Source organism: Podarcis bocagei, assembly GCF_964188305.1.
Source record: "Podarcis bocagei genome assembly, chromosome: 5".
In the NCBI taxonomy this organism is placed as follows: Eukaryota; Metazoa; Chordata; class Lepidosauria; order Squamata; family Lacertidae; genus Podarcis; species Podarcis bocagei.
In genome coordinates, this window is record NC_138129.1 from 6,939,468 (window position 1) to 7,067,276 (window position 127,809).

General features: G+C 47.5%; 1 protein-coding gene and 1 long non-coding RNA gene across 6 annotated transcripts; one reads left to right on the plus strand and one right to left on the minus strand.

Moving 5' to 3' along the window:
* Window positions 1-17,492: 17,492 nt before the first annotated feature.
* UCKL1 (uridine-cytidine kinase 1 like 1) lies at window positions 17,493-102,209 on the minus strand. Of its 4 annotated transcripts, none has more exons than XM_081196283.1 (15): window positions 102,084-102,209; window positions 71,428-71,621; window positions 68,519-68,625; window positions 53,728-53,898; window positions 46,544-46,615; window positions 43,525-43,714; window positions 42,160-42,221; window positions 31,332-31,351; window positions 27,203-27,301; window positions 26,695-26,788; window positions 25,473-25,535; window positions 22,571-22,693; window positions 20,863-20,970; window positions 20,060-20,216; window positions 17,493-17,874 (listed from the first exon to the last, which is right to left on the minus strand). In XM_081196283.1, exons 1-15 carry the CDS (start codon window positions 102,161-102,163, stop codon window positions 17,798-17,800), a joined length of 1,617 nt encoding a protein of 538 aa, XP_081052409.1. In that variant the 5' UTR covers window positions 102,164-102,209; the 3' UTR covers window positions 17,493-17,797. The 4 variants fall into 4 exon arrangements, with proteins under 4 accessions (XP_081052409.1, XP_081052408.1, XP_081052411.1 ...); XM_081196282.1 differs by lacking the exon at window positions 102,084-102,209 and adding an exon at window positions 81,991-82,503; XM_081196285.1 differs by lacking the exons at window positions 31,332-31,351; window positions 102,084-102,209 and adding exons at window positions 36,913-36,929; window positions 81,512-81,944.
* LOC308588362 lies at window positions 74,263-92,930 on the plus strand. Of its 2 annotated transcripts, none has more exons than XR_014008638.1 (3): window positions 74,263-74,424; window positions 79,540-79,726; window positions 79,847-80,268. It is a non-coding gene; the product is annotated as an uncharacterized lncRNA (long non-coding RNA). The 2 variants fall into 2 exon arrangements; XR_014008639.1 differs by lacking the exon at window positions 79,847-80,268 and adding an exon at window positions 92,570-92,930 and having other exon boundaries at window positions 74,265-74,424.
* Window positions 102,210-127,809: the final 25,600 nt, after the last annotated feature.

Here is a 127,809-nt window from a genome sequence, read left to right on the forward strand (position 1 = left end):
GGAACTTGTAATTAGGTGTTTATTATATACAGTGGACTATTTACAGGAACAGAACAGCACACGGATCTTTATACTAGCTCTCTCATACACGACTCACAACTCCTACACTCAAACTCGTACTAACACATTCCAGTTAGCAGGCTATTAATCATTATTCCTGTGAGACAGCTTGACCAATCATGGAGCTGTCTCCATGCCTCTGTATCACCAGGCAGACTTACTCCTTCACATTGCCTTGGCTGTCTGCCAAACCCTAACTGACTCTGTGTGAGTAGTTGCACGTATTCAGATTCCCCACATTCTGCTCATGTTCCGAATGGGCCTCCGGAATGGATCCTGCTCACAACCAGAGGTACCACTGTACTTCGTTGCCTCCATTGCATCCTCATTATGTCGTTTGGCAGAGCTTTTCTGGGTTGTACAGGGCCTTTTACAGGCTGGCCCAAAGGAGGTGGTAGAACCAGCGGTAGTTCGCTGTGACTTGTTTGCAAAGCATTTTGAGGATGAAATTGCTTGCATCCACCAAGACCTTGACTCTGCTGTTATAGCAGATGAATCTCACGGGGTGTCCAGAGCACAGTCTAGTCCTGTTGTGTTGGATGAGTTTCAGCTGGAAAGGCTTGAGGATGTGAACAAGGTGCTTGGATCAATCAGGGCGGCCAGTTGCGCTCAAGGCCCTTGCCCCTCTTGACTGATAGAAACTAGCAGGGAGGGAACAGCTGGCTGGGCCAGGGAGGTGATCAGTGCCTCTTTACAAGAGAGGATGGTCTCTGCCTGTTTGAAGGAGGCAGTGGTAAAACCACTCCTTAAGAAACCTTCCCAGAATTCGGAAAACCTAACTACCTACCTACCTAAGGGACGTGGGTGGTGCTGTGTGTTAAACCACAGAGCCTAGGACTTGCTGATCAGAAGGTTGGCAGTTCGAATCCCTGTGACGGGTTGAGCTCCCGTTGCTCGGTCCCTGCTCCTGCCAACCAAGCACTTCGAAAGCACGTCAAATTGCAAGTAGATGAATAGGTACCGCTCTGGCGGGAAGGTAAACGCCGTTTCCATGCACTGCTCTGGTTCGCCAGAAGCGGCTTAGTCATGCTGGCCACATGACCCGGAAGCTGTGTGCTGGCTCCCTCGGCTAAGAAAGCAAGAAGAGCGCTGCAACCCCAGAGTCGGTCATGACTGGACCTAATGGTCAGGGGCCCCTTTACCTTTTAACTAACTACCGAACAGTTGCTAACCTCCCTTTCCTGGGCAAGGTTCTGGAGCAAGTGGCTGCAGACCAGATCCAGGCACTTTTGGAAGAAACCGATTTTCTGGAGCCATTTCAATCGAGCTTTAGGCCTGGTTTTGGCACAGAAACTGCTTTGGTCTCCCTGTATAGTGTGTTCCACGAGATCTCACAAGCTTTCGATGAGATCTCATGAAATTTTGGTGCCGCTTCTGCCGCCGGAGGCTGCTACCTCACCCTGTCTCCCGGTTGGGCCGGCCCTGCTCCTCACCCATTCATTCATTGCCCCTGGTGGCAGTTTTCCTAGAGCTTTGGCAAAGAGATTTTGCTTTTCCCTAATCTCTCCTACCTGAGATATTTTGAATATGAGATGCCAGCGGTTTAGCTTCAGCCCCCCTCCAATGCCCAAACTCTTTTTCATTCCTTTCTGAAGCCCTCTAGATGACTTCAGAGCTGCTGAAGTGCAAGCGTACGTATATTTGTAATGTTGTATCTGTCACTTTTTCAAAAATGCTCCAAGCCACGTGCACAAATATATAAATTGCAGTTTAAAATATAATGAGATTTAAAAACATACACAATAATACTAGTATCTTCGATATGTGGTCAGTGGTAGCACCGCAGTCATTCTGCAAACTTGTAAATTTAACGAAGTTTTTCCAACTGGCTCTCTCCCCTTCCCCCCTTTTTTTCTTCATGCTGCAGAATATAAATGGGATGTTTAGGTCTGCAGGTAGAAATATGTGTTTGTTTGCTCAGAGGTTTGCGAGTGTCCATTTCCCCTTTCATGTGCGATGTGCTTTTCTCACACCTTCTCCACTTATGCTACGCCCACACACGATTCTTTCACATATTGTCACCTAGAGAAGCGTCGGGGGGGGGGGCAGGGGCGCACGCAGATAATGACCCACTTGCAACAATGCTTCTAACTTCCTTCCCTTCACAAGCTGGAACCCGAACAGAGGCTATGTCAGTAGGCCTTTTGAAATCGCATTTCTGTTAGCTGTTTCTGGTGCTTGTCTGGTTTGCTTGTTTCAACCAAAATACATTTGGAGTGGAGGGGAGGGCGGGGTAATGGATGCGTCTTGTCCCATAATAAAATACAGTGGTACCTCAGGTTAAGTACTTAATTTGTTCCGGAGGTCCGTACTTAACCTGAAACTGTTCTTAACCTGAAGCACCACTTTAGCTAATGGGGCCTCCTGCTGCTGCCATGCCGCCGGAGCATGATTTCTGTTCTCACCCTGAAGCAAAGGACCATCGGCTGGGTGAGGACTGCAGGGCCTGCTCCCTTCCAGGGCCTTTTCCAACTGGCCCAGGGGGCGTGGCCCAGGCCCTTTCTCCCGGCTATAAAGGGACTCCTGCTGCAGGGAAGCCTCGGACCATCGGCTGGGTGAGGACTGCAGGGCCTGCTCCCTTCCAGGGCCTTTTCCAACTGGCCCAGGGGGCGTGGCCCAGGCCCTTTCTCCCGGCTATAAAGGGACTCCTGCTGCAGGGAAGCCTCGGACCATCGGCTGGGTGAGGACTGCAGGGCCTGCTCCCTTCCAGGGCCTTCTCCAACTGGCCCAGGGGGCGTGGCCCAGGCCCTTTCTCCCGGCTATAAAGGGACTCCTGCTGCAGGGAAGCCTCGGACCATTGGCTGGGTGAGGACTGCAGGGCCTGCTCCCTTCCAGGGCCTTTTCCAACTGGCCCAGGGGGCGTGGCCCAGGCCCTTTCTCCCGGCTATAAAGGGACTCCTGCTGCAGGGAAGCCTCGGACCATCGGCTGGGTGAGGACTGCAGGGCCTGCTCCCTTCCAGGGCCTTCTCCAACTGGCCCGGGGGGCGTGGCCCAGGCCCTTTTTCCCGGCTATAAAGGGACTCCTGCTGCAGGGAAGCCTCGGACCATCGGCTGGGTGAGGACTGCAGGGCCTGCTCCCTTCCAGGGCCTTTTCCAACTGGCCCAGGGGGCGTGGCCCAGGCCCTTTCTCCCGGCTATAAAGGGACTCCTGCTGCAGGGAAGCCTCGGACCATCGGCTGGGTGAGGACTGCAGGGCCTGCTCCCCTCCAGGGCCTTCTCCAACTGGCCCGGGGGGGCGTGGCCCAGGCCCTTTTCCCCGGCTATAAAGGGACTCCTGCTGCAGGGAAGCCTCGGACCATCGGCTGGGTGAGGACTGCAGGGCCTGCTCCCTTCCAGGGCCTTTTCCAACTGGCCCAGGGGGCGTGGCCCAGGCCCTTTCTCCCGGCTATAAAGGGACTCCTGCTGCAGGGAAGCCTTGGACCATTGGCTGGGTGAGGACTGCAGGGCCTGCTCCCTTCCAGGGCCTTCTCCAACTGGCCCAGGGGGCGTGGCCCAGGCCCTTATTTGGAACAAACTTTTGGGGAAGCTGGGAAGTGGTCTGCAATTGCTTCCCTGTTCCAATGTGTTTTAAAATGTCCTCAAGCAGTCGGTGCAATTTAAATTTGTATTTCTTTTTTTCCTTTTTTCTCTTGCTGGGGGTGGGTGGGTGTAATGGATATTTGGTTGGGGATTAATTTTAGTGTAATTGTTCTGTTTTTGTTTTCTGTTGTTTTATTGGTTCTGTATAGTTTGTGTTTTGTTTTTAAGGGGTGGGATCAGGGCTGCCTGGGAGTGAGGCCCCAGCCAACACGATGGCTGGGACAAGTTCCACAGGGGGGGAAGCACTGGGACATCCGATCTCGGTGATCATGGGCAGGAGGCGGAGTTACGCTAAGACCAGACCATGTCATTACCGAGGAGGCAGGTTTAGTCGTTGTTTGAAGACTATCCCTGCCTCCGGGTCTGGCCTTGACCAGATGGATACTGGAATCAACAGGGGAAACCCACATAACCTGAAGGTGTTGCTGTGTAATGCCAGGTCAATAGTGAATAAAACCACTGCCATCCACGACCTGATTGTGGATGGAGGATTTGACCTGGCTTGTGTGACAGAGACCTGGTTGAATGAGACAGATGGGCCCGTCCTTGCTGCCGCTTGCCCACCAGGTTTCTCTTACGCACAGCAACCCAGGTCATGTGGGCGGGGAGGGGGGGTTGCAGTGATTTTTAGGAAGTCATTAGTCTGCACCAGGCGTCCTACTGGGAAGACCCAGTTTTCTGAGTGCATGTTCTGGAAGTTGGGCAATAGGGGCAGTACAGGATTCCTTTTGGTGTACCGACCTCCCCGCTACACCAAGGATTCCCTGTCCGAGCTGCTTCAGGTCGTGGCGGATGTTCTCCTGGAGACACCTAGTTTGGTTGTCCTAGGGGATTTTAACATCCACGCCGACACGACCTTACAAGGGGCCGCTCGGGACTTCGTGGAAAGCATGGCCTCCATGGGGCTGTCCCTGAATAAGTTGGGCCCAACTCATAGTCATGGACATGCCTTAGACCTGGTATTCACCTCAAGCGACGTGGGTGATCTGACACTAAGTAAAAATGAAACCAAAGAAGTGCCATGGTCAGATCACTTCCTGGTGCAACTGGACTTCTCCGCGACCCTTCCCCTCTGCAGGGAGGTGGGACCAATTCGGATGGTCCGCCCCCGCCACTTAATGGATCCAAATGGTTTCCAGAGAGTGGTAGGGGATGCTTTATCCCGTGTTGATGGCCTTTCAGCTGATTCCCTGGTGGCCCGCTGGAATGCGGAGTTAACCAGGGCTATCGACTGTCTGGCTCCGAAGCGCCCTCTCCGATTGCATGGAGCCCGGACAGCCCCGTGGTTTTCTTCGGAGCTGAGGGCGATGAAACAATCGCTGAGACGGCTAGAGCGTCGGTGGCAGAAAACTCACTCCGAATCTGACCGGACACAGGTTAGAGCTCAACATCGAGCCTACCAAGTGGCGATAGCGACGGCAAAGAAGACTTTCTTCGCCGCCTCTATTGCATCTGCAGAAAATAGTAGCAGGAGACTCTTTCAGGTGGTCCGCAATTTAACGGAACCACCTTTACCATCGGGGCCTTGTAAAGACCCCAAGATCTCCTGCAACGATTTTGCAAAGTTTTTTGCAGATAAAATCACTCATATTCGGAAGGAGCTAGACACCACCGTGGGAGCAGGGCTGGGGCGGGAGAGTGCTAGAGCCCTGTCTGGTCAAGTTGCATGGAATCAATTTCAATCCGTTACCCCCGAGGATGTGGACAGGCTGCTTGGACGAGTGAAACCAACCACCTGTCTCCTTGATCCTTGCCCATCCTGGCTTATAAAAGCTAGCCGGGAAGGGCTGGGCGATGGGCTCTGCGGGGTGGTGAATGCTTCCCTCTGTGAGGGAACATTCCCAGATCCGCTGAAAGAGGCGGTCATTAAACCGCTTCTTAAAAAACCATCTTTAGACCCGGCCAGTATGGCCAACTATCGCCCAGTCTCAAATCTTCCATTCTTGGGCAAGGTGATTGAGCGTGTGGTTGCTGAACAACTCCAGGCACGCCTGGAGGATGCGGACCATTTGGATCCCTTCCAATCAGGGTTCAGGCCTCATCATGGGACTGAAACTGCCTTGGTCGCACTGGTTGATGATCTCCGGCGAGCTAGGGACAAAGGTGAGAGTTGTTTCCTAGTTCTGCTGGATCTCTCAGCGGCCTTTGATACAATCGACCATAACATCCTTCTGGACCGTCTAGAGGGGCTGGGAGCTGGGGGCACTGTTATACAGTGGTTTCGCTCCTTTCTCCTGGGCCGTGTTCAGAAAGTGGTGGTGGCGGATGAGTGTTCAGACCCTTGGGCCCTCACTTGTGGGGTGCCTCAGGGTTCCGTCCTCTCCCCCATGCTTTTTAACATCTATATGAAGCCGCTGGGAGAGATCATCAGAGGGTTTGGACTGGGTGTCCATCAATATGCAGATGATACCCAGCTCTACCTTTCTTTCAAATCAGAACCAGTGAAGGCGGTGAAGGTCCTGTGTGAGTGCCTGGAGGCGGTTGGAGGATGGATGGCGGCTAATGGATTGAAGTTGAATCCTGACAAGACAGAAGTACTGTTTTTTGGGGACAGGGGGCGGGCTGGTGTGGAGGACTCCCTGGTCCTGAATGGGGTAACTGTGCCCCTGAAGGACCAGGTGCGTAGCCTGGGAGTCATTTTGGACTCACAGCTGTCCATGGAGGCGCAGGTCAATTCTGTATCCAGGGCAGCTGTCTACCAACTCCACCTGGTACGCAGGCTGAGACCCTACCTGCCCGCTGACTGTCTGGCCAGAGTGGTGCATGCTCTAGTTATCTCCCGCTTGGACTACTGCAATGCGCTCTACGTGGGGCTTCCTTTGAAGGTGACTCGGAAACTACAACTAATCCAGAATGCGGCAGCTAGACTGGTGACTGGGGGCGGCCGCCGAGACCACATAACACCAGTCTTGAAAGACCTACATTGGCTCCCAGTACGTTTCCGAGCACAATTCAAAGTGTTGGTGTTGACCTTTAAAGCCCTAAACGGCTTCGGCCCAGTATACCTGAAGGAGCGTCTCCACCCCCATCGTTCTGCCCGGACACTGAGGTCCAGCGCCGAGGGCCTTCTGGCGGTTCCCTCATTGCGAGAAGCGAAGCTACAGGGAACCAGGCAGAGGGCCTTTTCGGTGGTGGCGCCCGCCCTGTGGAATGCCCTCCCATCGGATGTCAAGGTGATGGACAACTACCTGACATTCAGAAAACATCTTAAGGCGGCCCTGTTCAGGGAAGCTTTTAATGTATGATATTTTAGTGTTTTTTGGTTTCTGTGGAAGCCGCCCAGAGTGGCTGGGGAAACCCAGCCAGATGGGCGGGGTACAAATAATAAATTATTATTATTATTATTATTATTATTAACCTGAAGCACCATTTCTGGGTTAGCAGAGTCTGTAACCTGAAGCGTATGTAACCCGAGGTACCACTGTACTCTCTCATCCAGGGCCGTCTTTACCTGGGGGTACAAGGGGTGCGGGGCACCCGAGCGCCAAATTCTGGGGGGCGCCAGTCACCCACCGCTGAAGCCGCCTAAGCTGTTAACTACCGTATTTTTCGCTCTATAACACGCACCTGACCATAACACGCACGTAGTTTTTAGAGGAGGAAAATCCGTAGGCATGCCACCCGTAGGCATTTCCTCCATAACACGCACAGACATTTCCCCTTACTTTCTAGGAGGAAAAAAGTGAGTGTTATGGTGCAAAAAATACGGTATCTACCTGTTATGAAATAAAAAATAATTTTGATCAAGCTGACATTCAAAGCCGCTGCCTCCACCCTAGCCGCTTTCTTCTCCCCGGAGTCCCGCCTTGCATGGAGAGGTGTTGCTCTCTTGCCCGTCATTGGCGCAGCTGATGCGTCCCTCTTCTACTCCTGGGGAGCTTTTAAAAGCTCCTGGATGTGAAGCTGAGGAACTTGGGCGCCTGGTTCTTGAGGGGCGACGGCAGTGAGACTCGGAAGAGCAGGACGCCGCCATGGCCTCGCCTGCAACTGCGGAGAAGTATATCTTGGGTGTAGATGTGGGCAGCACTAAATTGTGGGTGCTGGGTGGATCTTTGCACCTCGGCGGTGGATATGCTAAAGACGGCCCTACTCTCGTCCCACCTCCTCTCTCTGTAACACAGCTGTGCACGAAGAGCCCTGCTATAGGTGTATAATGAAGGCTCCAGGCGAACTTCCCTGGAGAGAGCGTTCCACAGACGCGGAGCCACTGCAGAAAAGGCCCTTTTCTCGTGTTGCTCGCTGGATTGTGCCCGAAGCTGTGAACAGCGGCAGACCCTCCAAATGTCCCTATTTTCCAGGGACACCCCTGATTTAGAGAAGCTGTCCCGGCTTCTGATTTGATCTCGGAAAGACCCACTTTTCCTTAGGACATCCCTATTTTCATAGGAGAATCATAGAATTGTAGAGTTGGAAGAAGTGCGGGAATATTTTGCCCAGTGTGAGGCTTGAACCCACAACCCTGAGATTAAGTCTCATGCTCTTCCGAATGAGCTGTCAGACCAAAGACCCATCCTGTCCCCCTTTCTTTCTTTTTTTAAAATAATTTTTATTAACAGGCCAATCACATCACATTATCCAAATCACATTAGTTCCAAATTATACAGCCAAATTTTAAATTTTGTTGGGGGTACCCATACATCAAGCTCCACACGAGTCCAAAACTCCGAACGAGTCCAAACATCACTTATATTACTGCTTTAATTAGACAGTTCTATCCAGTTCAATCCAGATAGTCCTTTATTACTTTCTTTCTCTTCTTGTTGTTATCGTATATTCCTTTCTTTGTGATCTCTGATAATTTTCACAAACAGATTGAAAACAGGCATCCTCTGTGTGGGTTTTGTACTCTCCAAAGATCATATCGCTCAGGGACAGCCTCTGTTCAACGCTTCCCAAAAAAATAATAAAAAATTAATCTTCGGTCTGTCCTTTACTTTTCTCAGGCTTGCCAAATAAATCAAATGAATCAGGAGGCTCTGTCAGGTCAAGCTTGTGTTCCAACATTCCTTCTCTTTCGAATGATCCTGATTCTCCTCCCCCTGTCCTTCTTTCTCCGGCAAGCCTGTCTTAGCGAGACGCCATTTTTTAACTGCGTCATGAAAATTTTCCTCTTTCTCACCGTTCACCAATCCTCTCTCCTGTTATAATCCATCCCACACAGTTATTGAATTCCTGCTTGCGATTAGTAAAAACGCAACAATCTTATTTCTATCTGGGGTGAAGGGTTATTAATATCACATTGTGCAAAGAAAAAAAAAGTTTTTTCCTCCACCCCCCCTTCATTCCAAACATACAGTCTCCTAGTGGTGATTCATCAGAAGATTTACTTATCCATCCGTCACTCCCGGTCACAGAGATCCATTAATCAGCAGTCTTATCTCTCGAACATTACTTGATATATGTGCTTCAGCTTCATTCCAATCGTATGTTTCCAATTATAATTCCGAGCTGAAGCTAACCAGCACGTGCTAATTGGAATCGGTGTCAGGAAGATCTGACTTCACCAAAGGGCTCGTGCCAAGTGTTCGGCACCCCCATCTCTCGGATCAGGGGGTGCATTGTGAACACCGCTGGCAAGGCAGCGCCCCCCGTCTCCTGGGGGGGGGGTAGGAAGACTGCATACTTCCCATAGCAGCCCCTTAATTACCTCGTATGGGTCAGAGAGATGTTATTGTCGGCCATCTTCCAACGTGCCACCTGGTGCCCTCCCCGTCCCCCTTTCTGCTCTCACATTAACCCGGCTGAAACAGCTGGCAGGCTGCCTGGCTTTCTTTCTTCTTGGGTAGAGAAAGAGAGGGGCAATCAGAGGGGGTGGGCAACAGAGATGATCAGACCTGCCCAAATCAGTTTCTGTTAGTGTCTCATTTCCCCCAATTTATTTATTATTATTTTATTATTTTATGTATTTATTTATTGAATTTATAAACTGCCCCATGCCTGGAGGTCCCAAGGCTGTTCACAGAATAAAATCAAAGTATAAAACCATAAAATACACAGTCAAAATAAAAACAACAACCCAATACTCACCCCCACCCCCACAAAAACACATTTTAAAAGGGCATAGGATGTCAATAAGATCAACCAAAGGCCTGGTTTAAAAGGACCATTTTCGCCTGGTGCCTAAAGGTGTATAATGAAGGCTCCAGGCGAACTTCCCTGGGGAGAGTGTTCCACAGAAGTGGAGCCACTGCAGAAAAGGCCCCGTTCTCGTGTTGCTCGCTGGATTGTGCCCGAAGCCGTGAACAGTGGCAGACCCTCCAAGTGTTCCTATTTTCCAGGGACATCCCTGATTTAGAGAAGCTGTCCCGGTTTCTGATTTGATTTCGGAATGTCCCACTTTTCCTTAGGACATCCCTATTTTCATTGGAGAAATGTTGGAGGGGATGGAGTTATCTGACCCCCAAGCCGTCTGAAGGCAATCCTGTATAGGGAAGTTTTTATAAAAATGTTTACTGTTTTGTTTTTATACATGTTGGAAGTTGCCCAGAGTGGCTGAGGCAACCCAGTAAGATGTGTGGGATAGAAATACAGTGGTACCTCAGGTTAAGAACTTAATTCATTCTGGAGGTCCATTCTTAACCTGAAATTGTTCTTAACCTGAGGTACCACTTTAGCTAATGGGGCCTCCTGCTGCCACCGCACAATTTCTGTTCTCATCCTGAAGCAAAGTTCTTAACCCGAGGTACTATTTCTTGGTTAGTGGAGTCTGTAACCTGAAGCATCTGTAACCCAAGGTACCACTGTAATATAATTATCCTTATGACGTGATCCCCATGTAAATGGGTGGTTGCCTGTAATTCCAAATAAAGTAATAGATATCAACATTCTGGTCCACATGTAAGTCTGGGAGGTGCTGTGTGGGTCTGTTTCTGAATTTGCAAGGATCAAATTCTTCAAGCATCCCTAATTATTATTAAAGATGGAGATGTTTGAAGTTAGGTTGTCTCTGAATCCCAGCTACTGGAGCAAAATCCACTAGGGATGGTATATGCTTTGAATTATGTATTTAAATGTGTTTTTTCGTGCAGGATGAGAAACGCCACAGATTAACTAGGAAGCAAGGTGGAACAGACTTACAAATAAACATGAACGAATGCAAAAGTGAAATAGACTAAAGATAAACCGTCCCTAGATGTAATGGCTAATGATAATTTCTCCTTCCACTCCCTGAAAGCCAATAGTGACATGCAGTGGCCAGAATATTGGACTTACAAAGGCACAAATCCTTGGTCATCCATAAAGCTCATTTGGTGACGTCATTGGGACAATCACAATGTTAAGTTGTGGGTGAACATATCAGACGGCACTCTTGTTTATTCACAGGCCAGAACAGAACTGAAATGAACTGAAGGGTTCAGCCAGCCTGCTTATATAGAGCTCCACTAGAACGCAACAGTAACCATTTTCTGTAACTATCCAATCACTGAACGTCACTTTCAATCCCTTATTTGCATATGTGGACCTGAGTGAAAACTATCTACAGTATCCCCCTGCTGGCCCAGGGTGAGAACTTCAGTACATAACACACAAGATCTTGGCATGACCTACCTCACAGAGTCGTTGTGGAAAATAAAAGGGGAATGGGGTGGAATCAACCATACAAATGGCACCCTGAAGAAAAAGGTAGGATTAAAATGTAAACAGATGTGCTGGTGCTCAGACCAATGGTTTTTTTGGCCTCACTTCACTCTAGAAAAGCGTATTTATTGTCAATCCTTTGGGATTTGTGGGAATACAGAGCGCTGTGGGCGCTGTCACAAAATGGCTGTCATGGAAGGGGTAGCTATTCACGAAATGGCTACCAGTCACAAAAACCTGACGGAAGGCAAATGGACCCATTTCTAGGAGACCCAAACCCAGCGCAACAGAGTGATAAACATCAACCCAGCCCCAGAAACAAAGAGAGAAACCCAGAAGAGAAAGAAAAAACAAATTAGTCCTAAATTGCTCCTAGTGACTGCTGCTGTCCCTCACAAAATAAAATTTTTTCTGTCCCTCCCTCTTTGCCCTCTAACACGTTTTCTCCAGGCACTTTCCCTCTTTCCTGCCTGGCTACCCGGGTGCCAAAGCCAGGCTGGCAAAGTTCACAGGGTGGAAGTAGGAAAGAGTGACGCCCATTTCACTTCCTCTCTGTTCTTTTTACGGCTGTGGTCAGAACCTCCCCACTTCCTTTACCTTTTTCTTAAAAAAAACACACCACAACCATCAGCATTTTTTAAAATAATATATATATATAATATAACAGATATTTTATTTTCCACAACCCTGTAAATACAAAGAGAAAGTAAGATGATATTTGAAGCATAGATAGGTCGTGGTTAATATTATTATTTTCTATTTCTCCCCACTTCCAAAGGAGATTAAAAAAAATGTGGGAGGAATTGCAGAGGCCTCATAGGTGCTGGGGGAGACCATCTCAGGTGCACCAGATTCGCGATATCAAGATTAGAGAGCAGTCGATTCTAAGGGCTTTACTTCTGAAATAACAGAGCGCCACCCTTCCAATTCTTACACCTTTTGGACTGCACCTGTGTAATCTTTTCTGCTGGGCTTGGAGTGCCTGTGTAGTTGGAAGGTAAACCCCCAAGCATTATCTAGTGCAGGGGTCCGCAACCTTTAAGACAAAAAGAGCCACTTAGACCCGTTTCCGAAGAAAAAAAAACTGGGAGCCGCAAAACTTGTCATTATAAAAATAACTTTTTTGTCACTTTTTTATTATTTCTTTGTTTGACCCCTCAGAATTACTCCTCCTCATAGAAATAAACGTTAAATTAACAAGTTACCTTTTTGTGTGTGTGTGTGTGTTCTTCACTCCCCTTCAAAACAGTGACCAGCGTACATACCCCCTTTCAATGCAGTGACCAGCGTACATGCCCCTTACAATGTAGAGGGCGGGCGGGAAGGTGACGTCAGGACGGTGCGTGACTAACGCATGCACCGCCCCCATGCGACGTCACAGCCAGTACAGCGCCCGCCACAGTGGGGAGTGTCGGGGCGCACAATGCGCCTCCTCCCCTCGCTAGTATCCGCCCCGGAGCCGCGGCAAAGGTGTAAAAGAGCCACATGCGGCTCCGGAGCCACGGGTTGCAGACCCCTGATCTAGTCCAAAACCCTGCAATACAGTGGTACCTCGGGTAAAGTACTTAATTCGTTCCGGAGGTCTGTACTTAACCTGAAACTGTTCTTAACCTGAAGCACCACTTTAGCTAATGGGGCCTCCTGTTGCTGCCGTGCCGCCGGAGCACGATTTCTGTTCTCATCCTGAAGCAAAGTTCTTAACCTGAAGCACTATTTCTGGGTTAGCGGAGTCTGTAACCTGAAGTGTATGTAACCTGACGCGTATGTAACCCGAGGTACCACTGTATATAAAAGGACCTGTAAAATTTTCCCCTACCTGCACACAGTCTCTGTATAGGATATTGACCGTAATGGATGCTTCCGCTGGAAAGAATAGACTCTCTCACTCTCAGCTATATATGGAAGAGCTTGACAGCTTGGCCTATCTGAGATCTCTATCTGCCGCTGTTTTCACTATCAGCACAAATCTGGGTTTTCTGGTCACTCGACAAGGGAGGGGCAGGGTATGATCATAATCGGGGACTGGGTTCACAAGGACGCCCACACGCTTTTTCCAGTGTGGTGGGGCAGCTGCCACAACCAGCAGGATGCTCTCAAAGGTCAGCCCTTTAAGGCAGGGTTGGTCAGGAGACGAGCGATGCAGCAAATTTAAAATTGCACTGGAAAGTTTGCAAGCTGAAGAGCTTTGCTTAGTGGTAGAGCGCAGGCACTGCAGGCAGACGGTCCCCAATTTAATCCCCGGCATTGCCAGTGGAAAAAGAGGTACAGTGGTACCTCGGGTTAAGTACTTAATTCGTTCCCGAGGTCCGTTCTTAACCTGAAACTGTTCTTAACCTGAAGCACCACTTTAGCTAATGGTGCCACCATGCCACCACCACACGATTTCTGTTCTCATCCTGAAGCAAAGTTCTTAACCCGAGGTACTATTTCTGGGTTAGTGGAGTCTGTAACCTGAAGCGTATGTAACCTGAAGCATATGTAACCCGAGGTACCACTGTATTGGGTTGAGAGGCTGAAGAACGGACAACCCACCTGAGACCTCAAGGAAGTTCCAGCCAGAAAGAGCGAAAAATTCCTTGAGACAGAATTGCTGTTCGAAAGCACGTCAAAGTGCGAGTAGATAAATAGGTACCGCTCCGGCGGGAAGGTAAACGGCGTTTCTGTGCGCTGCTCTGGTTCACCAGAAGCGGCTGAGTCATGCTGGCCACATGACCCAGAAGCTGTACGCCGGCTCCCTCGGCCAATAAAGCGAGATGAGCGCCGCAGCCCCAGAGTTGGCCACGACTAGACCTAACGGTCAGGGGTCCCTTTACCTTTACCTTTAAAAGGAAAATACTGTCGAAAATGTATAAGATTATTAGAGTGGAATACAAAGGATGAAGAGGGGGAAAGTGTTATGATTAGATGGGCCCAGGATTTGGGACATAATATTGACTTTGAAAGGTGGGGAAAATTGTGGACAAGAACAATTAAATTCACAGCATGTGTGCCACGTAAAGAGAACTTAATGAAGATGATGTATCGTTGGTACATTACGCTGACTAAACTTGCTAAAATGTATAGAAACCAAGATAAAAACAGTTGGATATGCAAGGAGAAGGGGGGGAATTTCCTTCATATGTGGTGGACTTGTACTAAGGTACTTAGCCTTCTGGGATATAATATACAATGAGTTGAAAAAGGTTTTTAAATATAACTTCAACAAAAAACCAGGGTTTTTTGGGGTTAATTGGAGGGGAAATTCAGAAAAAAGATATAAATTTGTTCATGTACACGACAATGGCTGTAAGAATACTTCTGGCCCAGAAATGGAAGGAGCAGGAACTTCCTACACTGGAAGAATGGCAGATAAAAATGGTAAAATACGTAGAGCTGGCAAAGCTGACGAGGAAGATCTGGAATCGACGTGACAAACTGTTTCAGAAGGACTGGAGCAAATTTATACTTTATATGAAAGAAAATTGTAAACATTTGAAAACGTTTGTAGGTTTGAGTTGAAATGTTTCGTAATGTGAAAATAAGGAGCTGATTTACATATAATGAGGTGAAATGTTAAAAGAAGATAGAAGGTAAAAAAGTGGTTATAGAAATGCTAAGAATTTATTAAAAGATGTTTGGAAGTCAGAAAGAGGGAGGGAAGGAGGTCGATGCTCTTTTTGAGCAATGCTTAAGGTTATAGGTTTATGTAATAAAATGTAATTAAATATGGAAAACTCAATAAAAATTATTATAAAAAAAGAGTGAAAAAATCCTGGACTGGAAACTCAACGGGCATGGAAAGGACTGACAGGCTGATAGTTCATTCTTGGTAATATATACTCCACCCATCCAACTTGCTTGCCCCAGCAACTCTGGGTGGCTTCCAACAATTTATAAAACCACAGTAAAATGTCAAACATTAAAAACTTCACTCAACAGAACAGAACTGCGTTCACATGTCTTCTAAAAGTTGCATATTTGTTTATCAGATAGTTGTTTATTTCCTTGACATCCGCTGGGAGCCTATTCCAGCGGGCGGGTGCCACTACCGAGAAGGCCCTCTGCCTGGTTCCCTGTAACTTCACTTCTCGCAGTGAGGGAACTGCCAGAAGGCCCTCAGAGCTGGACCTCAGTGTCAAGGCTGAACAATGGGGGTGGAGATGCTCCTTCAGGTATACTGGACCAAGGTTGTTTGGGGCTTTCAAGGTCAGCACCAACACTTTGAATTGGGCTTAGAAACGTACTGGGAGCCAATGTAGATCTTTTAGGACCGGTGTTATATGTTCCAGGAAGCCGCTCCCAGTCACTGCATGCTGGATTAGTTGTAGTTTCCAAGTCACCTTCAAAGGTAGCTTGCTTTCACATTTTTAAATTGCTATTTTTATGTTTCTCCTGCTAGCCATCTTGAGCCCCATTTGGATGATATAAATTTGGATGACATAAATTTAACAAACACATGGAAACCCAGTAGTGCACTCAGCATACAAGGGCAAGGCAGGATTCCTACCTGAGACCCCAAAGAGCCCCTGCCAGCCCGAACAGGTAGCACTGGCTTTGATGGAACAGTTTCCTGGCTGAGAGCAAGACTTCTTCACAGGTACTTTTTGTCCCTTGGCTAATCTCATCACCGCATGGAAGCCAAGCCAAATTGTGTGGAAATACTGGTTTGGGACTTGCTATAATCAGAGAGATGGTTCTGGTTCCTGTTTTCTAGGGCTCCTTCTCCAGAAAGCCCTTCTCAAATTTGGCCGATTTGAGCCTCTTACCAAGCTAGAGTGCCAGAGAGTTCTCATGAATGCAGCCATCTTGGAGCATCACGTGACTTGTCATGTGTTGTTCGTTAGCCCATTGGCCACATCCAAGATGGCAGCACGGCATGTCACTCAGCCCCAACTGCCATCCTGAGTAGGTCTGCTCTCGCAGAGTATAGGTGCCCATTTCACATCAAAATGGAGGCAAGCAACTTAGCTAGCCTTGTTTTGTACCCAACTGGTTAGTCCCGCAGACATTGCTAGATTATGACTCCCATCATACCTCATTATTGGCCTTGATGATAGGAGCTGGTAGGAGTTGGAATCCAAAAAGATCTGGGAGAGCGGAGACAAGTTCCCTACTCCTGAATTATCTACCACTTTCATTCCCTTAGCAAGGTGCCCATGTTGTGAGAGGTGTTGGGCTTCATCTGCTTTGACATTTCTCCTAAGACAACAACTCCTGAGAACACTTCATTCTCCAGCTTGTTTATATTTCAGAGTGTGAATCACAGAGCCCATTTGCAGGAGATGCGGAAGGCACAAACAATGTGAAAACATACCCAAATCAAGTTTCACATGGCCTGGAGTCTCACTGATTAATGTTGTTGCTTTTTAAACTCGATGCACTAGCTCCCATGTACAGCTGCCACCGCTGCAAACAGTTTGGCCAGAAGCTGAACTGGTGGATGAGTGCACTTAAAAAACTTTTTTTTTTACTAACTGCATCAAAACTGCAATGCACAACAGAATAAACAGCCCAAATTACAAATCATGGTATTCTGGAAAATGGGTCATATAATATCAAAACACTCCTATAAAGGATTACGGTTAAGTGGAAGGTGTGGCTCTTAATTAGTGTTTTTACTCTGCATTCAAAAATTCCCTAAAGCTTCTCCATTCCTCCGCAGCTTTATTCCTGCTAACTCTTCTGTACATAAAAGCCATTCTCTCAACTGAGGAATGCCTTTCCAGTACACCTGTACCTCGGAAGTCGAACAGAATCCGTTCTGGAAGTCCGTTTGACTTCCAAAACGTTTGGGAACCAAGGCGCAGCTTCCAATTGGTTGCAGGAAGCTCCTTCAGCCAATCGGAAGCCGCCGAAGTCGCGCTGGATGTTCGGGTTCCAAAGGACGCTTGCAAACCGGAACACTTACTTCTGAGCTTGCGGCGTTCAGGAGCCAAAATGTACGAGTGCCAAGGCGTTTGGCTTCCAAGGTATGACTGTATTCTATATCCTGTATAAACTATTGCAGCTGCAAGGCTCATACGACACAATGCTTCTTTTTCTCTAAGGGCTACCCCATCTGGATAAGACCGTTTTAAAAACAGTTGAGCTGGTGTGGTGGCTAAAAGTGTTGGACTGGGACCTGGGAGTCCAGGGTTCAAATCTCCACTTAGCCACAAGGCTCACTAGCTGCCTTTACTGCCTCACCAGGAGACGAAAGTTGGGTCTGTGGCCGCATTAACACAAAAGATGGTTGAACTGCTTGGTTAGTTGGGCATGATTGACACCCATCGTCAACAAGACACTTGAAACTTAGCTGAAACATTCTCTCTTTTTTTTAATAAAATAAGTTATAGTAAATCTTTAAATTAAAATACATTGCCTCTAGGCTCAGAAACGCTCTCGAGCACGTAAAAAAAGGCAGCAAGCATCTCTCGTCATCCGCTCCATTTCCAAAAAAATATGCTCTCAGCCACGGCCTCTGATGGAAGATGAGTAAGAAAAAACTGTGGTGCAGTGCGATAGTCTCTTTGCAAATGTTGGGGGGGCGTTTTGGGGGGTTAAGGTGCAGTGCAGAAGCCTCTTTCCCTCCAGAGTGGTTCCTTTACAAAAGAGGAGCTTGCTACGAGTCCAGGAGGTCTTCTTCGTCACTCCAGTCGGGAGGCGCATCCGTGCCAAAGTATCGGTCTCCAAAATTTCCTAGAGGGAGGCAGGAGGGAACGGGATTTAGGAAGAGCTACGAGAAACCCTTGTGCACGTAGGAAGTACGCTGAGCTGTGTCTGTGCTATTCAGAGATGTGCCCAGAACGTTCTCGTCTGGCAAAAACCCCAAAATCCTTCTGCTAGATTCTCATTCTTGCAACTCGTTTCATGCGCGTTCAGCAAATCCTAGAAATTTGCCACCTTCACAAATCGAGGTGGTGGCAGGAGCGTGCTTGAAGCCTTGACCACTTCTCGGGTGTTAAATCTGGCAGAGGAGACTCTCTTGGGTATTTCCAGCAACCTCGGAAGTGTGGGGAAAGCTGGCCAAGGAGAGGGCTTTCTCTGAGGCAGACCCTAAATTGTGGAACTCCCCACAGAGATGAATCTCCATTGTTTGGCTTTTGTCATACGCTGAAAAGAAGTCTGCTTTGTGGGACCCACTGGTGTGTCCTGGTTGGAATTATGTTTCTTGTTTTTACAACTATTATTATTATTATTACTGTCAGGGAACTGCCATCGGAGCATCAGGTGGTGGAGGGGCTCAGGGAGGAAGAAAGAGACTCAACAGCTGAAGCAGGCACCAGCAGGGGGAGGAGTGATTCTCTGAGGGAATGTGAGCAGGAGGGAGGGCTCAGGGACGCTTCCAGCGAAAACAGTGGGGAGGTATCTGAGTCTCACATAGGGAGACCTACACCTCGCCGGAAACTGTCACGCCGTGAGTCCAGGAGACGCGTTTCCGTTAAGGAGCTCCTTTGCTGGAAACGCTTCCGCAGACAGCCACTGTCGGACTCTACTAGTGACTAGAGCAGACATGTCTGAGGAGCTCCGTCACACACTGAGGTTTGTGGGGTCGCACAAACTCTGAGGGAGCACGATTTTACGCACAAGCAGCTAATCAATCCCTAACAATTACATTTCTATGCCACAAATCTGACTGGGTTACCGCAGCCACTCTGGGTGGCTTCCAACAACTGTAAGACCGCAGTAAAACATCAAACATTTAAAAGCTTTCCTATACAGGGCTGGCTTCAGACGCCTTATTCCAGGCATAGGCAAACTCGGCCCCCCAGATGTTTTGCGACTACAACTCCCATCATCCCTAGCTAACAGGACCAGTGGTCAGGGATGATGGGAACTGTAGTCTCAAAAAACATATGGAGGGCTAAGTTTGCCTATGTCTGCCTTATTCAAACTGTCTGCAGCTAGGGAAAAAACCACAATGCTAAGAAACGACCCCTTATTTTCTGCATCAATGGTGGTGGTTAGGAATTTTATTATTGCTTGCAAGCAGCTCTGAGCCATCAGAGAATGAAAAACTCAAAAGCTTTTCCAGGGATCCGACAACCGTAAGAACATAAGGAAGAGCTGGTTGCTGGATCAGGCCAATGGCCACGCCAGTCCAGCATCCTGTTCTCACAGTGGAAACACATAATTGGGATATGAACATAAGAGAAACTCTCGCCTTTTGATGTTTCCAGTAACGGGTATTCAGAAGCTTCGCTGGCTCAAGACCAGGGGCAGGACCTCCTAACATGAGCCAACAGTGTGACGCGGCAGCTAAAAAAGCCAATGCAATTCTGGGCCGCATCAATAGGAGTATAGCATCTAGATCAAGGGAAGTAATAGTGCCACTGTATTCTGCTCTGGTCAGACCTCACCTGGAGTACTGTGTCCAGTTCTGGGCACCACAGTTCAAGAAGGACACTGACAAACTGGAACGTGTCCAGAGGAGGGCAACCAAAATGGTCAAAGGCCTGGAAACGATGCCTTATGAGGAACGGCTAAGGGAGCTGGGCATGTTTAGCCTGGAGAAGAGGAGGTTAAGGGGTGATATGATAGCCATGTTCAAATATATAAAAGGATGTCACATAGAGGAGGGAGAAAGGTTGTTTTCTGCTGCTCCAGAGAAGCGGACACGGAGCAATGGATCCAAACTACAAGAAAGAAGATTCCACCTAAACATTAGGAAGAACTTCCTGACAGTAAGAGCTGTTTGACAGTGGAATTTGCTGCCAAGGAGTGTGGTGGAGTCTCCTACTTTGGAGGTCTTTAAGCAGAGGCTTGACAACCATATGTCAGGAGTGCTCTGATGGGGTTTCCTGCTTGGCAGGGGGTTGGACTCGATGGCCCTTGTGGTCTCTTCCAACTCTATGATTCTATGATTCTAACCCTGGCCACTCACCAATACCAGGGATGATGCGGAAGAGGTCGTTCACTTTCTTGTCCACGGCGGTCGTGATGATCTTCACCTGCGGGAAGGCGTAAGCGACAGAGTGGACGCCCATCTCGGCCATCAGCAGGGAGAGGAGGAATATCTTGTCCTCTGGGACGTCGTGGTCCTAAGAGAAAGAAGAGGGTTTCAGCCATTTAGTTTCACTCCCCAGCTTGCCCTTTGGCCCTCTGGGTGTTACAGAACTACAACTCCCAGCAACCCTGGTTACTGGCTGTGCTTGCTAGGGCTGGTGGGAATTGTAGTTCAGCAACATCTGGTTTCCCCACACCCAGCTTATGCTTCCGGCGAATGGTCAGATGAAATATTCAGCATTGTTCCCTTCATTTCTAATGTTCAGAGGGGAGTGCTGTTACCTCTTCCCTTCCCTCCCAACAGCCTCTTTTCCTCCCTCCCAACAGCCTCTTTCCTTCCCTCCCAACAGCCTTTATCCTTCCCTCCCAACTGCCTCTTTCCTTCCCTTCCAACAGCCTCTTCCCTTCCCTCCCAACAGCCTCTTATTCCCTCCCAACAGCCTCTTCCCTTCCCTCCCAACTGTCTCTTTCCCTCCCAACTGTCTCTTCCCTTCCCTCCCAACTCTCTCTTTCCTTCCCTCCCAACTGCCTCTTCCCTCCCCTCCCAACTGCCTCTTTCCCTCCCAACTGTCTCTTTCCTTCCCTCCCAACAGCCTCTTTCCTTCCCTCCCTCCCAACAGCCTCTTTCCTTCTCTCCCAACAGCTAAGTCAAAGCTGTCCCACGCCACCTGCCTTCCTTACCAGCAACACCCTCACAGCCATCATGGCTGCCGCTCCTGTAGAGACCGTACAGTCCATGAGGATCACGTGATCTTCACTGATGTCCTTCGGAAGCCTCAGATAATGCAGCTGGAGGAGGGAGAAGGAGGAAGGGAGCGTTCGGAGACGGCAAGCAGGGAGGGAAGTGTCCCCAGCAGGAGTGCCCTGCTCATTCCTTGCATAGGGTCACTGTTGGCAACCCACATCCCCCAAGACAAAAGTTGGTGAGTACCATCAAGTGAGCCCAGAGGTGGATATAGAATAGGCCAGTCTTCCCCAACCTGGTGCCCTCTGGGTGTTTTGGTCAACAACTTCTGGAAAGCTTAATAATAATAATAATAATAATAATAATAATAATAATAATTTATTTATAAACTGCCCATCTGGTTGGGTCTCCCCAGCCACCCTGGGCAGCTTCCAACATATTAAAATACAGTAGTCTGTTAAACATTAAACGCTTCCCTAAACAGGGCTGCCTTCAAATGTCTTCTGAATGTCAGGTAGTTGTTTTTCTCTTTGACATCTGGTGGGAGGGCGTTCCACAGGGCGGGTGCCACTACCGAGAAGGCCTGGTTCCCTGTAACTTGGCTTCTCACAGCGAGGGAACTGCCAGAAGGCCCTCGGTGCTGGACCTCAGTGTCCGGGTAGAACGATGGAGGTGGAGACGCTCCTTCAGGTATACTGGACCAAGGCCGTTTAGGGCTTTAAAGGTCATCACCAACACTTTGAATTGTGCTTGGAAACGTACTCCTGGTCAAAGAGTGTTGCAAAGCATTGCATTGTCAGCAATATTAAGTTTTATTCATGCCCACTGTACACCATTGCCTATTGTAGCTGGGCTGGGCTGACGCGAATTGTAGTCCAAAAGATTTGAAGGACACTCAGCTGGCAAAGGATGGACTACACAAAATTAATGGACTCCTTCAATATCCACCTGATGTCTTTGATCTAGCCAAACAGGACGTTGGGCTGGCCTGTATCTATCAAGCAACACTGCTTAAATATCTTTGTTATCACTCTTCTTCTCCATCATCAGCCCTCTTAAAGTAGCATGAGCTATGCCATCAAAGAACAAGAAGCTGAATAATAGTAGTAATAATAATAATAATAATAATAATAATAATAATAATAATAATAATAATAATAGGTTGTATTAAATGCAAGTCATGCTGAGAGTAGACCCATTGAAATTAATGGGTGTGGAAAACTTAGGCACATCCGTTTCAATGGGTGCAGACCCAAAATTTAGCTGGCCACAACCCACTTGACCAAAAGGTCCCAGGACAGGTTACAAAAATATCAGAATTAAAGACTGACGATGGTATCCAAAGAATATCAGTGCAATGCTTGCACAACAGAACTTTCTCCCTATGTGCACCCAGAGCCCTTCCCAAATCTACTCTGGATGGGTTGGGGGAGCCCCTGGAACAGATTTAGGGGTGCAAGTTCTCTTGCAAAAGCACAGATCCTTGTGCTGAAAGGACACGTTAGCCGGATACCGCCCCAAACTCAGTCTCATTAAAATCATAAAATAACAAGCCACAAAACCGACCAATAACCATATTAACAGGACCATAGTGCAGAGCAACAATGCATTGAGTTTTGAGGGGTTTGGGATACCGCTAGATAGGTGGCCAAGTAGCTCAGGCCACTACTAAGCCCTTGCCCCATACCAGGCCTGGATATTTACCTCTGGCTCCCCCGTATACCGGTTGGTCTGGATGAGGATGGTGCCGATCCGGACATCCTTACAGACGGCCCGCAGCGCTGGCTCCATGGTCTCCCCAGCCCTCAAAATGGACACGCCAGTAATCTGGAAGACAGAGGACAAGGTGGAAACCCGCAAGTATAATTCCTCCAACTCTCTACTGCCAGTGTGGTGTAGTGGTTAAGAGCGGTGGACTCGTAATCTGGTGAACCGGGTTCGATTCCCCTCTCCTCCACATGCATCTGCTGGGTGACCTTGGGCTAGTCACACTTCTCTGAAGTCTCTCAGCCTCACTCACCTCACAGAGTGTTTGCTGAGGGGGAGAAAGGGAAAAGGAGATTGTTAGCCGCTTTGAGACTCCTTAAAGGTAAAGGGACCCCTGACCATTAGGTCCAGTCGTGGCCGACTCTGGGGTTGCGGCACTCATCTCGCTTTACTGGCCAAGGGAGCCAGCGTACAGCTTCTGGGTCATGTGGCCAGCATGACTAAGCCGCTTCTGGAGAACCAGAGCAGCGCACGGAAACGCCATTTACCTTCCTGCCGGAGTGGTACCTATTTATCTACTTGCACTTTGACGTGCTTTCGAACTGCTAGGTTGGTAGGAGCAGAGACCAAGCAACGGGAGCTTACCCCGTTGCAGGAATTTGAACCACTGACCTTCTGATCGGCAAGTCCTAGGCTCTGTGGCTTAACCCATAGTGCCACCCGCATCCCCTTGAGACTCCTTAGGGTAGTGATAAAGCAGGATATCAAATCCAAACTCCTCCTCCTCCTCCTCCTCTTCTTCTTCTTCTTCTATCTCACCATTCTGCATTTCTTAGAACGTGGCTGGGCTAAGTAAAATGAATCACCTCCAGGTGATCAGGCTGTGTCGTTGCCATAAAGGAATACAAAGGAGTCGCTGCCTTGTTCTTCCGTTTTCAAGCGAAGTTCTGTGGAGTTGTGTTCATGCCCGCCTTAGACAAATGAGTGAGCTGAAAAAGCTCTGCTCCGTTTCAAAGTGGGCCCAGACGGGGTTCGGTTCGAAAAGGGGTTTATCTGTAACGTTGGCCAGCTCTCCTTGCAAGTTCCAAACCCTTTCCAAGTAGAAAGCTCCTTTCCTTTGAGAAGGGAGGGGGTAGCTGGTGGGGAGGTGGGCTTGCCAGAGACAGGAGAGCTCTTTCCACCCGGTTGTTAAGCGGAAATCAGGCTGCAGGGCAAACGCAATTTCCCTAGGACAGTCATTTCCTGCCGGCAAGATTGGTACTTGGGGTTACTCTGCCTTCTACATTGAGTTGGGAGGCAGAGGAAACAGCAGTCCCATGATCCCTGGCAAGAATTGTCAGTGCACGCTTCACCCTCTGGTAGTGTGGATTTGCTAAGGGACGTGGTTGGCGCTGTGGTCTAAACCACTGAGCCTCTTGGGCTTGCCGATTGGAAGGTCGGCGGTTCGAATCCCCGCAAAGGGGTGAGCTTCTGTTGCTCTGTCCCAGCTCCTGCCAACCTAGCAGTTCAAAAGCACACCAGTGCAAGTAGATAAATAGGTACCGTTGCGGCAGGAAGGTAAACAGTGTTTCCATGCACTCTGGCACTCGTTACGGTCCTCTGTGCACCAGTAGCAGTTTAATCCCGGAAAGCTGTCTGTGGACAAATGCCGGCTCCCTCGGCCTGAAAGCGAGATGAGCGCCGCAACCCCATAGCCACCTTTGCCTGGACTTAACAGTCCAGGGGTCTTTTACCCTTTTTTAAACCTAGTGTGGATTTGTGTGTGTGTTTCTCTAAGAATACTTAATCAAACACTGAAATCTCCCCACCGCTTCACTCCAAGCATTCTTGAGAATTATTCCTTTTTAAAAAAATCAACACCAATGTTTTTCAGGAAGACTCAGTGGGAGTTTGTCATCCTGCCCAGCTGTTCTCCGATAAATTATCCCTCTTTTTCAGGATCCTGGAAAAGGAGCCTTTATTAAAGTGATACCAAATGCATTTGAATTGAATCGGTTAATTAATTTTAAACCGAGTGAAGCTAGGCAATTAATCAATTAGAAAATCTTTTAAATAGTAGAAAACCTTTCTCTTGCTACATAATCCTCTTGCTTCCTTCAGTTGCTGGTGGGTTCTTCTCAACAGAAACTGGGCCTGTTCTTTCCTTTTGTGTCAGGTTGAATTGGGAATTCCATTCCTCCCTTTGCTGCAGATACGTGGGATTGTTACATGTGACATGTCTGTTTACATTCCAGCACAGATTGCTGGAGTCCCGTGAGCGGAACTTCCGCTCTGTATTGCTTTTGTTTTCTCTCTCCCCGAGAAGAACGACAAGGAGAGAAGCCATGTTTTTCTTTGTCCTGATTTATGTATCATAAATGCGTAGTTTAGTATAGTATCCACGCCTCGAGCCTGATCTGTTGTGTGTTTACTCTGCTGAGTAATGTGTGCTCTTGCATGCACAGTAGCATGAGTCGCGGACGCACGTCGGAGGATGACTGATGGATCTCCGCAATGCTGAGAAGGGACACGCTCCGGCTGGGGCCAAGCCAGCTGGCTTTCCATCCCACGGTTCCAACACTCTCCAGGTGCACCAGACTCAAGGATGCTCAGACCCAGATGTGTGCTATTTTTAGGAGAAAGCTGTCCAAAAGCTCTGAGTGTGCAGATACAGAAACCCAGGGGTCACTATTGTGACACCGACAGGTTCAGGAGTGACTGCCAGCACAGCACCTGTCAAAGGCTTCAGCAAATATCCCCTCAAAACACCGCAATGCAAAAAGAGAGAGTTAAGATTTGTCCCAAATAGAAGATGCCACAAGCAGAAAGCTGGAACTATGAATCAAAACAGGAGCAGGTTTCACACACCAATGGTTTTCTCCGGACTCTGCTTTGAGAATCCTCTGCCAGCGACACTTACTTGCTTCCCACTGTAATTTCGGCCTTCATAGTCCTGCCCTTGCGGGGTCTGAACTGTGCAGGTCTGGAAAGGCAACAGCACACAGGAATTAATAGGGAATTTGGGCAGGGACAGAGTCCAAGTGAGAAATACGGAGCTCATCAGTGGCAGAAAAGCAGAATAAATTACGCAAAACAAACAGACGTGTGCATTTTTAAAAAACAACTTATGCAGGCTGCAAATCCAGGTTTCCTTAGGGCAGAATGCAAGCGCCCATCGCTGAAACCATTTCTATCCAGCTCTCTTCCCAGGCCACAAAAAGGGTGCAGAGAGAGAGGGTGAGGTTCTAGAGGATTTTATGAGCAAGGAAGGTCACTTTTGGGGCATAATTAAGTTTAGCCTGATATTGCTTCTTTAAACTGTTTTCAGCAAGAGAAGAAAACTCATCTCTGGACTTGAAAGCCACTGCTTTTGTGGCATCACCTGCCCTCAAATTTTCTTCTTAGATTTAGGGCTGAATAGAACATTTTCCAGGTCCACCTTCTAGCTTGAAATCCATGATTTCAGGTGGGGCAAACCTCACTCTCCGAAAGCCCCCCAACTCTGCTTTTCTCATAGCTGTTTGACGCTGTTCACAAATCACCTCCCTGCCTCACAGTCTGGTGCCAAATCAGTCATTTCCCCTCTGTATTTCCCTCAAGCAATCCCAAGCCATTGGAGATTATACACAGGAGGCAACATTGCAATAGAATGCAACTAATCAGATGGGAGATGGGCGCCATTTTGAGCGAGGGCAATGCCACTTATAGAGGTCACATGGGTGATCCCAACCAATCAAGAGGATGCAAAATGAGCATGCTGCCTGCTCCCTCCCAATGATACTGCGACAAATCACCCAAAGAGATGGGATCCTCTTTCAAAAGAGTCCTGATCCCTTTCAGCTCAGCCATGGTTTGGAACAGGGGTCAGCAGACTTTTTCAGCAGGGGGCCGGTCCACTGTCCCTCAGACCCTGTGGGGGGCAGGGCCAGACTATATTTTTTTGGGGGGGAATGAACGAATTCCTATGCCCCACAAATAACCCAGAGATGCATTTTAAATAAAAGGACACATTCTACTCATGTAAAAGCATGCTGATTCCTGGACTGTCCGCAGGCCGGATTTAGAAGGCGATTGGGCCAGATCCTGCCTCAGGGCCTTAGTTTGCCTACCCGTAGTTTGGAAGAGCGCTTTGATCAGCCTACCTGGAAAGGCAGGAAGGACAGTGCATGTTCTATCAGGAGACGCATCAGCCGTTTGGAGTAGAATATAAACTCATCCCGACTTGTCTCCTTGTCCCTGAAAGGGTAACAAAGAGGAGAGAAAGAAGGTATTAGGTTCATGGAATTATAAGAGTTGGAAGGGACCTGAGGGTCATCTAGTCCAACCCCCTGCGATGCTGTAATCTTAGCTAAAGCATCCATGACAAATGGCCACGCAACCACTGCTTAAAAGCCTCCAAGGAAGTGGAGTCTACAACCTCCCGAGGGAGACGGTTCCCCCGTCAAACTGCTCTTACTGTCAGAAAGTTCTTCCCATTGTTTTGTCAAACTCTCCTTTCTTGCCACTTGTGTGGCAGAGTACAGGAAAGGGGGGGTCTAAAGGTGGATGCTCAACAGGCAACAGTTTGCTTCCTGCTCTCAATGGAGTAAGCGGCTCGCCAGGAGCTCTCCGTGGTGCTGAAAAGAACTTAGAACAAGGCACCCAACTCACCGGATGATTGTGTGCATGCCTTTCACTTGTGGGGTGTTCTTCAGCACACTGAGAGTCTTGGGGAGAGGGTGGCATTGGTGGGCCGAGGCCAGTGCTGCCCTGAAGAAAAAGAGGAGAATTAAAGTCAAGTTAAAGGCTTCTTGGGGAAGTGCTGCTTCCTCCCCCAGCCAGAGAAGCCACCCCAAAGATCCCACGGCTTTCCTCATCCGAACCAACCACACAGACCTTTCGCCATGGCTGAAACGCCCCATGGACAGGCTCAATGGGGAGGGAATATTGTGGGATGTAAAACTGCAGTCCAGTACAACATTCCTACAGTGGACATGTTAGGGGATGTTTTGCACCACTCAGGAGAAGACTTCCTGTTTCCTCCTGAGCTGGGACAGACTTCCATTACATGTGACTTGAAGAGGGGGTGGTCTGTTGTACTTGCATGGAGGAGCACACGGCCTCCATGTTCTGATCAGTGTGTGTTCTCCATTTTGTATGTTGCTGTGTGTTTGGAGAAGTGACTGTCTAGTCGCAGTCACTTGGGACTAACTTACTTATGGAACACAGTGGTACCTCTGATTGCGAACAGGATCCATTCCAGAGGCCCATTCGCAACATGAAGAGAACGCAACCCGCAGCGGCGTGTCTGCGCACACGCGGGTTGTGATTCGCCGCTTCTGCGCGTGCGTGTGATGCCATTTTGCGCTTCTGTTTATGTGCGAGCGGCGAAACCCGGAAGTAACCCTTTCCGGTACTTCCGGGCCGCCGCAGGACATAACCTGAAAGAACGTAACATGAAGGAGACGTAACATGAGGTATGACTGTAGTTCTAGTTGTTATGTAACCTAAGCCTGCCTTCAGGGACACGTCTGTGAACCTGAATGGATCTGTGAGTAAATTACATTTATATTAACGTTAATCAGATTCTTGTGTTTATTCTTTTTAAGAGGGATTTTACCAGGAAGGAATCTTTTAATAGTAAGACTCAGATGAGTCCGCAACAAGCTGATTGCTTTGTAATTTAAAAAGGGGGATGTTTGGAACTATGCTAGAATATGGAACTTGCTGGCGCAAGTTGGGAAGGATATCATGAAATAATATATCCTCTCCTGCCTTCCTAATCATCCCCATGAATCTCACTCCCGGCCACCTCTCTTGAGTAAGCTATTGGCAGCGCTTAGCAGGGAGCCGTGGCTGAACTTGACACCGGAGGTTGGGCAGGGCGGGACCAAGAAGAGCCTGCCGGATCAGGCCCATCTGGTCCAGGATCCTGATCTCACATTGGCCAGCCAGATGCCTCTGGGAAACCTGCCCAGGGATCCGAACACAGGACCAACTCTTCCCCCCTTTGGTTTCCAGAATATTGCTGCCTCCGCCTGTGGGGTCAGGGCACTGGCAACCTTTGGGACGAGGGGCGGGATATAAATTACCGTATTTTTCGCTCTATATATCGGTGTGCACTGATCCCTTTTGCTCTTCTGGCTTCAGCGATAGCTGCGCAGCCTGCATTCACTCCATAAGACGCACACACATTTCCCCTTACTTTTTAGGAGGGGGAAAGTGCGTCTTATAGAGCAAAAAATATGGTAGATAGATGGGTGACAGAGAGATACCGGTAACAAGACTGGTGACTGGGAGCGGCCACCGAGACCACATAAGACCTACACTGGCTCCCAATACGTTTCCAAGCACAATGCAAAGTGTTGGTGCTGACCTTTAAAGCCCTAAATGGCCTCGGTCCAGTATACTTGAAGGAGCGTCTCCACCTCCATTGTTCTGCCCGGACACTGAGGTCCAGCGCCTAGGGCCTTCTGGTGGTTCCCTCGCTGCGAGAAGCCAAATTACAGGGAACCAGGCAGAGGGCCTTCTCGGTAGTGGCACCCACCCTGTGGAACGCCCTCTCACCAGATGTCAAAGAGAAGAACAACTACCAGACTTTTAGAAGATATCTGAAGGCAGCCCTGTTTAGGGAAGCTTTTAATGTTTAATAGACTACTGTGTTTTAATATTCTGTTGGGAGCCACCCAGAGTGGCTGGGGAAACCCAGGCAGATGGGCAGGGTATAAATAATAAATTTATTTATTTATTTATTTATTTATTTATTTATTTATTTATTTTTATTATTATTTATTTCAAAGCAGCCTAAGGGGTGGAGTTCTGTCTTCTGCGGGTGGTGGGGCGAAGGACAAAGCCTCGTTGCCAAAATGAAAACGAGCCCAGCTTCCTTAGTTGTTGGAGGAATAAAAGGGTCAGGATGAGTCACATCTGAATGACAAACCGGTGGTTTCGAGGAGCGGCCGGCAGCTTAGCTAGCAGCTTGGAGGAAGAAGAGGAAGGAGGTTCTAATTAGGACACCCTTTATTTGTTCAACGCCAGGCTTTTTGTGTCCCCTGTGTCTGTGTGGTTGGTTTGGGTGGACAAAGTGCCTTGTGGAGATCCTTTCCGCTCGCGGACGCACACACGCGAGCTTTAATTCAGGGCGAGCGGGGAAAAAGAGGAACATTAAAACATGCACACGCAAAAAAGAAGCTGGTTAAAGGTTTGTGCCTCGCCAGTTTTGGGTCCGGGAGAAAGAGGCGCACACGCAAACACACAGAGAACCAACCACAAGCCAGTCGAATGGAAGAGGGTTAACCAGGAGTCAGGGAGATGGTACAGAACTGTACGAATGCTTAGCAAGGAGCTAGAAAGAGTCTCAGATCTATGGACTTTTCAAGGGTTCTGGCGGAAGATCTCAAGGGAGCCCTTGTGTCCACGGGCGCCATGTTGTCAACTCCTTCATTACTTATTTGCTTGTGTGTGTGTGTGTGTGTGTGTGTGTGTGTGTAAATTTGTTTCTACTAAAGGATTTTTAAAATAACAACCGTGGGAGACCCTGATCTGCACTGGGACCGTATTGGGAGGTAGAGGAACAGTTTATCCCTCAATGCTGCACCCCTGATTAATATTTTTTTTAATCCCCAAATAGAAGCCAACAGAAGCTTCCCTTCCAGAACAAGTAACTGTTGGGGGGTATTTACTAGGACCATAGTAAAAGGGGAGGGAGGAGTTTAAAGATTCATTCCTCCATTGCGAGGGGTTAGACTGGACGATGCTCAGGAACCCTTCCAATATAACATTTCAATTATTCTGTGAAATACTCCCTCCATCCATACCATGGTCCCAATGCCAATTGCATTGGGATAAAACAGTCATAAAACAGCTTGGGGGGGCTGGGCGGGGGGCTTGATTCAGCTTAATGAGCGACAGCTGGTTGATCCCTCAAGACTGTTTTGTTATGTTGTTGTTGTTGTTTTTCTGCTGTTTTAGTGTTCTCATTTGTTCTTAATAGTCTTTGTTGTACATCACCCTGAGGTGGTTGTTTAGGAGGCAATTAGCAAATCAATAACAATAATAATAATAATAATAATACACCCTCCTGGCAAAATTGGGAGAAGTTCAAAGTGCAATCATAGATTGTTTGGGGAAGTGCAAATTGGGATGGGTTTGCATTGTGACCCAGACTGAATTTCTGCCCCACGCCTTGTATCCTGGGTACCACGGGACTCCGTTTATATGCGATATATGCTACAGTGGTGCCTCGCAAGGCGAAAAGAATCCGTTCTGTGATTCTCTTCGTCTAGCGGTTTTTTCGTCTTGCGAAGCAAGCCCATTGACGGATTAGCGGATTAGCGGCTTTTAGTGGCTTATCTGCTGATCGGATCAGCTGATAAGCAGCTTAGCGGCTTAGAAAAAGGGGGGAGGGGAAAAAACCAGCAGGAACTCGCAAGACATTGTCGTCTTGCGAAGCAAGCCCATAGGAAATTTGTTTTGCGAAGCACCTCCAAAACGGAAAACTCTTTTGTCTAGTGAGTTTTCCGTCTTGCGAGGCATTCGTCTTGCAGGGCACCACTGTATATATATATATGCTCCGTTATATGCTATAAACCTCCCAGTGGATTTTAGTGTGTGGGGGGAGGTATATAACTTTCTTAATTAAAAAGATAGCCCCGCTAAAGGGGGCATGCCGACCCACATGGTAGATTCCTCATCATGCAGGCCTAGACCTCGGCAAAAGCTCGACACTCGATTTAGTATTCAAACCAAACCAAAAGAAAAAAAGGAAATAATAAGTTGGAGTGTGCAATTTGATCCTCACATATCCCAGCGGAGTTTCCTCTGTTCATCAGATGGGAGTTGTAGTTCAGGGATGAGCCAAGCAGGTAACAGGCAACCAAACACACAGAGAGACACAGATAACCAAAGAGGGAGGGAAGAGAAAATAAAGCAGGGAAATAAGAGCCCTGAAAAAAAAGGGGGGGAGGAAATTTGCCCTGGAAAAGCATCTTGCATCTCTTTTGCCTGGATGCAGAATCCTTGACCTGTAACAAAGTCATTTGTATGGCTGGGTGGAGAGGAGTAGGAACGCCTAGCTTTGGCATGGAATTTGTTACATGCGGCCCCTGGGAGGTTGCCTGCAAGGTCGTGTGGCCCTCAGGCTGGTCCTTACCAAACTTTGCCCGCTCCCACACCAACTTAGTATTACAGGGTGTTTTCTGGCACAGCCTCTGAAGGATTGCACAGGGCAGAGGTGTCAACTTCTGCAAGAGCTGGGAGAAGCTGTAACTCAGGGAATTCTCCCATGAGAACCTCTCAAGTGTATCAAACGCCTTCTCGACGATTCAGGGCCATTACTGCCAAAATAGCATCGCATTTGGAGGTCTGCTTTATTAAAATAACCCAGTAGCAAGTGTGTTAAAACGGAAAGAATGTTCAGAACCCAAGAAGAGCCTGCAGGATCAAGCCAGTGGCCCATGTAGTTATCTCCTGCTTGGACTACTGCAATGCGCTCTACATGGGGCTACCTTTGAAGGTGACTTAGAAACTAATCCAGAATGCGGCAGCTAGACTGGTGACTGGGAGCGGCCGCCGAGGCCATGTAACACCGGTCCTGAAAGATCTTCACTGGCTCCCAGTATGTTTTCGAGCACAATTCAAAGTGTTGGTGCTGACCTTGAAAGCCCTAAATGGTCTCGGCCCAGGATACCTGAAGAAGCGTCTCCACCCCCATCGTTCAGCCTGGATGCTGGGGTCCAGCTCCAAGGGCCTTCTGGTGGTTCCCTCACTGTGAGAAGTGAGGTCACAGGGAACCAGGCAGAGGGCCTTCTCAGAAGTGGCGCCTGCCTTGTGGAACGCCCTCCCAGCAGATGTCAAGGCAATAAACAACTATTTTACTTTTAAAAGACAACTGAAGGCGCCCCCATTTAGGGAAGATTTTAATGTCTGATGCTGTATTGTTTTTCATATTCAGTTGGAAGCTGCCCAGAGTGGCTGGGGAAACCCAGCCAGATGCACGGGGTATAAATAATAAATTATTATTATTATTATTATTATTATTATTATTATTATTATTATTATTATTATTATTATTATTATTTAGTCCAGCATCCTGTTCTCAAAAGCGGCCAACCAGATGCTTGTGGGAAACCAACAAGCAGGTTTCTAGCCCTCTCTCTGTCCTGTGTTCCCCAGTAACTGTTTCTCAGAAGAATTGCTGCCTCTGACAACGGAGACAGAACACAGCCACCATGGCTTGTAGCCACCAACAACCCCCTCCTCCATGAATCTGTCCTTTCTTAATGCCATCCAAGTAAGTGGCCATCATTGCCCTCCTGTGGCAGGGAGTCCCACAGTTTAACTGTGTGAAGAAGCACTTTCTTTTACGATACGATAATCTTTATTGTCACTGCCCCATACAGAGGAACGAAATTGAAAAATCTACAAAGGACATTCAAAACCCAACAAGCCTGCTATCCAAGCTATCCCAGCCTGGTTGGCCCCCTAAAAACTCTGACACCCCATTTTAAAATAAAAAAATTCCTTCCAGTAGCACCTTAAAGACCAACTAAGTTAGTTCTTGGTATGAGCTTTCGTGTGCATGCACACTACTTCAGATACACTGTGTATCTGAAGAAGTGTGCATGCATACGAAAGCTCATACCAAGAACTAACTTAGTTGGTCTTTAAGGTGCTACTGGAAGGAATTTTTTTATTTTGACTATGACAGACCAACACGGCTACCTATCTGTAACTAACCCCATTTTAAAATACAATATACTCCCATACAGACTCCTTGCACTGCGTTTAAAACCAGAATCGTGTTTGGGTAGAAGCTGTTTCCCAGGCGGCTAGTCCTGGTCTTTATAACCCTGGACCTTCTTCCAGAAGGCAGAAGCTGGAAGAGATCACTTCCGGGGTGCGCACTGTCCTGCACTATCTCTGCAGCTTTCTTATGGCACCTGGAAGCATAGATTTGATCCAAGGTGGGAAGAGTGCACCCAGTTATTCTCTCCGCAGTCTTGACGACCCTGGACAGCGTTGTTTTATCTGCCCTGACTCTTCCAACATACAGCTTTATTGGAGGTCGAGGCCTGGCGTTATGAGAGAGAAAGTCTTTCCTCTTTCCCTTTTCCGTGCGTTATTTTAAGAACTTCTATCATGCCTAAAGCGGTCGCCTTCCTTTCGCCCCTGAATTTTACACAGGTACTCGGCGCTTCCTGTCACCTCTTTGCTGTGTCTGACCGGTAGTGGAAAAAACTGATAAGCAGCCTTAAGCGGATGGCGTATTTCTTTCTTTTTTTGGTCTTTTTCCTTTCCTCGTTCATCTATTTTTTAAAAAAATTAAGTCTCGCATTTGGAAACCAATTCTTCTGTCCCTCCTCCTCCTCAGCCTTCTTCCCCGGAGAACAAAAACCCTTCAAAAAGGCCGGGTGACCAGCTCAAAAGACACACACAAATCCCCACAAAAAAAGCAGGCGGGGCGGTAAATGTCACCGGCGCCTTTCATTGCGCTCTCGCAGAATCAAACAGGAAGCAGACAAGAGAAAAAGCGAGAAGACAGAGGAAGGGAGAGGAAGGAGCGCAGCCCAGCTGAGGTTTTTCAAACGGGGAGGAGGGCAGCCTTGAAGTGGCTTGACATTTCCAAGATGTGGGGGCTAGTGTGCCCCCAGGCACCCATAAGGAGGGCGCCTTGAGGGGATCAAGGCTGGGAGCTGAGGTAAGGCGTGGCAGATCCACACGGAGGGATCTATTTCTGGCATGCCATCTCCTAAAAACTTTTTCTTCTACCAAAAAGCATTTCCAGACATATAGAAAAGTGTGTGTGTGTGTGTGTGTGTGTGTGTGTGTGTGTGTGTGTGAAGAAAGCAGAAAGAGAAGTTGTCTCTTCTATTCGGCTCAGCTCCAATTATTTAAACGTTTTCTAACTGCTCCCTCCCAGCAATTCTATTCTTCGTCGGGAACGGAGATGTTCTGGACCTCCCCAATTAGCTGGTAACTCGAACAGCATAAACAGGGACGCAGGTGGCGCTGTGGGTTAAACCACAGAGCCTAGGGCTTGCTGATCAGAAGGTCGGCGGTTCGAATCCCCTTGACGGGGTGAGCTCCTGTTGCTCAGTCCCAGCTCCTGCCAACCTAGCAGTTCAAAAGCATGTCAAAGTGCAAGTAGATAAATAGGTACCGGAGGGAAGGTAAACGCCGTTTCCGTGCGCTGCTCTGGTTCACCAGAAGCGGCTTAGTCATGCTGGCCACATGACCTGGAAGCTCCCTCGGCCAATAAAGCAAGATGAGCGCCACAACCTCAGAGTCGGCCACGACTGGACCTAATGGTCAGGGGTCCCTTTATCTTTACCAAACAGCATCAAATGGCCCATGGGTGGCTGCAGGCTCAGGTTTGTGGAGAGACTGGGGGATATGAGGGGAAGTGGGGGCCGAAAGAGGGGAGGGTTGTCAGGCAGGGCGCAGGGGGCATGGCTCAAGGGAAGGTCCCAAATACCACCCCAGCCATGTCTCCATGGGGGGCTGAGAAAGACCCCTGACTGAAACCCTCGAGGGTTGTTGCTAGCTGGCATAGGTAAATGTAAACATTAAACATCAGCAAATAATAATTGAACACTTATCAGCCACAATAATGAATTATCAATCTATAATAAGGTAAAGGTAAAGGGACCCCTGACAGTTAGGTCCAGTCATGACCGACTCTGGGGTTGCGGTGCTCATCTCGCTTTACTGGCCGAGGGAGCCGGCGTACAGCTTCCGGGTCATGTGGCCAGCATGACTAAGCCACTTCTGGCGAGCCAGAGCAGCGCACGGAAACGCTGTTTACCTTCCCGCCGGAGCGGTACCTATTTATCTACTTGCACTTTGACGTGCTTTCGAACTGCTAGGTTGGCAGGAGCAGGGACCGAGCTCACCCCGTTGCAGGGATTCGAACTGCCAACCTTCTGATCAGCAAGTCCTAGACTCTGTGGTTTAACCCACAGCGTCACCCACGTCCCTTGCTAGCTGGCATAGGCAGTGCTAAATTAGAAGGAGAATTGGTCTGACTCAGTACAGCTTCCCATATTTGAGGTAGCAAGCTGAAGCCCCAAGCTTGGACTACTGCAATGTGCTCTACGTGGGGCTACCTTTGAAGGTGTGAAGAATGCGGCAGCCAGACTGGTGACTGGGAGCGACCGCCGAGACCATATAACACCGGTCCTGAAACACCTACACTGGCTTCCAGTATGTTTCTGAGCACAATTCAAAGTCTTGGTGCTGACCTTTAAAGCCCTAAACGGCCTCGGTCCAGTATACCTGAAGGAGCGTCTCCACCCCCATCATTCAGCCCGGACACTGAGATCCAGCTCCGAGGGCCTTCTGGCAGTTCCCTCATTGCAAGAAGTGAGGTTACAGGGAACCAGACAGAGGGCCGTCTCAGTAGTGGCACTCACCCTGTGGAACGCCCTCCCTTCAGATGTGAAGGAAATAAGTAGCTATCTTATCTTTAAAAGACATCTGAAGGCAGCCCTGTTTAGGGAAGTTTTAAATATTTAATGCTGTATTGTATTTAACACACAATTGGGAGCTGCCCAGAGTGGCTGGGGGTATAAATAATAAATTATTATGATTATGATTAAATAACCAGGCAGAGGGCCTTCTCGGTAGTGACATCCGCCCTGTGGAATGCCCTCCCACCAGATGTCAAGGAAATAAACAACCACCTGACTTTTAGAAGACAACTTCAGGGAAGTTTTTAATGTTTGATCTTTTATCGTGTTTATTCTGTTGGGAGCTGCCCAGAGTGGCTGGGAAAACACAGTCAGATGGGTGGGGTATAGAGAATAAATTATTATTATTATTATTACTACTACTACTACTATTACTATTATTATTACCTGCGCTCCACGATACTCCCCTGAAAAGGCTCCTTTCTGTTTTGGGAGGTTGGCTGGGTCAAGCCAGGCGGGAACCTTAAAATTCTTATCACAGGACCAACCACCCTCACCAAATGGACCGCAAGAGCACTTCAACACAGAACCAGAGGGCCTTGTCGTGCAGAGACAGGGGGCAGCGATTCCTGTAAGGGATGGCTGCATATCCCTGCACTGCTGGGGGGGAGGCGGGGGGCGGGGTTGGTCTAGATGAGCCTCAGGTTTTCTCCCAACTCTGTGATTCTGTGATAACGCAGATAAGTGATGGCCCTTGCCCCTTGACCATCAGATCTCTGCGCATGTATCCGGTGATGATTCTGCAGGAATTTGAATGTTTAAACACACAAATATGCACACACACACACACAAAAACACACAGCCTCAGCAAACAGTCGGCTTAGCAGCACCGGTTATTAAGATGCATTTTTGTCCTTGCAGACAGAAAAAGGAGGACACAGAGAGAGGGAGACAGTTAGGAGGAGCCCTTACCTGACGCTGAGTTCCCTCTGCCGCGGCAACACAAAGAACAGCGAGCAAACCCCGTATTAAAACAGTGGAAACACCAGCAGGGCGTTAAGAGGCAAAAGGGGAAATAAAAACACAAGGAGACATGTTTTCCCAGGATTCACAGCACTTGGAGCAGTTAGCATCTTTATTATTATCATTATTATTTTTAAAAAGCACCCGCTGCGATTTCAGCTTTGCTCAGGGGGCAGCTCTCTTGGGGGGGTCAGAGTGGCTGCTTTGCAAAGTGGCCACAACTAACCGCACAACTACGTTTCCCAAATACCGCCATGTCTGGCAGGTTCGCCCCCCCCAAAAAAAACCCCGTAGCGTACATATTTAATTGGATTTAGGATTTCGCTCAAATCTAATTTTTCTTACGGTGTCTCTTCGAGACTGAAAGGGTTAAAAAAGTTTGTGTGGTGGGGAGAAAACAGAAGGGGGGAAATACGCCTGAACCCCAAACTGGTAAGGGCAGCTTCAGAATTGCCTGGTATGATTTAGCCCTAGAATTTAAAATTAGCATTTAAAAATAACTGTGAGGAGGGAGAGATTGGGGTGTGGTGTGTGCGCACGCAGTCTGAATGGCGCATGTTACAGGGACCCGTTGAATTCTCGCTCTGAACACCCACATGGTGCGCAAGCCCATTGGCCAATGACCAAATAAAGACATCTTGAGTCAGCTAAAGCCACTGGAAATGTCAGCCTGCCGTTCAGCTTCAGAATCCGTCAGAACTGCCTAAGTTCTGTGGCAGCCCCCCAGGTTATGGGGTTTCCTCCCTGGGGGTACTGCTCTGGCCCCATCCCTGGTGACTCTCAGGCAGGCAGAAAAGAAAGATTTATTTCACTTCAGCTCTTTGAAATTCAGCACTGAAGGTTTTCAGCCTGCTCTTCCTGGTTCTTTCATGCTCTTTGTTCAAATTTCTGCCATTGTTTAAACTGGTTTCCTGGTGTTTTCCTTTAAACTGATCTGTGGTGTTTCCACAAGCCGGCAGCAGGTACAAAAATGTGCTTTACACACAAGACGTTTGCATAAATATTATCTCTGAAGAAGAAAAGCGAGTGGTTTTTGAGCAGCCTTCCTGAAGCTGTTGGCCTCTAGATATTTTGAACTATAACTCCCATCATCCCTGGCTGTTGCGTGCACTGGGAGTTGTAGTTCAAAAACATCTGGAAGGCCCCATGCCTGGGGGGGAGCTATTTTAGGGGGTGCAGTTGAGGGCCACAGGCGTTTTAGTATAGAAGCTATGCCCTCCCGGGCATGCGAGACAAATGGTTTTGTCATATCCCCCCTGCTAGTATGGTTTAGACCTTGAATTAAAAATTACGATTTTTAAAAACTGCAGTGCAACTGAGAGCACCTTTCAGAAATTTGACCACAAGGTTTTTTGTCCATTGTTTGCTCCATATACTGAGCAGCCCCAAGTTGCAGATTTCTTGCAAACCGCCCCCTTCTCTCCCCCCCCATGAGTTGAAATCTTTTCCCCACCCTGTGAGAGCTGCAAACTGAGCAAAGAAGCTGGACAAGCGAACAGCTTTTTAAGAAATAACACAGAAAACGGGGACGGGCGGTTTGAATAAACACATCCAAATACCCAAACTGACAACCCGGTGGGCAACAGAGGATTTCATGCGGTTAGTTTGCAAGTGAGTTCCGGAGACCTGCCCCCACCTTTGGCGCCTTTCGCCCCCCTCCCCCCCAGTCATTCGGGGGCAGGTCCCCAGAACCTTCTCAGACAGGACAAAAATTAACTTGCCGCCTATATATGCAACTCAAGAGTTGGGCAGAGGCTCTTCGGTTCCTCCTTGGTTGTCTTCTAGATTACCATATTTTTCGCCCTATAGGACGCACTTTTCCCCCTCCAAAAATGAAGGGGAAATCTGGGTGCGTCCTATGGGGCGAATGCAGGATTTCGCTGAAGCTTGGAGAGCGAGAGGGGTCGGTGCGCACCGACCCCTCTTGCTCTCCAGGCTTCGGGAACGCATCCGCAGCCTAGGCAACCCTGCGGGAGGTCCCGCAGGGCTGTCTAGGCTGCGGATAGCAGCCTGCTTCCCGGAGCGCCGGGCACGTTGAAAGCAGAGCTCCCCACGGATAGCAGCCTGTGCCCGGCGCGAGGGGCGCCGTGAAGCAGAGTGCCCCTCACGCCGGGCAGACATCCGCAGCATGGAGAGCCCTGCAGGAGTTCCCCGCAGGGCTCCCCATGCTGCGGATAGCAGCCTGCCACCCAGTGCGCGAGGCACAGAGCGCCCCGCATGCCGGGCAGACATCGGCCAGCCCCACAAGCTTGGGGGACAGCAGGGAGGCGCAGCGCCGCCATCCCGCTGTTCCTGAACCTGGTTCGGTTTCCCCGACCTGGTTTTGGAGGGGAAATAAAGGAATTCCCCCCCCCTTTATTCTCCCCCCAAAAAACTAGGTGCGTCCTATGGGACGGAGCGTCCTATGGGACGAAAAATACGGTACTGATCCTTTTTGATGGTCCCTAAATGGAGGGGGTGGAGCAGCTCCCCCCCCACTACAAAAAACTCCCCACCCCACTTATCTGAAGGGTCGGAGTGGAGTGGGAGCAAATTCCCCCTTTCCTGGGATTTCCCAATTAGACCAGTACTTCTCAAATTCAGCTGCAGTGGCTTCCCGTATTATTTACTGCAAGGACAGAGAACTGGTGGCTCTCCAGATTTCCCCCCCCCCCCAAGGCTACAAATCCCATAAGCCCTGAACACTGGCCAGGTTGACAAGGAATGATGGGAGTTGGAGTCCTCTAGTATCTGGAGGGCCGCTCTCTGCAGTTGGGTCTGTTCCGCACAGTTAGTTGATGTGGGGCTGATCCTCACCACAGGAGCGTAGAATCTGATCCAGTGCCAAGAAGCAGTTTGATGTGAGCTCAGAACTGCGGCCCAATCAAATACTATGCGGCCACACTCTGCCTCAGTTGTGTTGGGCAGTGCCGCATAGTGGTTAGAGTAGTAACAATAATAATGCCACCCTTCTGCTTTGGTCAGGGCCGTCTTAACCATTGGCGGCAGGGGTGTGGGGCACCTGGGCGCCGTGGCGGGCTCTTCTACTGCGGGCGGCTCTGTGCTGTGAGTTTGGGGGTGAGCGAGCTAGCGAGTCGCTGAGGCGGCCGGCCGGCTCCACCTTCCTGCGTACCTGGGATTGGTGTAGTGCATGCTCTAGGTCAGTGTTTCCCAACCTTTTTTGGGCAAAGGCACACTTGTTTGATGAAAAAAATCTCGAGGCACACCACCATTACAGCCCCGTGACGTCAGCGCGCAGCGTCACGCCGGGAGGGACGCATGAAAGTGTAAGTTTCAATTTTTTTCCCTCCCCCTTGCCGGGGAGCCTCCAAGCTTTGGGGGTGGGGGGGGAGGAGGCAGCAAAGCGAGGCAGGAAGGAGAGCGCGGCTTGGCTGGGTGAGCTTTGGCAGGGGCAGGGAATGAGAGCCGCGAGGTGGGCGCTGCGGACGGAGGCGCTGCCCGCCGAGCTCGCAGGCAGCCAGGCAGGCAGACGGCGAGAGCCCCGCACTGGGCGGCCTCTCCTCGCCGCCGCCGCCCCACCTCTTGCCGCCCAACTCGCCCGCCTCCCTCCAGGCAACATCTCGCGGCACACCAGGCAACATCTCGCGGCACACTAGTGTGCCGCGGAACAGTGGTTGGGAAACACTGCTCTAGGTATCTCTCACTTGGACTACTGCAATGCGCTCTACATGGGGCTACCTTTGAAGGTGACTCGGAAACTGCAACTAATCCAGAATGCGGCAGCTAGACTGGTGACTGGGAGTGGCCACTGAGACCATATAACACCAATCTTGAAAGACCTACGCTGGCTCCCAGTATGTTTCCGAGCACAATTCAAAGTGTTGGTGCTGAACTTTAAAGCCCTAAATGGCCTCGGTCCAGTATACTTGAAGGAGCGTCTCCACCACCATCGTTCTGAGGTCCAGTGCCGAGGGCCTTCTGGCGGTTCCCTCACTGCAATAAGCCAATTTACAGGGAACCAGGCAGAGGGCCTTCTCGGTAGTGGCACCCGCCCTGTGGAACGCCCTCCCACCAGATGTCAAAGAGAAAAATAACTACCAAACTTTTAGAAGACATCTGAAGGCAGCCCTGTTTAGGGAAGCTTTTAATGTTTAATAGGTTATTGTATTTTAGGGTTTTGTTGGAAGCCGCCCAGAGTGGCTGGGGAAACCCAGCCAGATGGGCAGGGAATAAATAATAAAGTATTATTATATTATTATTATTACACCACAAGGTGCCCGGCTTTGCTCAGCCACCGACGCTGACACCTTGGGCTGGTTTGTTGCACTGGGCTCTTTATGTTTCCTCTTTTCTTTATAAGTGTGGTGTCTGCTCTCTAAAAAAAGTCTGGGGAACCTTTCCTAAAAAAAGTCAACAACTTTGGGGTTCCCCCCTAAAAAAAGGTCAATAACTCTGGGCAACCGGGGGGGCACACCGGGCAGATTTTTGCACCCCGGCGCCACATATGCTTAAGACGGCCCTGGCTTTAGTTGCCCCAGCCTTGCCCCAGTCTAACGATGCCGACAGATGTTGTTGGATTCCAACGCCCACCTGCCTCAGCCAGTGTGGCCAATGGCTGGGGGGTTTATGGGTTGTTGTAGCGCATCAACATCTGGAAGGGGCAAGGCTGGAGGAAGCCAGAGAGAGTACGTTGGATTAGGACTTGAGCCGGTTAGCATTTGGCTGCCCGCAAAGCCGCAGAGCTCTCTGGGCGATCTGGCGCCCGTGGCCCACCTCACAGGTGGAGAGGATCAAATGCTCAAGGAGTTTAGGAAAACGGTGAAGAGAACCTGATAGGTTGCCTTAGTTTGCCGGAGGAAGGGCGGGATAAAGACATGGAAAATGACATTTGCAGACCTGCCCGGAGAATTTGCATGAGGGCAGACTTCCCCAAGATGGCCTGAAGATGTCTGGAATTTGACCAGCTGGAGAAGATGGCCTTGAGAGTTCCCTTGTCCTCTTTGCTAGACGACTGGGAAGCCTGGGCCAAGTAGGGAGTCTGATCTGGAATCCTTTTCAGCAGAATCTGAGGGTCTTTGGGACACGTTCTGGAAAGAAGCCGGGCCTCCTTGCAGACCCCACCGGAAAACCCACCCTGGCAGCTCTGTTTGCCCGAAGATGTGGAAGCAAAGGAGGGGATTGCAAGAGTCCCCCTAACCCAACCAGCACACCCAGTGTTCAGCCCTTCCTCCTGCCCCGTCCCACGGCGGTTCTTACCTCTTCCAGCTGGCTGTGGACATGCTGCACGATCAGATCGATGGCTACGGTGTTCCCACTGCCTGGAGCGGAGCAGAGAGAGAGAGAGAATTGTGGATACCGGTTTCCTAACAGCTATGACCCGGAAAAGCCACTAGAGGGCAGCAGAACACAGTCAGCCGGTATGCAATCGAAATTAACATTGCAATGTCCCTTGCTTACAGCACTGTTTGCCAACGTGGTGCCCTCCGGCTGTTTTGGATGACAACTCCCATCAGCTCCAACCAACTGGGACCGAAGGGATTTATAGAATCACAGAATTGTAGAGTTTGAAGGGACCCTGAGGGTCATCTAGTCCAACCCCCTGCAGTGCAGGAACATTTCACCCAATGTGGGGCTCAAACCCACAACCCTGAGATTAAGATGCTCTACCAGCTGGGCTCTCCCTGCTATTCCGGTCCATGACATGTAGTCTGAAGCAGCTGGAAGGAACGCTGCCTTGGATAGTTGCCGTCTTTTTCTCAGCTGGTAGAGCAGGAGACACTTAATCTCAGGGTTGTGGGTTCGAGTTCCATATTGGTCAGGGGGTTGGACTAGATGACCCCCAGGGTCCCTTTCAACTCTACAATTCTATTATGTCTCTGTATATGCTGGAAGCTACCCAGAGTGACTGGGGCAATCCAGTCAGATGGGCAGAGTACCAATAATAATAATTATTATTATATCTCCCCCTTGTTTCTGATGTAGATCATCACTCACCCCTTCTTCCCTGGTGGGGGGGGGAGCCATGCTTCGAGGAATCGGATCCCTCCCCCGGTGGCAGTAAATAAGTAGATCAAACGAAAGGAGCCTTCTTAATAGTCAGTTTCCTTAATAATCACAGCGAGAGACAAAGGAATGAATCTCTCTCTAGAAATGGTGTTGCTCCCAGTTAAGGTTCACCCCTCCGCCCCCATTAATCTACATCACTCCTACGTTGGGTAATCTGAGTTTGTTGCCGCTGCGCTTTCTGTTCTATCACTTTCCAAGCCCGTCTAGTCTTAGGCGAAGGGGGGTCAGGAATGCTTTCCAAGGACACTGAACCTTCCAGCTGTCTCTCTCCTGGTGTTTTCTCTTCTAGCTATTCCTCACCCAGTACTTCCCAGCTTTTCCCCTCTGGACTATGCCCTTCTTCTAAATCAATACTGTCCTCCTGCCCTTGGGAAGGTTCAGAAAAGGGCCATTCCTCCTCAGTCCAGCCCCTGGCACTTGTGTGGGCCCTGAGGCTCACTATACCCATCATGTCTCACAACCATGGAGAGCCATATTCTGCACAGAAAACACGCAGAATTTAAGCACTGGACAAGCTGTTGTCCCGCCAGGCGAGACCAGAGAAGGGACACCTACCCCGAGGGACGACAATGTCCGCCAGCCGCATGGTAGGCTGGATGTACTGGTCGAAGGCCGGCTTGACAAACTTGTTGTACTGCTTGATGACGCCCTCGATGTCCCTGCCGCGCTCGCCAATGTCCCTGCGGAGGCGCCGGACCAGGCGGATGTCAGAGTCTGTGTCGACGAATATCTTCATATCTAGAAGCTGGAAGAAGGGAGAGGGGATGATGCACTTGCAGATATTCCACTTACTGAATACAATGTGTTCCCAGGGAATCACTCATTAGGTCCTAAACGGCATACCTGAAGGAGCGTCTCCACCTCCATCGTTCTGCCTGGACACTGAGGTCCACCTCCGAGGGCCTTCTGGCGGTTCCCTCCCTTCGAGAAGCGAGGTTACAGGGAACCAGGCAGAGGGCCTTCTCGGTAGTGGCACCCGCCCTGTGGAACGCCCTCCCACCAGATGTCAAAGAGATAAACAACTACCAGACTTTTAGAAGACATCTGAAGGCAACCCTGTTTAGGGAAGCTTTTAATGTTTGATGCATTACTGTATCCCTGCTCCTGCCAACCTAGCAGTTCAAAAGCACACAGTGCAAGTAGATAAATAGGTACCACTCCAGCGGGAAGGTAAACGGTGTTTCCGTGCTCTGGTTCACCAGAAGCGGCTTAGTCATGCTGGCCACACGACCTAGAAAAACTGTCTTCAGAAGCGGACAAACGCCGGCTCCCTCGGCCTGTAAAGCGAGATGAGCGCCGCAACCCCAGAGTCATCAGAGTCATTCGCGACTGGACTTAATTGTCAGGAGTCCCTTTACCTTTACACAAGGGTTACGCAAATTCAACATTAGGTCACTTTATCAGACCCCTTTCCCAGCACCTCTTAAGTACTCATCTCTGCTGGCAGAATCCGAGACCAGGGAGAAGAGTCGGTGGAAGAAGATTGGAAGAAATTTAAAGACTATCTACAGAAATACTGTAAAATTAATGAATGTTAGAATGATGTTGGAATGAAGTTAAGGGTTTTTTAGCAGCAATGTTATAAGGAGCATGTAAAAATGGACTGTTAACAGATGACAATATACAGTTATTACATATTAAGACAAAGGTTTAAGATAAAAACAAAGAGGGAAAGGATTTGCTGAATTAACTTACTGAACTGGAATACAAAAAAGGGGAGGTGTGAGGAGGTCAGGGAAACAAGTGAATGAAAGACAAGATATGGAAAGATTGATTTGTTTTTAATTGTTTTTACTTTTTTCGTATTTTGTACTCTCTTTTTTCTTTTTTTATTCTTCTTTCTTTTTTTCTTTTTCTTTTTCTTATCATTACTATTGTAACTTCTTTTTTATTTCTGAAACTTTAATAAATATCTTATATAAAAAAAATTAAGTACTCATCTCTGAAATAACAATAAAACTCTTTACATATCCTTGCCTTCAGGACTTGTCTGGAGATGGGCTTTCAGAACACCTGACTTGCTAAACTGCCTCTGTGGATGTCTCTTGTTGCTTGGGGAATTATGACAGGATTCCCTGATCCTGCTGAGGAGAGTCGGTTAAAGTATGGATTTTCTACGAATTTATAAAGCTAGGTATCTTCTCTGAGCTGTTAAGTCGAAAGGATACTTTCAGGCACAATATTTGTAGCATTGTAACAACTTTAAAGATATGCGCCCCCCCCCCATTTCCATAACAGCTGTTAGTGGATAATGCTCAGAATCCATCAAAGCCGGCCCTTAACAACATTGCAAACTCCACGTTTTAAAGGAGAGCAATGTTAGGGGAGAGTTTGAAGTGCTCAACAGCAGGGAAAAGCTGCATTCAGAAAGAAGGAAACAGGGGAGCTGAGAAGACTTGCTTGCAAAAGTGGAGCCCACCCTGGAGTGCTTGGGCTGCGGGCAGGAAGTGCCAAGGCTTTCTCCATTCACAGATTTGTCTTTTAAGCAAGAGAAGCAGCCCCAAACCACCCACTCCCCTCTCTCTAGTGCAGATCCTTCTCTGCTGACAATTCCCCAGCTGGCCACTGGAGGTCACTGTTGCCCCAAGATTGCCCGACTGTGAAACAGACCATTAAAGGAACGTCCGGGATACATTATGATTTTTTTCTGTGATCAGTTTATTGTTTGTTATTATTATTAGTAGTAGTAAATTGTGTTTTTAATGTTGGACACCACCCTGTGATCTTTGAATAAAGAGGCAGTATATAAACTGAAATAATAATAATAATAGTAATTAATAATAATAATAATAATAATAATAATAATAATAATAGCAGCAGCAGCAACAACAATCCTTAGAGAGCTGTGGTCACTCTTTGTGGGGAGACACACTTTGTGCCCCAGGTCAAAACATTTGTCCACCTAGCCCTACTCTGTCAACTCGGACCGGCAGTAGCAGATTTTCGAGTACTCGGGCAGAGAGAAATCTTCCCCACCCCCTGCTATGTGAGCATTTAAATCTGGAAACGATTGGAATCAGGGACCTTCTAAGAAGGGACGCAGGTGACACTGTGGGTTAAACCACAGAGCCTAGGACTTGCCGATCAGAAGGTCAGTGGTTCGAATCCCCGCGACGGGGTGAGCTCCCGTTGCTCGGTCCCTGCTCCTGCCAACCTAGCAGTTCGAAAGCATGCCAGTGCAAGTAGATAAATAGGTACCACTCCAGCGGGAAGGTAAACAGCGTTTCCGTGCGCTGCTCTGGTTCGCCAGAAGCAGCTTAGTCATGCTGGCCACATGACCCAGAAGCTGTACACCAGCTCCCTTGGCCAATAAAGTGAGATGAGCACCGCAACCCCAGAGTCGGCCACAACTGGACCTAATGGTCAGGGGTCCCTTTACCTTTACCTTAAGAAGAAACAGACCCTTCCCTAAAAGGAGTCCTCTGTCTCCTTTTTTACACGACTTCTATATATAAATAAAAAAGAGGTCCACCTGAGCACTGGCAAGGGCCTTCACTTTCTTTGCAGATAAAAATATCAATTAAAAAAACAGGGTTAATGGGCCATTTCTGAAACACCAGGGATCTTGCCATACCTTCAGGAGTTCCTTGTCTGCAAACGCCATGATGCCTTCAAATATGATCACATTGGCACCGTAAAGTGTTTTCTGGAAAGAGAAAGGCACGCCATGAAGACTGGATAAACAAGCAAAACGAAACAAAACGTGGCTTTTGAAAGGGAGAAAAAAACATCCTCCTCAGGTGGGTCGCCAGTGCTTGCTGGAAAGGAGAGGAGTAGTGTGACTCATGCAACACATTGGCGATTAATATACACAGAATAATAAATTGTACATTCTTTATCAACCTTCCGAGAAAAATACAAAACATTAAACAAAGCCACAGAGACTTGCAAACTACCCAACCTAAGATGAACTTATAATGTCTGGTTTCAATAGATTTTTCAAATGCTTAACTCAGTCTTTTAAATAAGTTCATGAAGGTACCAGCAAAAGGTAAGTTTGGTGTTGTTCACAATACCGAGAGATGCTAGTGGAGTTGTAGATAGATGTTAATGGAGTTGCAGACGACAGGGTGCAGGTGTTTTGCACCTGTTTTGCCCTTTCAGTCCAAGTAATCAAGAGGCCCTTTTACTGGGGCTTGCAGGTAGCCCACTCCCAAGATAGTTTTCCGGGCTTCTTCAATGGTCTAATCTCAAAGTCTTGACATGTACCGTATTTTTCTCTATAACACGCAGATTTTTTCTCCGAAAAAGGAAGGGGAAATGTCTGTGCGTGTTATTGAGCGAATGTGTGGTCCCTGGAGCCGACTGGTGCGAGTAGAGGCAAAAATCAAATCGTGTCTCGGAGAAGGGAAACCTGAAAAGAGGAAGCGGCTGCTTTCCTGCATTCTGCCTCAGGGTCTTACTGCCCACCCTCCTCTGTTTCATTGCTGTGTTTCCTCAAACGGAACAAAGAGCAGGGAAAGCCCCTCCCCTCCAGGCAAGAAGAGGGGAAAGCAGAGCGTCCTTCCTTCTAATTCCTCTCCGTGCTCCAGCCGGAAAACATGCAGGTGGGAGAGAGAGAGAGCTGGCTGGCTTGGGTGGGTGGGTGGGGGGAAACTTTTGCCTTCCTTTCCTCCCTCCCGTTATACCCCACTCCTGCATTCTTAGCCAGCTGCTTCTCTGCACACCCCTCTCGTGCTCCTTGTCCCTTCTGTGTTTTTCCTTCCCTCCCCACTTAAAATGTGGTTACAAAGCATGGATCCACATGGATCCTCAGGATCTTTGCATTGGGTCACCCCAAATTCACCATCAGATCACATAGCATGTCCATGGCTACCACCTGCCCCCCCCAAAATCACACACCCACTGTTGCCTGGGGCTGCAATGGTGCAAAAACGTGGTTACAAAGCATGGATCCACATGGATCCTCAGGATCTTTGCATTGGGTCAGCCCAAATTCACCATCAGATCACATGTCTGTGGCCACAGCATGAAGCACAAAAATGATACATCCACTGTTTCATTCAGAATGTTTTTTCCCTTGTTTTCCTCTAAAAACAATTTGCGTGTTATGGTCAGGTGCGTGTTATAGAGCGAAAAATACGGTATATTGATATTCAGTTTTATAGAGAATTCTCTTTCTTGGCTTAAGTTTAAGAGACTGATTTGCTAAGAGAGGAGGGCAAGCCTGGTTCAAATGTGCCAGCTGAGCACATCTGGCACGCTGCCCACGGTGTTTGCCCAATGGAGGCTTCCCTACCACCTCGGCCCTCTTCTCCCTCACAAGAAGCAACAGCCACCTGGGAGCCACTTCTAATCCGAATACAAAGAGAAGGGGAAAGGGAAGGAGGGGACAAGGAGCTTCCAAGGGGGAGAGCGGAGGTTCTCTCGTAAGAAATATTGGATTTGAAACAGGCGTGAAAATGCTTGCAAGCAAGGAGGAGAGAGAAAGGAAGAAAGAAAGGAAGGCAGGAGCGTTCCCATCGGATGCCAAACAGAAAAACTGCTGCATTTTTCGCTCCATAAGACGCACCTAGTTTTTAGAGGAGGAAAACAAGAAAAAAACTGAACGAAACAGTGGATGTATGATTTTTGTGGTTCATGCTGTGGCCACAGACATGTGATTTGACGGTGAGTTTGGGGTAGCCCAATGCAAAAATCCTGAGGATCCATGTGGATCCATGCTTTGTAACCACGTTTTTGCACCATTGCAGCCCCAGGAAACAGTGGGTGCGTGATTTTTTTGGTGCAAGCTGTAGCCATGGACATGCTTTGTGATCTGATGGTGAATTTGGGGTGACCCAATGCAAAAATCCTCCTCCTTCTCAGGCAGCCTCCGCTAGCGTCCCTTATCTCTCTTCCGATCACACCGATCAGCTGTTTATTTTCAACACTCCCTTCCCTCTCGTTTGCCTTACTGTCTTTTCCTTAGCTGGAGCAGTTTTTTGCTCTTCCTTTTCTTCTAATTTCTCCCCTTATTGCTTTAGTCTTCCTGTTTCCCCCCTTTGCAAGTTTGCTGTCTTTACCTCCCCCCTCCCAGGCAGCCTCCTTTATCTCTAGCGTCCCTTATCTCTCTCCCCGATCGGCAAACGATCAGCGGCTTTGTTTCAACACCCACTTCCCTCTTTCAAAAAAAGAGAGCATGATCTGCTTTTTGCCCCTGGGCAATTCGGCTCCAGGGACCACGCATTTGCTCCGTAGGACGCACAGACATTTCCCCTTACTTTTTAGGAAGAAAAAAGTGTGTCTTATGGAGCGAAAAATATGGTATATATGCATTTTAGAAAACCTATGAAGGCAGCCCTGTATAGGGAAGTTTTTAATGATTGATGCTTTGTTATGTTTTTATATTCTGTCGGAAGCCACCCAGTGTGGCCGGGGCAACCCAGTAAATAAATAATGAAATCATCATCATCACCATCATCATTACAGTGGTGCCTCGCAAGACGAAATTAATTCGTTCCGCAAGTTTTTTCATCTAGCGAATTTTTCGTCTTGCGAAGCACGGTGCCGGAAAAGTTTTGGAAAAGCTTCAAAAATCGCCAAAACACTCAAAAAAGGCTACCACACCGCGTTCTATGAGTTGCTCCTCGAAGTCAAGTCGCAACTGTATTAAGGGTGTTAAGAAAAAGGAAACAAACTTGCAAAAAACGCAAGACGTTTTCGTCTTGCGAAGCAAGCCCATAGGGAAATTCGTCTTGCGAAGCAGCTCAAAAACTGCAAAACCCTTTCGTCTAGCGAGTTTTTCGTCTTGCGAGGCGTTCATCTTGCGGGGCACCACTGTATTAGGAGAGCTGTCAAAGGGAAGTGGCCTTTGGTGAGATCAGGTCTTGGGGGTGAGGCTGTGGCTTCCCTAGATGTTGGTGGGCTCTCAACCTTTGCCAGCCCCAAAACCAAACCTGGAACCTGCGATTCCCCCCAGCCAGACGCTAAGTACAGAGAAAAGTGTGGAGGAGTCAAGGCACATATGAACATAGGAATATATATTTTTGCAGCGGATGTATGCAAGGACGTAAACCTTCATCAGAAATGACTCCAGGCAGACCGCCAAAAGAATATGCAATCAAAACGGAATGACCTTCTGTGGCTTTTACAACTTTTCCTTGCAAAGAGCAGCGTGTTATCTCACACGAACAAAGGTGTTCTTGTCCAAACACGCCGAGATCACAAGAGCTGCGCTCCAAATGTAAAGAACATCTAACTTTACCGTATTGGCCCGAATATAAGCAGCACTTTTCTTTCCAAATTCCGACCATGAAAAGTTAAAAGTGTAGCTTAAATTCGCGACCTTACAAAAATGGGCTTTCTCTTCTTTTTTCAAAATAATTTTTATTGAATTTTACTTTATATTCCACACAATCATCATGACTTCCCTCAACTCCCCCTTCTGGTTCTTTAAATATTTTTTTCTCCTGCCTGTTTTACTCTACTTTAATTTTGCAATCTGCAATCTGTTGTATTTAAAGAAATATTGCAAAGAAGTGGACTCACCAGCAGGATGTGAGTAAACACTTACAATTAAGAAAACAAAGATAAAAGTTAAGATGCAACAATTGGGGAAATAATAAAATGTAAGGTGTGATTTGGGAAGTATGGCACAAAAATGGCAAGAATGTGATAATATTTAGGTAAAAGATTACAAAAATTGGCTTCCTCGATATTGCGGCTGAAACAGACATACGGTAAAATGGAATGGGTGTGAGTGCCTGAAGAATTTTAAGGGCTTATATTCGGACATTGTCTTTTTCTCTTCCCACCCCCCTTGAATTTTAAAGGTGCAGCTTATTTGTGGGCGCGGCTTATATTCGGGCCGCATGGTATGCATCAAACCATAAAAGATTATGCAGCTACGATTGCATGCTCAGTTGGCTATCAGTCATAGATTGCACCTGGATATCGACCGGTTTAAGTTCTTGCATGCCTGTGTTGAGGAAATATATTTAATAATAATAATAATAATAATAATAATAATAATAATTTATTTGTACCCCGCCACTCTGGGCGGCTTCCAACAAAGATGAAAAATACACTAAGATGTCACATATTAAACTTCCCTGAACAGGGCTGCCTTCAGATGTCTTCTGAATGTCAGATAGTTGTTTATTTCCTTGACATCTGATGGGAGGGTGTTCCACAGGGCGGGCGCCACTACCGAGAAGGCCCTCTGCCTGGTTCCCTGTAACTTGGCCTCTCGCAGTGAGGGAACCGCCAGAAGGCCCTCGGAGCTGGACCTCAGTGTCCGGGCAGAACGATGGGGGTGGAGACGCTCCTTCAGATATACTGGACCGAGGCTGTTTATGTTCAACTCTAGACTTTGATTTCATTTGTTATTGGGAGTCCAAAAGCACCTGGGTGGCCCCATAAGCTCACTGTCCCTGCCAACCACCAGAACTTCCCCTTTGCCAAGTGCCCAAGTATGTTTGTGTGTGTATTAATAAATTTATTTTTATTATTTTAATAATAAAAAAGGGCACAGCTTCTCGCAAATGTTTGCAACCACTCTCGTCTCATCATCATCATCATCATCATCATCATTATAGCCATCTGGCTGGGTTTCCCCAGCCACTCTGGGCGGCTTCCAACAAAATATTAAAATACAATAGTCCGTCAAACATTAAAAGCTTCCCTAAACAGGGCTGCCTTCAGATGTCTTCTAAAAGTCTGGTAGTTGTTGTTCTCTTTGACATCTAGTGGGAGGGCGCTCCACAGGGCGGGTGCCACCACCGAGAAGCCCCTCTGCCTGGTTCCCTGTAACTTGGCTTCTTGCAGTGAGGGAACCGCCTGAAGGCCCTTGGCGCTGGACCTCAGTGTCCGGGCAGAACGATGCGGGTGGACATACAGATATACAGATGCATGTGAGTGCACATGCAATTTATTCATTTAAAGTATTTCTAGACTGCTTACTATTTTAACAATATTTAAGTGGTCTGCAGCAATGCAAAATTGTTTTATTATTGTGCGATTCTATTCCTGCAATCCAACCCGGGACCTTACCAGGTAAGAAATCCTATCAAATAAACAAAAATGTGTAACGCCAAAGGAACATATTTAAACAACTAAAACGCCCTGTATAAAAATACCACTGTGGTGCAGGATCCAGTCTTATGGATCAGGGGGAGTTTTGTGTTCTGCAAGTAACATCTCTGTTCCACCCCCGAGATTCACTGAATAATGATAGGAGAAGATCCAAACTCATCCATTCTGTTACAGGTCTGGGTCATTCTGTGTGATGTAGTGGTTTAGAGTACAATGGTACCTTGGTTCTCGAACTGAATCTGTTCCGGGAGCTGTCTGATTCCCAAAAGCGTTCGAAAACCAAGGTGTGGCTTCCGATTGGCTGCAGGAGCCTCCTTCTCTCATGTGGAAGTCGCGATGGAAGTTCGGCTTCCAAAAAACGTTTGCAAACCGGAACACTTATTTCTGGGTTTGCGGCATCCGGGAGCCGATTTGTTCGGGAGCCAAGCCGTTCAAGTACCAAGGTACCACTGTATTGGGGGGAAAGACCTGGGAGATGAGGGGTCAAATCCCTGTTGGAGGGCAGGTGGGATAGCAAAATGTTAATAAATAAATGAAATTCTACAGCTGAGCTGACATGCTCCCCCCCTCCCCAATTTTCACTGCACGCATTGGGAGGGATAAAATGATAAAAATGGGAAGTGTATTTTGGCGATTCTTTCAGGGGTGAGGAACGTACCAATAGTGGGGCGGGGAGGCAAGAGTGCCCCCCAGCTGGGTGGCACCCCCATGTTGATTTCCCAGAATTCCCTCTGAGCAACCACTGGCATCGCCTGCAAGCCAGTTTCGTTCCGCCGCCCCAAGGAAGGGGGTAAGACCCCCCCAAGACCTTAAGCCACCTCTCCCCCAGGAATTTCGATTCCAAGCGGATGGACGCAAAATACCCCACAATGTATACTGTATTTTTCGCTCTATAAGACGCACTTTTCCTCTCCTAAAAAGTAAGGGGAAATGTGTGCGCGTCTTATGGGGCGAGTGCAGGCTGCACAGCTGTCCCAGAAGCCAGAACAGCAAGAGGGATCACTGCTTTTGCTGCACAGCGACCCCTCTTGCTGTTCTGACTTCGCTTCGCTGGAGAGGCGCTGCGCAGAGAGGGACAATAATTTTTCTTTCTTGTTCTCCTCCTCTAAAACTAGGTGCGTCTTATGGTCGGGTGCGTCTTATAGAGCGAAAAATACAGTATGTAAAGGTAAAGGTAAAGGTGCCCCTGACCATTAGGTCCAGTCGTGTCCGACTCTGGGGTTGTGGCGCTCATCTCGGTTTACTGGCCGAGGGAGCCAGCGTTTGTCCGCAGACAGCTTCCGGGTCATGTGGCCAGCATGACTAAGCCGCTTCTGGCAAACCAGAGCAGCGCACGGAAACGCCGTTTACCTTCCCGCCAGAGCGGTACCTATTTATCTACTTGCACTTTGACATGCTTTCGAACTGCTAGGTTGGCAGGAGCAGGGACCGAGCAACGGGAGCTCACCCCATCGCGGGGATTCGAACCGCCGACCTTCTGATCAGTAAGTCCTAGGCTCTGTGGTTTAACCCACAGCGCCACCTGTGTGCCTTCGCTGTGTTCAGCGAAGCGGGAGGAGAAACGGAGCCCCTTCCATTTCTCCTCCCGGTTTGCTGGAGAGGCGCTGTGCAGAGAGGGAGAATTTTCTTTCTTTCTTGTTCTCCTCCTCTAAAACTAGGTGCGTCTTATGGTCCGGTGTGTCTTATAGAGCGAAAAATACGGTATATAATAACCCTTAAATGACAACCTGAGGAGTGGCTCACCCATTCTTTCTTGCGGCTGTGGGTAGTGAAGTCGTAGATGGGAATCTTGACGCTTTTGCCTTGCTTGAGTTTCTTGAGGGTGGAGATGATCAGGTCGAAGTCGAAGGCGTCGGGGTGGTCAAAGTTGAAATCGTTGCTGGATGCCTGTTGCTGCTGCTCCTTAGTTAGGACCTGACGGAGAAAGAAAGAGTGGGTCATGATCCGAAGGGCAGCCGTGGGGAGGACAGGCAAGGCAGGGTGGGAAATCAGGGAGGAGGAAAGCCCTTGTAAAAGGACCTCTTCTTTTGGTGTGGTTCCGTTACAAGATGGCCTAGAAGTGCTTCCTGTTCCCTGAATCTCCACGCTCTCTTTATTAAGAAACCAGAAGCATTTTTACTTGGCATTGGAGGAGGTGATATTAACAGACAGGACTGTAAGTTGTTTTTATTGGCACAAAAACGGAAGCAAGAAGAATTACCAACGAAAGAAGTATGGCAGATGAAATTGATGGACTATGCAAAACTGGATAAATTAACAGGAAGGGTTCGAAACCTGCGGGACCAGAGATTCTTAGAAGGCTGGAGTCAATATATGAACTATTTGAAAAGCAATTGTAATGAACAGATTACGCTGGTAGGACTGCAAGAAGTTTTGTAAGGAGGACTATTTGAAATATTGCAAGGAAGACTATGAGGAGAATTATTAGTTACTGATAATTAAGAGTAATAGAGAAATTAAGAAATGCAGAATAAGTGATAAAGAACAGAAAATCATCTGAGGTGTTGATGGAAGTCTAAAATATTGTATAAGATAAGAAGTTATGTTATATGACTGTTGGAAACGATTTTTTAAACATATCGTTTCCAACAGTCATATAACATAACTTCTTATCTTATACAATGTTTTAGACATATATATACATTTTTATTGATTTTTTAATCAATAAAAATGTATATATATATATAAAGAATCTCTACGCTCTCTTTGTAATACTGTTATGAGTTTGGGGTGGGGACAAGTAGGCTGTACGCAGACCCCCTTCTAACCCCTGGATCCAGTAAGTGTTAAAATAAAAACCAGGCTAACTTCCTGGGTTGAGGTGACAGCCTGGGTGATGAGCCATTAAAGGGAACAAAGAAAAACAGATCTGTGAGAGATGGCAATTTTTGGGGGGGGGCTCCCTCAACTGGCTGCTAGTTAGAAAAAGACAAAAGCAAGAGTTGGGAGTTGGCAATGATGCCACCTAGAAGTAAATCAATGCACCAGAGAGAGAGTCGGAGCAGCTTTCGAGAGCAACGTTTTATTTCCGTTTAAATCCAAGGCTGTAGCTATGGGAGAAACAGGACCCTCTTGAGGGGGTTCATGCTATCTTGACTCAGGCACCTCTTGCTCACAGGTTTCCCTCCTCTGGAAAACATGTGTCCCACTTCTAACACCAGTGTTGCACGCAACCCCAGTTGAGTGATGTGAGATTCCAAGGGTTCCAGGCACTTACCCAGGGTTTGTGTTTCCTTTTGAGAATGAGTACGTTTCCGAAGCACAATTCAAAGTATTGGTGCTGACCTTTAAAGCCCTAAACGGCCTCGGTCCAGTATATCTGAAGGAGCGTCTCCACCTCCATCGTTCTGCCCAGACACTGAGGTCCAGCGCCGAGGGCATTGTGGCGGTTCCCTTGCTGCGAGAAGCCAAGTTACAGGAAACCAGGCAGAGGGCCTTCTCGGTAGTGGCACCCGCCCTGTGGAACGCCCTCCCACCAGATGTCAAAGAGAACAACAACTACTAGACTTTTAGAAGACATCTGAAGGCAGCCCTGTTTGGGGAAGCTTAGAATAGAATAGAATAGAATAGAATAGAATAGAATAGAATAGAATAGAATAGAATAGAATAGAATAGAATAGAATGGAATCATAGAGTTGGAAGAGACCACAAGGGCCATCGAGTCCAACCCCCTGCCAAGCAGGAAACACCACCAGAGCACTCCTGACATATGGTTGTCAAGCCTCTGCTTAAAGACCTCCAAAGTAGGAGACTCCACCACACTCCTTGGCAGCAAATTCCACTGTCGAACAGCTCTTACTGTCAGGAAGTTCATCCTAATGTTTAGGTGGAATCTTCTTTCTTGTAGTTTGGATCCATTGCTCCGTGTCCGCTTCTCTGGAGCAGCAGAAAACAACCTTTCTCCCTCCTCTATGTGACATCCTTTTATATATTTGAACATGGCTATCATATCACCCCTTAACCTCCTCTTCTCCAGGCTAAACATGCCCAGCTCCCTTAGCCGTTCCTCATAAGGCATCGTTTCCAGGCCTTTGACCATTTTGGTTGCCCTCCTCTGGACACGTTCCAGTTTGTCAGTGTCCTTCTTGAACTGTGGTGCCCAGAACTGGACACAGTACTCCAGGTGAGGTCTGACCAGAGCAGAATACAGTGGCACTATTACTTCCCTTGATCTAGATGCTATACTCCTATTGATGCAGCCCAGAATTGCATTGGCTTTTTTAGCTGCCGCGTCACACTGTTGACTCATGTCAAGTTTGTAGTCAACCAAGACTCCTAGATCCTTTTCACATGTACTGCTCTCAAGCCAGGTGTCACCCATCTTGTATTTGTGCCTCTCATTTTTTCCCCCAAGTGCAATACTTTACATTTCTCCCTGTTAAAATTCATCTTGTTTGTTTTTGCCCAGTTCTCTAATCTGTCAAGGTCGTTTTGAAGTGTGATCCTGTCCTCTGGGGTGTTAGCCACCCCTCCCAGTTTGGTGTCATCTGCAAATTTGATCAGGATGCCCTTGAGTCCATCATCCAAGTCGTTGATAAAGATGTTGAATAAGACCGGGCCCAAGACAGAACCCTGTGGCACCCCACTAGTCACTCTTCTCCAGGATAAAGAGGGACCATTGATGAGCACCCTTTGGGTTCGGTCAGTCAGCCAGTTACAAATCCACTGAGTGGTAGCATAGTCAAAACCGCATTTTACCAGCTTCTTTACAAGAATATCATGGGGCACCTTGTCAAATGCCTTGCTGAAATCAAGGTAGGATACATCCACTGCTTTCCCTTCATCTACCAGGCTTGTAATTCTGTCAAAAAACGAGATCAGGTTAGTCTGACATGACTTATTTTTCAGAAATCCATGCTGACTATTGATGATCACAGCATTCCTTTCTAGGTGCTCACAGACTGTTTGCTTAATGATCTGCTCCAGAATCTTCCCTGATATTAATGTCAGACTGACTGGGCAGTAATTATTTGGGTCCTCTCTTTCCCCCCTTTTAAAATAGGGACAACATTTGCCCTCCTCCAGTCTGCCGGGACTTCGCCTGTTCTCCAGAAATTCTCAAAGATGACTGCCAGTGGTTCTGAGATCACATCTGCCAGTTCTTTTAATACTCTTGGATGCAGTTCAACTGACCCTGGAGACTTGAATACATCTAAACTAGCCAAGTATTCTTGTACTATCTCCTTAGTTATTCTGGGCTGTGTTTCCTCTGCTGAATCATTTGCTCCAAATTCTTCAGGTCGGGCATTGTTTTCTTTATCGGAGAAGACTGAGGCAAAGAAGGCATTGAGGAGTTCAGCCCTTTCTGTGTCCCCTGTTTGCGTTTCACCATCTTCTCCTCTGAGTGACCCCACTGTTTCTTTGTTCTTCCTTTTGCTACGGACATACCCATAAAAGCCTTTTTTGTTGCTTTTAACCTCTCTAGCAAGCCTGAGTTCATTCTGTGCTTTAGCTTTTCTGACTTTGTGTCTACACGTGCTGGCTATTTGTTTGAATTCCTCTTTGGTGGTTTCCCCCCTTTTCCATTTTTTGTACACATCCTTTTTTAATCTTAACTCAGTTAAAAGTTCTGTAGATAGCCACCCTGGCTTCTTTAGGCACCTTCCATGTTTCCGTCTCATTGGTATTGCCTGAAATTGTGCTTTTACTATCTCCCTCTTAACAAACTGCCAGCCATCATGAACTCCCTTTCCTTTTAGTATTACTGTCCATGGGATCTTACCCAGCACTTCCCTAGGTTTTATGAAGTCGGCTTTCTTAAAGTCAAGAAATTGAGTCCTAGTATGCTTGGCTGCTCCTTTCCGCTGTATAGTAAACTTCAGAAGAGCATGATCACTCGCGCCTAATGATCCTTCCACTTCTACCCCACTAACCAGGTCATCAACATTGGTTAGGACCAGATCTAAAATGGCTGTTCCTCTTGTTGCTTCTCCCACTTTCTGGACAATGAAGTTGTCTGCAAGGCCAGTGAGGAATCTGTTTGACCTTATGCTCTTGGCTGAGGTTGACATCCAACAAATATCTGGGTAATTGAAGTCCCCCATTACTACTATCTCCCTTCCTTTTGCATGCTTGGCCATCTGTTCCAGGAAGGCATCATCTATGTCCTCCGTTTGGCTTGGGGATCTATAGTAAACTCCCACAATGAGATCTCTGTTATTCTTCTCTCCCTTAATTTTGACCCAAATGCTCTCACTTTGGCTTTGAGGTTCTAAATCTTGGATCTCTTCACAGGTATACACATCCCTGACCTATAACGCCACTCCTCCTCCTTTCTTGTCTGGTCTGTTTCTCTGAAATAGATTGTATCCCTCCATTATTACATTCCAATCGTGGGACTTATCCCACCAGGTTTCAGTGATGCCTATTATGTCATATTTAGTTTGCTGTACCAAGAGCTCAAGCTCATCTTGTTTATTTCCCATGCTTTGCGCATTAGTGTACAGACATTGAAGTCCATTAATCATTCCCCCGTGTCTCTTATTTAAGGATTTTTTCCTCCCACGACTAGTTCTGCGTGCTGTTTGCTTCATTTGGTCTATGACATTTGGATGATCATCTTCATCAATTGATAGACTCCTACCTTCAGGAGCACTGTCTCCCCCCCCCCACACACATTAGTCAGTTTAAAGCCCTCCTGATGAGGTTTCTGAGATTTTTGGCAAAAACATTCCTCCCAACCATTGTGAGGTGCAGCCCATCGCTTGCCAGAAGTCCATCTTCAAGAAACTGTAGTCCGTGATCTAAGAATCCAAACCGTTCCTGTTTACACCATTTGCGAAGCCAGCTGTTCACTTCCACTATTTTTCCCTCTCTCCCTGGGCCACGTCGTTCAACTGGGAGGACAGATGAGATGATAATTTGTGCATTTAATTGCTTCAATTTCTTGCCCAGAGCCTCGTAGTCTCTTTTGATCTTCTGGAGGCTATTGCTTGCAGTGTCAATGGTTCCCACATGAACCAAGAGGAAGGGGTATTTGTCAGTGGGTTTTATGATTCCTTGCAGTCGTTCAGTTACATCTTGGATCTTAGCCCTGGGGAGACAGCACACTTCCCGAGACATCTTGTCAGGCCCACAGATCACTGCTTCTGTTCCCCTCAGTAGGGAATCCCCTATCACCACTACACACCTCCTCTTAGGTTTGGTCGGGGTTCTTCCGCGAGCTGTCCGTTCCAAGGTCGCCTGCACATTCCCTGAGGACTGACTTTGCTGCTCGTCTTCATATACCTGATCGACTGTAATGAGGGAGAGATCCTCAAATGGAGTCTGTTCTTCGTCTTCCATGCTAGGGGAGAGGACTTCAAAGCGATTGTGTATTTCTAAACAATCAGAGAGAACCCTGGGCCTCCTACTTCTTTGAGTCACATTTCTCTATATATCTGGCTCCTGTGCTGGTGAACTAGCCTCCTTCTCAGGGGTGTCCCCTGTCTCCTCCTTGGTGGAGAAGGTGTTCTCTGTTGCTTCCAAGAAAAGCTCCAGCTCTCTAATTCTTTGGAGCGTAGCTACACGTCCCTCCAGTTGCTGGACTTGGTCTTCTAAGAGGGCAATCAACATACAATTGCTGCAGGTAAAGCTGCCTGCAACCTTTGGCAAGATGGAAAACATTGCGCAGGAACCGCAGGCGACTGTAGCTGTTCCCTCACCCTCCATCTTGAAAACGTGTCGTTGGGGGTGGCTACAGTGGTCCTCCATCTTAAAAAGCATGAAGACAGGACAAATAACCCCCCCCCAAAAAAAAACTTAGGTCTCCCCCAACAAACGTTTGAAACTAGCTCCCCTAAATCTAAAAGATGGATCAAACTGTGTGCGCCGCTAGACGCGCCGCTGCCCTGCAAGCTCTGATAAGCTCCTCCCACAGCTAATCACCTGACTCAACAGAAACCCTGCCCCCTCTGACCTTTGCACAGGGAGAGCAGCTAATCAGCCACAAACACACACACAAGAAAACCCTTTTTAAAACCTATTAATGTTTAATAGGTTATTGTATTTTAGTGTTCTGTTGGAAGCCGCCCAGAGTGGATGGGGAAACCCAGCCAGATGGGTGGGGTATAAATAATAAATTATTATTATTATTATTATTAGGAACACAGGAGACTGTGGCGTCCTTGTGATATATGGCTTATTTACACACACATATATAACCTGAGCCTACGGTGGAGGCGCTCACAGTATTAACCCCTCGAAAGGATCTTGTTTCTCGCTTGGATTCAAAGAGAAATCAAGTGTTGTTCTCAAATGGTGCCGTGATTCTCCTGCTCGCTGCTTTACTTCTAGGTCACATGATTGCCAAGTCTCAACACTCGCCTTGGTCTTTTTCTAACTACCAGTCCGTTGACAGAGTGGGGCTTCCCACCCATTGCCCATCTCACACAGAGCCCCTTCCCTTTAATGGCCCATCGCCCAGGCAGTCTCCTCAACCCAGGAAGCTAGACAGGCTTCTATTGCTGGATTCCAGGGTGAGAATGAATGAATGAATGAATAGTTTATTACGGTCATAGACCAGAAGAAAAGAAAAACATAAAAGGCAGCAATAGTTTACAAGGGAGTGATGGTGTCAATTAAAAGTTGTAAAATTATACATAAAAACAATACACATATACACACACACACATATACATACTCATATATGCACTACAGTATATGTATGGGCTTAAAAAAAGGGGGGGGCTTATCCAGGGGTCAGATCTTTTACTTTTTTACAGCTAATGCCCTCCGCTTGATCGCGGCCGCAGAAAACTTGGCCACTTTCAGTGTTACTTCTGGGTTTTTATCTCCTAGTAGGATTTTCAGCCGCTGAGATTCAGATCGACCTGGAAATTTCTGAACGATAGGGGAGATAAACAGTAACCTGATATCCCCGTAAAGGTCGCAGTGTAACAGCACATGTGAAGCCGTTTCCACCTCCTTCAGACCACATGGGCAAACTCGTTCAGCATAGGGTGTGCCCTCGTATCTGCCCTTTAGTAAGGCAGATGGCAATACATCAAATCTGGTAAGGGTAAACGCCCGCCTATATTTTGCGATTTGTAGGTCCAGCAAATATGGGGTTAGATTAAATCCTTTTCCATAATCTTGGATAGCTGGATATTTATCTATCTTGCTCATATGGTCCTGAAGCTCTACATCTCCTATTCGCTGGCTCACCATCATTTTAGCCTTTTCAAAGCCTGAGGCTATGAGTTCTTGTGAGGAAAGCCCCAGGCCCCTCAATTTTTCATAAAGCGACAATCTCCATTTAGACTGGAACGGGTCTAGTAGAGTCAATGGAGCCACTCCCACTGGGAAAAATATGAGTTTTAGCCAGAAGTGAATCTTCAAGATCCATATCCTGGCATTAATAGGGAGTTGGCCAACCTCCAGCCTAATGGCAGTGTTAGAGACACAGGTAGGTAACCCTAGTAGGGAACGATAAAATTTAGTTTGTACAGATTCTAGGGACTTGAGTTTTTGACAATTAAATATCTGGGTGCCATACATCAATTGTGGAAGTATTTTTGCAACAAAGACCTGGGAGGCAGCAGGGACATATTGACCTCCTTTTCTGTAAAAGAATCTTATAATAGCTCTGGAAGATCTTTGCGCATTTACAATGGAATTCTTAATCTGATGGCACCAGGATCCCTTCTCATCAAAAATTATTCCAAGATATCTAAAAGATGTTACTTGCTCAATAGGTTGGTTATTAATTTTCCATTTATGTCGGAGTTTTCTCTTGGAGAACACCATAATTTTTGATTTAGTGTAATTTACTATTAGGTGTTCAGCTTCGCAATACTCTGTAAGAGCTCGTAAAAGCTTTCTTAGACCCACACAAGAGAAGGAAATAAGTGCCACATCATCCGTGTACAAAAGGACCGGGATTGGTGTATTATTTAGATTTGGGGAATGAGTGCTTGCTTCCTCCATCTTTCCGACTAAGGAGTTTATATAGAAGTTAAAAAGAATAGGAGCAAGAACACAGCCTTGCTTGACACCATGGGAACTTTGGATTTCCTTTGATAGGTTCCCATAACGGTCGCATCTAACACGGATCCGAGTGTTTTCATGTAGTCTACGGATAAGAAGCAAAAGACGTCTATCGATGTTTGTGACATTTAGTTTTTCCCAAAGTCTGTGCCGGGGTATCGAGTCGAAGGCTGATTTAAAATCTATAAAGGCTACATAGAGAGAGCCTCCTTTCTTTGAGGTATATTTCTCCACTAGATGTTGCAATACCAATCCTTGGTCTAGAGTTGATCTATGTGCCCTGAACCCAGCCTGGGCTTCCTTTAGGATGTGCTCCTGTTCCAGCCAGTCCGCAAACTTTTCACGTAAGTGAGTTGCATAAAGTTTGCTGATGATGCTTAAGAGACTGATTGGTCTGTAATTGGCTGGATCAAGTTTGCAGCCTTTCTTGAATATGGGAACGATGATTGCCAATCCCCAGTCCTCTGGTATTATTGCTGTTTGATCTATGCTGGTGAAAAGGGTGGCAAGGACTGGGGCCCACCAGTCAATATTGGCTTTGAGAAGTTCAGGAGAGATGTTATCTGCTCCCGGGGCTTTTCTGTGTTTGAGTGAAGAAGAAGAAGAAGAGTTTGGATTTGATATCCCGCCTTTCACTCCCTTTAAGGAGTCTCAAAGCGGCTAACATTCTCCTTTCCCTTCCTCCCCCACAACAAACACTCTGTGAGGTGAGTGGGGCTGAGAGACTTCAAAGAAGTGTGACTGGCCCAAGGTCACCCAGCAGCTGCATGCGGAGGAGCGGAGACGCGAACCCGGTTCCCCAGATTACATGACTACCGCTCTTAACCACTACACCACACTGCCTGAATAAGCCTCCTAATCTCCGCGACCGACACCGGAGGCCACTCATCACCTGCCGCACACTGTATTAGTGGCTGAGTCAAAGGCAGAGCTGAATATGAAGATTGGAAAAATGCCTCCCAAGTCCCTGCAGGTATAGTATACTCCACTTCTGAGGAAGTAGGTCGCACTCCATTTGCTACCAGTCTCCAGAAGGTGGCCGAATCTCTCTCTCTGGATGCATCTATTAGGCATTTCCATTCTCTTTTCTGTGCCAGGAGTTTTTTGTTTTTGATCAAAATTTTATAATTCCGTTTATCTTCAAACCAGCCCGTGGGGAGTTGGGGTAAATTGGCAGATCTATAATTCTTGTATTTTTTCAGTAAATTTAGCTTCATATCCTGACATTCTTGATCAAACCAGGGCTTGGAGTTTTTATATACTGAGGATTGCCTACTTGGCCTGTTCCTTTTTTCCTTCAGGGGATCTTGAAGGAGTAGAATTAACTCCTGAAATAAATTTATCTTTAATTCATGGCTTGAGGAAGTTATAAGGTTTTCTCTCTTAATGAGGAATTCCTTTGAGCATAGCCTACTTGAAATTTCCTTATGCAGTTCATCTGTCCATCTAATGCGCGAATATCTGAGCTCCAAAGCTGTAGGGCTCGAATGCTCGATTTTTTCAGCGCAGGATAAATCCTTTCCCGCATCTACGAGTGCACTTAATGGCAGATGATCACTGTCTAAGCGCTCCTCCACTTTACATTCCAGAACTTTGTTTTGAAGATCATACGACACGATTATATAATCAATTGTGGAGGCGCCATTGTTAGATATAAATGTGAATTCTCCGACCTTCTCCCCCTCTGTACGGCCATTTAATATAACCAGGTCCAACTTATTGACCAAGTGTAGTAGGCATAAGCCGGCATAATTGCAGCCTTTATCCTTTGATATTCTAGCTGGTATTGGATGGGTTTCCTCTATAATGGGGACTGTTTCGTGGAAATGGGCAAACAAAGCCTCATCAGATTGTCCAGTTCTGGCATTTAGGTCGCCTGCCACCACTACAGAGGCATCAGGAAATTGATTTAGTAGTTTGTCAAGATACTGTTCTAACTGAACCCAAGTATTTCTTATCAATCTTTTCTCTCTTTGTGGGGGTAGGTATACATTAATCAGCAGCCAGCTGTGGGTTCTCCACTGTACTTGCACAGCTGTGGCCAGATGGTCTAGTGGGTCTAGTTTTTTAAATGTGGCCCTTAGCCTTGTTGAGATTAAAGTAACTAACCCACCTTTAACTCGCCCCCCTCTAGTACTTAAAAGACCTGGGAGGGAGAACGCAGAAAAACCATTTAACTCCACTTCACTTGTGCTCCAGGTCTCCTGGAGAAACACAATATCATGTCTCTGAATATATTTAACAAAGGATTGGTCAGAGACCCTCTTTTGCCAACCTGCAATATTCCAAGTTAGCAAGGCAAGGTTGCACGTTGTCTTGCCAAAAATTGATCTTAGTCAATTTGCCTTTGAAAGATTTTTTGGGCCTATCTTTTTATCTGTTGGTTGGATTTCATTCATTTTGGCAATGTCCATAGATGTATTATCGCCCAGGTACTCAATGGAATCAGTTGAAGGGTGCAGCGTGCTAACGTTAGTGATCAGTACTCCTTTTTTTGGCGAATCTACCTTGAGGTGTTCTATTTGACTGATACCAAGTTCATCCTCATCCAGGTATCTCATGCTGGTCCAAGAGCGCGTTGTGGTTGTCATAGGGATGGTTTCCTTCTTAGATGGTAGGTTGTTGCTATCCCTTACGCACTGTGTTAGATCTGTTGTTTTCAGGTTTATCTCTGCAGCTGCAGAGGTAATATGAGGGTAGTCTTTCGTGGTTGCCATAGGGATGGTTTCCTTCTTAGATGGTAGATTGTTGCTGTCCCTTACGCACTGTGTTAGATCTGTTGTTAACAGGTTTATCTCCGCAGTTGTAGAGGTATTATAAAAGTAATCTTTCATGAGGTCTGTCTTGGCTTTTACAGAGAGGTTCTCTTTCTTCAATTGGTCCGTTGCCGGTTCTTTCTCTCTTACTTTTTCCTGAGCATTCATCTCTGTTAACTTATTTCTAAGGGTCTCCAATCTTCTCAAGATCTCAGATTGGGCAAAGAAAGGCAACAATCCAAACTGGTTTATTAATGCCTTTTCTTCTGGGTAGAAGTTATCCATCCCCTCATTAGGCAATCTCATCTCCTGTCTTGGTTTCAAAGGCCCTTGCTCAGTATGTTCCAGTTTGTCTTTTGAGTGTCCTCTCTCCTCCTTTGGTTTACAAGTAAATCTTATCTCAGCTGTCGTAAACTCATCAGGGAACAATTTCAAACATGTGCTGTTTTCGAAGAATCTTGTTACCGTTATCCTTTTCTTTGACAGCAGATGTCTTGATCTATATATATATTTAGCCAAGTTTTGATCTTTGAAGGAGGCAATCACTCGCAGAGAATATCCATTGTAGAATATGAAATCAACTGAGGTAATGTCATTTAATTTTATCTTCCCTGGTAGCGTATCATCTAAAATATTCACAAAATGCACCGAGCGTTCTTCCTGTGTAAGGAAGCCCTTTGGCTTCGGGTAGTTAAGAAAAGCTAACTTCCTATCTGCCAACATCAGTTTCCATCCTTTATCCTGGGGCAAGTCTTGCCCTGCTACTGGCTCATCTTGAAATCTGCCATAATCAATAGTATGGGGTGAGTCTTCTTTAATATTTATGGATCCTTGGGGTTTCAGCATAGGGCACCCGGGTAGTGATTCCGTTTCCTCACTTGTTTTATTAGGCAGCAATGATGTTTCTTTCAAAGACTTCAGCTGGATCTTTTTTCCTGGATCCACACTGTTGTTCTCTCTGCTGCCATGTGTAGCAGGTTTATTAGAGTTTGTTTTTGATTTTGTTGGAATCAGCTTATATAGCCTTTTCCAGCATACTTTGCATGCACGTCGGTTTGTAACAGATTTCCTTGCAGTTTTTATGTTCTTACTTTTCTTTTTAGTTTCAGCTTTCTTCTTATGGGATCTCTTACTAATGCCTCGCTTCTTTTGATTTACTTCGATAGGAAATTCAGTTTTAGGGACAGATACATACAGCCCTATGTCCTTTCCTTGGTGTAAATGATTTTCCGCTGCTGATCCTTGTGTGCACTTGCTGGTTGCTGGTTGCTTTGTATATTCTGGCTCTTGAGGAGTGGTTTGTAGATCAACACCATGAGGTTCTGAGCCTTTAGTTTGGAGGGGATAATTTTCCACTAATGTCAGGAGCAGCCCATTTGTTATTGTTAAGTATTTTTTCATAGCTGCCAGATCCAGATTTATAGAGAGCAGCCAGTCTTGAGGATAGCAGTCATTATTTTCCGTCTGGGAGCCCATAGATGAAGTCTGAGGTTTCTGGGAGTTTCGGGTTTCTTCCTGTAACTCTGTAGATAATATCTCAGCCAAGACTATTTCATGGGCCAGGCTCATCGTATTTCTATTTTGGTTGTTATTCTCTGTGTCCTGTATTCCTCTAGAGAAGGTTGAGTGATCTTGAGCAGCAGAGGGAAAAAGAAGAGCCTCATCCTGCTTCAACTCAGCCATCCCAGCCATCTTTTGCTCATTTCCATTTCCATTTCCATTCTCGTTGTCCCTTGTGTGTAAAAAGTATTGCGTGATTTTACTCTGTTTCTCATAGCACTCCTGGAACAATGGACTTGTCACTATCCCCAGGTCCCTACGTTTCTTTCTAGTAAGTACCATTTGTAAATCTTTGTCCACCCAGCTATGGGCTAAAGTCCAAAATGAGGCAAGATTTGGGATAGCTGTTTATGATTTGTAATTTGATAGCTTATAGTTCAGAGCGTAGCACGGAGTTGGCAATAAATCAGCTGTCACCCGTTTTCCTTATTGTCGGCATCGCGGGGAGCAAACCCTCCGGACATCAAGATAACAAGGTAACAAGGTAGCAAAGGAGCTCTTTTTTAAAAAGCAACAGGCTAAAAAGACTATTAACCTACTTAAAAACTCTGGAGGAGTTAAAATATATTATAAAGGGAGTTTCAAAGGTTGGCTCAATGTCGAGCCTGTTTAAAAAGCAGATTTAGAACTTGCCTCAGATAACCTCCAGAACTCTGCAGCTAGTTCGGCGGCCATCTTCTTTTTCCCAGGGTGAGAAGGCTCTCTGCATAAAAGCCTGCTTCCCCCTCACCCCAAACTCATAACAATACCACTGAGAAAGAGGGAGGAAAGATCGAGGGTAGGAATTGTAGAGTTGGAAGGGGCCCCAACAATCATCTAGTCCAACCCACTACAACGCAGGAATGTCAACTCAAGCATCCATGGCATATGACCATCCAACCTCTGCTTTAAAAGGTAAAGATAAAGGGACCCCTGACCATTAGGTCCAGTCGTGGCTGACTCTGGGGTTGCGACGCTCATCCCGCTTTATTGGCCGAGGGAGCCAGCGTACAGCTTCTGGGTCATGTGGCCAGCATGACTAAGCCTCTTCTGGCAAACCAGAGCAGCGCACGGAAACGCCGTTTACCTTCCTGCCGGAGTGGTACCTATTTATCTACTTGCACTTGGACGTGCTTTCGAACTGCTAGGTTGGCAGGAGCAGGGACCGAGCAACGGGAGCTCACCCCGTCGCAGGGATTCAAACCGCCGACCTTCTGATCGGCAAATCCTAGGCTCTGTGGTTTCACCCACAGCGCCACCCGTGTCCCTAACCTCTGCTTAAAAACCAAAAAAGGAGAGTCTACTGGCTTCACGAGCTGGATCTGATCTGCAGGTCACAGGTTCACCACCTCGGAGGCCTAACAGAAATGTTTCTATCAGAAAACAGAGGTTTAGAGCACCGTATTGATGGAAGAGAAAACTAAACGCATAGAGGGTTGTCTTACACCGATTCAGCCCACTGGTCCATCTAGCCTAGTATTGCTCACTCTGGCCAACAGCAGCTCTCCAGAGTCTCAAGCTCAGGACGCTCATTCCCATCGCCTGCTACCCAATTCTTGCTGAACGGGATTCGAACCCGCGACCTTCTGCATGCCAAGCACCCGTCCTCCCACTGAGCTGCTGAAGACGGAACAATAAAGGCGGCAAATGAGCTGCGTGTTCTGTTGAACAAACGGATTAGCTGCGCTGACGAGATATGGGAGGATCTGATTGAAGGCATGGAAAGATAACTTCAGAAGCAACGATCAGCTAATTAAACTGTGCGGGCTTTGGAAGATAAAGCCTGACAGCTTTGCAGAAAATTGGGTGGCCTCTTAATTAGCCACGCAGGCAGGAAGAAACTGAGGTGGGTCCATTGTTGAGGCTGAAATCCCGGGACGGATCATCGTCCTGGAAACCTTCTTACCAAAATAGGTGGTGATGGTTTTCTCCCTCCTCAGGGAAAAGCCCCCAAGAGCCGCACACACGCTCCACGCGGCTCTTTAAAGGGAGCGCTGAGCAGAGCCTCCCGCCTGCATTCGCTCCATAAGACGCACACTCATTTCCCCTTCCTTTTTAGGAGGGGAAAAGTGCGTCTTATAGAGCAAAAAAATATGGTATATGCTCTAAGCAGCCAGGGAGTTTCTTCCAGCTGAAGAGAAAAGGCATGAAACAAATGTCTCTGAATAGACAAATAGGATGCCTTTCTCAAGCACTTTTACCTCGTTCCCTTTCCTAAAAGAAGAAAATTAAACAGAAATGAAGGTTATGATGTTGAGCTCTGCCTCTCTCACCTTGTAGAAGGAGTCCATGGAAAGGAGAACCACCCAGGGCACGTCCAAGGCCTCGATTATCATCCTGGCCACGGTGGTCTTCCCTGAGGCACTGCCTCCACCGAGACCTGGGTCAGGGGTGCAGGGGACGTAAAGGAATCAGCTTAGTTTCAGTTCCGTCTGTTTATTAAAAACGTATTTTTGTCAACCTTCCTTTATCCTGGCAGATCCCAGGGCAGAATAGGAAGCCTATTTTTATTGATTATTTTATTGATTACATTTGCATACTGCCCTTCATCTTTTTGCAGAAAGCAAGCGCAGGTGGATGCTTTTGCAGTTGGAGCTGCAAAGAGACCGAGGGTGCAACCTTCGCTTCTTATCTCTCTCTTTTTGTATATAATTTTATTAAGTTTTCTGTTTTATAATTTAACATTTTACATCCTTAAGATATCAATGACTTCCCTTCTGTTCTTTCCATGGTTCGTTTTACACATCATAAAGGTAAAGGGGACCCCTGACTATTAGGTCCAGTCGTGGCCGACTCTGGGGTTGCGGCGCTCATCTCGCTTTATTGGCCAAGGGAGCCGGTGTACAGCTTCCGGGTCATGTGGCCAGCATGACTAAGCCACTTCTGGCAAACCAGAGCAGCGCACAGAAACGCTGTTTACCTTTCCGCCGGAGCAGTACCTATTTATCTACTTGCACTTTGACATGCTTTCGAACTGCTAGGTTGGCAGGAGCAGGGACCAAACAACGGGAGCTCACCCCATCGCGGGGATTTGAACCGCCAACCTTCCGATCGGCAAGTCCTAGGCTCTGCGGTTTAACCCACAGCGCCTCCCGCGTCCCTTTACACATCATAAACCCCTGCATATTTTTACAAAAAACTATACCATTCAGTATTCCATTACATCCATCAAAACTTATTTACACTCTTGAATTTATCTTAATGCTGCCAATGTTTTCAGCTGTACACAATTATTTCCCATATATTCAGTAAACATTTTCCCATCCTCTTTAAACGCATGTTCTTCTTGTTCTCTTATTCTATATGTTAAGTCTGCGAATTGTGCACATTCTCTCAACTTAAGTTGCCACTCTTCTTTGGTTGGGACTTCGCTCGTTTTGCATTTTTGGGCTAACGAAACACGTGCCGCAGTAGTAGCATACATAAAAAACCTTATTTGACACCTGGGAATTTCAGTCTGAATTATACCCAACAGAAAGGACTCTGTTTTGGGGGGGACATACTTTTAAACGTCCCCCCCAATTCATTATGTATCATTTCCAAATACTCTTTTACCCTTTTACCAGTCCACCACATGTGGAAGAACGTTCTCTCCACCTCTGGGTGCAGACTTCGTTTCAATCTTGTGTTTACTGATGGCTCAGTCCTGGGAGTCTATGCCCCCCCCCACTCCCCGAATATTGCCAGCATATTGAGGAAGCAACTTGCTTATCTGAATCAATTTGATTCCCTCCCCCTTTTATTGTTTCCTTTCTCCTCCTGTGATGGAACTCCTATTTGGGGACTTCCCTGGCTTTTTTCTGGCCCATGTAGGACCAGTCTGGATAGTTAGCCTGGTGAAGACTTGACGTTTTCATCCCCAAAAAAGTTTTTGATTTGAGTTTCCATTGAAATGAGGCTGCATTTTAATGTTTTTACTGTTTTAATGTTGTATTTTAATATTGTTTTTAAGTTGTATTTCAATCAATTTGTTTTTATATCGGGTGTTAGCCACCCTGAGTCCAGTCTTGGCTGGGGAGGGTGGGGTATAAATAAAATTTATTATTGTTGTTGTTGTTATTCTCTCTCTAGTCCCAGTTCTTGGACTATATCAACAGGCAATAAGTCAAAGAAAACCGGAATGCATTGCTGGTTGTTTAAGAGCAGTGTGTTGAGTTGTACTTGCAACTTTTTTTTTGCAACGAGTTTAAGACAGTTTGCAGTAAACTGGGGAACACTTTCTTGTGGTGGAGAGCTCATTGACCCATACTGTGGACGGAGCCAAGATGGAGGAATTCTGCTCACGTAACTCTAGCAGATGTGATCTCTGAAGGCAGCACTGAACTGCCTCTATTTTCCATGCTGGTTAAACATCTGCCTTACATCTGATAAAGATCCTCTCCTCAGCGAAGTTTCGTTAGACCCCTTTCTTTCCCCAGGGCTACAACAGTTTAATAAGAAGGGGCAGCAACTCAGGCTGTCAGTGGAACTTTTGGGATCGATGTCCCTGCCATCTGCCAAGGCTATAACAAAAACTAGGTTGTGGGATATTGAACGCCAAGAACGAACAGCAGCAGCAGAGAAAACATGTCCCCCTCTTTATTTTAAACTTTCTTGGGCACATGAAACTAACCACAATGACCTTGAATTTCTGCTTAACCCTCAAGAAAGAAGGGCATTTTCGCTGGCCAGGTTTAATTCAAATCCATCCAACCTCCTTTGGGGAAGGTTCTCAGGAAGGGTGGAAGGAGAAAGAACTTGCCCATGTGAAGACCACCTGGTGGAAACCCTTACACATATGGTTCTTAATTGTAAACTATATGCTGATCTCCACCAGCAATTTCTAGATCAACTCTGCATCCCCAAGTGGAAACCAGAGTTGGAGGTCATACGTTTACTATTACTGGGGAATGATCAGGAGCTCATCAAGTTAGTGGCTAAATATCTCTATTTGGTTTTTTCTCGTCGAAATACACTGCAGACGTCTGATCTCCCTGGAGACCAAGAGATGTGACGATAGACTGCTCTGCCTCCTTTCTTTTAGCAAATGTTTTGTGCCACTGGGGAAGTGGTAATTCTGTATTGATTTGTTTTGGATGTATGTATGTGATGCAAATAAACGGTTTGATGATGATGATGAACTGCCTCTCCGTCTTATTCCCAGAACGCGGCCAGCCCTCGGTCTCAGAGTGAGGTGTCTTACCGATGACGAAGGCCTCCTTCGACTGCGCACCATGCTCGTTGTACCAGGGGGGCCGGCCGGCTGTGTAGATCGTCCTCTTGCTTGTCCGCAGCAGGGGCGGCTCAGATTTGCACTGGCTGGTGGTCCGTTTCCGCGGCGACCTCGTGGAACCCACTGCGGGGAGCAGCCTGTCCAGGGATTCGGCGCTGCTGTTGCTAAGGAGACAAGGAGAGGGAGAGGTCTGGGCCTCCATCAGCGGATGAGGTGGGAAACCTATCTCACAGGGTTGCTGTGAGGGATTAAAGGAGGAGGGAAGGAGATAACCACGCATGCCGCCTCAAGCTCCTTAGCAGAAAAAGGCAGAGGTGTAAAAGGTGTAAGGTGTAAAAGGCAGAGGGCCTTCTCGGTAGTGGCACCCGCCCTGTGGAGCGCCCTCCCACCAGATGTCAAAGAGAAGAACAACTACCAGACTTTTAGAAGACATCTGAAGGCAGCCCTCTTTAGGGAAGCTTTTAATGTTTAACAGACCACTGTATTTTAGTACTCTGTTGGAAGCTGCCCAGAGTGGCTGGGGAAACCCAGCCAGATGAGCGGGGTATAAATAATAAATTCTATTCTAAATGTAATGAAACAAACAAATCTGAGCCTGTGCAGGTAACAGGGTAGCTGTAACAGTAGGGTATGTCATTTTAAGGGGTAGAATAATTTTTTTGCTAATTTCTTCAGTGAGTTGTTTTTTTTAAAAAAAGAAAAGAACGTTTTTGGGTGTGAGGAACTAAAACCTGCTATTCTTTTTGTGTCTGGACAACATTTAGATTGGTAAGTCTACGTCTGATGAAGCACAAAAGTTGTTTCAGCAAGCCAAAGAATTTCAGTTTTTCCTTCTGAGAACGTCAGGTGATGCTGAATCGTAACAATAAATAATAATAATAATAATAATAATGATGATGATAATAATAATAATAATAATAATAATAATAATAATAATAATAATAATAATAATAGATAATATAATACTCTGATTTCAAGTACCTGGCAATCAGTTTTAAAGATTTCCGTGCAATTTTACGCACGTTTTACTTTTACCAAGCAAACCGAAATTATATTAATTTAATCAAAATATCTTTTGAATTCCTGAGCCATGTTACAACTTTGTTTGTTTGCTTTTGGAATTTGAAAGTTGAAAAAAGTGAACATGCCCCATTGTAACAGGTACATGTAAATTGCCCTGGGACGCTCAAATGAAGGGCAGTAGAAATAACAACCTGATCTCCTGCTTCAGGTGAGGGGCTCAAATCATCCAACATGTCAGCCCCAGTGCTACAATTCCCAGTGGTTTCACCATTCATCCCTCTTCATGGGGAACTCTGGGAATTGTAGCTCTGGGGAGGGGACTGGGGAATCTCCTGACAACTCCCAGCACACTGAACAAACTACAGCTCCCGGGATAATTGGGTGGCCGTGGGGAAGCCATGACGGTTTAAAGCAGTATCATAGCGCTTTAAACATACGAGTACGACAAGACCTGACAAGGAAAAGAAAGAAATTATTTATGTATGCAACAACAGCAGCAAGAGTCTTGATTGCACAAGGATGGAAGAATGAGGAAACCCAGACCAAAGAACAGTGGCAAGAGAAATGAATGATGTTACCGGTATGTACTGAGTTGAATAGGATTCAAAATGCAGCAGACTGATTGGCCCTAGAACAATAGGATTCAGAATGCAGCAGTCTGATTGGTCCTAGAACAATATGGTCCAGAATGCAGCAGTCTGATTGGTCCTAGAACAATGCAGCAGTCTGATTGGTCCGCAGGAGCCACCCAATCCAGCTCCAGGTGGAAGTGAATCCACAACCTGATTGGCCTACAGGAGAATCCCGGAATTAGCCAATCACGTGGGACCCATTGTGTGAATAATGTATATAAAGCAGACATTCTGGGGGAACTTCCATTCCTCCTCACCACTATGAGCTGAATAAAGAGCATGAAATCCACTCTCGACTCCGAGTATATTTCAAATGAACTATGCAGAACTGGCGAAATTGACATGCAAACTACAAGACAAGGACAACTGCGACTTTAAAGAAGAATGGGAACCTTTCACAAACTATTTAAAAAGACAACAAAATGAACTGGACTCCTTGGCAGGTTGTGAATAAACATACACAAATTTATGGAGGGTCAACATAGTAGATAGATAATATAAGGATGTATAAAATTTTATAATAGGCAGAAGTTAAAACTGGTTGAGAAATCAGAGAAAGAAGGTGAGGGAAGTCGTAGGGATTTGTTGGGGAGGTGGTAGGGGAAAATGGGGGGGGGAATAATGATGATTTGTTTGAATAGTTTGTTATGTGAAAACTGGTAATAATTTAAAAATAAAATAAAATACGGTGCGGATGCTATCTTGGGGGCCAGAGAAAGCCCCCGTTCTTCTGCCACAGAGGCTCTTGCAGCTTGTATTTCGAACCCTGCCCTCTGGCCGGCAGCTGAGGGGGCAGAGAGGGACACAAACGGCGTGTTTGGCACCGACGACGTGGCCATTGCAGCCGGACCGCAGCGCTGTGATGCAGCTCTGCAGGCTACCGTCTCTCTGATATTTATACGATACGAAGCACTTGGCAAAGGTCAGCGAAGCAGGTTGTCTCAGCCATCAATCCCTGCGCGGTTTTGGGAGCAGGGCAGATAAACTTCCTGAACGAGCTCTTTCGTGGTTGGCAAACACAGGGCGGGCACGCAGCCGCCCCTCTCCACCCCCAATGGACCCAGGCCAGCGGGATAAGCCGCTTGGAGCAAAACAGCAGCTCACTGAGCCGGGGACAGGACAGGACAGGTTATTTATAGTTGATCTTTTCCCCTCGGCCGGCCTCTCTCTGCTCCGCCTCCCATTTTCCACCCTGGGCTCACATCTTCTTGCCAATGCACTGATGGCGACAGCAACACTGCAAAAGTGGGACTTTATAAGAGTGCCCTGCAAATGAAAGCAGAGAGGGGGGACCCCTCCCCTTTGCGTACAGGTAAGGAGATCCAAACCCCCCTACCCAGTAACTGCGGGGAAAGTTTCTCCCCTTTCCAGGATTATCTGGGAGTCAAAAATGTGGTCTCCAAGCCCAAGGTTAGGCTGAAATATTGAAGAAAAGAGGTGGTTGGGATTGTGTTCCTAAACCTGGGGTTGTTTTAGGGTGACCACCTTTTCGAAACTTGAACCGGCCCCACACCTGTGCTTTTAACAGCAGCCTGCCGGGTGTCTTCTTGACAAGAGAAGCTTCGCCTGTTTGGTTTCCACATGCCAGGCTGCTGTGAAAAGGCAGAGGAGCAGTAGGAGAAAAGATAAAGAGAGGAACTCTTCTCTCTAGAATGGAAGTTTTCCCAGCCGTGGGGCACGATCCTATCCCGGTCATGGGACTGTAGGATTTGACATCATCATCATAATAATAATAATAATAATAATAATAATAATAATAATAATTTTTTAATTATATCTTGCCCTCTCTAGGCAAAGCCAGGCTCAGAGCAGCTAACAACAATAATAGTAACACAGCATTCTAAAACCAATTCATTCCAAAATCAATTCAAAATCAAATTAATGGCAACCATTGGGCTAGAGTTCTATGAGGATTGCCAAAGGAGGGGGTCAGACTGTGCCTTGGCCAAAGGCCTGGTGGAACAGCTCTATCTTGCCGGCCCTGCGGAAAGATGTCAAGTCCCGCAGGGCCCTGGTCTCTTGTGGCAGAGCGTTCCACCAAGTCGGGGCCACAGCTGAAAAAGCCATGGCTTTGGTCAAGGCCAGCCTAACCTCTCTGTGGCCCGGGACCTTGAAGATGTTTTTATTTGAAGGCCGTAAGTTTCTCTCTGTGGGGCATACCAGGAGAGGTGGCCCCGTAGGTACGAGGGTCCTAGGCCGTATAGGGCTTTAAAGGTTAAAACCAGCACCTTAAACCTGATCCTGTACTCCACCGGGAGCCAGTATAGCACCAGGTGAATGTGATCCCGCGGTGAAGACCCCGTAAGGAGTCTCGCTGTGGCATTCTGCACCCACTGGAGTTTCTGGGTCAGTCTCAAGGGCAGCCCCACGTAGAGTGAGTGGAACTTTCATTACACTGGTACAAGAAAATCACTCATGGTTTCCAGTGATGACAGGGGCGTGCAGGCCACTTTTGCTGCCATTTTCTGGTTGTGGGTTTCCAGCAGCTCGTCCAGAACCCTGTTCTCACAGTGGCTGACCACGGAGAGAAACCTGCAAGCGCGATCCGAATACAAGAGCCACCCTCTCCCCTCCGGCGGTTTCCAGAAAGTGTTCTTCACAAGCATCGCTGCCTCCGACTGTAGGGGCAGGGCAGGGCCAACATGTTGAGCAGCTATGGATGGCTCTCTTCCCCATAAATTTGCAGTCCAACCACATGGGCATGGAAGCGGTGTCTGTTTCCTCCTCGGACTTAGAGTGGTACCTCGGGTTAAATACTTAATTCATTCTGGAGGTCCGTTCTTAACCTGAAACTGTTCTTAACCTGAAGCACCACTTTAGCTAATGGGGCCTCCTGCTGCCGCTGTGCCGCCGGAGCACGATTTCCGTTCTCATCCTGAAGCAAAGTTCTTAACCCGAGGTAATATTTCTGGGTTAGTGGGGTTTGTAACCTGAAGCGTCTGTAACCCGAGGTACCACTGTAATTGGTGTATAGGACAGCTCTGCCTATTACATTAAGGACAGGTCATGTGTTTGGGTTTCAAAGTTGCACAAGGAGTACCAAGGGAAACAAAAGCAGTCACAAACTTCCCTCCCCTCTTCTTATCTGGTCGCTCAGGTTTTGCAAAGCTGGAAAACTGTCTTGCAAAGTGCTCCCCCTTGCCTTTGATCTAGGAAACTCAACATCTGGAAAGCTCCTTGTAAGAGTTCCCTGGGTTCCCATAACAAAGTTACTACAGTGGTACCTCTGGTTGCGAATGGGATCCATTCCAGAGCCCCATTCGCAACATGAGCAGAACACAACCTGTGTCTGCGCGTGTGCGGGTCACGATTCGCCACTTCTGCGCATGACGTCATTTTGAGCGCATGCGCATGCGGCGAAACCCGGAAGTAACCCTTTCCAGTACTTCCGGGTCGCCGCGGGACACAACCTGAAAATGCGCAACCTGAAGCAAACGTAACATGAGGTATGACTGTATCATTATGCATACAGTACTCGGCATTTGCCTTATTCCAGGGCCACTGAGAAAAGATTTTCATGCTCCATTCAGGGAAGAGTATATGCCTGGAGCGGAGGCCTCATACAGAATAGTAGAGTGGGAAGGGACCCACAAGGGCCATCTAGTCCAACCCCCTCCAATGCCGGAATCTCAGCTAAAGCATCCATGACAGATGTCCACCCAAACTCTGTTTAAAAACCTCCAAAGAAGAAGAGTGCAGAACCTCTTGAGGGAGACCGTTCGACTGTCAAACAGCTCTTACTGTCAAAAAGTTATTCCTGATGTTTAGTACGTTTCCGAGCACAATTCAAAGTGTTGGTGCTGACCTTTAAAGCCCTAAACGGCCTCGGTCCAGTATATCTGAAGGAGCGTATCCACCCCCATCATTCAGCCTAAGGTCCAGCTCCAAGGACCTTCGGTTCCCTCACTGCAAGAATCCAAGTTACAGGGAACCAGGCAGAGGGCCTTCTCGGTAGTGGCACCTGCCCTGTGGGACACCCTCCCACCAGATATCAAAGAGAAGAACAACTACCAGACTTTTAGAAGACATCTGAAGGCAGCCCTGTTTAGGGAAGCTTTTAATGTTTGAGGCATTACTGTATTTTAATATTTTGTTGGAAGTCGCCCAGAGTGGCTGGGGGAGCCCAGCCAGATGGGCGGGGTATGTATGTATGTATGTATAAATAAATATCCAGCTTCTCCGATGAGCAGAAGGGTGAGGTTATGACAGTGGTATTCCCAGACCAAGGACCAAGTACACCTGCTGAACATTAACATGCGAGCATCCCTTTTCGAGTGCACACTCATTTGCTGCAACATGCGAACACTCTTCACAGCCGCATGTCACTTCAAGGTCTGCTCCAGCAGCTGCAGGAGCAGGGAAGTTGCTGTCCGTCAGAAATTGCAGGACTCTCAACTTCCATCAGCCCCAACCAGCAGGAAAAATAAGACAGGGGGGTAAGAGGGGGTTGGAATCCAAAGGCTAGCCATCCCTTGTTCACTGTGTGTTGATACTGCCCGTGCGCACAGACAAAGGGCTCATCCACTCTGTTGTTTCATGAGAATAGTCCTCTTCCTGCACCTCCTCCATTAATTCTCCGATGTCTGTATGACGTTCTTCTCCACATCACTGCCTTCCCACACTTTCCCCTCCTTCGATCCAGATTTTCACACAAGCCTCCTTTTCGGAGCGTCTATCCAGACACCGAATCAGTAGCCTGGCCTCCACTGAGAGCTACCCCAGGGACCTTCAAGCTTTGTCTTCTCGCAACCACTGGAGAGGACTGGGAAGTGACTAGGGCCCAGGAGCCAGAAAGCAGTGTTGTTGCTATGTTCCCTTGGTTTGTGTATACTACGGAGCAGTAATAATAAATCAATGTACCCATAACAGCTACGGGTGGCTACTAGCCATGAGGGATATGCTCTGCCGCCACAGACAGACTTTGATCATCTTTGGTAAAACGGTGCCCAGAGCAAGGCTAAAATTTGGTGCCCCCAAATGAATCTTCTCAATTATGGGTACAGTGGTACCTCTGGTTGCGAATGGGATCCATTCTGGAGGCCCGCTCGCAACCTGAGAAGAACGCAACCCATGTCTGCGCATCTGCACGTGCGCGGGTCGCAATTCGCTGTGTCTGCGCATGCGTGCGACGTCATTTTGCATGCCTGCGCATGCGCGAGCGGTGAAACCCGGAAGTAACCCTTTTCGGTACATCTGGGTCGCGGCGGGACGCAACCTGAAAACACGCAACCTGAAGCAAACGTAACTTGAGGTATGACTGTATTCTCAATTTTGAATAATAATAATAATAATAATAATAATAATAATAATAATAATGCGTTCATACCCTGCCAATCTGGCTGGGTTGCCCCAGCCACTGTGAGCGGCTTCCAACACATATAAAAACATAACAAAAGGTCAAATGTTAAAAACCTCCCTACACAGGGCTGCCTTCAGACCGCACCACCCTAAATCTGAAGCTGAGCCACGGTTCTGGATACTAGTTGATGGAAATCACAGGAGGGGGAAGTGGTTTTGTGTTCAAATCCTGCTTCTGGTTGGCCACTGTGAGAACAGGATGCTGCGCTAGGCGGGCCATTGGCCTAATTCAGCGGACTCTTATCATAATAAATAGCCCACAGTTTGCTACCGTTTGGTGTCCTCCATCAACAGCAGCCTAAGCTGGTTGCCTCACTCTGCCTAATGGTCCCCCACTCCTGGCACCCCTGTTTTTAAAGGGTGGTGTCAGGGGACTGCCATCGGAACAGGGAAGGGAAGCTGAGGGGCAGCTGGGTTACAGGGAACCTCCAAAAATCTTGAGAAGCAGTTCCTCTTCCTGTGGTGGAGAAAGCCACACCTCCAATGGGGAAGAGGGGAAAGGACCAGAGGATGCTGCCGGGAGCCTCAGCACCGCTCCTGGTCAAGCTGGCCAGGAGCGGAAGCACGCCTCTTCCATCGCCCACCCTGCAGAGAGGTGTAAAATGCAAAGAAGGAAGGAAAAGGCTGGGGGTGACTAAAGTATTATGTTGTGGGAGGACCCAGAAACGACCACTAGATTCTGCTAGTGATTGAGGCAGCCATGAACTTGTGGTTCTGCACTGTCAATAGTTTGCACCAAAATAAAAACCTGTAAAAGACAGGTCGGAGCCCTGACTGGTTACTCACGAGCAACCACCACTGCCATCTGACAGGTGGTTTTTAAGCACAATGCTGGGGTCCCCTCACAATTTGCCAGGGCAGCTGCAGGGCATCTCTGTGAGCGCAACGCAGAGGTGCCTTGCAGCTCGCACTTTGCTCCTAGCAACATCGATCCGCTGGAATATGGAATCAGGCACTGGGGGCCGGGGAAGCACACATGCATTTCAGCTGCAAAATAACCACCAACCGGCTCCCTCAGAGAGGCAGAATAACGCTGCGGCGGCAATTAACAAGTGTGCTTTGTTCCCAGAGCGACGCTGACATGAGCAAGCGACGACAACAACAGGAGGGAGGGAGGAATAAGGCAGGAATCCATGACGCTCGCTGGTAGCTGTTATTCATGCGCAAGGGGTTTGCTTCTGCTGCATCTGAACACTGAAATCTCCAGAGGGACACAGAGGGGACTTTGGGCACCTCAGCAGCACCAATATTTACAGGTAATTTGTGTGAGATGCCTTTGTCCCTGTTGCTGCCCCTACTTCCCACTGGTAGTGGGGTGGGAGAGCTGAGGGGCAGGGAATTCACATGTGACAAGCAATACGCCCCATTGGTTTCAGATAGTACATGGGCAGACGAGTCTAAAAAGCCCAGGACACAGATTTTCACGGTCTTCTAGCAACCATGGTGGCTCATTTCTCATAAGTAATGTATTTGGCATTAACTCTGAAAGGGTATACAGTGGTACCTCAGGTTAAGTACTTAATTCGTTCCGGAGGTTCGTTGTTAACCTGAAACTGTTCTTAACCTGAAGTACCACTTTAGCTAATGGGGCCTCCTGCTGCCGCCGCCGGAGCACGATTTCTGTTCTCATCCTGAAGCAAAGTTCTTAACCTGAAGCACTATTTCTGGGTTAGCGGAGTCTGTAACCTGAAGCATATGTAACCTGAAGCGTATGTAACTCGAGGTACCACTGTATTTGATTCTGTCCAAACTAAGCCTCCTACAGCAAAATATACATCAGAACCGAGTATACGCCGAACGACCTGTTCTCCAAAATACTATTAATGGTGAAAAGGTCAAAATTCAGGAGACACCAGCAAGGTTGCCGAAAATTATTGTCTCCGCTGTCAAAGGAGAAAGAAAGGGAATGAACTCTTGTATCAGATACACCCGCAAGCCAAATATGCAGTGAAAAAAATAGCTATTCATCAGAGAGTTGGAAGGTATGCCGTTCGCTAGGGCGAAGTGAAGTGATATCTTTAAAAGTACTGTTATTTTTCCATCTTGAAAACAGGGGTGGGAAGAAACAACAGAAACACAAGCAAACACACACTCACAAATCCATAAATAGACAAGTAGGATCTGCAACAAAATGTTGCAGTATGGAGTGTTTCTGTTCCTCCAGGATACCCCATTCCATTCCCCCTCCTGCTCAGTTTTCCGTTCCGTCTCAACCACAATCTGTCAGCATTCTGCAATAAGTAAGCATGCCCTGTTCCTCATTTGGTTGTATTGCCCTCCACCCACCAACTCCTGACCATTTTTTTAAAAAAGCAAACTTTTTTTTTCTATTGCAAACTTTGGGATCCTCCAAGTTTGCAGATACTTCTCTCTTACGTGTGTGGGTGGGTCTATTCTGACTACACAAGCAATGGCACTCACAGCCTGAACATCAGAATTAGAGGGAACGATCATTCTCCCCACCCTCTGAGATTTACTCCGGAATAACATCCAAACCCCTTTACCATGCACCTGTTATCATCAGTACAGCACAGAGTAGTATTTAGGATCAAATGATGCATCAAAACCCACCTTTCATCTCCCCAAATAGCTCATAGGTCCAGTAAGGGGCAAGTTAAGAACCTTTTCCACCTGCTTCCGACTGACCAAAGGATGCATGTTTTATGAAGAGCATGTTCTCCCGCGGAAACACGTTTTGCTCCCTAGTTACCATTAAGGGGGTGGGGCAGTGAATCAGTTCACAAAAGATAGAACCAGCCCAGGTGAATGAAAGGCAGCACCCCCCCAAAAAAGCACAGTTGCACGCACAACACCCCACATTGCACCCTCCCGATATCTGCGAAACAGCCAGTTCTCTAATGCGCTGCTCCTGAAATTTCCAAAAGCAAGTGTTTTGTTTTGCAATCCAGAAAGCGGATCTCCCCTCTCCTCTCTTCGCCACCCCCTCCTCTGTTTTCCAAGCCTTCTAAAAACTCGTCCATCCTGCATCCGAGAGTTAATTTACATCCGGAAAGGGGGGGGTACGGGACAAAAGCACTCACCTGCCTTCAGGTCCGAGGGCCCAGCAGCCAGAGATCCTGACCCCCGAATATACAGGGGATCTGTTCATCTCCCCCTAGCCGGAGAAGGGTCTGGGGTGACTGTGGAAGTGGCAGAAAGGCTTCAGGTGTTTTTGACTCTGGGAGAGCTGGCTTGCGGAGTGTGTGTGTGTGTGTGTGTGTGTCTCATCGCAGCCTCAAAGAATTCAGAGTCCCTAGGAAGTTGACTACATGCATTCCGGCCTTTACAGTGAAACGAAATGTGGGTCTCGCCACTCTGATCACAAGGGGAGGAAAGGGGTGGAAAACACCACCCAGGGGCTTGGGAGAACCTACAAACTGGTAGTGTTCAAGGAGACCCGAAAAAGTCCGGTGTGGTGTCAACAGCGGGAGAAGGAGGGAAAAGAGAGCCCTGCCCGGGGAACGAGAGAGTAGCCAACACGCATAAGAGGATAGCTTAACCTAGAGATTATGTTCATTACCTGATATTAATAGCACTGACTTTGTAAAGAGAGGAGGAGTCGCACGGCACAGCCTCCCAAGCAGCCCCTCTGCTCCGGAGACACCAAAACATGGCTGGCGGAGGGCCACAGGCAGCCGCTCCTGACATTTGGATTGTGTCCGGGGCCTGGCAGAGAAGGGCAATGCACAAGAGAGGTGGGCAGACACCTGGCATGGGAAGAGGGGGCAGAGGAAGGCTTTTCTTCCCTCCTCAGCATGAGAACGCCGGTGGAGCTGAATGTTGGAAGATCCGGGACGTATAAAAGAAAGAGCATGAACTGTGGAACTCACTGCCACAGGACGCAGGGGTGGTCAACAAATCAGATCGCTTTAAAATAAGATTAGGCAGCAATGCTTATGAGTACCAGCTGCTGGAAGCCGCTGGAGGGGAGAATGCTCTTGGGTTTGAATCCTGATTGTGGGTTTCCCACAGGCATCTGGTTGGGTCACCATGAGGACATGATGCTGGACTAGATGGGCCAAGCTGGCCGGGGCAGATGGGAGTTGTAGTCCAAGTCACCTGGAAGGCGCCAGGTCTGGGAAAGCCGCCTTAGTCCTACACTCCCAGATCCTAGGCGCTAATGTGAGCAGAGGCTCCTCAGCTTGTAATTATCTTGCTGCAAAGCAAATCATTAGCGCAGGGGCAGCTAATCTGCCCTCCTCCAGATTTTGCGGGACTAGAACTCCTGTCATCCATGAACATTGGCTGGCTGGGCTGATGACAGTCCAACAATGACTGGAAAGCTGCAGGGAGGAGGTGGGTGGAGATGGGAGTTTTGGTTCTCTCTGTTTCTCAAAGATCTCCATGCAATAATAATTAAAAAAAACCCTCATGAAAATTAATCTGCATTTTAGTGTGAATTTCTTCTAACAAACATGCTTTTACAGTGGTACCCTGGAAGGTTTGAATCCATTCTGGAAGTTCGTTCGATTTCCAAAATGTTTGGAAACCAAGGCGCAGCTTCCGATTGGCTGCAGGAAGCTCCTGCAGCCAATCAGAAGCTGCAGAAGCCCCGTCGGACATTCAGGTTCCAAAGAATGTTTGCAAACTGGAACAATCACTTTCGTGTTTGCTGCATTCGGGACCCAAAACGTTCATCTTGCAAGTCGTCCGAGATCCAAGGTACAATTGTATATTCAGTTTAGCATGCACATTTTCAGAAGCAATTTTTCCTTCTACAACGCATTGCAATATGTTATTTTCCCTGATATTGTCTCTGTCTCACACACACTTCCTCCTAACAGATGTGCTTTTGCAAACATTGCTTGGTTGGAATTTTGCATTGCAAAATTCGGGTAATTTCAAAGTTGGAAGGATATCTGTTTTGGAGAGTAGAGTGCAAATCTGATAAGTCCACCTTCAAATGTGCCCTGAATCGAATTTCTCCTCCATGCTTAGCCTCAGGTTAAGCTACCCCAGCCTTGGATGTTCCTCCTTGAGGTGGTTGCATAAGCCCCAACGCAGGCCGTCCATCTGGGCCATCAAGACATCTAAGAATAAACTCCCCTCATCGCCACCCAGTGCAGCTTCCTCACTCTGCACTCTCAGCAAATTGACTGGCTGCTTGCCCTCTCGGATAAATTACAGCCATCACATGCCCCAGGGTCTGTTGTGGGAAACGAAACCCATTAGAAACAAAGGGTGGATCTGCCTGAAAGAGGATGAGAACACATTGCGGTAAAGAGATAGAAAGTCAAAGGGGGATTCCTGCAAGCTTTCCCCTAATGAAACTGTTATTGCAAAGAGAAGCACTGCAAACATGGAACGCTCAGTGGGCAACGTAACTGCTGGTACCACCCCACCACTGGCACATTCAACTGGAGATACATTTTGAGAGCCCTGACAAATTGGGGTTCCAGTTGTACAGAAAGTCTTTTGCACACAGAGTGGGTATGCCCACAGATTCTGTTCCAAATAAACAAAGGCAGATTAGCAACAAACAGCATCTTAAAAAGCAGAGACATCACCTTGCCAACAACAGGTCCATATAGTTAAAGCCATGGTTTTCCCAGTAGTGATGTATGGAAGCGAGAGCTGGACCATAACGAAGGCTGATTGCCGAAGAATTGATGCTTTTAAATTATGGTGCTGGAGGAGACTCTTGAGAGTCCCATGGACTGCAAGAAGATCCAACCTCTCCATTCTGAAGGAAATCAGCCCTGAGTGCTCACTGGAAGGACAGATCCTGAAGCTGAGGCTCCAAGACTTTGGCCACCTCATAAGAAGAGAAGACTCCCTGGAAAAGACCCTGATGTTGGGAAAGATGGAGGGCACAAGGAGAAGAGGACGACGGAGGACGAGATGGTGGGACAGTGTTCTCGAAGCTACCAGCAGGAGTTTGACCAAACTGCGGGAGGCAGTGGAAGACAGGAGTGCCTGGCGTGCTCTGGTCCAGGGGGTCACGAAGAGTCAGACACGACTAAACGACTAAACAACAACAACAAGCAGCAAAGTAGTGATCCTGTTCCAGTTTTAACAAAAAATGCTGCATTTTTAATGTTTGCTTATTTGCATCCCTCAGAAGGTAATAAATATTTCCTGCCATCTACAAAATAAAAAGAAAGTTGTAACTATCTCCACCATGGAGTCATGGTCTGATATTGTTGATAACCTGTTGTGCAGCTTAAAAAGCTAGTTGTTTGGAAAACTGAAGCCATGCTTTACCTATTATATCAGTAGACTTCTCCATGGTGCCAATGGGTGCCAAGATGGAGCAGGCCCCTTTCAGGGTTCCTGTTGGAGCCCTGGCTGTCCAAGCAAACCGAGCTGCCAAAAATGGAGACTAAGGAAAAGCTGATCAGGTTGTTGCATGGCAAATCTGATTGTCTCGCTAGTACCATTAACTACTCATGAGTTGGGTTGAAGAAAGAGCCCAAAATTTATTTACTGCAGTAAATAGGTTCAGCGCAGTCACTTCCACAAAGCCTAAATGGGCATGTGTTACACACACACACACACACACACACACACACCGGACCTTTTATAGGGTTTCTTCTTTGGCGACCCCTCGTAGCCGAGTAAGATTGTCTTCCATAAACACGGTTTTAACAATGAGTCCGTAAGTGACTGTGGAGGCCAATTCTGGATCCACACGTCCTTCCATAGTGGGGACATAGGTTTCCAGGTGGGAGCTGATCACGGTGTGGATTTGCCAAGCGTGCCTTCTTCTTAGCACGTTTCTCCCTTGCGTCCTGAGTTTGAGTGTCTTCAAAGCCCATGACACTTTTGGTAACGGCTGTTCTCCAACTGGAGCGCTCGCAGGCCAGTGTTTCCCAATTGTCAGTGTTTATACCACATTTTTTTAGCTGTGCCTTGAGAGAGTCTTTAAACCTTTTTTGTGGATCACCAGCATTACGTTTTCCATTTTTAAGTTCGGAATAGAGTAGTTGCTTTGGAAGACAATCATCAGGCTTCCGCACAACATGACCAGTCCAATCATTGCTTCAACACCAGTGATCTTTGCTTCTTCCGGTACACTGGCATTATTTTGCCTGTCTTCCCAAGTGATGGGTTTGCAGACAAAGAATTCATATAAGATCCAATCAAAACGCTGCAAACATTAGCAGAGAGTAGTTGGCAAAAACTCATTGGGTACAACTTTCTGGATGCCCAGCCCTCAACTTGATGTGTGTCCAGCCCTTCCAGGGCCCCTCACTTCTAAACCTTTGAAGCCTACATAGATACAAACCTACATACTAACGAAAGGAGAATTGTAGTCTGAGATTTATGTTCACCTAGATAACAAGCCTACATAAGGGGAGTCATACTTGGTAAGCTGGCACAGCCAGACTCCCATAATTTTACTCTTCAGAAGTTCCCTCCCCAAATGCCTTATCTTTGGTATTTCCAGCAACCAAGCAGCAACTAGGCTATGTGTCTTTTATGAACAAAAGGAAACTATTATGAACCAAGGATTTTAACAGAACGCCAATATCTCATTCGGTTGGGGCTTTTTATAGGTTTCTCATACAAAACATATTTGGGGGGTCCTTGCGGTCCGTCCCCCAAGGTCACATGCCAGGAAGCAGCAGCAAGTGTGCTAGCGGTGATGTCTCATACTATTGTCTCATCCTTTCCTGTACTCTTCCTCTTCCTAAGCAATTCATCAACGACATCAGGCTTTGCCAACCTGGTGACCTCCAGACATTTTTGAGGACAACTACCATCAGCTGCGCTGGCTGGGGATGATGGGAGTTGTAGTCCAAACATCTGGTTGGCGAGACCTGAACTAAGCGGCCTGTAATTACTGGTGCTGAAGCAGCATTCCCTTTTGGGACAGCTGTCAATCTCCTTTCCTGGTTTCGTCCACCTCCATCCATGGCCTGGAACTGGAGAAAGCCTACTTTGAAACCCAGTTTTTAGATTTTTGAACAAACGTGCAACTGTTTTGAACTTTACTGTGTCATGTTCCCTGCTGGCTCATGAAAACTGCTATTCTGAATAACACCTTTGATCGGCAGGGCAGGGCAGGGGGCCCTTGGGGTGATTTTATGGAACCAAGGCAACAGTGCCTTAAAAAGTTTGGAAATTCAATTGCTCAAATACATGAAGTCGTCTGGTCCGTCTACTGATTGACCAACCTCACATGACCAGGCCAACTAATGTGGAGAAGTACACAATTGTGCAATTCACACCCGTGATGAGCTACAAAGATGATGAGCTATGCAAAGAAACACCATGTATGGGGGGAGGGATATTAACACATATTAACACATCTTTTGCTAAATCAACCCAGAACTCTAGGGAAGAGCTGTAAAGTAAAGGTAAAGGTAAAGGGACCCCTGACCGTTAGGTCCAGTCGTGACCGACTCTGGGGTTGCGGCGCTCATCTTGCTTTATTGGCCGAGGGAGCCGGTGTACAGCTTCCAGGTCATGTGGCCAGCATGACTAAGCCGCTTCTGGCGAACCAGAGCAGCGCACTAAAACGCTGTTTACCTTCCCGCCAGAGTGGTACCTATTTATCTACTTGCACTTTGACGTGCTTTCGAACTGCTAGGTTGGCAGGAGCAGGGACTGAGCAACGGGAGCTCACTCTGTTGTGGGGATTCGAGCCGCCAACCTTCTGATCGGCAAGTCCTAGGCTCTGTGGTTTAACCCACAGCACCACCCGCGTCTGTGGCTATAAAGTGACAATGTTATTTAATGTAATTCAGATTTTTTTTCCTGCTGTTTTTGTAGCACCGAAGTGACTCCCCTAGGGTGCAAGCCTGGGCAGTGTGTGTGGAGGTCCTGGTCTGTCCAGACAAAAAGACCCCTCCTCTCAGCCTTGCTGATGTGATCCCAAAGAAAGGAAAGCAACATGTTTGGCACCAGCTTGGCTGCAGGAGCTGCCAGAAGGAAGATGCCATCCATCTTTGTGTAGGGCTTACTCCTTAGCCCTTTCTTCGCCCAAAGGTGTCCCACTGTAGCATATGCCACTAACTTAACTGGGTGGCGTGAGCTAAGAAGGTCCCTGCCTCAGGAGGATTACAATCTGAATGACAAGGCAAGGTGGCCACAGTGACTTCTGCTGGGATCCGTCACGCAAAGATGAGATCAGAATTAAATCTCACCTTCCATTCCACAGGCCTTTATAGGAGGTGAGGAGACAGGGCCTTTTCACTGGTGGCACCTGGGTTGTGTACGATACACTCACAAGAGACACTTACTATGCTACCTCTTGAGCGTAATAATAATAATAATAATAATAATAATAATAATAATAATAATAATTTTTAATTATATTCCGCCCATCTGGCTGGGTTTCCCCAGCCACTCTGGGCAGCTCCCAACAGAATATTAAAAACACAACAAAACATTAAACATAAAAAACTTCCCTAAACAGGGCTGCCTTCATATTTCTTCTAAAAAGTCAGATAGTTGTTTATTTTCTTGACATCTGATGAGACAGCGTTCCACAGGGCGGGTGCCACTACCGAGAAGGCCCTCTGCCTGGTGCAGACAATGTTATTCTCCTACACTGCTAATTTTGATTGCTACCATTATTAATATTTATAAACAGGCAGCTCATAAAAATATTAAGTCTATGTACAATGAAATCGCTCAAACATCATAAAACTATTAAACACAGAACAAGCAACCAGCACTACATAGAGTCATAGACTCCAACACGGGGCTTGGACTCACAGGCCTGAGATGAAGAGCCTTGTGCTCTGCAAACCGAGCAAATCGTATCAATTCTTGGCAAAAGAAACACATTTTCATCTGAAAATGAAATATCAGGGCTGTGGGAGTCTGGCTGACTTCCTTAGGAGCAGTGTTGCAAATTTCTGGTGCGGCTGTGCTGAATGCAAGGTCACACTCTCGATGTCCCTTTGCTGATAAAGGTTCTCTGTCAGGGACGGCAAGGCCAATTCCACCCTGAAACTACAAGCCTGTCTCTTTCATTGTGCTGCGACTACTTTCTTGATCGCCTTGTACTCAAAAGGAATGTTGGCAACTGGGCAATAAACATTCGCCCCAGTTTCATCCCAAGTTGTGTTCTTTAGGAGCGGTCACGCAACAGCCTCTTTTAAAGCCAGAGGCAATCGCTCCTCCTCACCACGAGACATTTACCTGAAACAGCACAGTCGAAATTCCCAGGTGAGGTTTGCTCTGCCAAGAAGTGCCATTGATTGCATCAGTATTTTGCAGGGAGAGGTTGCATGCCAAATCCTCAAAACATAAAAGGTTGCTGCCATCCAATTAATGAAACAAGAGGAGCAGATGAAACGCCGAGCCAAAGATGCCACTCTGAATTCAAGCTGATGGGGATTGCAAGTGGAGAGAATGAATGCTCTTGTTTTTCTCAGGTCCGTCTTGCAGGCTTTTCAGAGGCAGCTGGTTGGTCACTGTAAGAACAGTGGACAATATGGACCACTGGCTGGATCTAGCAGGATAGCTCTTCCGATGTCCAGAACTGCCTTTCTAATAATATAGGTGTTGACCTTTAAAGCCCTAAATGGCCTCGGTCCAGTATACCTGAAGGAGCGTCTCCATCCCCATCGTTCTGCCCAGACACTGAGGTCCAGAGCCGAGGGCCTTCTGGCGGTTCCCTCATTGTGAGAAGTGAGGTTACAGAGAACCAGGCAGAGGGCCTTCTCAGTGGTGGCACCCACCCTGTGGAAACCCTCCCATCAGATGTCAAAGAGATAAACAACTACCTGACATTCAGAAGACATCAGGGAAGTTTTTATTGTGACATTTTAATGTATTTTTAATCTTTGTTGGAAGCTGCCCAGAGTGGCTGGGGAAGCCCAGCCAGATGGGCAGGGTACAAATAAATTATTATTATTATTATTATTATTATTATTATTATTATTATTATTATTATTATTATTATTATTAAACTCCCCCCAAAGCCTGCGCAGAGAGGGTATGTTTTCAGCCGGCAAACAGAGGCATCTCACAAAGAGCATTCCATGAAATCAAGGGCATTCGGTTTTATTATGGATTCACGCATGCCTGCTTTCACTGCTGCCGTTTTGTGAGTCGAGAGTTTAACGTTCACATCCTTGGATTGTGACTTTTAGCGGCCTTGAAATTTTTTGCCAAACAACAAGATACAAAACAACAACAACCAAACCCACACTCAATTCCTCTGCCTCCAGATCCATTTGAAAAGCACTCAATACTCAACCACCTTGTTTGTAATGCACTTGCAAGAAATCAATATTGGCATCCCCTGTTTTCTGGAACTCCCAGCCTATTAATATTAACCTCCTTTGTACTGTTTTCAGCGCCAGCTAAAAAGTGCTTTTTGAGCCTACTGAGACTTGTGCATTTTTTATGGTGCACATTTGTCTTTAAAACTATAGGATTTTCCCCTATACTGTGATACATTTTATTACGGCCAGGTGTTTTCAAAATGTGTTTTGATCTCAGCAGTTATTTGCTTGTGACTATCTTACATCTTTTACGTGAATCGTTGAGAGAATGATAGTATTTTGACAAAGTGATATATAGGTAAAAGTAAAGGGACCCCTGACCATTAGGTCCAGTCACAGACGACTCTGGGGTTGCAGCACTCATCTCGCTTTATTGGCCAAGGGAGCCGGCATACAGCTTCCGGGTCATGTGGCCAGCATGACTAAGCTGTTTCTGGCAAACTAGAGCAGCGCACGGAAACGCCGTTTACCTTCCCACCGGAGTGGTACCTATTTATCTACTTGCACTTTGACATGCTTTTGAACTGCTAGGTTGGCAGGAGCAGGGACCGAGCAACGGGAGCTCACCCCGTCGCGGGGATTCGAACCGCCAACCTTCTGATCAGCAAGCCCTAGACTAACCGCTCAGTTCCTTCTTTCCCAGTTAACAAAACCAATGGATGAGTTGGAAGATTCCACCATGTCGCCAAAATCGGAGAAGGCCTCTCTGCCTTGTGCAACCCTTGCCTATGAAGGGCAGAAATTTGTTTGCCCTCAATGGGTGCCCATGGTGGGGAGAGAGAAAAGGGGGGAAATCCCCAGCTTTCATTTGAACGCCCACCCTCTTCATGGTAGCATCCAGTGTTCTTCTTCTGTTAAAACATATCTTCTTCTCTGGTGATCACTCATAGCCGAGTAAGATTGTCTTCCATAAACATGGTTTTAACCTTGAGTCCGTAAGTGACTGTGGAGGCCAACTCTAGATCCACGTCCTTCCACGGTGAGGACATAGGTTTCCAGGCGGGAATTGATCACGGTGTGGATTTGCCAAGCGTGCCTTCCTCTTAGCACGTTTCTCCCTTTCGTCCTGAGTTCAAGCGTCTTCAAAACCCATGACACCTTTAGCAGAGGCTGTTCTCCAACTGGAGCGCTCGCAGGTCAGTGTTTCCCAATTGTCGGTGTTTATACTGCTTTTTTTTTTTTTTTTGATTTTCCTTGAGAGAGTCTTCAAACCTCTTTTGCTGACCACCAGCATTAGGCTTTCCATTTTTAAGTTCGGAATAGAGTACTGGTAGTTGCTTTGGAAGACGATCATCAGGCGTCTGCACAACATGACCAGTCCAACGAAGCTGAAGAATCATTGCTTCGACACTGGTGATCTTTGCTTCCTCCAGTACACCGACATTAGTTTGCCTGTCTTCCCAAGTGATATGTAAAATCTTTCGGAGACACTGTTGATGGAATCTTTCGAGGAGTTGGAGATGGCATTTAGAAGTGGTCCATGTTTCACAAGCATACAGTAAGGTTGGCTATGCAATAGCTCTGTTCTCCAATTGGAGCGCACGCAGGCCAGTGTTTCCCAGTTATCTGTGATTGTACTGAAGTTCTGCCTTGAGAGCATCTTTAAAGTGTTAGAACATTTATGCTTGCACCACAGAACTTCCCCCCTTTCTCCTTCCTCCAATCTGCTTGAGTATTAGTGGGCATCCCTAGAGCTGATTGGGGCGTGCGGTGTGGGGCAAGATTTCATTGAACAAGAGACTTTGCCAAAGGTTTTAGCATTTGTAGAACCTGAGATACGAGAGCAAATGCTCCTTATATTGGGATTGGGTGGGAAAACTAGCCCACACTCCCCCTTTCCCCCCTCCCCAGTAAAAAAAATCTGTGGGTGGCAATGCTACTGTCCCAAATATGCCTAACTCCGAGCTTGCCCCATTTTGTTTAGATGTTTCCACAAAGCTTATGTTGGCTGACCTGCCCTTTATCCAAGAGGCACGACGTGTTCTAGTTTATGCAGGAAGAAGAGAGGTGTGCTTGGGTGTGACCTACAGGTGCAATGAATGAGTGCAACATCTTGGCCTCAGTTTTCCATATATAAAAAATGGGAACACTGATTCAAAATTGCGCAACGCATGTGGAAAGTAACTGAGTGGGGCAGCTTGACAGGTGGTACATGACCCCAGTCAAGCTTGCAAAAATTTATCATTTGCCTGATAATAAATGTTGGAAATGTAAAGAGACTGAAGGTACATTCTTTCACCTTTGGTGGACGTGCCCAAAGATTAAGGCTTTCTGGGAAATGAGACCAGGAATGAGAAATCCGAGACCAGGGAGAAGAGTCGGTGAAAGAAGATTGGAAGAAATTCAAGGACTATCTTGGGAAATACTACAAAATTAGTGAATGTTAGAATGATGTTGGTTAGAATTTAAGTGGTTATCAGCTGTAATGATTAAGATAATTGGGGGGGGAGAAAGAAAGGTGGAAAATTAAGTGAAAATTAATGGTGAGGATTTGCTGAATGAATAATTTGAATTGGAATACAAAAAGGGGAGGTATGAGGAGGTCTGAGAAGTAAGTTAAAAGAAAATAAGTGAATGGAATTATATGTGTTTTTATTTTTGTTTTTTTGTTTTTTGGTTTTTTTGTATAACCTTTGAAAAGTTAATAAATATATTATAAAAAAAAGACAGGTGGATCAAATGATGTTCACCATAACGTATAGGACAACTACAAATACTTGTTCGAAATGTAAAGAAAAAGAAGGCAACTTTTATCATATGTGGTGGACTTGTAAGGTAAAAAAAGCTTTCTGGGAGATGATATATAATGAAAGGAAGAAAATGTTTAAAATAACTTTTGTTAAGAAACCAAATTTCTTTGTTAAGAAACCAAATTAACAAAAAAATAACTTTTGTTAATTCCTTTTCTGTTAGGAATTATAGGTACTGATATCTCAAAGGAACAGAAGAGACTTTTTATGTATGGAACAACAGCTGCCCAGATGTTACTAGCCCAGAGATGGAAAGAAGACAAAGTCCCTAGCAGAGAGGAGAGGCAAACCAAGCTGATAGACTATGCCGAGATAGTAAAACTGACTGGAAAACTTGGGAACCAACAGGACAAAAACTTTATAAAAGAATGGGAAAAATTTATAAGTTACTTAGGAGACCACTGTAAGCAGATGGAAACATTAGCAGGATTTTGATCTCACTTGTAGTTTAGCAATTACCATGGAAAATGTGGTTTGATATAAAAATTGGAGTATGAAAGAATATGCAGTAATAAGTGTTCAAAATGGGAAACCACAGGGTGGATGGGGCAGGGAAGAGTCCGGATATTTGGAGGAATCTCTTTACAGTGGTGCCCCGCAAGAAGAATGCCTCGCAAGACGAAAAACTCGCTAGACGAAAGAGTTTTCCGTTTTTTGAGTCATTCCGCAAGACGAATTTCCCTATGGGCTTGCTTCGCAAGACGAAACGTCTTGCGAGTTCTTGCGAGTTTGTTTCCTTCTTCTTAAAGCCGCTAAGCCGTTAATGGCCGCTAAGCCGCTAATAGCCGTGCTTCGCAAGACGAAAAAACCGCAAGACGAAGAGACTCGCGGAACGGATTAATTTCGTCTTGCGAGGCACCACTGTATTTGAATATACTTTTTTATTCTTTGTTTACAACTTTGTATTGGGAAAACCAATAAAAATGATTTTAAAAAATAATGACGATGTTCACCATGAGATTTAAGATTTAAGATGTGTGACGCTGAAACAGAGAGCCTCTGTGGTGTAACGGTTAGTGTCGGACTGGGACCAGGGTTCGAATCCCCCCTCCACCATGAAGCACACTGGGTGACCTTGGGGCAGTCACCATCTCTCAGCCTGGCCTACCTGACAGGGTTGTTGTTTTGAGGATAAAATGGGAGGGAGAACCACGTACCTCACCTTGAGCACCTTGGAGGAAAAGGTGGTATAATAATAATAATAATAATAATAATAATAATAATAATAATAATAATAATATTTATACCCTACCCATCTGGCTGGATTCTATTAGCAGCGTTTACAGGGGATTTCTTTTTTTTTAAGCGTGTGAGTCTGGATTTAAATCCTGCTCCCCACATAGTCCGTTTCCTTCATCTTTGCAGCCCCAGGCACCTGTTTCCTTTCTTCTTTTCCTGAGCAGAGATAAGCATAGTGTTGTTGTTGTTTAGTCGTGTCCGACTCTTCATGACCCCCTGGACCAGAGCACGCCGGGCACTTCTGTCTTCCACCGCCTCCCGCAGTTTGGTCAGACTCATGTTTGTAGCTTCGAGAAAACTGTCCCACCATCTCGTCCTCTTTCGTCCCCTTCTCCTTGTGCCCTCCATCTTTCCCAACATCAGGGTCTTTTCCAGGGAGTCTTCTCTTCTCATGAGGTGGCCAAAGTCTTGGAGCCTCAGCTTCAGGATCTGTCCTTCCAGTGAGCACTCAGGGCTGATTTCCTTCAGAATGGAGAGGTTTGATCTTCTTGCAGTCCATGGGACTCTCAAGAGTCTCCTCCAGCACCAGAATTCAAAAGCATCCATTCTTCGGCAATCAGCCTTTTTTATGGTCCAGCTCTCACTTCCATACATCACTACTGGGAAAAGCATGGTGTTAGTCCCCTTAAAAAAGGTTGACAACTCTGGGGAACCTGGGGAGATGGCACCGGGCAGATCTTTGCACCCCAGCACCGCATATGCTTAAGACGGCCCTGGTACCACTCACTGTACATTGAGTGAGAGTTGCTGAATCGTGGCCCTCTCTCCAGTCGAGCTGCAGGATTTACATCTCCCCCTAGTGGCACAAGAGCAACCAGGCACCTTCCTCAAAGAAACGAAACAAGGGACGCCAGCCTCCCTGTCTCCAGTAAACACATGGTGAAGCAACTGGGATCCTCACTTGCCACACGCAAAAATGCAGACTCATGGCAGCTTGGCACCAACCGCAAAAGATAAGCAAGGCGTGTTTGCCTAGGCTAATGGTTTATATTGAAAGCAGCGGTGTCCAAATAAGAGTGGGCGGAAAGGACGCTGTCTTGTTCAACGGCACATTAATCTCAGCAAATGCTCTGGTTCTCATGAAGGGATTCAAGCTGTGGCTCAAAGCTTGAGTCACAAAGGGTCCGCGAGGGTCATCTAGCCCAACCCTCTGGCCCAGGCAATGTAGGAATCTTTCACCCAATATTGGGCTTCTACCCGTGCCCCTGAGACTAAGAGAATCTCGTGCTTTTAGACTGAGCTATCTGGGCTGCAATAGGGACACGGGTGGCGCCGTGGGTTAAACCACAGAGCCTAGGACTTGCCGATCAGAAGGTTGGCAGTTCGAATCCCTGCAACAGGGTGAGCTCCCGTTGCTCAGTCCCTGCTCCTGCCAACCTAGCAGTTTGAAAGCACATCAAAGTGCAAGTAGATAAATAGGTACCGTTCTGGCGGGAAGGTAAACGGCGCTTCCGTGTGCTGCTCTGGTTCACCAGAAGCGGCTTAGTTATGCTGGCCACATGACCTGGAAGCTGTCTGCGGACAAATGCCGGCTCCCTCGGCCTATAGAGCGAGATGAGCGCGCAACCCCAGAGTTAGTCACGACTGGACCTAATGGTCAGGGGTCCCTTTGCCTTTACCTTTTATCTGGGCTGCAACCCACATCAGAATGCATGTAGAGGCTCGCATGTCTCCTTGCTAGAAAATTTTTTAAATAAAAATACAATTCCCTGCAAAAAGAAACTTAGCTGTCCAGGAGAAGGGCTGAGATGCTAGCTTTCTATGAGGTGGGGAAATGGTGTATGGCCAGTAATGCAAACCCTACTGGCAATATGAAGTGGTACTGCCAGGACACCAGTTTACTATTTCAGTGAGAACTAGGTCTCTGTTTCAGGGATCAACTTATATTTTCTTGGGCATCGCTGCCTTCTCCAGACAGTGCTCTAGAGGCCGGGAGAAAGCCTTTTCACCCCACAAACTGACCACTTCACAGCTTCTGCAATCCATATGAAGCTGGTGCCATCCAGTGGTAGCTTTACATGCGAGATCTCCATGCATGTAGCTATAGATGGGCCATCACATCCATACACCGAGAGAACAATATTGCATGGCGTCTGCCTCTCATTTACGACTTGGAAATATCCCTCCCCCTTTCCGAGCAAACGCAGTTGAAAAATTGCGAAGGGCCAAACAAAACCGATCTGTTTACAGGATCTGTCCAGAGGCCTGCCAGCGTCTCTGCTCTGCTCCCGCTGCCAAAAAGCAAGTATTGAAAATAAGCCAGCAGCAGGGGAATGCGATTGCATGCTTTGGTAAGAGAAACAATATCCAGGAACACTTGTTTCCAAAGTCGTTCTCGCAGTCACAGAGACTCGGCATGCTTTCTCAGAAGGCCCATAGCATGCAATGGGTCTTACTTCCAGGGTAGGGTACATGGCTGAATCCAAGCCTAAGATTGCAGTAAGGTAACCATGCCAATAATAATAATAATAGTAATTTATTATTTATACCCCGCCTATCTGGCTGGGTCTCCCCAGCCACTCTGGGCAGCTTCCAACAAAACATTAAAATACAATAACCTATTAAACATTAAAAGCTTCCCTAAACAGGGCTGCCTTTGGATGTCTTCTAAAAGTTTGGTAGTTATTTTTCTCTTTGACATCTGCTGGGAGGGTGTTCCACAGGGCGGGTGCCACTACCGAGAAGGCCCTCTGCCTGGTTCCCTGTAACTTGGCTTCTCGCAGGGAGGGAACCGCCAGAAGGCCCTCGGAGCTGGGCCTCAGTGTCCGGGCAGAACGATGGGGGGTGGAGACGCTCCTTCAGGTTTACTGGACCGAGGCTGTTTAGGGCTTTAAAGGTCAGCACCAACACTTTGAATTGTGCTCGGAAACGTACTGGGAGCCAGTGTAGGTCTTTCAAGACCGGTGTTATGTGGTCTCAATGGCCGCTCCCAGTCATTACCTACAATGGGCCTACCTTGAGTAGGGCAAGCATTGGACACAGGCCTTCGTTGCCTTTAGAGTAGGCAGCATGGCCATTCAGTGCATAGAACCATCAGTGCATATGTCACACTCTTGTCAATAAGACCAAAACACAGCCCTCCTAGTCTCAAGTGCCAACAATCTGAATTTCAACAGTGAATGGAAGAGGGGAGAAGCAAGGAAGCTTTCCTTGGAGCAGAACTGCAAGAACTGAAACATCTTAAAGGAACTTTTCAGGGCGATCCACCGGGAGGAAGATCTCCTGCACAACGCCTGCTAAACCAGAGGGGATTCATGGGCGGCTGGGCTCCAGCAGACCCCCGGTTTGTTCCAGCATGGCTTGTTTCAGAGAGATGTTCCATATGGACTGGGAACTTGGAGGCTCATTGGAGCTCCACCCAATCTATCAACGGGCTATTTTTAACTGAACTGCGTGGAATTCAGAAATTACCCCTCAAGGAAACGCTTCCGTTTTCAAGGATGTTGCTCCCCCCCCCCAGCATTCAAATTGCAGGCTATTGTTGCTTAGAAAAATGTGTTTTTTTCCCCAGATAGCGGACCTGCCAGGATTTGGAGCGACGCCTTGAAAATGTATTTACACGAAAACCATGGGAGATAAGCTTTGGGTTCTTTTTCCTTTTAAAAGCCGAACGTTCTTGAGAAACTGGATTCCTTTCCCGTACAACACATCCTTCTCTTCTTCCGTAGTGCAACATATACCCTGCCTACCTCGCAGGCTTGTTGTCAGGCTAAGAGAGTGCTCTCTGGAGAGGAAGGGCTGGAGGAATAATAGGTCCATACTGTAACTCAGCAGGAAGTTAGTCAATGGTTTAGCATTAGTTTCTGGAAAGCACTGACATTTTAGCCCAGTTGCTGGTCTTCCCCTGCCCTCCACACACCTGTGCAGCTGTTCAAAATATTGCACGAACCCAGATATGGAGGCTGGGAGTGCCTCCATCGAGATCCTGGGGCCTGAGGCCATTTTCTCAAACAAATATCTGAAAGTTTTCCTCCCTACAGTCCCTCTGGGGTGCTAAGATTGGCAGAGGGGGCCATCTTACTAGTTCCGCTGCCCTCAGAGGCTGGGGGGTGGCTTGGGAGAGGGCCTTCTCTGTGGCGGCCCCTAAGCTGTGCAAGAAAGTTATGTGCTTTATACAGTGGACACTCGGGTTGCGAACGTGATCCGTGCGGGATGCACGTTCACAACCCATGTCTGCACGCACACGGGTTGTGATTTGGTGCTTCTGCGCATATGCAAAGCCTAATTCGGCGCTTTTGAGTATGCGCGACTGCCAAAACCCGGAAGTAACCCGTTCTGGTACTTTCAGGTTTCGGCAGTCTGCAACCCGAAAAAACACAACCTGAAGAGTACGCAACATGAGGTATGACTGTAAATATTCTCTAAAAACAGTTATGTTCATTGCTTTTTCAGAAAAAAATGGCATGTTATTTTTCTGCAGCTGGGGTGATGTTGAGCCTTCTCATTTCACCTCTGTTTGTGGGGATTTTATTTATTAAATATAGCACAGCACCGTCACATGCGTGACAAATCCCTTAGAAATATGATTTTATTTGGTGGCATCTGTAAATACAAAAAAAAGGGGGTGGGAGGGAATTGCCTATCTCATTCATTGCACCATGCAAGCTGTATTTGATTCCCCGGTTGTAGATTCATAATTGCATCATTTTCATTCACTCTTGATATTACTTTTTCTTTTGACTTCATTATCTAAAGCTCTTCTCGTTGAACTTAGTTGTTTTGCCTTTCTCTTTGTGTGTGTTGTCTGTTTTTTGCCATTCAGATATATTCTTTGTATGTATGTATACAGAGACGGACAAACTCCCAGAGAACTGGCATCATGCTGGAAGCTTCCTCTTTTTAAACTTTGGGTATGCCTTTGGCTTGTTGGCCAAAATGTGCAACTCCAGAGCCCTGTGCGTGATATTCAGGACAACATCACAGGTGTTTTCGAAAACAGCCAGGCGTGCAAGTCAGCAACAGGTTAAAACTGCCCATGCTTCTCAGAGGGCTAATCCCCACAGTGGATTAAATTCCAGACCTACAGCGGCAAAACAAAGAAAAAGCCCAGCCCAGCTAACAGTGTTAGGAATTCAGATATATAAGCTAATCGCCAAATGGCACCTTAAACCTAGGTTACAGACACAAAAAAGGAATGTCTAGGCAGCTTTTCGTGGTGAAATTTACCATTATTATTTTTTATTAATAATTTCATTTTTATACCACTTTATATTTTAAAGGGGAAAAATCTCAAAGCGGTTTACAACGCATGAAAACATCAAATGAAACAATCCAGAAGTAAACAAATTCAAGCTTCAATGAAAATACTGTATTTTTCCGTGTATAAGACTAGGTTTTTCCCCTAAAAAATAATGTCAAAAATTAGGGGGCGTCTTATACACAGATACATCTCCCCCCATTTTCTTAAATCTGAGTCCCCCCAAAATAGGGGGCCTCTTATACATGGGGGCGTCTTATAGACTGAAACATACAGCATTTCAGATCCTTCTCTAAGTGACATTTGGCTTTTCCCCATATTGATTCACTTGCTTGATTTATAGAGCTGGCCCACAGCAGAATAACTCCAGGAAGGCAGTGTGGTGTAGAGGTTAGAGTGTCGGACTAGGACATGGAAGATCAGGGTTCAAATCCCCACCCAGCCATGAAGTTTCACTGGGTGATCTTGGAGTCGGTAGCAACCTCTTAACCTAACTCACAGGGTCATTGTGCGGATTAACTGAGGATGGGAGGTGAACCATGTTTCACACTGAGCTATGAATGCAACATAGGATGCGGGTGGTGCTCTGGGTTAAACCACAGAGCCTAGTACTTGCTGATCAGAAGGTCGTGGTTTGTATCCCCACGACGGGGTGAGCTCCCGTTGCTCGGGCCCTGCTCCTGCCAACCTAGCATTTCGAAAGCATGTCAAAGTGCAAGTAGATAAATAGGTATCGCTCCGGCAGGAAGGTAAACAGCGTTTCCGTGCGCTGCTCTGGTTTGCCAGAAGCAGCTTAGTCATGCTGGCCACATGACCCGGAAGCTGTACGCCGGCTCCCTTGGCCAATAAAGCCAGAGTCGGTCACGACTGGACCTAATGGTCAGGGGTCCCTTTACCTTTACCTAGGGGCCCAATCTGGACAGTTCTGCCAGGGGCACAAGATCACTCAGCTACGGCTCTGGTGTGAAGAGAGTTTGCGGCAACAGAAAGAGCAATGTTTGACCTCGTCGGTGGTCAGTATTATTTGCTTGTTTAAACGCCTATCCTATCCCAAAGGTCATCACCGGATGAGGACAATGATAAATACAAGCACTCAAAACTTGCAAACACAATTCAAAGGGTGTTAAGTCTGCTGTAGTGAAAACAATCTTGGGGCACTGTAAAGACGAACAGATTTTAATAAGTGTGCTGATGAATTGGGCCCTGGTCTGCAAAAAGTTTAATCCGTAATAAAATTGACTAGTCTTTAAGGCAGTGTTTCCCAACCGGTGTTCCGCGGCACACTACTGTGCCGTGAGACATCGGCTGGTGTGCCGTGGGAGGGAGGCGGGCGAGTCGGGCGGCGAGAGGCGGCGGCGGCGAGGATCCGCGTCGAGCCGGGGGCGGCTCTGCGGTGGTGGTGCCGAGCGGCGGGGCAGCGCGTGCAAAAGGGAGGAGCGCGAGACAGCGGAGGAGGAGGAGGCCGGCATGTCCGGGCAGCAGCAGCAACAGCAGCAGCAGCAACTCCCGCCGCCGCCCCCTCCTCCGCCCGCTATCGCCGCCACCACCACAACAGCCGCCGCCGCCTCAGCTGCCGCCGTCCCTCAGTCCCTCGCTCTGCTGCCTCCTCCCACCCCGGCAAGGGGGAGGGAAAAAACTTTCACTTTTGTGCGTCCCTCCCGGCGTGACGCTGCGCGCTGACGTCACGGGGCGGGGCTTTAATGGTGGTGTGCCGCGAGATTTTTTTCCGGTAAACAGGTGTGCCGTTGCCCAAAAACGTTTGGGAAACACTGCTTTAAGGTGTCAAAAGTGCCTCGTTGTTTTTGACATGTTATGCGAAATTCAGGTCTCCTAACCTGTCTAAATCTCTCCTTCTGCCTAAATTCCTCTTCTTCCTAGGCCCTTCAAGAAGCTATCTGCACACACCATTCACCCCCCCCCAATAAAGTATTTCAGGGGGCCAGCCCCCCAAGAAAGTTGACTGGCATTGCCATTCAAATGGTGTATGTGGATTGTGATCCGTTATATGGGGCAGGGCTTACCCGCCTCCCCCCCCTTCAAATATTTTATCCAAGTTGTCATCCTGACTGCTGCCCCCACCTTGTACTTCTCTGCCAAGGCACCCAAAGGTGCCTGCATGCCTCACTCAGACACCCCAGGGAGCGTGTGAGCCACAGGTGAGAGACGTGTTTTTGGGTGCCCCTCTGGGCCTCCTTCCTTGGCAAGCACCAGGGGGACCAACTTGAATAAAAGATTGAGGAGGGCAGGTAAACCCCACCCCATGTAATCAATCACATGACGCAGTGCATGCACATCATTTGAATGGCAATGCCCATCAACTCGGGGGGCATTTTATTTTTTGGGGGGGCCAAAGGGACCTTGGCCCCTAGGAGTTGGTTCCTATGGTAGAGACCAGGCATCCCCAAACTCAGCCCTCCAGCTGTTTTGGGACTACAATTCTCACTGGCCCTGTTAGCTAGGGATGATGGGAGTTGTAGTCCTAAAACAGCTGGAGGGCCGAGTTTGGGGATGTCTGGTAAGAGGCCAAACTCGCCAACTCCGTTGTATGCCCCCAGTGGGCTCCTAGTCTTCCCACATAGTTCAGTCACTAGATCATGAAACTCTAAACCTCAAGGCTGTGGGTTCGAGCCCCAGGTCGGCCCAAATGATTCCTGGCTGGGGGGTTGGACAAGATGACCCTCATGGTACCTTCCAACTCCATGACCACTGAGCCCTTCCACATGCCAACTCCTGAAACCCAAAGAGAGGCGGTGCTCAGGTGCGCAAAGGAAGGTGCCAGGGCGCAAACGAAATATTTGAGCCCCCTCCCTCCAAGCTGATAGGCAAGGCCATTCAAATGGTGTACCTGCGCCACAATTATGTGAGTGGGACAGGGCTTACCTCTCCCCCCTCCCCGATGTTTTATTCCAGTGGGCACCCTTGCGTCACTTTAATTCGGCATTCTCTGCGCCAATGGGCAGTCGCTCTCCTGATGGGATCCGCTCCCCGCAAATCCCGGGAGGTGCCGGGGATTGAACCCGGGACCATCCGCGCAGAAGGCGAGCGAGCTCAGCCCGGCCGGGGCTCCGTTTTCCGCGCATCCAGCCGCCCCGGGCGCCCTTCGCAACCAGGCGCAACGGAGCGCGCCTCTCCCCGGGGAACCCCCGTGCGGGAAGAAGCACCGGGGCTCGCTCCCTCCCTCCCTCCTTCCCCCCCCACCCAAAGGTGCGCGTCTGCCAAAGGGGGGGGTCTCTCCCCTTACCTGTCGCCCCCGAGATCCCTGCCTCCCGCTTCGCTCTCCGCCGTCCCGCGCCCCGCATCCGCGGCGGTTGCTGCAGCCATTGCGCCTCGCGATCAGCTGTTCGGAGCGCGGAGCGGGGAGAGGCAGAGGGAGACAGAGGGGGGGGCGAAGCGGAGGCGCGCCGCGCGGCACCATGGGAGTTGTAGTTCTCCAGGCGTGCCCGGCTCCCCCGATACGATGGCAAGAGGGAGCGCGAGGACTACAAGCACCCGGAAGCTTTGCTGTCCGGTGCACGACGGGAACTGTAGTTTTGTTGCGCCTTGGGAGAGTCTCCAAAGCAGAGCTTTAGGCAAAGGGAGAGAATAGAAACTGAAAGAGTTCGGCCTTTGCAGAGGAATTAGTTGGGCAGAAGAGAATAATAGAAGTCTAGATTTGGAAGGCAGCACGAGGGTCATCGCTAATCCAAGCGCCTTTCTTTTTTACCAACGCGGGATTCGAACCCAGGACCCTAAGACGAAGCGTCTCCTGCTCTGCCGACTGAGCTACGTGGGTGCTTCTTGGTTCCAAAGGACAGATCGGCCCATCATCGCCCGACATTACTTCTGCTTAGATAAATGCCAATGTCAAGCAGTTTATCGTTCTGCATTTTTAGAAAGGGCTGAGCTTAAAAAGATAGTTAGAGCTTTAGCCACCTATGTACATTTTCTCAGAAATAAGATCCACTTAAGTCAGTGGGGCTTACTCCTAGGAAAGCGTGACCTCACCCATGGGCATAGTCAAGGCGGGCAGAGGGCATGGGCGGAGCTGCCTCCCCCCAGATCAAGTAAAACAATAGAAATACTTAACTAACTGACCAATCACGTCGGTTCTCCCCCCCCCCCCAATCCTGGCTATGCCCATGTGTGGGGGGGGAGCGTGCCCCCCATAACAAAAAAATCAATACAAATCTGAGGCTCTACCCATTTGCATAGCCAAGGGGGGTGGGGGCAGGGAGGCAGCTCCCCCCCCCTTAGATCCACAAATACTATCGAAAAGCATAGAAAGTGCTCAGTTATCTGATGTTCTGCCCCTCCAGCAGAAGCCTGCCCCCCTCAATGTCCTATTTACGGGGTATTTTTACCTGTGATTTCCCAAGAAAGCTCAACAGCTTTGATTTCCTAAAAAAAAAAAAGCTCCCCCCCCCAATGCTAGCTACGCCCATGGTTCTACTCCTAACAAAAGCCCAGCCCCCCTAACAAAAAGCCTGGCTGTGCCCAGGGCCTTACCCATCAGTGGCATGGCCCCCGGCTGCCTCCACAAACGTTACCCAATTTCAGACGGAAAACTGTTCTTTACTCCTGACTTTAAATAATGTGCTTTTTATATGAGAGCAAGGCGTTTTCTCTCTCACTGCCACCTTAATTTTTTCACCACCGATGCAGCCTTGGAGCAGTCCTTATCTCGGAGCAAACTGAAACTATTACCGTATTTTTTGCTCTATAAGACTCACTTTTTCCCTCCTAAAAAGTAAGGGGAAATGTGTGTGCGTCTTATGGAGCGAATGCAGGCTGCGCAGTTATCCCAGAAGCCAGAACAGCAAGAGGGATTGCTGCTTTCACTGCGCAGCGCTCCCTCTTGCTGTTCTGGCTTCTGAGATTCAGAATATTTTTTTTCTTGTTTTCCTCCTCCAAAAACTAGGTGCGTCCTATAGTGCGAAAAATACGGGTAGTTTGATTAGCCTTTGTCCAGCTTCCAGCTACCACCTCTCTTTCTGGCATTCCTTGAAATTGCCTCCCATTGTTTGCCTTTCTCATCCAGGCGCAAACATTCCCAAGGCCAGCGGAGGATGACCCCCTGTTTCCTATTGAAATACCTGCTTACCTGGATCTGAAAATCTCCACATGATTCCCAAAAGGTAGCCAGGTTATCGATTATATACAATGAATGGAAAAGGATGTTTGAAATCACTTTTGTAAAAACCAAACCAAACCAGAAGCTTTTCCTTTGGGAATTATAGGGACAGAACTACCTGCTACTTGCCCAAAAAATGGAAAAGAAGCAGAAGTCCCAGCAAAGGAAGAATGGATACAAAAACGTATGGAATATGCAGAAATGGAGAAACTTACAGGAAGAATAAGAAAACAAGAAAACAAACTTTTTAATAAAGGAATGGAAATGGTTGATTGAATATTTGCAGATAAATTGCCAACAGATAAAAACATTGGCGGGATTATTGTAATAACCTGCAGTTTCATAAGAGTATATATTTAAGGTAGATGATTAAATGAGTAAATTAAATGAATTTGGATATGCAGGAGATATTTAAAAATAAATGTTAAGGAACCGCAGAAGGAGGGGAAAGGAGGTCAGACTTTGAAATGTTAGATTGATTGTAAACTAACAAAATGTATAAACTTGAAAAGTATAAATAAAAACTTGGAAAACAAAACAAAAGGTAGCCAGGTTACTTATTGCAAGGAGCCTTGGGCCGTATAACAAATCTGTGAATCAATAATAATAATAATAATAATAATAATAATAATAATAATAATAATAATAATAATAATAATAATAATTTATTTATACCCCGCCCTTCCCGGTTCAAAAACTGGGCTCAGGGCGGTTAACAACAAATTTAAAACACTTAATTATAAAAGCAGCATAAAATACAGTATAAAAACATGAATAACAATAAAATTCAAAAATCAATTAGATAATCCCCAGGGCTAGCTGGCTGAATTGGTCCTAATTGGGCCAGCGAGGAGGCCAGGGGAGAATTAGCTGTGGAGTCTTTATAAAAGGGGAGGGGGAGGGAAGAGAAGGGAAGGGAAATAAAAGATCAGGCTGAATTCAAATGAAAGGCCAGGCAGAATAGCTCTGTCTTACAGGCCCGGAGGAAGAAGGTTAAATCCTGAAGGGACAGAGTATTCCACCAGGTCGGAGCCATCACTGAAAAGGCCCTGGCCCTGCAAGACTCTTTCGTCCTTGGGAATGGTTTATGCTTTGCTTGGCATTACAGATCTCAAACCTGGGTCAAGAAGATGAGTAGATTTCTTATCAGCAGGGAGATGGCAGAGCCCCTCTCCCCCCCCCCGCCCCCTTGCTGAATCTGAGCGTGCTGGCTTTGGTGGAGTACTGTTAGGTCCCCTGCGCCAGTGTCTTTAATTCTCACCTGCAGCACCAACTTGCTTTGAATCACAGAACTGTAGTTGGAGGGCACTCCAGGGGTCATCTAGTCCAACCCCCTGCAGTGCAGGAATATCAACTAGGCTAGTACAATGGCAGAGCAGCTGCTTTGCAGGCAGAAAGTCTCAGGTTCCATCATAAGGCAGCTTCTTATTTTCCTAGGCCGCTAAATCTCAGCAAGGATGTTCCTAAGGAAGAGAGCCACCAAAACCGAAAAAGGATATTAACTAGGATTTATATATTGTAATGTTTGAAGTATGAATTTGGAATTATTGATTATGAAAAGTATTTTTCTCTTCATTATTTTTTCTTTTAATTTTCATCTTTCTTCTTTTCTAGTCTACATTCTGGAAAACTGTGTAGATAAATGTTTTTATATATGCTTATGTTTTGTTTCTATTTCTTTTTTTCCTTTTCATTTTTTGGTAACATCTAATAAAATTTAATGTTAAAAAAAACAAAAAAAGGATATAGAAAGATCTATCCAACCTCGTCATCTGGAAATTATGTATGAAAGCTGTCAAAAACCAGGCTCACATAACGCCTGAGACCAGATAGCTCAGTTGGTTAGAGCATGGTGCTGATAATGCCATGGTTGCAGGTTTGATTCCCTGCATGGGACAGCTGCATATTCCTGCGTCATGGGGTTGGATTACATCAGGGGTCAGCAAACCTTTTCAACAGGGGGCTGGCCCACTGTCCCTCAGACCATGTGGGGGGGGGGGCGGACTATATTTTGAAAGGAAAAAAATGAACGAATTCCTATGCCCCACAGATAACCCAGAGATGCATTTTAAATAAAAGGACACATTCTACTCATGTTAAAACACACTGATTCCCAGACCATCCGTGGGCCGGATTTAGAAGGCGATTGGGCTGGATCCGGCCCCTTGGCCTTAGTTTGCCTACCCGTGGATTACATGAACCTCCAGGTGCCTTCCACTTCTAGGATTCTATGAATAATAATAATAATAATAATAATAATAATAATAATAATAATTTATTATATATACCCTGCCCATCTGGCTGGGTCCCCCCAGCCACTCTGGGCGGCTTCCAACAGAATATTAAAATACAATAGTCTGTTAAACATTAAAAGCTTCCCTAAGCAGGGCTGCCTTCATATCTCTTCTAAAAGTCTGGTAGTTGTTTTTCTCTTTGACATCTGATGGGAGGGCATTCCACAGGGTGGGCGCCACCACCGAGAAGGCCCTCCACCTGATTCCCTGTAACCCCATTTCTCGCAATGAGGGAACCGCCAGAAGGCCCTCGGCGCTGGACCTCAGTGTCCGGGCAGAACGATGGAGGTGGAGATGCTCCTTCAGGTATACTGGACTGAGGCCGTATGAACCGTACACCAAGCCACTCACTCTGGAAGCTGGGGGGTGGGGTGATTAGCCCCGAGTTTGGTGGCATCATCTGGTCCCACAGTCATTTTTTTCTGACCAGTTTGGCCAAGATTTTGCCAATTTGGGTTGCAACGGGGGGGGGGGGGGAGAAGCAAACAAGCGCTGCATCTGCTGTTGCTCCATCTTTTCCATTGCCACCAAAATCGCTGAGACCTTCTCGGCTGGGGGCAGGAATAGAATTGTGTTCTTTGGAGGGCTGGCTGCTCTAAGCCTCCACAGCTTGTTGGACCATGGAAAAAGCGCTTGCGCAATGAACTTCTTTCCATTCTGGATGATTCAAGCTAAGTCACCATCACGGGTTAGTTTGTCGTGGAACTTGATTCCGTAAAACTTTCCATCTGAGACCTTCGGTGTGTTTATTATGGGGAAGTAAACATGACTGAATCATAGCATTGGAAGAGACCCAAGGGTCATCTAGTCAAACCCCAATGTTTAGAGGGAAACTATTTCGCCTGGATGGTTAAACCATTGCCCAAGCACAGCTTCCCACATGTCCGTTCATTTTAAGTCAGATCCATTCATTCCAATGGGGCTTGAGCACGAAGACTTCTCCCATGGTTTATGGGGTTCCCATGAGGTTGGTATAACCTATTTAGAGTAGACTGAGGTGATTTGAATAACAGCTTAATGGATTTGTAAAATTTATATGCCATATATTCTTCCCTCTCAAGCTGTGTTAATATATATAGAAAATACATATTTTGTCTGTTTTTATATATGCTAGTAGGGACACGGGTGGCGCTGTGGGTTAGACCAGTGTTTCCCAACCTTTTTTGGGCAAAGGCACACTTGTTTGATGAAAAAAATCTCGCGGCACACCACCATTACAGCCCCGTGACGTCAGCGCGCAGTGTCACGCCGGGAGGGACGCACGAAAGTGAAAGTTTTCAATTTTTTTTTCCTCCCCCTTGCCGGGGAACCACCAAGCTTTGGGGGTGGGGGGGGAGGAGGCAGCAAAGCGAGGGACTGAGGGACGGCGGCAGCTGAGGCGGCGGCGGCTGTTGTGGTGGTGGCGGCGATAGCGGGCAGAGGAGGGGGCGGTGGCGGGGCCGAGGTGGCCGGCGGCGGCGGGGGAGGCGGCGGCGGGTGGAGCAGGAGGGCGGCCGAGGCCGGTGAGGGAGTAGGGTTGCCCGGGGCTTGAGGAGCCGTCGCCGGGAGTTGCTGCTGCTGTTGTTGCTGCTGCTGCCCGGACATGCCGGCCTCCTCCTCGTCCGCTGTCTCGCGCTCCTCCCTTTTGCACGCGCTGCCCCGCCGCCGCCCCATTGGCTGGGTCCTGTCAGCTGATCCTGTGTTATTTCCTGTGTGTGTGTGTGAGGGGAGAATGGAGAGAGAAACCTCGGCACCACCACCGCGGAGCCGCCCCCGGCTCGACGCGGATCCTCGCCGCCGCCGCCTCTCACCGCCCCACTCGCCCACCTCCCTCCCACGGCACACCAGCCAACGTCTCACGGCACACTAGTGTGCCGCGGAACACCGGTTGGGAAACACTGGGTTAGACCACAGAGCCTAGGACTTGCTGATCAGAAGGTCAGCGGTTTGAATCCCCGTGACGGAGTGCTCCTGCCAAGGAGCTGTCTGCGGACAAACGGCGGCTCCCTCGGCCAATAAAGCGATGTGCAGCTTCCGGGTCATGTGGCTAGCATGACTAAGCCGCTTCTGGCAAACAAGAGCAGCACATGGAAACTCCGTTTACCTTCCCGCCGGAGCGATACCCATTTATCTACTTGCACTTTGACGTGCTTTCGAACTGCTAGGTTGGCAGAAGCAAGGACCGAGCAATGGGCGCTCACCCCGTCACGGGGATTCGAACCGCCGACCTTCTGATCGGCAAGCCCTAGGCTCTGTGGTTTAACCCACAGCGCCACCCGCGTCCCCTATGTATAGTATAGGTAGGTATTATATATAGTAATGTAGGTATGTTTTATGTTATGAAATTTAGATAGTGTGTTGTGTACGTGTATTGTGTAAATGTATATGTTTTATATGTTAATAAAAAGGGGGGGGGAGGAAACGGGAGCGCTGGGCTGCATTGTTATTCTTGTCTCCCTGGCTGACCAATGACCCACAAGATACAGAGTATGGAGACTTTGTCCCCCCTGCCCTCAATCCCCCCCCCAAGATCTGCTGAAGATATTTATGTAGCACAGCTGTGTCCCCACATAGGGGCCTAGCAGTGGGGCGAGGCCTTGAAGGGGGAGCACCAATGTCGAGCTCCTGATCTCTGCGGCTTCTAGCGTTCCGTAAATTATTCCGCTAAGCACAGGTGTCAACTTACAGATTTGAAAATAAGGGACCAGCAGCCTCGAAAATAAGGGATCAGCAGTCAAAATAAGGGATTTTCAGGGCACAGGTATGTTCAGTTTCTGAGCCCCTCCGAGCCAAAGGCAGAAAGCCCAGCCAGCAGCCAAACGAAGCTTCATCAATAAGGGACAGCAGCGGGACATGGCGCTGGGATAAGGGACTGTCCCGCCAAATAAGGGACGCTTGACAGCTATGCCGCCAAGTTGTGAATGGGATTGAGGTGTCTAACCAGCCACTTGGGTTTCTGGAGCCGAAAGGGTTCAATCTCTCCCAAACGGACTCTTATTACACACACGCCAGACATTTGTTGAGCAGAAGAGGCATTCCTGCAAAAGGAAGGGTGCTCTCTGCTTGATTCCGGAACAAGAGACTCCTCTGTTTTTTACATACACACCCTCCCTGCTGATAGAATATTATCTGCTGTTGCAGGAAAGACACATGCCGCCAGCTGAAGTCAAGAAGGCCGGAGGCAACACAGCCTGCTCTCTGGTATCTCTCTGACTGTCAGCGCAGCTGTCCTGGGGAGCCATTAATAGCCTCTCGTGAGGGCACAGGAAGACCAGCATGCAAATTAAGGAGGCACAAGGATTCGAATAATGGAAATTTCACTTTGGCAACGCAAGGCAACCTTTTTTTAAACTCAGGCCATCTCCACCGGTCGTCCGGGTCTCAGAATTTCTCTGATACTTTGGAGGGGAGCACAGCGAAAGGGCAAGGCAATGGTTCCCTTAAATGTACAGCTGGACTACCACCATGCAATGCACACAGGGCTGGAAGATAGCCTGGAAGCTGCAGCTTGTATAAAATGCAGCTGTTATGAAGTGCTAGGGGGGAACATATCTCGCCTGAGTTGAAAGAACGCCAACAGCAACTGCTCTGCTTCCAAGCACAATCCGAAGTTGCATTGTTCTTCCTTTGCTATATTTGCAATAATAATAATAATAATAATAAATAGCGTGGGGGAACATAATCCAAAGTGCATGTGCTTGTTTTTGAAGCCCAGCATGGCTTCGCTTCCGGGTAACCAAATGAATTCTTATTTACTCATTAAATTTGTATAGTGCCCTTCATCCAAAGATCACAGGACAGTTCACAGCAGGAAGCTGCAAAATAAGAACACGGAATACGTAAGAACAAAACAAGAACAAATCAATACCCCCCTTCCTACAATAATATATATATTATATTCTCTGTGAGTGCCTGGAGGCGGTTGGAGGATGGATGGCGGCTAATGGATTGAGGTTGAATCCTGACAAGACAGAAGTACTGTTTTGGGGGGACAGGGGGCAGGCGGGTGTGGGGGACTCCCTGGTCCTGAATGGGGTAACTGTGCCCCTGAAGGACCAGGTGCGCAGCCTGGGAGTCATTTTGGACTCACAGCTGTCCATGGAGGCGCAGGTCAATTCTGTGTCCAGGGCAGCTAGGGAAATTTTTAATGACTGATGTTTTAATGTATTTTTAATTTCTTGTTGAAAGCCACCCAACAAGGGAGGGGTATAAATAATAAATTATGATTACATTCATACCTCATGTTATGTTTGCTTGAGGTTGAGCGTTTTCAGGTTGTGTCCTGTGGCGACCCAGAAGTACTAGAAAGGGTTACTTCCGGGTTTCACCGCTCACGCATGTGCAGACGCGCAAAATGATATCACGTGCATGCGCAGAAGCGGCAAATCACGACCCACGCACGTGCACAGACGCGGGTTGCGTTATTTTCAAGTTGCGAACAGGCCTCTGGAATGGATCCCGTTCGCAACCAGAGGTACCACTGTATTATTATTATATTATATTATATTATATTATATTATATTATATTATATTATATTATATTATATTATATTATATTATATTATATTATATTATATTATATAATATAATATAATATAATATAAAAGGTTGTTTTCTGCTGCTCCAGAGAAGCGAACACGGAGCAATGGATCCAAACTACAAGAAAGAAGATTCCACCTAAACATTAGGAAGAACTTCCTGACAGTAAGAGCTGTTCGACAGTGGAATTTGCTGCCAAGGAGTGTGGTGGAGTCTCCTACTTTGGAGGTCTTTAAGCAGAGGCTTGACAACCATATGTCAGGAGTGCTCTGATGGTGTTTCCTGCTTGGCAGGGGGTTGGACTCGATGGCCCTTGTGGTCTCTTCCAACTCTATGATTCTATGATTCTATGATTCTATGATTCTATATTATATTATATTATATTATATATTGAGCGGGTGGTTGCTGAACAACTCCAAGCACGCCTGGAGGAAACGGACCATTTGGATCCCTTCCAGTCGGGATTCAGGCCTCACCATGGGACTGAAACTGCCTTGGTCGCGCTGGTTGATGATCTCCGTCGGGCTAGGGACAAAGGTGAGAGCTGTTTCCTAGTTCTGCTGGATCTCTCAGCGGCGTTTGATACCATCGACCATAACATCCTTCTGGACCGTCTTGAGGGGCTGGGAGCTGGGGGCACTGTCATACAGTGCTTCCGCTCCTTCCTCTGGGCCGTGTTCAGAAAGTGGTGGTGGGGGATGAGTGTTCAGACCCCTGGGCTCTCACTTGTGGGGTGCCTCAGGGTTCTGTGCTCTCCCCCATGCTTTTTAACATCTATATGAAGCCGCTGGGAGAGATCATCAGAGGATTTGGGCTGGGTGTTCATCAGTATGCAGATGATACCCAGCTCTACCTCTCTTTCAAATCAGAACCAGTGAAGGCAGTGAAGGTCCTGTGTGAGTGTCTGGACGCGGTTGGAGGATGGATGGCGGCTAACAGATTGAGGTTGAATCCTGACAAGACAGAAGTACTGTTTTGGGGGGACAGGAGGCGGGCAGGTATGGAGGATTCCCTGGTCCTGAATGGGGTAACTGTGCCCCTGAAGGACCAGGTGCGCAGCCTGGGAGTCATTTTGGACTCACAGCTGTCCATGGAGGCGCAGGTTAACTCTGTGTCCAGGGCAGCTGTCTACCAGCTCCACCTGGTACGCATGCTAAGACCCTACCTGCCCACGAACTGTCTCACCAGAGTGGTGCATGCTCTAGTTATCTCACGCTTGGACTACTGCAATGCGCTCTACGTGGGGCTACCTTTGAGGGTGACCCGGAAACTGCAATTAATCCAGAATGCGGCAGCTAGACTGGTGACTGGGAGTGGCCGCCGGGACCACATAACACCGGTTCTGAGAGATCTGCATTGGCTCCCAGTACGTTTCCGAGCACGATTCAAAGTGTTGGTGCTGACCTTTAAAGCCCTAAACGGCCTCGGTCCTGTATACCTGAAGGAGCGTCTCCACCCCCATCGTTCAGCCCGGACACTGAGATCCAGCGCCGAGGGCCTTCTGGCGGTTCCCTCATTGCGAGAAGTGAGGCTACAGGGAACCAGACAGAGGGCCTTCTCGGTAGTGGCGCCCGCCCTGTGGAACGCCCTCCCATCAGATGTCAAAGAGATAAATAATTACCTGACATTCAGAAGACATCTTAAGGCAGCTCTGTTCAGGGAAGTTTTTAATATGTAACGCTGTACTGTTTTTAACACTGATTGGGAGCCGCCCAGAGTGGCTGGGGAAACTCAGCCAGATGGGCGGGGTATAAATAATAAATTATTATTATTATTATTATTATTATTATTATTATTATTATTATTATTATATATTATATTAACGGTATATAGGCATCCATCTGTCTTGGGAGACAATGGAAGAGGGCGCCTTTGGGAGTGAAGTCAAACTGTCTGAGACTTACAGCGCCTGCTGTGGCTGTAGAGACTGATGCAGGAGAGACATGTTTTGTTGCAGCCGGGGCAGACACACCATGACGTTTCTTCTTTCTGTGCTCCTCTCAGCCGGCCATTCCTCCTCTAAGGGCGCAAAGGACCCCTAGGTGCATCTCTGCTTCTGTGAAGCATTGCCATTCCCAGACTAGAGAAAGGCTAGTGCCTTTCATAGAAATATAGAATTGTAGAGTTGGAAGGGACCACAATGATCATCTAGCCCAACCCCTGGCCAAGCAGTAATCTTTTGCTGAAGGTGGGACTCAAACCCGCAACCCTCTGAGCTATGGCAGGTGCAAAGCTGGCCTTTTCGGCCCAAAAAGACCACACAGCTAGAGCCAGCTTTGCAGAAGCGGAGAATTCAGTTTTCTTGTGACTAGTCACTGTAGCCTTTTTGCAATGCCTTAGAATCTGTGTCAAGACCGCCACCCAGTGGCCTGATGGGAATTGTGAGAGAGACGTCTTGAATGTGCCGACAAATGCCTCTCATGAAACAGGCCATTTTCCACGAAAGCTCGTGCCACACTTAGAGCACAAAGGTGAGAACATACAGAGGAGAAAACTCTTGTTTCCTTAAAACTGCATTTTCTTAAAGACACCCATTTTCGTGGTAGTTTTTAGCTTGGCACAAAAGCGCAGACATCTCCGGCAAAGGAATGCAGGGAATCCTCTACGCGGAACGATTTCACTGAATCGTTTGTTCTTGGATAAGAATGGAATCCAGCTAATGAATAAGATAATGAATCAAGAGGTATTGGAAAAGGATGTTGAAGTTTATAGATTGAAAAAGAACACTGCCCCCGGTATGGCCAGCACATGGACTTGACAGAATAATGCAGGAATCAGTGATGGATAACCACAATGCGCCATCGCAAGTTAATGAATAAGAGCACTATGTTGAGGAGTTGAAAGGTTCTTGGCACACACGTAGTTTGAAATCTTTGTGTAAAATCTGAACATCTGACTGGCTTAGATTTAATGGAGTGGGTTGTAATTACTATGTAGAATGGTCTATTGTAACCCCATGATTGGCTGGTGGTACTTCATAGAATCACAGAATTAGAGTTGGAAGGGACCCTGGAGATCACCCCCCTCTTTATTTTGCATACCCATCACACACCCAGCCAACTTTGTGCCTATTGATCGAATCACCTATTGCCATGATCCCTCAACCTTGGAGGAATGCCGTCAGCATGAGAAGAAATCATATCATGCCTGTTCTGTGTAGCAGCGTCCCAGTTGAGGTGCTTTCTATGTGTAAAAGGTAAAGGGAACCCTGACCGTTAGGTCCAGTCACGGACGACTCTGGGGTTGCGGCGCTCATCTCGCTTTACTGGCCGAGGGAGCCGGGGTACAGCTTCCAGGTCATGTGGCCAGCATGACTAAGCCACTTCTGGCAAACTAGAGCAGCGCACGGAAACGCCGTTTACCTTCTCGCCGGAGTGGTACCTATTTATCTACTAGCACTTTGACGTGCTTTCAAACTGCTAGGTTGGCAGGTGCAGGGACCAAGCAACAGGAGCTCACCCTGTCGCAGGGATTCGAACCCCCAACCTTCTGATTGGCACACAAATGACAAGCAAGTCAAATAAATATAACTCTCTTTATTTAAACCAGTATTACAATGTAAGTTTCAATTTCTCCATGGAAAATACTGCAAAGTAAAAAATAAGAACTTGCAGCCCATTAGAGTGTAATCTAAGGTAGTACCTGTGGTTTGTTTTTTACTTTCCTTTTGGTATGTCAAGTCTTCTATATTCTTTCATGTAGAAGATCATAGAACTGAAGATGTGGAATGGACACCAACAATCATCTAGTCCAGGCACTCCCAACCTGCTGCCCTCCAGATGTTTTGGCCTACAACTCCCATGATCCCTAGCTAACAGGACCAGTGGTCAGGGATGATGGGAATTGTAGTCCAAAACATGGAGGGCCGAAGGTTGGGGATGCCTGATCTAGTCCATGGGTAGGCAAACTAAGGCCCGGGAGCCAGATCTGGCCCAATTGCCTTCTAAATCCGGCCCACAGACGGCCCAGGAAGCAGCGTGTTTTTACATGAGTAGAATGTGTCCTTTTATTTAAAATGCATCTCTGGGTTATTTGTGGGGCTTGCCTGGTGTTTTTCATGAGTAGAATGTGTGCTTTTCTTTAAAATGCATCTCTGAGTTATTTGTGGGGCATAGAAATTTGTTCATCCCCCCCCCAAAAAAAAATATAGTCCGGCCCCCAAGGTCTGAGGGCCAATGGACCGGCCCCCTGCTGAAAAAGTTTGCTGGCCCCTGATTCTAGTCCAACCCCCCCCCCCGCGCCATTCAGGAATATGCCCCATACGGGGATCAAACCTGCAACCTTGCTATTACCAGCATCACACTCTAACCAACTGAGCTATGCAAGAAGCCTGGTGTGAATGGAAAGGCCTTGTGTAAAAGCTGACAGCGGTAACAGAACAGATTCCAATTTTCTTTTCAGTGCTCTCTGCAATAATTCCTGTCCCCTCCCCTGAAAACCCCACGGTGGTATATTTAATTTTTGCGGTGCCATGGTCAGCATCAGAAAGAATCGCCAGTCTCTGCCAGATTGGCAAGCTTCCCAGCGGCACAGCAAACAAACAAGAGCTTGGCGTTAGGCAGATACATGTCTGTGCCCTCCCATCCATGCCCCCTTGTTGCGAACGACAGGAACAACATCTCCCGAGAGACCCCTCTCATGTTCCCAGTTCATCCCCAGGAGAGCTGCAAGCTCCAGTCAGCTTCCACCTGATGCTCAATGCCAACACATCAGGCGCCGCTGTTTGGCTCCAGCCACCCATTCCCTGATGCGCCATGTTTATTCCACGAAAACAGCTTTGGTTTTTACAACTACAAGCTTTCAGGACAGCTGTCAGGCTTCGGCTGCAGGAAGCAGATGGAAAAGCCGCGTCAATTTTGTCTCTCGAGTGCTTCTCGTTCTTCAACCAACAGCGTAAACACAGAGGGGTTATTAAAAAATAAAAGAACTTACACATGGAATTTGCCGCTAGAAAACTCTACCAGCAGCTTTGCCTGCATTTTGCACCATTATTATTATTTTTTTAATATTTGGGTGGAAATAGGCCTGGTTTGCAGAAATCAGTAAACCATGGCTTATTAAACAATAGTTTATTGAACTCTGGCTTAACATTATGTGTGAACTCTGCCCAGTTTGTTTACAGCCAACAAGCCACTGTCTGAAACCAGGGTTGGTTGTTGGCTTACAAGCCTTTAACTAAGGTTTGGTGAACCTAGCACTCTTCATTAACTATGGCTTGTTTGATCACCCCACTCTGGAAGCTCACCAAACTACATTAAACATAAGGCAGGAGCAGATGGAAAATAAAGTAAACTTTTGTCTGTTTGTGGTTAATCTGTGATTTATTAAAATGCCATGCCTTAGCATTATTTGTGATCCAGACCCTAATGTTGCAAGGATTTCAGTGGGATTTCGGCTCTCTCTAGCAGCAAGGAGCCTGTTCACTTTACCAGCTCAACTCAAGATACAAAATGCGCCTAATTTAAATGCCAAGATGCGTGTAACTTTGAATGGCACGTGGTGAAACACTTGGATTTGCACAGAGAAAGAGCAAGCCAGAGATCCATTCCTGACGTGTGGCAATTTCGTCCCTCCTCCTTTAAGGCAAACCATGGTTTGCCTTTTCATCTTAATGTAAAGGTAAAGAGACCCCTGACCATTAGGTCCAGTTGTGACCGACTCTGGGGTTGCGGCGCTCATCTCGCTTTATTGGCCGAGGGAGCCGGCGTACAGCTTCCGGGTCATGGCCAGCATGACTAAGCCACTTCTGGCGAACCAGAGCAGCGCACGGAAACGCCGTTCACCTTCCCGCCGGAGTGGTACCTATTTATCTACTTGCACTTTGACATGCTTTCGAACTGCTAGGTTGGCAGGAGCAGGGACCGAGCAACAGGAACTCACCCCGTCGTGGGGATTTGAACTGCTGACCTTCTGATTGGCAAGTCCTAGGCTCTGTGGTTTAACCCACAGTGCCACCCACGTGATTTCATCTTAATCAGCTTGAAAAATCAGACTCGTTCCCAATCCTTTGGAAACAAGCAGACCCCCAGCAGTTCAGAAAATGCAGCAAACGATGGTTGGCTTCAGTTCACGAATGACAGGTGTCCATCAAGTGGGGAACAGAAAGAACATGGATGTGATGACCTTTGAAGGCTCCTCCGTTGTTTAGTGCAGGCATCCCCAACCTAGGTCCATCAAGAGATTTTGGACTACAACTCCCATCATCTCCGACCATCGGCCATGATTGGTGGGATTTGCAGTCCTACACAACGTAAGGGCACAAGGTTGGAGAATAATTGCTTAGTATTATGTGTGAATCAGCCCTATAACTGGTAGTTGTATGTGAGGTGAATGCATTAGCAGATGCTACCTTAAAATACTTCCTGAAAGTTGTGAATCGGAGCACAATACATAATTGTGCATAAGGCTCTTTGGGTCAAGCTCTGCCACGCTTTCTTTTCACCAGCAAGGAAACTCACGCCAAGTATGAAAAAAGGCAATAAACATTTATTTCATACAGCTGTGGGTTGTTGTTGTTTTTTAAATACATACAGTACATAGATTTCTCCCTTCAAGGGTTTTCAGTGGCGCCGATATTAATATTTATTTTATTACAGTACTCAAGCTGAGGAATTATTTTGTCAATGATTACCAAAAGGACAGGTCGTCACAAATCAGAAGTCTATAAGAGTTTACAGTTAAAACATTTTTTAATTTTTTGTGTTGGATTTTTTCTCCTTTTTTTTTGCAAATAAACACTTTTTAATATATATTTATATATATTTATTTATATATGGTTACAAGTGATAGACTGAAAATCTTTTTTTTTCCCCCTCCCCATTTTAACTTTTCAAAATACACTTATGCATTAATGCCTGGCATCAGAAGAAAGAAAAAGACAAAAAAAAAAAGAGAAACAATTCAAAACAACATTTGGAGATGCCCGGGAATGGGTACCACGAAGAAAGGAATGCAGTGGGAGGGGAAAAGGAAAGATGGTTTCGGATATACGGGCGAGAATGTATCGCGGGGGCAGGCCTCCTTGGACGCATGGAAGCACATGTGTCACACCAAAGCACAGCTTCCATTGCCCCCCCTCTCCTCCCGCCATCTCTCTTACAGAACTGCCCCTGGTCCACTTTGATGGGGGTGGCACATATGTGTGCCCACATCCCAGTGATGGGCACCATGTTCAGGGTGATTGTCTTTAATTCCGAATGCATCGTTCTAGGAAGTGACGTTTGATCTCCGTAGTGTTGGAGAACTACAGTAGCAAGATGATAAATTCCTCCACAAACACCCCACCCCGCTCTGCTGGTATGCCAGCTTTGCATGTGGCAGTCTTGTCCTCAACTTAAAATGCTCCTGGTAAGGAGGAAAGGCCCTTGGGTCTTTCCTGGGCTGGTCTCTCCAAGAGCGCATGGCAAGATCAGGGCCCAAGCACATTTTGATGGATGCATAGGACTGTTTCTCCATCTGTAGCCCTTTTTGTGGCATCGAGCACAAAAGCACATTGTGCCGTCCGATTTTAATGCGACTAACAGTCCAGTCTAAGGCAGAATTAGAAGCTTCAGCGCTCCTTGATTTCACTGGGCTTAGGCCCAGTCTAACTCTGCATAGGGCCAGGGTGCCCCATTAAGCGTGTTGAATTTTAGTGGCGTGCAAAGACCTTTTGGGCACATTTGCCACTTACCCCATTAACATGAAGGACCTGATTGTCAAGATAGCTGAAAAGCTTCGGTGTGGATTCAAATAGCTGTTTTCTCACCTTTCTTCAGCAGAAGTGGACATCCAAGTGCCGTAGGGAGAAATTCAGTGCAACTACTTCATTTTACAAAAGCAATTTTTTTGAGATTACTTTATGTGGCAGAGCTAAATGCAACTTAAGCTGTGGGAAGCCGCCAACTCAATTGATCCCTCCTCCCCAACCCCATGGTTTTCAGATGCTTTGAGAGCTCTGTACGCAACAGGGTCATTTGAAAAGTTCGGTAGAAATCCAACAGTTCACTTTTTGAAGACTTCACCTTGGTCAAATGACCGGTGATGCAAACCGCTATCCCAAAGCGACTGAGAAACTTGACCACTTGGTGAGAAAGCAATGGTGTGAATGGACTCACTTTAGCAAGCCACCAAGGAATAAATTAGGGTTTACCCCTCCCCTTTGCAACTCCTGCAATAAACAACTTCGGCACTTTTGACGATTCGGTTTTTCTGTTGGGTTCAGACAACAGTTGCAGTTCTTGCTTTGCCTCCATGTTAATAAATTTAGCGGCTAACTAACCCATATTCCTGTCCACTGAGTGAAAGATCATGGGGGAATGGTGCATTTTCTAATGGACACTGTACCAAACATTTTATGCCCAGGAAGACAGATGGATGATGCAGGGCAGAACTGACTGTGCTGTCTTTTACAAGCCCCCGCCCCAGGGGAAACACTAGTAAACTATCGCTGAAGTCGTTCATTGCGGTAGTGGCAACAAAACCACCACTAATTTAACACAAACCACGACTGGTCCAGTGAGAATCCTATAGCAGTTAAGATTATCTCCAGCTGTGCCATACGAAACAGCATCAACCTGGGAAAACAGTCTTATGCAGAGCTGATAATAAACCATTACGATATCCAACCTGTCCTTTGAGGAGCTTAAAGGTTCTTCCCTCGCCAGTACATCCTCACAACAAGCCTGCGAAGTAGGTTAGGTTGAGCATGACAATACCGGGACTAAGATGGTCATGGCTGCGTGGAATTGCGAGCCCATAGCATCCATACAAGCAATGCTGCTAAGATCTGAAATCCGTCCGGCCTCTCCCTGGCTTGCCTCCATGCAAGTATTTCATGCTGAGAAAACATCATCTCATATAAAGTTAATATAATTGCTGGAGTTGCACTAGCTACTCTGCTAACGGGACGCTCCTCTATCAGAAACTTTCAGCTTTGCACCTCAGGTTGCTGGGGAATTGGGACTTGTAAAGGATTTCAATTGACCGTCCAAGTCTTACTAACTTAGGAAGACTGATGTTGTACTTGCAAGCTCACTCTCAAAAACTTCCACACGGTCCAGGGGTGTTGTTCGGGAGTGACAGCGCTGTAGATCGTCTTCCCCTGTCCTCCCTTAATTTATTTCTTTTTTAATGACTGAGCGTACAGGATACTGCAATTCTATGATTCTATGAATTGATTAGTCCATGTATCTCAGTACTGTCTACAACGTCTGGAAGCGGCTCTGCAAGGTTTTAGGCAGAAGCCTCTCCCAATCCCAGGTTTCACCCTGGGACCTTCTGCATGCAAAGGTGATGCGCCTAACCTTCCCCAAGGGCACAGGGTAGGTGCAAGGTCTCAGCCACGCGAGACTCATCTGCTATGGTCCCCTCGCATGCAGGTTTCTCCAGAAATGCTAGCTTCAGCTCCTGGTGGCAACAAACTGAGCTTTCAGTGTCAACAGCTGACGTTCAAAGCCAACCACACTTCATAAGGGGTACTGCAACCCCGGGACAGCTCCAGCGCATAACCAGTACTCAAAAGTGCTCAAGTACAGCCACAGCTAACACACAAAAACACATCTTATGACATCCGAGGCCTGAGAGCAGCCAGTGGTATGAAGTGGGAGAGTCCTGACACGAGGGAGATGACTATACCACTTCAGGCTGCAGGTGCAGGAATCGACTTTTGAACACTCCCCTGTGCTTTTGAAATGACGAAGTCACACCCTAAAAAAGGAGCAGAGCAGGGAGGGGAAGCTAAGCTAGAACCCCAAGCTCCATGTGTTTTTATATGAATTTGTATGCTGCAAGACCACTCTGGCTGCATGTACAGTCATACCTTGGGTTACAGACACTTCAGGTTGCGTTTTTTCGGGTTGGGGACTGCCAAAAACTGGAGGTACCCAAATGGGTTACTTCCAGGTTTCGGCGGTCGCGCATGCGCAGAAGTGCTAAATTGCACTTTGTGCATGCGCAGAAGCGCCCAATTGCAACACGTGCGTGCACAGACACGGGGTGTGAACGTGCATCCCACACGGATCATGTTCGCAACCCGAGCGTCCACTGTATTTATTTTGTAAGGAAAAGCGTAATAATCTTTCTAAATAAATAACAAATAAATGAGCTGTGAAGTGCTGCTTCTTTGCCTGCAAGGAGGTTTTGATTTCTTTGCTTTGACGGAGAAGTGGATTCAGAACTGGCCTCTCTGGAGGCAGAAATCTGAGATCATCCTCGCTCTAGGTCTGCCTACTTTTGACTGCCAGCAGTTCTTCCAGGTTCGGGGGCAAAGGCTCCCCCATGACTGACTACCAATGGCCTACTAACTTGAGATGCCAGAGGCCGAACCTGGAACGACCTTCTGGAAGGGTGGCAGCCCATTCATTCAACAGGACGCCTTTCATGGGGGAAGGAAGGCCAAAAGCTGGCGATTTCCACCTGAAATCGCAGGTGTGGGCATGCACAATGAATGACCATCTCAAAAAAAAAGTTGTGAGCATTTCTGCCAAGATCAGCTGATGCTTCAAAGAGCGTCTCTGGGTGCACACAGGTGATTGCACATGTTTGTTTGAGCTCCTTCAACCTCCCTCTCAGCAGCAAAATCTGAATCTGCCCAAGTCTTGGGGAGCAGTGGGAAAGGGTGGGTTGCTTCTAGAAACTCAGGGGCAGAGGGCTTAAAATACATATAGGATGCTTTATTGCCTGACCCTATAGGACTTGCCGATCAGAAGGTTGGCGGCTCGAATCCCCGCGACGGGGTGAGCTCCCGTTGCTTGGTCCCTGCTCCTGCCAACCTAGCAGTTCAAAGCACGTCAAAGTGCAAGTAGATAAATAGGTACCACTCCAGTGGGAAGGTAAACGGCGTTTCCGTGCACTGCTCTGGTTCGCCAGAAGCGGCTTAGTCATGCTGGCCACATGACCCGGAAGCTGTACGCCGGCTCCCTCGGCCAATAAAGTGAGATGAGCGCCGCAACCCCAGATTCGGCTACGACTGGACGTAATGGTCAGGAGTCCCTTTACCTTATATTCCCTGAAACTGAAATTTTAACACCTCACTTGCTAGCTGGTCCAGAAATTATTTATGGCGGTGGCTGCAACACAATTTGCGGAGAAATAATGGCGACCCAGTATGAATGGCCCATTCGGATGGAACGACCCGCCACACATACAATCCAGTCGTGTTGTGAGTGCAGCAGTCGCAGGGAGAAAAGCTCCGGCGGAACTTTTCTGAGGTCAAATGTGAGCACAGGATCAAATAGGACGAGAGGTTGCTGCTCACGGTGAACCCTGAGCAACATTGGTTTTCATTGTGTAAAAAATAAGCTCCTGGCCCTCATCGAGGCAGGAAAATGAAACAAAACCCTGAAGTCATTTAGAGGCTTATGAGCCAGAGGAAGTTTGGGTTGCACTGGCTGGTAAATGAGGTAGGAGTTCTTCTTCCAGTTCCCTCCCCCGCCCCAAAACAGCCCATCATATTTTGCACCCACCCACATTAGCCCCTTCCCAGTGATGCATTGTTCCCAACCCTTCTTAAATCTAGTTTTACAAAATAAAAAAAAATTCCACAAATGTTCAGACTGGGGAAAATAATCTGTGCACAGGAAAGCATGCGTAAAGTCTCCACACTTTATTATTTCAGTTATTGAAGATATATTTTCTCTTCCTGTTATTTGGGGATTTTGGTGGGTTTTTTAAAATCTAAGTGCAAGCTTCTACGTCCTTCACTTAGAAGGGGGTTAACAGCAGAAGAGCCACACGGTTCAGGAACAAAATGTCTTGTGAACCGGCCCCTTTATCCCCAAGACGCACGCCACTCAAACTTCAGATCTCTCACCTAGCTGTATCTGTTTAAGGCAGCCTCCCCCATTCTGGTGCCCTCGATGCTTGGACTCCAAATCCCATCAGCTCCAGCCAGCTGGGGAAAGGCTGCAATACATCTAGTTTCTTCAGGACAAGAGTCCAAAGATGTTGATGGCTTTCCCCGAGAGGACGACGCTCCATGGCTTTAGATTCCCCCCCCCCCAAAGAGAGTTATTGCACAGTCTAGGCCATCCTGAGGGCCATTTCCTCTTCTGGGGGCCACATCCCAGTGGTAGGTGGGGCCAGAAGCAAAAGTAGGCTAGTTCCTACACACACACACACACCCTTTGTCCTACACCCAAGATGCAAACACGCCTGAGGCAGGCGCAAAGCCGGGCCCAAGAGGTGTGGCCTGTCAAGAGGGGCGTGGCCTGGTGAGAGTTTCTGAGGACCAGATGGAGAGGCCTGGACACTGGGCCCCTGGACCCGAGGCTCCCCACCCTTGGCCTAGCTGGAGACCCCCAAGAAGGAAAAGTGTTGGAAGATTGAAGCATCATGTCAGGGTCTGGTTGGGCACAGAGGAATGGTGGGAGGAACCAGCTGGGGAACCCTCAAGGGAAGAAGAAGAGGAAGAAGAAGAAGAGGAGGAGGAAGAGGAGGTGGTGTTTGGACTTGATACCCCACCTTTCACTCCCCTTAAGGCAGCGGTTCTCAACCTGTTGGTCCCCAGATGTTGTTGGACTACAACTCCCATCATCCCTAGCTAGCAAGGCCAGAGCTCAGGGATGATGGGAGTTGTAGTCCAACATCTGGGGACCTACAGATTGAGAACCGCTGCCTTAAGGAGTCTCAAAGCGGCTAACCATCTCCTTTCCCTTCCTCCCCCACAACAAACACTCTGTGAGGTGAGTGGGGCTGAGAGACTTCAGAGAAGTGTGACTGGCCCAAGGTCACCCAGCAGCTGCATGTGGAGGAGCGGAGATGCGAACCTGGTTCACCAGATTACGAGTCCACCGCTCTTAACCACTACACCACGCTTCAGGGAAGAAGAAGGCTCAGAGCCCAGGGAGTGGTGGTAGGACTGGGAAGAGGAGGTTTCAGAAGCCCAAGAAACAGAATTCAGTATCCAGGCTCACCTCCTCAACCGGGTGCTCTTCAGAGATTGTTGGACTCCGGCTCCCATCATCCGCCAACAACATGGTCAGGGATGATGGGAGTTGTAGTCCAGCAACATCTGGAAGGCACCAGGTTTGGGGAGCATGGCCCAGATCATTCCTTTGGATCACGCGTGAGCTAGTGTCGAGGGCCCTTCTCAACTTATCTCAAGCTCACTTGACATCCCCCAATCAAACATGCAACTCGGATAAACAAACATGAATGAGATGTTGGACTGGGTGACTCACAGGGGTCCTGAACTGGTTCATTCGCCATACACCACTCAAAATCAACGACAGGTTGAGGTGAATAGCTTTTCATTAAGAAAACTGAGGTAGCAGGAGTGGCTTGGAGGGGGTTCTTGGGAGCCGAAATTTGGAGGGACGCTCCCAGGGCAGGCATGAAGCGCCAGCACGCATTCCGCAGCAGCGGTGATGGCATCGTCTCCTGGGCTGTTTCTTGCCATTCCTTGGCATGCCAAATAAAAGAGGGAGGGAACAACCCACCAAATAAGCCAGGAACAGGGAGCATTTGCACTCCAGCTCCCTCCAACCCCAGCCAGCATGGCCAAAGGTCAAAGGTGATGGGCACCACAATGCAACAGCCCCTGGAGGGTCCCAGGCTCCCTACACCTGAAATAAGCTAAGCAGAAGAAGAGGTGCATTACATTAGCATGAATGGCTAAAGGGCTGAACTGCTGAACTGTTAACTTTTATTCCGAAAAACCACAACATTCCTTTTATTACAGTATTCCAGCTATCAAAATGTCACATGACAGTAAGCTTTTGAGTTCAACAGAATTCTTCATCAGCCTGCATGTTAAGCAAGGCAGGAGTTGGGGGTAAGAAACAAACTGGCTTGGTACTGAAGCCCTAATGTCTGTAGTAGGCAAAATTCATTACTGCGGTATATTCTTAGGAGGGGCAGGGCTCCCCCGTTTCAGAATTTGCCGCTTGCAACCCTGGGTGCTCCCTTCCAGGTTACAACCCCATTCATCCGAAGTACTCATGAAATCGAAACCCTGCTTATGGCTGCAGTTCACTCTCACTTCCTTTTCACCTTGAGACATTTCGGCTGCTCTCACTAACAATCCGTTTGCACCAGTCTATAAGCAGAAATGCACAAGAGCAAAGGCCCAATTTTGCCTAGGCGATTTTGCATTATTATTTTCCTGAATCCCCAGGAAATGAATGCCTATCGCAAACAACCAGCGAGGAAACGTGCAGTCCGACCCAACCGACAAAGTCTATTTTGCAGCCAGCCTCTGGAGGACACCAGAAATATGTCACTCGTGCCTCTGGAGACGAGCTGTTGCCATGATATCTCCATGCATCAGTAGATGAGATGTACTCTAGGGAGGCTACATTTCCGTCCCAAAGCCGTAAATGGAAGGGATCTTGCACTAAGCAAATAAGCTACGAGTCCCCCGCTCAAATCTCAGCACAGCTATGAACTCACTGGCTTGGCTCATTAGACTAGCTTCTTCGTCTTAACCTCCCTCTGCAATAAGGAGATAATAACATTGGCGACTTGTTATTTGGCTTACTTACAAGTGCTTGAGAGAAAGCGCCATGGTTAAAAGCAAAGCATTGCACAGCCCTGGAGTTTGTCTAGCAGAAAGCGTAACCTTTGCAAACACGTCGTTGGAAGCATACAAAACCATTTCCATTCGCTGCCTTGCCCAGACCTGACTTTATCATCAGCAGGACAGAATGTGAATGAACCAGCTCTCTCCCATTCTACGGAAGGATCCTTGCCTAGTCGCCTGCAGCCCGACTGTTGCTCGCCATAGGTGAATGGGGTAATCATGGACGCTAGAACTAGGGGTGGACAGAGTAGGGGGTTATATTCGGGACTGGGAATCATCTGACATCAGGGTGCTGCACCCCCAGACACATCAGCTTGTTCTCGGCTTGTCCTTCCAATTATTCCGGAGCTACACAGCAAAGGGGAGGAATGAGACTTTTTAAAGTCAGGAAAAGCGAAGAAGGAAACAAGCAGGAAGGAAGGAAGGAAGGGATTCTGGTGGGGTGGAAGAGCGAGGCAGCCTGAGCGGACCATGGATAAGGAAGGATGCAGCAGAGCGAACTTGCGACTTCCTGAATGCACAGATGATGCTACACCACCAAACTATTCATTCAGACAGTCCGCACTAAAGTCAAGGAATGGTTCTCCCGGAGTGGCACACCCACAGCAACCGCCTCCTGGCACAGGAATTGCTGCCGTTTACCAGGAGGGGCGAGGCAGCTGGGTTGCCCAGGCGCCGGAAGAGGCAATCTGGTGCTCTCATTGGGGCAATTGCACAGTGTGAACCTCACCATCACGGCCAGCCAACCAGTAAGCAACAGTGGCACTGCTGCCAGGAGGCTATTGCTGTGGACCAGTCCTGCCCTGCCAGGTGAGCCAGTCCTATTAGGTCAGGTAGGATGGGCTTACCCAGCTGCCAGGTTTCCAGGGTTAAAAGGCAAGATATTATCAGCTGCTATTTATCTCTGGCTGCCTTTGGCCTACCCACTTAAGGCGCTCAACAAACGAGAACAACCTTTCCCCCCCCATCCGCTTTGTTCTTTACCAACCGTCTGCTAAAACCACAGGTAGCAAATCTATAAAGTGAGGCTGTGGAGCACAGAGGACGGCTTTGGCTTGCAAAGCGAGAGCTAATTATATCTGCGGCATTTGCATCTGAGCACATCTTTGTAGTTCTGTGCTTTCGCCTTTCCCCACCGCTGCTAAACCCGCTGCTAAACCCGTTTCCACGTGGTAAATAATGGAGGGGGGCACCTTTCATCAATCTGGGGAGGGGAAGCAAAGGGTTTAAGTCCTTTAAGGAGGGATCGCTGATCCACCTTTACAGTGGTTTCTCTAGTTGTGGCAAAACTAAGACATTTCCCCCCTAGATTGATTTTTGATTTTATTGTTATTTATGCTTTATGCCGTATTTTATGCTGGGTGTTTTTTTGTAGCAACAATTAAGTGTTTTAAATTTGTTGTGGCCCTGAGCCCAGTTTCCTGAACCGGGAAGGGTGGGGTATAAATAAAAATTCATTATTATTATTATTATTCATTATTTTGCCGCCTGAGGCAAAGGACAAGATGGTGGTCTCTTCCCAATTCCATGTATGGAAGGCGACTGGACTGGCTGAACGCCAACACTGGTGATGGGGCAGTATCCTTTTCTATAACCGAGGGCAGCAGGTTAGCTTAGAGAGCTCAGGCTACGTGGCACCCGCAAACACACTGCTTTTCCCACCTGCCTAATGGTAGAGCTGGTCCTGACCAAAGGTAACTACCTCATCAGATATTTTGATACAGCCTCCACTGCCTCTTCTCTTCTCTTTCCTTTTTGTGCAAAAGCCTTTTGAAACGAATATATCCAGCAACCTACCCACAAGATCCCTCCCCCACCCATCATATGGGTGGGATAGCAATTAATTGCCCCTTTCCCCACCCTGTGTTGCTCCTACCGTGAGCTTGAGAGCGCTCCCCTCATCCCCACTGCATTTCCCTAAAAAAAAAAAAAGTGCTCAAAATATGGTGCCACAACTCTATAGACTACCCTGCAGGATTGTCGTACACTTCACTCACCCCCACCCACCCACCCCACCCCCACCCATGGGCATAAGTGCAGTGCGCTACTCTGCAGAGCTGGCGTAACCCATACTCTCTCATCCACCATGTCCCACTCCCTATGGTCCCAATACGGGTATGCGAATACGGATATAGAGAAACAGCACCCCTTGATCCCACAGAAGGAAATGTAGTACAGTATGGTATTTGAGAAAGCTGTGGATTAAAAAGTTGAAGCCATGCACCGTATTTTTCGCTCTATAAGACGCACCAGACCACAAGACGCACCTAGTTTTTTGGAGGAGGAAAACAAGAAAAAAATTATTCTGAATCTCAGAAGCCAGAACAGCAAGAGGGATCGCTGCGCAGTGAAAGCAGCGATCCCTCTTGCTGTTCTGGCTTCTGGGATAGCTGCGCAGCCTGCATTCGCTCCATAAGACACACACACATTTCCCCTTACTTTTTAGGAGGGAAAAAGTGAGTCTTACAGAGCAAAAAATACGGTAGTTGTTTGAGGGCCATTTTGAACTGTACAATTTTTTAAAGTGTGGACCTTAAGACGATTT

What these genes read in the sequence shown, in the direction of transcription:
- UCKL1 (XM_081196282.1), bottom strand. Translation starts at nt 82,184, where the DNA reads ATGCCAGGTGTCTGCCCACCTCTCTTGTGCATTGCCCTTCTCTGCCAG. An exon ending in GTCAGTGCTATTAATATCAG is followed by an intron (nt 71,622 to 81,990) that starts GTAATGAACATA and finishes TTGTCTCCTTAG; the next exon opens with CAACAGCAGCGCCGAATCCC. An exon ending in AGGAAACTCCGCTGGGATAT is followed by an intron (nt 27,302 to 31,331) that starts GTGAGGATCAAA and finishes CTTTTTCTTCAG; the next exon opens with GGCAGCACTGGCCTCGGCCC.